At 42.3% G+C, this 143,770-nt stretch overlaps 5 protein-coding genes across 17 annotated transcripts in view; 1 reads left to right on the forward strand and 4 right to left on the reverse strand.

Annotated features, from left to right (window-relative positions):
• The first annotated feature begins 40,202 nt into the window (after positions 1 to 40,202).
• TARDBP (TAR DNA binding protein) lies at positions 40,203 to 112,959 on the forward strand. 12 transcript variants are annotated; one of them, XM_070759306.1, is made up of 9 exons: positions 40,203 to 40,610; positions 46,998 to 47,251; positions 47,674 to 47,772; positions 48,260 to 48,423; positions 48,737 to 48,877; positions 49,199 to 49,369; positions 50,089 to 50,206; positions 97,408 to 97,536; positions 112,731 to 112,959. In XM_070759306.1, exons 2-8 carry the CDS (start codon positions 47,014 to 47,016, stop codon positions 97,503 to 97,505), a joined length of 1,029 nt encoding a protein of 342 aa, XP_070615407.1. In that variant the 5' UTR covers positions 40,203 to 40,610; positions 46,998 to 47,013; the 3' UTR covers positions 97,506 to 97,536; positions 112,731 to 112,959. The 12 variants fall into 12 exon arrangements, with proteins under 12 accessions (XP_070615407.1, XP_070615414.1, XP_070615411.1 ...); XM_070759313.1 differs by lacking the exon at positions 47,674 to 47,772; XM_070759310.1 differs by lacking the exons at positions 97,408 to 97,536; positions 112,731 to 112,959 and adding an exon at positions 52,958 to 53,091.
• MASP2 (MBL associated serine protease 2) lies at positions 54,276 to 76,624 on the reverse strand. 2 transcript variants are annotated; one of them, XM_070759302.1, is made up of 11 exons: positions 76,286 to 76,589; positions 74,221 to 74,443; positions 72,673 to 72,850; positions 70,681 to 70,812; positions 63,676 to 63,872; positions 62,042 to 62,189; positions 59,988 to 60,106; positions 58,879 to 58,957; positions 58,150 to 58,287; positions 56,286 to 56,360; positions 54,276 to 55,094 (listed from the first exon to the last, which is right to left on the reverse strand). In XM_070759302.1, exons 1-11 carry the CDS (start codon positions 76,288 to 76,290, stop codon positions 54,319 to 54,321), a joined length of 2,070 nt encoding a protein of 689 aa, XP_070615403.1. In that variant the 5' UTR covers positions 76,291 to 76,589; the 3' UTR covers positions 54,276 to 54,318. The 2 variants fall into 2 exon arrangements, with proteins under 2 accessions (XP_070615403.1, XP_070615404.1); XM_070759303.1 differs by lacking the exons at positions 54,276 to 55,094; positions 56,286 to 56,360; positions 58,150 to 58,287; ... (2 more) ...; positions 62,042 to 62,189; positions 63,676 to 63,872 and adding an exon at positions 69,508 to 69,665 and having other exon boundaries at positions 76,286 to 76,624.
• On the reverse strand, positions 107,953 to 113,115 carry LOC139171272 (somatostatin-2-like). The gene is made up of 2 exons (XM_070759335.1): positions 113,014 to 113,115; positions 107,953 to 108,177 (listed from the first exon to the last, which is right to left on the reverse strand). Exons 1-2 carry the CDS (start codon positions 113,113 to 113,115, stop codon positions 107,953 to 107,955), a joined length of 327 nt encoding a protein of 108 aa, XP_070615436.1.
• A 10,060-nt stretch (positions 113,116 to 123,175) lies between these two features.
• Positions 123,176 to 138,313, reverse strand: SRM (spermidine synthase). The gene is made up of 8 exons (XM_070759269.1): positions 138,078 to 138,313; positions 137,247 to 137,367; positions 134,710 to 134,802; positions 130,289 to 130,442; positions 129,521 to 129,604; positions 126,585 to 126,730; positions 125,902 to 126,024; positions 123,176 to 125,519 (listed from the first exon to the last, which is right to left on the reverse strand). The coding sequence occupies exons 1-8, from the start codon at positions 138,230 to 138,232 to the stop codon at positions 125,502 to 125,504; spliced, it is 894 nt and encodes a 297-aa protein (XP_070615370.1). The 5' UTR covers positions 138,233 to 138,313; the 3' UTR covers positions 123,176 to 125,501.
• A 2,951-nt stretch (positions 138,314 to 141,264) lies between these two features.
• The window catches only part of EXOSC10 (exosome component 10), a 33,226-nt gene continuing 30,720 nt past the window's right edge, over positions 141,265 to 143,770 (reverse strand). Inside the window, exons 22-25 of the mRNA XM_070759270.1 lie at positions 143,549 to 143,717; positions 143,124 to 143,185; positions 141,640 to 141,716; positions 141,265 to 141,444 (exon numbers count right to left, since the gene is read on the reverse strand). Coding sequence (XP_070615371.1) covers positions 141,414 to 141,444; positions 141,640 to 141,716; positions 143,124 to 143,185; positions 143,549 to 143,717 — 339 coding nt within the window. The 3' untranslated portion in view covers positions 141,265 to 141,413. The remainder of the gene's footprint in view (positions 141,445 to 141,639; positions 141,717 to 143,123; positions 143,186 to 143,548; positions 143,718 to 143,770) is intronic.

The following is a 143,770-nucleotide window of genomic DNA, read 5'->3' on the forward strand; positions in this document are numbered from 1 at the left end:
CAAATCGTACAGAGGTTGAGCAAGTTCTACCAGACCAGATCCTTTTTAAGCTTTTAAACAGAAAATACAGGAAGATGTTTAAAGGTAACAAAATAAGGGAATAGCTAAGCAAAGAGATAGGAAATCAGCTGAGGGGGGAAAAATCAAAGTCCAGCAGCTTGTCTCTCCTCAACATCATGCATCATCATCATCATCATCATCATCATCATCAGAAGAAGAAGAAGAAGAAGAAGAAGAAGAACAACAACAACAACAACAATAATAATAATAATGAAAGACTTAATGAACTCAATCTGTATAGTCTGGAGGACAGAAGGAAAAGGGGGGACATGATTGAAACATTGAAATATGTTAAAGGGTTAAATAAGGTTCAAGAGGGAAGTGTTTTTAATAGGAAAGTGAACACAAGAACAAGGGGACCCAATCTGAAGTTAGTTGGGGGAAAGATCAAAGGCAACATGAGAAAATATTATTTTACTGAAAGAGTAGTAGATCCTTGGAACAAACTTCCAGCAGACATGGTTGGTAAATCCACAGTAATTGAATTTAAACATGCCTGGGATAAACATAGATCCATCCTAAGATAAAATATAGGAAATACAGTAGTATAAGGGCAGACTAGATGAACCATGAGATCTTTTTCTGCCATCAATCTTCTATGTTTCTATGTTTATACTACTACTACTACTACTACTACTACTACTACTACTACTACTACTTATTATTATTATTATTATTATTATTATTATTATTATTATTAATTAGATTTGTATGCCACCCATCTCCGAAGACTCGGAGCAGCTCGCAACAACAAATGTTTAATAATATTGTGGAAGCAAGGGGGGGGGGGATTGGCCTGCCTTACAGGGCAGTTGTAAAGCTTTGATTGAATTACAAGATTTATGTCTATGTTCACTGCTCTTAGTGATATTTTGAATATGAAGGATATTTAGTCCAGGGTGGGGTGGGGGGAAGTGGAAACAAAGGGGCAAAATAGCTCTCTTCCAAAATACACTTAAGAGAAGGAGAGATTAGAAACCGCCCGAGCGCCCCTCTTTTCCAGTAAATGAATGCGTTTTTGCTCTAATTTTATTTGGAATATAAAAAGGATCCTTTTGAAATGTGCTTAGAAGAGCAGAACGGGGGGGGGGGAATGATTGGGGTGGTGGCATGCATGGGAAACATTACTCTGTCTTTATTAAAAAAAATCCCATCCTCACATTTTATTGTTACTGTCAGCCTGCAAAAAAGACAGTGCTTAAAACAAAATAATACATAATGTATTACAGGGGCATAAACATCAGCAGTCATTTTTATCTTAACAACACAACAACCTTAAAAGTATATGGAGATAGTGAGCAAGAGGAGCCTTAATATAAACGTTGGCCACTAAGATAATTTTTTTAAAAAAAAAGGTATTAGAGGGAAGGATGGAAGCAAAGATTTGCAAAAGTCTTCTCTGCATTTTAAGAGGTTACTTTGCATGGCATGAGGGGAGGACAGGAAAGCAGAGAGGGAGCAAAAGGGGGAGAGGGATAATTTGGAAAGGACTAAAGAGGAGGAGGGGGGGTAAATGCGGAATAAAGACACTCTGAATTATACATCGTTGGAAAACATTCTATATATCTTTTTAAATACAGGACAAACAATGCATGCAATTAATTCAATTACGAAAGAATAAATAGTTCTCTAATGTTCAATAAGAAATCGTGGTATGAGCGAAACAACAAAAATGATTGAAAACGTACTGTGGAGTCACAAGAAAGACAACATTCGCGTTTTGTTCAGGAAGGCTCCCGGGAGGGGCAAAACATCAATAAATGTAAGGAAAATTGCAAAAATACGGATAAGCAAAATATTCATTTGCTTGTAACATTGTAGGTAATAAACCTGACCTAAGTTTTCCACAGCAACATCCCCCTCCCCGTTTTAATGAAATTTCCACGGCTATCGCAAATCTGTCAAGAAACAATGAACAGATAGGAGACACAAGCTGTTCTGCAAGGTACTGTATGTGTAACCTATATAAGCTATGGAAAGTGAACTAATAATGTAAGATGGGTGGACGACAGACGTTTTCAACAGGAAGGAGAATTCCCATGAATCCATTATTTCTCAGGCCTTTGGTAAAAATGCACAATCAAACTACTCTGATGTCTCCTTTAACTGCATTGATCACCTTGTTTACAACCTACCCCAAATTACCTTGAAGGCTTATAATCTAATTTTAAAATGCACAGCTTGCTTTTGCAAATAAATGTCCAAAAGTATCAGCAAAGGAGAAAGCAAAATAAAGTTAATACTACTGTGAGGAAAAATTCACATTGTGATATTTTCCATGCCACCATATAAGAACTGGGGTGGGTGGGGGGATTTAATTATAATTATTTAATTATTATTTAATTTTAATTATTTAAGTACTAATTATTTAATACCACTGACAATACTGCTACCCTTCAAAAAATGTATCAGATTGGTCAAACAACTGTCAATTTCAAATCTCAACCAATAAATGCTATGTCTTACACATTGGCAAAAAAGAATCAGAACACAAAATACAAACTTGGAGGACACAACCTTATAGATGACCCTCACCCTGTCAAGGACCTTGGAGAACTCGTATCTAATGACCTAAGTGCCAGAGTCCACTGTAACACCATTGCCAAAAAGGCACTAAGAGTTATTAATCTAATCCTGCGTAGCTTCTTCTCTAGCAATATTAACCAGAGCATACAAAACATTTGCTAGACCAATTCTTGAATACATCTCACACCTGTCTGGAACCCGCACTGCATATCAGCTATCAATACAATTGAGAGAGTCCAAAAATATTTCTACAAGATGAGTTCTCCACTCCTCTGCTCGCAACAAAATACCTTATTCCACCAGACTTGAAATTTAGGGCTTAGATACCCTAGAACTTCATCACCTTCAATCTGACCTAAATGTAATTCACAAAATCATTTACCACAATGTCCTATCTGTCAATGAATACTTCAGCTTCAACCGCAATGACACACGAGCACACAATAGATTCAAACTCAATGTAAACCGCTCGAATGCAGAAAGTACAACTTCAACAACAGAGTGATCAATGCCTGGAGTGCGCTACCTGACTCTGGTTTCTTCCCCAAATCCCAAAAACTTTAACCTTAAGACTATTCACAGTCTACCTCTCCCCATTTCTAAGAGGTCTGTAAGTGGGTGTGCATAAGGGCACCATTATGCCTACTGTCCCTGTCCTATTGCCTAATTTACCTGTACCTAACTTGCTAATGTTTATACCAATACTTACTACCTTGTACATGCTTGACAAATGAATGAATGAAATAAAATGAAACAAAATAAAACAAATTCACATGTCTGATTGCTGTATTACTGCTTTTGCCACTGTTGATAAAACACATTTGATGAAAAAGGAAAATCAGGGGCTGGAAAAGATCGTGTTTTGAGCCAAGCCAAAGAAGAATTTGCAAGTTTTAAACATGTCTCATTCAAGAGAGCCTTTAAGGAGAACCTCAGTACCAAGACATTCAGAGTTCAGACACTCACTCAGAGCAGTGGCAAGGGTCTCTGAAGAAGTGGGAGGGGGGAGAGGGAGATTCCAAAGCCCTGTCCCCAACTGCAGTTTGGAGGAGAATTTAGTTTGGAGGATTTAATTTGGAGAATACCTAGAGCAAGTGTGGATGACTTTAGAGGGTGATTAAGAAGAACCATCCTCTCAAATTTGCAGCCTCAAAGCACTGAGATTAGCACTAGCCTTTTGAACTGGCTGTTGGAAATGAATGGGAATCCAATGGAGGTTAGATAGCAGTGCACTAATGTAATGTGACAGCAACGTCTAATTCTAAAAAGCAAGAATATTTTGCTTTTTAAAAAAATGTAGGTCAGCAAAACGTTTTTGTTAAATGAGCTAATAAAATGTATTGAAACAGTGGCGTTAAAGCAGTGTGCCAGGTGAATTCCATTCACAAAAGTCCTAGTTAAGCCCACAGTTGGCAGAAACTGCTTAAAGATAGCAGAATGTCAATTGCTAAACCCTGCTGCAGAAGGGTTCCAGCTGCCATCTAGTGTTGCAAAGCGGGAACTGCACGTTTCTTGCATTCAGCACCAGAAAGTGGGCATGTTGAATATAGAATAGAATTCTTTGTAGAATAGAATTCTTAGAAACGTAGAAGACTGACGGCAGAAAAAGACCTCATGATCCATCTAGTCTGCTCTTATACTATTTTTTGCATTTTATCTTAGGATGGATAGATGTTTATCCCAGGCATGTTTAAATTCAGTTACTGTGGATTTACCAAACACGTCTGCTGGGAGTTTGTTCCAAGCATCTACTACTCTTTCAGTAAAATAATATTTTCTCATGTTGCTTTTGATCTTTCCCCCAACTAACTTCAGACTGTGCCCCCTTGTTCTTGTGTTTACTTTCCTATTAAAAACACCTCTTCTGAACCTTATTTAACCCTTTGACATATTTAAATGTTTCGATCATGTTCCCCCTTTTCCTTCTGTCCTCCAGACTATACAGATTGAGTTCATGAAGTCTTTCCTGATCAATTTTATGCTTAAGACCTTCCACCATTCTTGTAGCCCGTCTTTGGACCCGTTCAATTTTGTCAATATCTTTTTGTAGGTGAAGTCTCCAGAACTGAACACAGTATTCTTTACTGGCCAAGTGTGATTGGACACACAAAGAATTTGTCATTGGTGCATATGCTCTCAGTGCACATTTAAAAAAAAAGATAAATTTGTCAAGAATAATGAGGTACAACACTTAAGGATTGTCATAGGGTACAAGTAAGCAATCAGGAAACGATCAATATTAATAGAAATCGTGAGGATACAAGCAAGAAGTTACAGTCATACAGTGCATACATTATAACAGCATCCACAAGTTAGAGTTCAATGTATAAGTTGTTTCCACTTTTTGTTGATAGAGAGAAGAAATATGCAACAAATTGAACAGTATGAAACAGTGGGTACTCGTATTACAGATTTGGGAGGTCTAGTTAAGCCAGAATAAAATGATCTGCTTCAGACAGAGATTCAGACAAGTTATTCAACAAGCTTTCCCAAGTAGCTAGTTCAGTGGTTTTCAACCTGGGGGTCGGGATCCCTTTGGGGATTTCACAGGGATCTCCTAAGAAGACCAAGGGAAAAGACAAATTTCCCACGGTGTCAGGAACTAAAGCTTCTATTCTGGCCCCTTGAAACATATTTTTTTACAATCCAACCAATCAGGCGTTTACAGTGGGATTGTCCCTCTGACCTTCCTGCCAATCAGCTTCAAGCTCTGTTGGGAGAATTGGCGCTAGATTTATGGTTGGGGGTCACCACAACATGAAGAACTGTATTAAGGGGTTGCGGCATTAGAAAAGTTGAGAACCACTGACCTAGACAGACCATTAAATACAGTTTTCAAAAATTCAAAGTAAGGGTAGGAGAGTTAAATTGATTCTATGTGTGATTTTTTTTTAAAACCGTCCACGGAGGACAAAATTATTCCATCAAAGGGCATCTAGGGGACAAGCCAAAAATAGAGAGAGAAGCTGCAGCCATCTCTCACATTCCTTCCCCCCTATATTAAAATATAATATTGGCAAAAGTTCTCAAAAGAAAAGGTGAAGCGTTCCTGAGGAGGGGGACAGAAAGGAAAAGGGTGAGAAAAGATTTAAAAATTAGGCAAGACAGGTAGAGAGACAGCCTGAATGGTATCTGAAACATTTTGATCCATAGCAGCAGTGATGGGCTCCTACGGGTACGGTCAGGTATGCAGAACCGGTAGAAAAAAAATGATTTTTTTTTCTTCCTCCCCCCCCCCCCCCCCTTCTGGGCTCTGGGTATGTTTTTCCTATCGCAGTCAATGAGGTTGAATGTGTATAATTTTAGAAGAGCTGTGTGCGTGTGTGTGTGTGTACATACACTTTATATGGTAGATAATGTATATTTTTGTGTACCTGTGTGTAATATGTATGTACACATATGGTATATATACATAGAATTAAATGGTATATTTTGGATGTTCAGTAATGGGAAACTGTATCTCTTTGAGGCGAGGAGAGGCCAGGCACCCTAACCCTAACCCTTGATGCGAGTGACGTCAAATTGGCCACCTTTAAGCCAGTCACATGACCTTTAATCCACCCCCAGTCACATGATCATCAAGCCGCCACCCCCACCTGGTCACATGCCCAGCAAGCCACACCCACAAAATAAGCCACGGCCACAGTGTGGTAATAAAAAAAATGTCAGCCCTGCACTGCACAGCAGATATAGGAACGTAGGGACATGGTGGCTCAGTGGCTAAGATGCTGAGCTTGTTGAACAGAAAGGTGGCCAGTTTGGTGGTTCGAATCCCTGGCACCGCATAACCGAGTGAGCTCCCGTCACTTGTCCCAACCTATTAGTTCGAAAGCACGTAAATATGCAAGTAGAAAAATAGGGACCATTTCGGTAGGAAAATAACAGTTTTCTGTGCGGCTTTGGGGGGTTTAGTCATGCCAGCCGCATGACCACGGAGAGGTCTTTGGACTGTGCTGATTTTTTGGCTTTGGAACGGAGATAAGCAGCGCCCCCTAGAGTCGGAAACAACTAGCATGTATGTGTGAGGGCAAACTTTTCCTTTTAGGCAAAGGTGTCTTTGGCGGGAAGAAGGAAACAACAAACATACTCCTTCTCTGGAGGGAAGAGGGGGAGCCACGGTGGCAAAGAGTGTAATTATCACCCAGTAATCACACCTCATGAATGTCATTTGGCAGGAGACGTTAATCTTCCCCGCCTCCCCTTTTCTTGCAGGGAAAGAAGTGAGCAGTTACAGGGGTTATTACGAGAAGGGGAGGGAGGAGGGGGAGGAGGAATTTTTAATAAGAATTGCCTGGAATTCCTTGCTCCTGCATCTCCGCCCCCCAACCCCCAATCTTTGCCTAGTTGTGATCATCTGGAACACGGGGCTCTAATTGCAACCCAGGTCTTTGTGATTCGTTCAGAGCTTGTGGCACAAGAGGACTGGACGGGGTGTGGTTTGGTTTGAAAGGCTGGGGGGGAAAAACCCCAAGGCGATTTTCACTTTAGTAATCTAGAGCAGTGTTTTTCAACCAGTGTGCCGTGGCACACTAGTGTGCCGCGAGACCTGGTCAGGTGTGCCGCGAAGCTCAGAGAGAAAGAAAGCAAGAGAGAGAGAAAGAGAGAAAGAAAGCAAGAGAGAGAAAGAAAGAGCGAGAAAGAAAGCAAGAGAGAGGGAAAGAACAAGAGAAAGAAAGAGAGAAAAAGAGAGAGAAAGAAAGAAAGAGAGGGAGGGAAGGAGAGAGAGAGAAAGACATAAAGGGACGTAGGGAGGGAGAGAGAAAGAGAGCAAAAAAGAGAGGAAGGAAGGGAGAGAAAGAAAGAGGGATGGAGAGAGAGAAAGAGGAAGGAAGGGAGAGAAAGAGGGAGGGAGAAAGAAATAGAGCAAAGGGGAGGAAGAGAGAGATAATTTTTTTGTCCAAACATTTTTTAGCCCCCCCCCCCCCCCCCGCTCAATGTGCCCCAGGGTTTCGTAAATGTAAAAAATGTGCCGCGGCTCAAAAAAGGTTGAAAATTACTGATCTAGAGGCCAGACCTTCGATATAAAACTGGAAACGGGGAAATTAAAACAAGCCGCACGCCAGTACGTTTGCACAATACGCTGACCAACAGGTTAACTAAACTGAAGTTTGTGGAATCACAGTGGTACCTCTACTTATGAACTTAATTCGTTCCATGACCAGGTTCTTAAGTAGAAAAGTTTGTAAGAAGAAGCCATTTTTCCCATAGGAATCAATGTAAAAGCAAATAATGCGTGCGATTGGGGAAACCACTGGGAGGGTGGAGACCCTGTTTCCTCCCAGGAGATTCCTAGAGAGGCCCCACGGAGGCTTCTCCCTGCCTTTTCTGGCCCTGTTTCCTCCCAGGAGATTCCTAGAGAAGCCCCACGGAGGCTTCTCCCCACCTTTTCCAGCCCTGTTTCATCCCAGGAGATTCCTAGAGAGACTCCACGGGGGCTTCTCCCTGCCTCTTCGGGTTACAGTTTCGGAGGCTCGGGTTTGTAAGTGGAAAATAGTTCTTGAGAAGAGGCAAAAAAAGCTTGAACACCCGGTTCTTATCTAGAAAAGTTCACAAGTAGAGGCCTTCTTAGGTAGAGGTACCACTGTAACTCCATTGACAGGGGGCTGTATGTAATGCAATGAACCACAAAACCTGAAGCGTTGGCAGAAATTCCTGTGCTAAAATGTGGGTGGGTGGTTCCGTAGGTGTTTGAACTAATCTATGAGTGATGGGAAGGCCCATATTGGTTGAAGAATAGATGTGGACGTCCTGAAATTACTCATGTCACCCTTGGCCAAACCTCGGAAGCAAAGATCTCTTCCCTGAAGTTCTACCTAGATGACGGTACAAACCCATTTGTGTGTGTTTGTGTGTTTATACGGGCACACAGCTTAACATTGTTATAGTTTTATTCCCAATTGCTGTGCCGATAACCAGTTCTTCCTCCCCCCCCCCCAAAAAAATAACTCATTGCCCACAAGGATCTTCTTGAACCCAATTAACCCACCCCCTCATTAAAGCAAAACAAAACAATGTGGTGTAAAGAGCTAATCAGAGCTTCTTTATTAATTTTTCCTTTTCCCCACAAGCTAATAATTGCATTAGAAAATGAATATGTAACGAACTGGAAAACCACAGGAGTTGTAATGGCAAGTGGGAGAGGGAACTCTTTGCAGGTGGATTCTCTCACATTAGAAAGGGAGCACATTGATCTGGTGTAGGTTTTTTTTTCAAAGCCACAGGCGGGAAGACCTCGAGAAAATTATCCACGTTTCAGAGCCACAGGAGGACGTGGTGGTGGTGCTATCAGCAGCAGACTTGAGCAACGGGCAGCCACACGGAGGAGTGGGTCAGGCTGTTTTCCAAAGCCCCCAAAGGCCAGACAAGGAATAATGGATGGAAGTTGACCAAGGAGTGATTCAACCTGGAAATAAGGGGGAATTTTCTGGCAGTGAGAGCAATCAACGAGCTTGCCTGCGGAGGTAGTGAGAGCTCCAACACTTGAGACTTTCAAAAGGAGATTGGACTGCCATTTGTCCAAAATGGTGTAGGGACACCTGCTTGGGAGGGGTTGAACTAGATGACCTATAGGATCCCTTCCAACTCTAAGAATCTAAGATTGGTCTTTCTGCTGCTCTACTGTCTTTAAGAATTTTTCCAAACCCATCATGTTATATTTCTTTTTTTTTATTTAATATTTTTATTAATTTTTATAATATCTATAACAAAAGAACATACACACAACACACGACATATAACAATGTGCTCAGTGTTTAAGTGCTCGCCACCAGACAACATTCATACCCCTCCACCAAAATGGGGGCGTGTTTTGTATATACCATTTTAACTCAAGAGCAATTCGTGTTATATGTCTTTACAGTGGGGCCACTTCTGAATATTCTGATAGGGCTGTGGGTCAGAGCCAATGCCTTCCCTATCCTTTTCTTTCAACGTACAGTGGTACCTCTACCTAAGAACGCCTCTACTTAAGAACTTTTCTAGATAAGAACCGGGTGTTCAAGATTTTTTCCCCTCTTCTTAAGAACCATTTTTCTACTTAAGAACCCGAGCCCGGAAAAATTTCACAGGAAATTTGAGAGCGGCACGAAGGCCCGGCCAGTTTCCTGCCATTCCCCAAGGGTTTCTCTCTCTGGCGCAGTGTATGGGAGGCAGCCTCGCGCCAGGTGTATGGGAGGTGCGTGCTCCTCCTTGCCACCTCACAGTCCCTCTTTTTTTTTTTAAGCCTTAAAGTTTTGGATCCCCTCACCTCACCTTCTTCCTTCGGCAGCGACTGTCCTCCTCCTCCTCTTCTTCCTCCTCCTCCCCCCCACCCGAATTCCAAGCTTTTAATTCTTTCCTAATGAGTTTGCAAGCATTATTTGTTTTTACATTGATTCCTATGGGAAAAATTGCTTCTACTTACAAACTTTTCTACTTAAGAACCTGGTCACGGAACGAGTTAAGTTCTTAAGTAGAAGTACCACTGTATAAGGCTATGATGCTAGAAGAGTGACTCGTCCCCTGCGGAAACAAATGTCTGCTTGGAAGAACAAACAGCTGCAGGGGTGGCAATTAACCCATCACAATTTGTGTGTGTGTGCACGCGCACACGGGTATGTGTGTGTGTGCACGCGCACACGGGTATGTGTGCGTGTGCGTGTGTTGTCTTTCTCTCCCTCCAGTCAGTACCCCACCTGCCCCCCCCCTTGGGGTGGTGTGCCATCTCTGCTTGGAGGGTCCACCTCCGTCTCTTGCAGTGCCGTTATGAACTGTTGAGTGCAGGCGGTTAATTAGGGGAAAAGATCTTTTCTAGCCATTTAAATGATTCTGGCATTTTCAGGAGGGCACATGTAATATTCAAATTACTTCCACTCTTATGCTGCCTTGTCTTTACTCGGCTTGTCTTCCCAGGTGAATTTGCGGCCGCTGAAATGCTCTAATTTCCCCACACACGCCGTGTCAAATATAATTTTGGGGCAAAGTTAGTAATTATACCTACCATCAGTCTGATGTTAAAAACACTGAAAATTCTGCAAGGGGAGATGAACAGAGAGGTGAAAGGCACCCCCCCCCCCTTTTAGTATTTGTGCGGCTTAATTAATAATAGCATGTTTTCACCAATCATGGGGAGGGGAAAGATGTATTTCCCCTAAACTGCCAGAATTCACTTCTGCCCAAATTATACTTTTTCACCGAGGAGCTTGGCTTAGGGAGCGAGCGATTTGGCACCGCTTCAAATAAAAACGCTACAGCGCTTTGCAAGCGTATAAGCGTATAAGCACCAGCAATTTCTTCCCCTGGCAAATAAAACTTCTCTAAAAAAAAAACACTTTACCAGAAATTGATAGAAAATATCAGTGTCAATGTGTACAGACATGTGAATTTGAAAAACGGGTTTCCCAAAACTTGGACCCGTGATGGTGAGTCTATGGCATGCCCGTCACAGGTGGCAAGTGGAGCCATATCTGCCGGCGCATGAGCCGCTGCCCTAGCTCAGCTCCAGCGCAAATGTGCACAACAGCCAGCTGATTTTCAGCTCATGTGAAGGCTCTAGGGGGCGTTTTCGGCCTCCAGAGGGGCAGAGGAGAGCGTTTTCTCCCCCCCCAAGCTCCAAGAAAGCCCCTGGAGCTTGGGGTGGGTGAAAAAACGGGCATTCTAGACCCAGTGGAAATCAGGAAATGGGCCGTTTTGAGCCTCCAGAGGGCCTCCGGGGGGAGGGGAGGAGAGGCTGTTTTCATCCTCCCCAGGCTCCAGGAAAGCCTCTGACAGGAAATGGGGAAGTGGGGGTCATACCCGTATGCACAGGGGAGGGGCAGCTCAGAGGAGGGTCACACACACATCTGCAGGAGTGGGGGGCATTGAATTATGGGTGTGGGCATACACACATGTGGGTTTGCACACACATGTATACTTTTCACACCCAAGGAAAAATTGTCACTGAATGAACGGTTATAAATCCAGGACTACCTGTATGAAGCGGTATATAAATCTAAGTGCTATGGTTGAATGTAAAACTGTCACCATGGCCCTTTGCCATAACAGGGGAAGAACTTTCTAATAGAAAAAAATATATTCCTTCCACTTCTGGAAATAACCATAGAACTTAAATCAGTGCTATATTTCAGAGGAAGCGAATAGAAGAGTTTAGGACCTATGCTGTGCAGAAAAAAACCCCACAGTGCTTTGGGGAAGTACATGTGTGGTTTAGTACATGACAAGCACAATTCCTTAGTTCTGTCTTACTGCACAACACAAAGATGAAAGATTATCCTTTCCCCATTGGATGCCGGGCAGAGGAGCCACAATCACAACTCTCAGAGCCGCCAGCAATTTTATGGGGGGCCACTAGATTGGCAAGAACAGGGGTAGATTATTTGTCAAACCGTAGCTACGATAGAGAAGCCATCAGTGCTTCCTTTCGAAAAGCCTCGGTATAGCCACTTATTCAATTTCCCCCCCCTGCCTGTCTTTTCTGTACGTAGCTGAGTGGCAAATGCCTTCTCTGGGTTGGAGGAGGAATTGCGAGATCAGGCTCACAACGATTCGGCCATACGCCTCGTTGAAACCTGTCAACACCGCGTCCCAACTGTCTTAATCTAAAACATGCCTGAAACTTTACCCTCCTACCCAAGAGGATCAAATGGAGTTGTAAGCTGCTGAGGGTGTTGACAAGATCTTTGGTAAGAGGCTTGGCTGGTTGCTATGGGCCTGTGCGTTTCTTCCGCTCTGCCTCCCCATTTCCTTTGCAGCCAGTTAGCCTGCAGCACTGCATTCTAACGACCACTTTTCACACTTATGACCAGTAATGGGCAGCCAAAAATTTTACTGCCAAACTGTGGGCGTGGCATATTTTGTGGGTGTGGCTTAATGGTCATGTGACTGGGTAGGAGTGGCTTGCCAGCCATGTGACCAGGGGGGAGTGGCTTGAATGATTATCATCGTTCAAGTGTACTGTTAAGTCCTTGACTTACAACCTTACCACTGTTGCTCGCTGGGGTGACAATTTGCTTTGCGTTCACCGCACTCTCCTTCCTGGGTTGCCCCCTCCCGCCTCAGGATGGGTAGCTAGGCGAATGGGTGCTGCCAGAAGCATAAATGCTGTCAGTGCCGCTTCCACCCACGCCTTCTGCTTGCACCCCAGGCGGGAGGTGGCCGCGTGAGGCTGGAGGGGACCCGGGCAGGAGAGTGGGAAGCTCGTCCGAGGCCAGGAAGGAGGAAAGAGGAAAAAAGCAAGGAGCGCAGACGGCAGCAGCAGCAGGGAAAAAAGGAGAGCCGAGCTAAGACCAGTAATCCTGGAAATGACAGCTGCTGATCAGCTGGAGCTGCACACGCATCTTCATTTCCACCAGTGGAGCCACGTTCCACCCCATCCTGCCTGCCGCCCACCCCTGCTTATGACCACTGCAGCGCCCTCGTGGTCACGTGATTTATATTTGGACGTTTGACGACTGACTCATATTTATGACGGTCGCAGTGTCACAGGGTCATGTGAACACCTTGCGCAATCCTCTGGCAAGCTAAGCCAATGGGGAAGCCAGGTTCAGGTAACAACCAGGTTAACTCATATAACAACGGCAGCGATTCAGATAACAGATGTGCCAAGAAAATCATAAAACAGGGCAGAATGTCTCACTTAGCAACAGAAATTTTGGGCTTAGTTGTGGTCGTAAGTGGAGGACTATCTATATATGTCTCTGTTGGCCATGCTTTGAATGGGTCCAAAGACGGGCTACAAAAATGGTGGAAGGTCATAAGCATAAAACCGATCAGGAAAGACTTCATGAACTCAATCTGTATAGTCTGGAGGACAGAAAGGAAATGGGGGACATGATCGAAACATTTAAATATGTTAAAGGGTTAAATAAGGTTCAGGAGGGGAAGTGCTTTTAATAGGAAAGTGAACACAAGAACAAGGGGGCACAATCTGAGGTTAGTTGGGGGAAAGGTCAGAAGCAAAGTGAGAAAATATTATTTCATGGAAAAAGTAGTAGATGCTTGGAACAAACTTCCAGCAGATGTGGTTGGTAAATCCACAGGAACTGAATTTAAACATGCCTGGTATAAACATAGATGCAGCAGCAGCAGGGGGAAAAAGGAGAGCCCTGTGGAGACCAGTAATCCAGGAAGTGACAGCCGCTGATCACCTGGAACTGCACACGCATCTTCATTTCCGCCGGAAGCAACATTACACAGAAATACCGTTATGGTTTTCAAGTATGGAGGCCATAACCTACCCAAATACAACAAGTTTAGAAAAAAATGGTTAAATACTCGCAGGTGTTAGACAAAGAAATGGATCTGAAGCCATTAATACAATTAAAAGAAGAAGAAATTAAAATAGATTGGTAGCCCTATATCCAAATAAAATCTAGATTACAGACACATAGAGAAAATATGGAATTCAGAAACAGGATTCACCACTAGATAAAAGTTTACTAGGCCTGAATAAAAAAGCCATTACAAATATATATAAATTACTATTAGAACATAAAAATCTAGAGCAGTGGTTCTCAACCTGGGAGTCGGGACCCTTTTGGGGGTCGAATGACCATTTCACAGGGGTCGCCTGAGACCCTGGGTAAAGACAAATTTCTCCTGGTATTAGGAACTAAAGCTTCTATTCTGGCATCTTGGAACATATTTTTACAATCCGACCAATCAGTGGGGGCGTCCTTCTGACCTTCCTGCCAATCAGCTCAAAGCTCTGTTGGGAGAATTGGTGCTAGACTTATGGTTGGGGGTCACCACAACACGAAGAACTGTATTAAGGGGTCGCAACCTTAGAAAGGTTGAGAGCCCCTGATCTAGAGGAAATTGTTAAAGGAAATATGATAGGCTAGGCAAAGAATATTGGACACACTGTCCACTTGGACCAATGGGAAAAATGTGGTTAACAAACTACAAAATGACTAGATCTACTCCTTATAAAGAAAATTTAATAAAAATGTTCTACAGGTGGCTAAGATGTACCCCAACCTCAAGCCAAATTGTTGGAAATGTGGAGAAAAAAATGGTTCGTACCTCCACATGTGGTGGACATGCCCATTAATTAAGAAAATTTGGTACAAGTTACAGAATTGGATAAAAGAAATAATTGAAATACTCCTTTTACTATCCTTACTACCATTTATTATTCTTATAGGTTTTGACAAGATAGATAAATGAATTATTGATAGTAATAAGATATAAATGTGAACACTGAATTTTTGTTACAATGTAAGATACATACTTCGAAATGTAATACCATGTAATAAATACCCTTACCCTTTTTGAATTTATGTACCCCCCCTCCTGCCCCCCCCCATTTACCCTTTGTTAATTAATAAACTTTATTTTAAAAAAAAGAAATAATTGAAATCAAATTGGAAATGAAACCCGAAATATTTTTACTCGGTATCATTGACAAAGCTATGAAAAAAGAACAATACTATTTGATTCAACATTTGATAACTTTAACAAGAATATGTACAGCACAGTTTTGGAAAAATGAAGCACTGCCAAATGATAGAAATTTGATTTAAAAAATGTTAGATTGTGCAGAAGCGGATAAATCGACATTGGAGCTGAAAGATCAAGAAGATACAAAATACCACCAGGTGTGGAAAGATTTTTATACATGATTGAACAAAAGAATGAATACAAAGATTACTGCATGATAAGGGAACAAAGTTAAAAAATTTATTTGTGCTAAAGAATAATAGTTTAAATGTGAACTTTACTACTATTTGATTTGATACACAATCACAGGTCAAAAGTTTGTAATTAAGTAAATTGGTTATACTTTAAGCTGAATAATATACCACAGGTAACACTACCGTACAAGAGTACCAAATATGGCTGTCGGGGAGACAGCTGAGGGGGGGTGAGGGGATATGTAAAGTCTTGCATGTGCGTTGTTGTGTATATGTCATTTATATGTAAATAAAAATTATTTTTTTTTAAAAGGAAGAAGGTGAGGGGAATCAAAAAAATCCAGAACTTTAAGGCTTAAAAAAAAAAGAGAGGGACTCTGACACGCCGAGGAGGAGCATGCGCCTTTTATACACCCGGCGCGAGGCTGCCTCCCATACACTGCGCCAGAGAGAGAAACCCAGGGGGAATGGCAGGAAACTGGCTGGGCCTTTGTGCCGCTCTCAAATTCCCTGGGAAATTTTTCTGGGCTTGGGTCCTTAAGTAGAAAATGGTTCTTAAGAAGAGGCAAACAAATCTTGAACACCAGGTTCTTATCTAGAAAAGAGGTGTAGTATGACTAGTAATAGTATGAGGGCAGACTGATGGACCATGAGGTCTTTTCCTGCCATCAATCTTCTATGTTTCTATGCTTTTTCCATACAAAAGGACTTTCCCATGTAGAAAAGGATTCCTTCAGCAATTGGAGCATCCTATTAGCCAGCAGATAACTAAATGAGATTAGCAGATAAAAATTACTTAGGCTTAGCAGGAAAGGTATTTTTTAACAGAGATTTCAATAAACGATGGTTGGGGGAATCTATCTGCAGCCCCTGGGGGGCAGGTGGCCACTGTAATTGTGTCCTATAGATCTTTCCTGAACTACTATCTCATTTGGCTGATGGGGGAAGTAGAAGAGGCCAGAAATGACTTTCTGGGCCAGACAATATCCTCCCTTCTCTAATAGCTTTATTGATATTCTGCCATGTCTTTAAATTACAGGCCTTGTCCATAGTCTGCCCAAGATTCTCTGTGACATGCAGGTAGCAGCGCCAACCTCTGGATTCTTGGGGAGCTGATAGCATTCAATGCATATTAAAAGCCAGTTTGGGGCTGTGGCCAGCAATGTGGGATATGGATGAGAGAAGCCCAAAACTAAGTACTGTACAAGAATGATGATGTCTACCTAATGATTGTAGATGAGGGAATAGAAGGGGGAACTCATCAAATTTGCAGACAAGACCAAGCTGGCGGGGAATAGCCAACATCCCAGAAGACAAATTCAGGATTCAGATGATTTTCAAACACTGGGCTCTATCCAACAAAATGAAATTGAATGGTGAGAAAAACCAGTACAGATTGGGTGGAATTTGATTCAGTAGCATAACTGTGAGAGGAAACAGGGCCAGAAAAGGCAGGGAGAAGCCTCCATGTGGCCTCTCTAGGAACAGGGCCTCCACCCCTCCCTGTGGTTTCCCCAATCGCACGCATTATTTGCTTTTATATTGATTCCTATGGGAAAAATTGCTTCTTCTTACCAACTTTTCTACGTAAGAACTTAGTCACGTAACGGAATTAAGTTCATAAGTAGAGGTACCACTGTATGAGCCAGCAGTGTACAGCAGCCACTAAAAAAAAGCCAATGCAACCCTAGGCTGCATTAACAGAGGGGTAGAATCAAGATCGTGCTAAGTGTTAGTACTGCTTTATAAGGCTTTGGTAATACCATAGCTGCATCCGGTTTTCACCACAATCTAAAAAAGATGCTAAGAGTTCAGGAAACAACAACAGGTAAAACCTGATGAACGGTTACAGCAATTGGGTATGTTTAGTCTAGTACAGTGATGGCAAACCTATGGCAAGGGTGCCACAGGCAGCATAAGGAGCCATTGCCTTAGCTCAGCTCCAACGTGCATTGGAAGCCTTTGGAGCCTGGGGAGGGTGAAACACGAGCTTACTGGGCCCACTAGAAGTTGGGAAACAGGCTGTTTCCCACCTCCAGAGGGCCTCCAGGGGGCAGGGGAAGCTGTTTCCGCCCTCCTTAGGCACTGAATTATGGGTGTGGGCACTCGCGCATGCACAATATTATTATTATATTATTATTATTTTTATTAGATTTGTATGCCGCCCCTCTCCGAAGACTCGGAGCAGCTCACAACAGCAAAGCACAGTACAAATCCAATGATTAAAACCCTTGATTTAAAAACACTCATACAACCCAAACAAACCATACATAAAACGGGACAGCCGGGTGGAATCAATCTCCCCATGCCTGGCGGCAGAGGTGGGTTTTTAGGAGTTTGTGAAAGGCAAGGAGGGTGGTGGCAGTCCTGATCTCTGGGGGGGAGTTGGTTCCAAAGGGTTGGACCCACCACAGAGAAGGCTCTTTCCCTGGGTCTCGCCAGATGACATTGTTTGGTTGATGGGATCCGGAGAAGGCCAACTCTGTGGAACCTAATCGGTTGCTGGATTCGATAGCACACACGCACACTGTTTCAGCACTCGAGGGAAAAAAGGTTTGCCATTACTGGTCTAGTAAAAAAAAAAAAGGACTAGGGGTGATGTGATAGCAGTGTTCCAGTATTTGAGGATCTGCCACAAAGCACCAGACGGCAAGATGGGAAACAATGGATGGAAACTAATCAAGGAGAGAAGCAACCTGGAACTGAGGAGGAATTTCCTGGCAATGAGGACAATTAACCAGTGGAACAGCTTGCCTCCAGAAGTTATGGATGCTTCAACACTGGAGGCTTCAGAATGTTGAACAGGACTCCATATAAAACACCTCAAGGCTAAGCCATCCTATTTTCATTAAAGCGCCTCCTCGGTTTAAAGACTCTGGGTCTACTGCAACATTCTCTACATGGGGCTACCTTTGAAAAGTGTTCGGAAACTTCAGATCGTGCAGAATGCGGCCGCGAGAACTATCATGGGCCTCCCTAGGTACGCCCATGTTTCATCAACACTCTGCCGATCAGTTTACGGTCACAATTCAAAGTGTTGGTAATGACCTATAAAGCCCTACATGGCATTGGACCAGAATACCTATGGGACTACCTTCTGCTGCATGAGTCCCAGTGGCCAATTAGGTTCCACAGAGTTGGCCTTCTCTGGGTCCTGTCGACTAAACAATGCCTTCCCTGTGGCGGCCCTGGCCCTCTGGAATCAACTCCCCCGGAGATTGAAATTGCCCCCACCCTCCCCTTCTTCCGCAAGATATTAAAGACCCACTTATGTCGCCAGGCAGGGGGGGACTGATTCTCCCCCATTTTGCTGGTTGCACTTGAGAATGGTATGATTGTGTAGTACTGATTGCTTTTTAATATTAAGGGATTTTAACTTCAGTTTTATTAATATTAGATTTGTACCACTGTTTATTGTATTTTATTATTGTTGTGAGCCACCCCGAGTCCTTGGAGAGGGGCGGCATACAAATCTAATAAATAATAATAATAATAATAATAATAATAATAATTATTATTATTATTATTATTATTATTATTATTATTATTATTATTATTATTACATGTAATTGCGCCAACCTTGGAATAGCCAAAGGGGTAATTCAACTCATCTGGTCAACCAGGTGAATCAAAGAATAACGCAGGATTTAGCTTAGCCCATTAAAATGCTGCATAAGGCTTGGTATCTCAGCATCGGTAGCTTCTTGCATTAATAGCTCCACAGACTTCCTAGTAGTTTCTCCTGAAGTAACTTTTCTCCTGAATTAACTTCTACCTACCTGGTATTTCTTGCTTCTGCCTCTTGCTTGCTTATTAGCTAATGGCTAATCTCTAGTCCGTAACACCATAGTATTTCACGTCTGATCTATACCTAATCTTCAGCCTGTCCATGCTCAAATTACTTCTGAAGCAGCTTTTGCTGTACCCCACTTGAAATCCAGTTCAAAAATCTATTTGCCATACCTCCCATTCATAGATGGGGAAACTGGCAGAAATGATTCTTGACAAATGTTATCTTTTTTTTAATGCACACTGAGAGCATATGCACCAAACTGAGCCGCATAGAAGTCAAATTAATAAATAAATAAGAAAGAAAGAAAAATTCCTTGTGCATCCAATCACACTTGGCCAATAAATAATTCTATTCTATTAGGGACTGTTTGCTTTCATGCCAGAATGACTCTCTAAAGTAACCATAAGCTTTGAGGTTTGAGGCTGGGAGGAACTGGGTTTTTTTGTCCAACTAATTGGAAAATCATCAGAATGCTTTCTTTCCAGCAGTGACTTTATCTACTAAACTTGTAGGACTCTCTAAAGAATGATATGTACTGTATTTCTTTTGCATCTTTTACAAATTTACAAAACTCTACTAAACAAATGATTCCCTCAAAAGTGTCAAACTTTTTACTAAGTCTACACTTCTATTTCTACTAGTTTTTTTCCACATCATTCCTATCACCCATTTCCTCCCACTTAGGACTGTATGACTGTAACTTGTTGTTTATATCCAAAGATTTTTATTAATATCGCTTGTTTCTTCATTGCTTATTTGACCCCTATGGCAATCATTAAGTGCTCTACCACATGTTTCTTGACAAATCTATATTTTCTTTTATGTACATTGAGAGTGTATGCACCAAGACAAATTCCTTGCGTGTCTAATCACACTTGGCCAATAAAGAATTCAATTCTATTCTATTCTTATATTTTATTCACTTGTTTCATTGTAAATGATGCCACTTTGATTGGGTTTTTTTTAGTAAAATGGTTTGGGTTTGATCCCTCAACACCATTCGCACTACCCCTAATAACTATCTATCCATGTGGTGGCTAAACGTGGAGATCAAATCTGATGGCACATAATCAGTGGCAATTTAAAAACGAACATATCTGTAAATGGCATCAGCTTCCGTGGACTTCCATTCACTTCATCAGATGTATGAAGTGTTATTGCAAACTGCAAGCACATGCACACCACATCTCTGCCTCGCCACTACCATATAATAGTTGCATCTGTTTTGAGTCAACCTTCCCATTTGGCTTCAATCTATCAGTTTCCTGCTACCGTCTCTAGGATAGAGAGAGAGACCAAAGCGGAGGCTTTCTGCAGTTATAAGGTTCTAATTGTCGCTTTGTTGTCTGCTGGTGGAAAGAAAGAAAGAAAGAATTGAAAGTAGAAGTCTGGGAAGTTTTCTCTATGGTCAGTTTTCTCTTCCCTAATTATTGTGTCCTGTGTGCGTCCGTCTAAGAGGGTATTTTACACTTTTTAAATTCCCGAGCTTCAAACATCCAAGCGCATATTTTTCTCTCCTACCTCTATTCCCTTCCACAGCCCTTCCAGCCTTTTAATTGAATTCTTCCTTGACTAAAGCTGGGGTGGGTTTTTTTCCATTAGGGAAACTGCATGGACCCAATCTCAGTTTGTAGGGAGACCTTTGGAAGTTTCTGTTAGGTAGCTGACTTTGTTGGGAAATACAACTTTAGTAACTGAGTAGCTGATGCATGGAACTCACTACCTCACTCTGTAGTATCATCATTTATTTATTTGTTTGTTTGTTTGTTTGTTTACTTACTTACTTTTTTATTCGATTTTTATGCCGCCCTTCTCCTTAGACTCAGGGCAGCTTACAACATGTTAGCAGTATGTGTATGTGTGTGTGTGTGTGTGTTTGTGTGTGTATATATGTGTGTGTATATACATATATATATGTATGTATGTATATATGTATGTATGTATGCATGCATGTATGTACGTATGTATGAATGTACATCATATATTTTTCCTGAATTTTAAAATTTAGGGAGACTAGGATAGTATTATTTCAGCCTTGTTCTGGCCTCATCAGCTAGCCATACCCTTACTGGGATTTGATCCTGCAGCTTCTGCCTTGATCCAACAGGACAAAAACCACACACACACACATATATATATGTATATATGTATATGTGTGTATATGTGTGTATGCATATATGTGTGCATGTATGTATGTATTTATGTATGTATACCATTTGTGGCCAGCTTTTAAGTGCTTAATGCACCTTAGCTAATTTATATGACATGTGGCAAACCTGTTTATTCCTTTCCCTAATAGTATCAAACTGAATATAGACCTCACAGTTTATGGATTGTAATTTTAGTAGCATTGATAGACTGGATTTTATCATGGATTTTATCTCTTATTTATCATTTTATCCTACAACTTTTGATTGTGTATTCACTAAGTGTTTTTATTTGTTTTGGTCTATGAATGTAATAATAAATTTAAATTTGAAATTTAACTCCCAAAACTCTACCCTTAGACTATCCACTGTTGACCTTTCCCGATTCCTAAGAGGTCAGTAAGGGGCGTGCATAAGTGCACCAGCGTGCCTTCTGTCCCCTGTCCTAATGTTTCTCTCTTATTGGTATCATGTACATAAACACTGTTATATCTTTGTATACCACCAAAAGGTACTTGACAAAAACAAATTAAATAAATAAGTAAATAAATAAATAAGTACCGTTAATATTGACATTGAGGTTTGGGGAACAGGGTGAGGAGGAGAACTATTTCAGCACTGCAAGGAGGTAACCAAAGCTGAAATCCACGTCTCATAAATTTTAATAATTTTAATAAATAAATGTTAATAAAGGCATACAAATGCTATTACATTTGGTTGCCATCCATCTTTGCTATCTATGACCCTCTTGTTCCTTTATTCCACCTCCCTTCAATTTTCTTCCTTCAATTGCCCATCTTGGATACCAAGAAACAGATGGGACATCTCTTGAAGTAATACGCCTTTTTCATGGAGGTTATACTTTATTTTTATTTATTTTATTTATTTGTTTGTTTGTTTTGTCAAGTCCATATTGGAGATATGTAAAAATATAATAATATTCATATACATGATACTTTTCTTGTCACTAGTAGTAACAAGAAAAAAATAAGAAGAAACATTAGATATAATAATATTCATACACATGGTACTAGTAAAAAATAAAAGAGACATTAGGACAGGGGACGGAAGGCACTCTAGTGCACTTATGCACGCCCCTTACTGACCTCTTAGGAATCAGGAGAGGTCAACAGTGGAGAGTCTAAGGGCAAAGTTTTGGGGGTTAGGTGATGATACTACAGAGTCAGGTAGTGAGTTCCACGCATCAACTGCTCGGTTACTAAAATCGTATTTCCTGCTGTCAAGTTTGGAGCGGTTTACATTAAGTTTGTATCTGTTATGTGCTCGTGTGTTGTTGTGGTTGAAGCTGAAGTAGTCATTGACAGAAGGAGGTTGAAGCATATGATTTTATAGGCTGTGTTTAGATCGTGTTTAAGGCGATGTAGTTCTAAGCTTTCTAAACCTAGGATTATAAGTCTAGTTTCGTAGGGTATTCTGTTGCGAGTGGAGGGCTCTTTTATTTGTTTGTTTATTTGTTTGTTTTGTCCAATACACAATAATACACAATGAGGGTTATAGAGGATATAATCAGGTAGAATGTATTAAAGGGGGAATAGAGGAGAAAATAAAGGAGCGAAATATAACTATGAGAGAATAGCAAAAAAAGAAATAGGTATAGAAGAGAAATATATGAGATTTAGGAGAGACAATAGGACAGGGGACGGTAGGCACTCTGGTGCACTTATGCACGCCCCTTACTGACCTCTTAGGAACTTGGTGAGGTCAACTGTGGATAGTCTAAGGGTAAAGTATTGGGTGTTAGGGGATGATACTACAGAGTCTGGTAGTGAATTCCACGCTTCGACAACTCGATTACTAAAGTCGTATTTTTTACAGTCAAGTTTGGAGTGGTTAATATTAAGCTTGTATCTGTTGTGGGCTCTTGCGTTGTTGTGGTTGAAGCTGAAGTAGTCTTTCAAAGGCAGGATGTTGCAGCATATGATCTTGTGGGCAATACTTAGATCATGTTTGAGGCGTCTTAGTTCTAAGCTTTCTAGACTTCTAGTTTCGTAGGGTGTTCTGTTACGAGTAGAGGAGTGAAGAGCTCTTCTGGTGAAGTATTTCTGGACATTTTCGAGGGTATTAATGTCAAAAATGCGGTATGGGTTCCAAACAGATGAGCTATATTCTAGGATGGGTCTGGCGAAAGTTTTATAAGCTCTGGTAAGTAGTGTGAGATTGCCAGAGCGCAAGCTACATAGGATTAGATTAACAATTCTTAAAGCTTTCTTGGCAATGTTGTTGCAATGGGCTTTGGCACTTAAGTCTTTAGTTATTAGTACTCCGAGGTCCTTGACCGAGTGGGGATTATCTGTGATAATTTGTTGATTCAGTTTGTATTTGGAGTTTTGATTCTTTTTGCCGATGTAAAGGACAGAGCATTTGCTGGTTGAGATTTGAAGTTGTCATGTGTTAGACCAATCAGAAACAGAGTCTAGGTCTTTTTGGAGAGCAGTTGTGTTAATGGTGGTGTTGAAGAACTTTACATCGTCTGTAAAGAGAACACAGTTTCTTGTGATGAGATCGCAAAGGTCATTGATGTAGAGAATGAAGAGCATTGATCCCAGTACACTACGTTGGGGGACACCACTCTTAACAGGGGCGGGGGTAGATATGGTGCTTCCTATTTTAACCACTTGTTGTCTGTTTGACAGGAATGCTGTAATCCATCTGTGGAGGGATCCTGAGATGCCATAGGATTTGAGTTTTAGAAATAGTTTGTCATGGACCACTGAATCGAAGGCTTTGCAGAAGTCAATATAAATTGCATCTATAGATTTTCCTTGATCAAGATGAGTTGTCCATATGTTTTTGCAGCGGAGGAGCTGCAGGTTGCAGGATAGTTTTTTTCTGAATCCAAATTGTTTGTTAGATAGCAGATTATTAGTTTCTAGGTGGAGAGTAATTGATTGATTTATAACTGATTCCATGACTTTACATGGGACATATCATAGTGATATTGGCCTGTAGTTATCGACAAGAGAGGGGTCTCCTTTTTTGATACTTCTGGTAAAGTATCTCCGGACATTTTCTACTCTTTGGAAATGTACAAAACAATGACAACAACAATAACAACCATACCAGATATGTGAATTTTGGTTGGGGGGGCGGGAGTTGCCAGCCACCCTGCTGTATGGTACACAATCAATATTTGTTGGTGCGTCTTTGAAGATGAAAGATTAAAGCCATGCTCCACATGGGCTGCCTTTGATTAGCTTTTCATTCTGAAACTTTGCAGCTGCAATTCTCTTTTACTTCCCCTCCCACCCCCCACCCCCCAAAAACATCATTTCTTCCTCATTCCCAAAAGTGGCACAAAATTCTACAATTGTTCCTGCTTCTCTGGGGAGATTCAACTTCAATGAAATTTTACGGAAAAGGAAGGGTGGGATGTAAAAGAAGCTGGACACGATGAGGCCCCCAAGAGAAATAGGTTTGTCACTTTTGTTTTCAATTCTCTCCCAATCCTCAAACCACAACAGGCACCAGGAAGGAGAGAGAGGGGGAAAAAATCATTTGTTTTCGTTTTGGTTTTTTTCCTGCTTTTGCACTGCAGAGAAAATAAAGAGTCCCAAGATTTTTATAAAGCTGTCATGCCGAGAAACATTGCACATGAAAGCAAATAAAATAGCATCTGTCGAGCGCACAAGTCTCACCAAATTTTCCTAATTCCCCAGCAAAAGGTCGGGTTTTTTATGGAAGGTGAGAAAGAATTTTTTTTTAAACCCTAGATTTTAAATAAAGTACACAAACCAAGACAAATAGAAAATAAGGAAAATGCAACAAACAAAAATGAATACGCAAAGGATCTTTAAAAAAAAATAACAACAAGGGGGTGGTAGTATCAGTCTATCATTTAATATGAATGATCAAACTAAATACTTTGGTGTAGATAAAAGATTGCTATTAGGTTTTAAGCTAGGATAAAGAACCATATACAGCGGTACCTCTACTTAAGAACTTTTCTGGATAAGAACCGGGTGTTCAAGATTTTTTTGCCTCTTCTTAAGAACCATTTTCTACTTAAGAACTCAAGCCAGGAAAAATTTCCCAGGAAATTTGAGAGCAGCACGAAGGCCCAGCCAGTTTCCTGCCATTCCCCATTTAATCCCGGCCATCTCGGGCAGCAGCCGCCTTTCGGTCAAAGGAGTGGGAGGTTCCCCCCTCTCTCCCACCTGGTTTTCTCTCTCTGGTGCAGTGTATGGGAGGCAGCCTCACGCCGGGTGTATGGGAGGCGCGTGCTCCTCCTCACCGCCTCAGAGTCCCTTGGTATTTTTTTAAAGCCTTAAAGTTTTGGATGCTTTTGAGTCCCCTCACCTCACCTTCTTCCTTCGGCAGCGACTGTCTTCCTCCTCCTCTTCTTCCTCCTCCTCCCCCCACCCAAATTCTGAGCTTTTATTTCTTTCCTAATAGGTTTGCATGCATTGTTTGCTTTTACATTGATTCTTATGGGAAAAATTGCTTCTACTTACAAACTTTTCTACTTAAGAACCTGGTCACAGAATGAAGTAAGTTCTTAAGTAGAGGCACCACTGTACTTTGGTGTAGATAACAAAAGATTGCTATTAAGTTTTAAGCTAGGATAAAGAGCCATATGCAATAGTACGTGTCATTGCATAACATTATAAACTATATTAAAGTCAAAGCCAAGAATTTTGCTTCAAACATCCCATGGAATTTAAATCTATACATATAATGATAAGTCATATCATGCTATTATGATGGTGATGTTACCTTGCTTGGTAATGAAATGTCTGCCACAAAACCACCAACCTCAGAAAGCACCAAGGGACCCTACAGTTTAACCCTGAGTTACAAATATTCCTGTCTGTGTACATAAAAGAACTAAATTTGGGGTGGAATATAGATCCATAAATTGTTATAAATCCAGGAATTGTGCTTTGAATTATGTGCCAGGTTTGCTTTTAAAGCACAAAAATGAGAAACAAGGCTTTTAATATTTAATATTATACTCTTATATGAATTTAAGGCTTTTTAAATATTTCATATTTTAGTTTCTGATCGTTCTTAAAAACTGTGGATGTACTGGGGCACTTCATCCTATTGGGAAAGTTTAGACTTTCTCCTTATATAACTTTCCTACCGTTATGTATCATGTGCTGTGCTAGACCTTAGGGCAGAGGTCTTCAAACATGGCAACTTTAAGACCTGGGGGCTTTGACTCACAGAATTCTCCAGCCAGAATTCTGGGAGTCGAAGTCCACAAGTCTTAAAGTTGCCAAGTTTGGGGACCCTTGCCATAGGGTAATATTGTAAAAGTCATGGCTTTCCAGTTGTAACATATGACTGGGAAAACTCCACCATCAGAAAGGTGAAGAGAGAAAACAAACAAAAACAAATTGGAGGGCTGGAGGAAATAGTTGAGAATATCTTGGACTGCCAGAAGAGAATGATTCAGTATTATTATTTTATTTATTATTATTTATTAGATTTATATGCTGCCCATCTCCGAGGACTCGGGGCGGCTTACAACATACAAAAAAGACAATATACATCGAGATACAATTATTAAAAGTTACATTTAAAAACTAAAGAACCTATTAAGATACACTTATATCCATTCAAACAAACCCACTATACATCCATTGGCCAGGGGGCAGAATCTAATGACCCCAAGCTTGGTGACATAGGTGAGTCTTACGAAAGGCGAGGATGGTGGGGGCAATACGAATCTCTGGGGGAGCTGATTACAGAGGGCTGGGCCCCCCACAGAGGAGGCTCTTCCTCTAGGCCCCGCCAAGTGACATTGTCTAGTTGACGGGACCTGGAGAAGGCTGATTCTGTGAGACCTAACCGGACGCTGGGATTCATGCGGCGGAAAGCAGTTGCGTAAGTAATCTAGTCCCGTTAAATGAAACAATGCCAGAATTTTCACTAGAAGCCCTGAATTTTCACTAGAAGCACGGACAAAACTAAAGTTTGTTTGGATGTCTAACATGAAATCATAATACTGTACCAATAAAGGAAAATATTTGTAACTCAGGGTTGATATTTGGGGGTCCTTGGCGCTCTCTGAACTTGCTCCATTTCTTGCAGGCATTTCATGACCCTTATTAGGTAACATCATCACTAACCACTAGCACTGATGATGATACATAGTTGGGTAATGAAATGTTTGAAAGACAACAAGCAAGCTCAGAGAACGAAGTAGCTAGATACTCTCAATTGATAACATACAGATTCACTCTACTAAACAAATAATTTCCTCAACACTGTCAAACATTTTACCAAGTCTGCACTTCTATTTCTACTAGTTTTTTCTCATCATTCCTATCATCCTTTTACTCCCACGTAGGACTGTATGACTGTAACTTGTTGCTTGTATCCTAAGATTTTTATTAATATTGTTTCTTCATTGCTTATTTGACTCCTATGACAATCATTAAGTGCTGTACCACATGATTCTTGACAAATGTATATTTTTCTTTTATGTACACTGAGAGCATAGGCACCAAGACAAATTCCTTGTGTGTCCAATCACAATTGGCCAATAAATAATTCTATTCTATTCCGTTCCGTTCCATTCCATTCCATTTTATTCACGGCTTACTATGCCAAGAACAAATAAAATCATAAATCACAATGTACTCCCTGTTAGCAACTACTTCACCTTTAACAACAACAACACAAGAGCACCTAATAGATACAAACTAAAAGTAAATCACTCCAAACTAGACTGCAGCAATAGAGTGGTCAATGCCTGGAATTCACTACCGGCCTCTGTTGGTTCCTCCCCCAATCCCAAAATCTTGAACCTTACATTATCTACGATAGACCTCTCCCCTTTTCTAAGAGGTCTGTAAGGGGTGTGCATAAGTGCACCTTCGTGCCTACCGTTCCTGTCCTAATGTCTTTTTATCTTTTCTATCTCTACTTTATACTTATATTATGTTAAACATACTGCAACACAATGCTATATTTGTATGACAAACCAACCAACCAACCAACCAACCAACCAACCAACCAACCAACCAACCAACAAATAAATAAATAAATAAAATCTTTATGTAGGGAGATGGTGCCCTTCTAGAATTTCAAATTTATACCCAGCAATCTGCTGTAGACCTTTGTACCAATTCTAAGTCATTGCCAGCTCTCCTTGTGGAGAGGGACTCTCTACCTTAAATACGGCCCAATCTACAGGAACGTTTTGACTGTGACACTGTGGCAGGAAGACCTGAAGAACACATTGCAGCTTCTTCTTCTTCTCCACATGTTACATCTGGCTAATGTAAAATGAAAAAGGGAAAAACAACAACAAAAAACCCCCAGAGCCACACATGTTTTGATTGAAGCCTCCCCCCCCCCCCCCTTCAAAAATGCCAACATTAAAGGAAGTTTTTTTTCTTTGTAAAACTGAAACTATAAAATAGTTTCTGAAATTGAAACTGGGGGATTAAAGAAACCACATGAAAAGAGGAATGAATAGCTGGACATTTACTTCCGACACAGAACTCAGAGGCAAACATGTGCCTCCCAGCTTGCTTCAATAAGTGGGATCTTACACAAACAATTCCATTTTTTTTATTTCATGTGGAACTAAGAAAAGATATTTGGGATTTGTTATGGATATCTATACAAAGGCTATTAATTTAACATTCATGAAAGAAAAAATCCCCCAAACACTTTCAAATAAAAGTGGGAAATGAGATGAAAACATCAAATTATCCCTAATTTCCTTGGGCAAAGTGCTTGATCTTACCTATAACAGGAAAGCCTTTTAGTGGGACAATGTGCATGTTTACAAACAATAGATCTATTATCTCTCTGCCTTTAATAAAAATCCACTCCACAATCCACAGAAATCTGTATGTTTCTTGCTCCCTAAAATTATTCTATTTGTTTATTGATCTATCAGATCCACTCTGATCTGACATGGAACTGAAAACACCAGCATGGATACCTCCAACTTGCTTAAAACCCACATATGTACAAAGAATGATCATAATCTCCTTTCCCAAGGCTTATGGCATCCACTTATTTAAAATATTTACAGCAAGCCCCACACACAAAGAATCTCTATAGTAAATTATGATTCCTATACTAAACAAGGCAAACAGCAAAGCTAAATAAAGTTGTTTACTTCCAAACCCTCAGAAATAAACTAAACAAAGCTAGTGAAGTATTTTAAGAACAGTCATTGTCAGATTGTGTGGTGAGGTGGCCTAGAGGTGGCGCTCTCACCTCAGAGTCAGGAGGTTGTGAGTTCCATTCTAGGTAGAGGCAAATATTTCTTTCTCTGGGCACAATGAGAATGCATCTGCTGAACAAAACTCCACACTGGTAACAGGAAGGGCATCTGGCCAGGAAACGTTCAGCTCCAATCAGCTTCCCAGACTCCACCCCGCAAGGGATTATGGGGTTGTTAAAAGAGGATGATGATGATTGTAGGTCTATCTATGTGGTTGCTAACAATTGACAACAAATAAAGGGATCAGAATCAGTCCATCAATCAATCAATCAGCTGGGGACTGCAGGAAAAGGCAAAATATTCCCCAGCTCACATTAAGCAACTCGCAGGCACTTGTTGGCTAAATAGTATTTCCCGATACAGGCTGAAATTATAGTGAATTCTTTTATATTGTTTTGCTATAGCAGATGGCAATGGAGATAAGTAAAAGCAATGGTCCATATTTGTCCAAAAAAAATTCTAGGGTCTACTAGATGCAGTCTAACAAACTGATATATGTTTTTATCAGGCTGCCCACAGATACGTATTTATGCTGGTCCTTTAAAATTGGTGGATATACAGTGGTACGTCTACCTACAAATGCCTCTACTTACAAACTTTTCTAGATAAGAACAAGGTGTTCAAGATTTTTTTGCCTCTTCTCAAGAACCATTTTCCACTTACAAACCTGAGCCTGAAACCGTAACCGGAAAAGGCAGGGAGAAGCCTCCGTGGGGCCTCTCTAGGAATCTCCTGGGAGGAAACGGTGCCGGAAAAGGCGGGGAGAAGCCTCTGTGAGGCCTCTTTAGGAATATCCTGGGAGGAAACAGTGCCGGAAAAGATGGGGAGAAGCCTCTGCGGGGCCTCTCTAGGAATCTCCTTGGAGGAAACAGTACCGGAAAAGGTGGGGAGAAGCCTCCGTGGGGCCTCTCTATGAATCTCCTGGGAGGAAACAGAGCCTCCACCCTCTCTGTGGTTTCCCCAGTCGCATGCATTATTCGCTTTTACATTGATTCCTATGGGAAAAATTGCTTCTTCTACTTAAAAACCTGGTCACGGAACGAATTAAGTTTGTAAGTAGAGGTACCACCGTATTTTGTTATGTCGGGTTACAAAAGCTTCCTTGCAGAATTGCTGGAATCTTGCTCCTTTGTGTCTGATAATTAAAAATATGTAAGATATTTCAAAAGCAGAAAAATCAACAAAAAAGGAGGCAATTTTGCTGGTCCATGTGCCCACTGATTGACCCAGAAAAGTATGTCAGCTCTGGAAGCAATATTTGGATCGTAACCCAAGCCACAGACTATTACGACTGCACGATAACCTCACAATGTTTGGCCGCAGAAGCCTCATTACACCGAAGCCACTTTCATAAATCTGACTGTCCTCAAGTGCACCCCCCTCTCCCAGTTATCATTTGGTTTAATATTGGAATATTATAGGAATATGGAAAGATTTTAAAATAATGATTAAAACACAATTAGCTATGCGTTTGACTTAAGAAGCAATATCGTTTTCTCTGTTTAAAAAAATAATAAAAGGGAAAAAACCCTTAAGTTGATTGTGTTGAAGGCCTTGCACCTTTCAGAGATAATAAAACTGCCAATCAAAGGGATTTTCAAATATGGAAAGGCTCATCCTTTATGTTTTATAGCCCCCTCAGTGAACATTAAAAACGTATTATGAAGCTCTCACTGCTGTAGCAACTACCCCCTAAATCTGCATTCATAACTACTGGAATCACATTTCCTTCCTTCAGAGCCAGCTCAGTCCCAGTTGTGCCTTATCCCCACCCACCCTTTCCACAGCCGAAGAGTTCCACAGTTCAGTCCTGGATGAGTTTCCGTTTTGAAAAATAAAAACAGAATTCTCTATTTTCCCGTAGAGACAACTCGGGTCAGTAAAAAAAGATTACTATCCTCCTGCAACACCAAATTCAGGCAAAAGACATTTCATCAACTGGTAAGAGTTGTTCAACAGAAAATGTTGCCCCCTTACGTCCAAAGTGGGAATTCCATGCTTTTTTTTAAAAAAAATGAACATATCGGGGATTTAAAAGATTAAGTTTACTAATCTCTGCTGATAAGAAAGGCCGGCTAAGTTCCACAAGGTTTCTCTCAGCTATGCTAGAAAGAGTTAGGCAGCAAGATCTATTGCAGTGGTTCTTAACCTTTCTAATGCCACAACCCCTTAATACAGTTCCTCATGTTGTGGTGACCCCCAACCATAAGTCTAGGGTCAATTCTTCCAACAGAGCTTTAAACTGATTTGCAGGAAGGTCAGAGGGACACCCCCACTGTAAACACCTGATTAGTCGGATTGTAAAAGTATGTACCAAGGCACCAGAATAGAAGCTTTAGTTCCTTACACCATGGGAAATTTGTCTTTTCCCATAGTCTCAGGTGACCCCGTGAAATGGTTGTTCGACCCCTCAAAGGTGTCCTGACCCCCAGGTTGAGAACCACTGCTCTATTGAATATTGTGAGACCTACTCCAGAATAACAATCCACATGTCTTTTTCATTATTTATTTCTCTGAAAGACTATCAACATTGCCATCATGTTGTGAAAAAAAGTGAAAATAAGTTGTAGAAGGGCTACCAAAAATTTTACTACCATGCTTTGGGCGTGGCTTATGCAGGACGCCCTGCATTTTCTTTCAACATCTTTCAGTGCAAATTATGTGCTCCAGGATGGAGCTCCATTTTCGCTACACCACTGCGTCCATCCCACCCCCCCGCCCCAGTCCGGGCAGTAGCCCACCCCTGGTTGTATAACAACAGGAATCAGAATCGGAATAGAGTTGGAAGGAACACCTTGGAGATATTCTAGCCCAACCCCTATTTCAGAGAGCGGATGTGTCACTTTTATTTTTTAATTATTATTATTAGATTTGTATGCCGCCCCTCTTCGAAGACTCGGGGCAGCTCACAACAAAGCAGCAATACAGTACAATACAAATCTAACTTTAAAATTTAAAACTAAATTAAAATACATTGTCATAAGGTTTTTATGACAATGTATTTTAATTTAGTTTTAAATTTTAAAGTTAGATTTGCATTAACTACACAATCCTACACACTCGGTCCAGCTAATCAATGTAGAGGTCGGAGAAGAAGGGGTGGAGGTTAATCCCCCCAAGCCTGGCAGCAGAGATGGGTCTTTAGCATTTTGCGGAAGGCAAAGAGGATAGGGGCAGTTCGGATCTCCGGGGGGAGTTGATTCCAGAGGGCCGAGGCTGCCATAGAGAAGGCTCTTCCCCTGGGTCCTGCCAGACAGTCGACGGGACCCAGAGAAGGCCAACTCTGTGGGACCTAATCGGCCGCTGAGATTCATGCGGCAGCAGGTGATCTCATAGGTATTCTGGTCCGATGCCATGTAGGGCTTTATAGGTCATTACCAACATTTTGAATTGTGACCAGAAACTGATCGGCAGCCAGTGCTAGCCGCGGAGTGTTGACGAAACATGGGCATATTTGGGGAAGCCCATGATAGCTCTCGCGGCTGCATTCTGCACAATCTGAAGTTTCCGAACACTCTTCAAAGTTAGCCCCATGTAGAGAGCGAAGGGTTTAGTGAAGGGAGAAAAAAATCCCAATATGTCACGTGACAATGCCAAGACGATGTGAGTTTGACATCCATGATCTAGAGTAAGTGCTCTGTTTCCTCCCAAATAAGACATCCCCTGATAATAAGCCCAATCGGGCTTTGCAGTGCATGGCAATAAGGCCAAGCGCTTATTTCAGGGTTCAAAAAAATATAAGACAGGGTCTTATTTTGGGGAAAACATGGGCAGTGTTCCCTCTAATTTTTTTTTTGGGGGGTGGGCGGAAAAGTATAGTGTCTGAGCGGGACTGGGCGGCACAGAAATATTAAATAAATAAACAAACAAACAAACAAACAAATAAAAAACCCACCCTGTTTTGCCTCAGAGAATTTCAAAATAAAATACTGTACTGTGTGTCTATAACAGTGAGCTCATAATAGGGCAACTCTATCAATATCAAAATGCCCCTTAAATAGTTGAGCTAGTTTCAAACTAGATTTTGATTTTCTTTCTCTCTTCCTTACACCCATTCTTTTTCTTTCTCTTTTCCTTCCTCTCTTTTTTGTTTCTCTGTTTCTCTCTCTTCCTCTCTCTCTCCTTCCCTTTCACTCTTTCCCTCTTGGCTTCTGGGCAGGTTTGAAAAACTCTGAGTTGATGATTATTTTTAAGTGAGCGATTGCTCACTGCTCAGCTTAGAGGGAACTATGAACATGGGTACTATAATAAAATTTAGGACATATTTAAGGAATTTATCAGTGCTTCACCGATAATTTTCATAACAGAGTTGTCTCAGTGCTTCGGCCAAACAGTATCAACAGTCCTAGGTACCCCTTCGTCATATGGACCAATTAGCAGTGATCACCCCAATTCTTCCTCCCATTTTCTCCTTTATAGCGAAAAGCAAAAGATACTTAAATTCCTGGCATCGTGGTTGATGTTGCTTCAAGTCCCAGAGTGCAAATGACTTTCTGGTTCTAATGAGAAAACAGCTGTGCTGGAGCAGCTCTGCTGCTGAATCCTGCTGTGGTAATTGCCAGCTCTCTGCGATATTTAGACTGGGAGCTTTAAGCTGCATGCATCTTGCTGTGTCAATGGAGCTAATGGCTGAGAAAGAGCCATTTTTCCCCAGTAGTCTCCGCAAGGGGCATTTTCTGCCCCTTGCTCACAAGACATTTACTGATATCGTGCCCTGCTCCAGTCCAACTGGGTCAAACCATCTTTTTAAAGTGTTTCCAGAAAATTTGATTTAGTGATACATATGCAATAAATGCAGATGTGGTAAGCTGCTTTCGGAGCCAAGAGGCAATAAGGGATCCAGCTGGCTCTTCCATTTTTTTTAAAAGAACCGGTTTTGTACAGTATGACACTGGGCCAACAAATACACAGAGGAACTTAAGCATTTTCATTAGGCATAACAAAGCAGCAGGTGGAAGTAGGATGAGGCCTATTGACTATAGCAGCCACTAAGTGGCGGTAAGGAGACACACTGTACTGAAAATTCTCTCCTGCAGGACAGTCTTTCTCAACCTTGACAACTTTGAAGATGCACAGACTTCGACTCCTGGAGCGTGGGATTCTGGGAGTTGAAGTCCACACATCCCAACAAGACCAACACAGACTTCAGAGGATCATCAGAACTGCAGAAAAAACAATTGCTGCCAACCTGCCTTCCATTGGGACCTGTATACTGCACGAGTCAAAAAGAGGGTGGTGAAAATATTTACTGAACCCTCGCATCCTGGACACAAACTGTTTCAACTCCTACCCTCAAAATGTTGCTTACAGAGCACTGCACACCAAGACAACTAGACACAAGAACAGTTTTTCCCCGAATGCCATCACTCTACTAAACAAAGAATTCCCTCAACACTGTCAGACTTTCTACTAAATCTGCACTTCTATTCTACTAGTTTTTCTCATCATTCCTATCATCCTTTTCCTCCCACTTAGGACTGTATGACTGTAACTCGTTGCTTGTATCCTAAGATTTTTATTAATATTGTTTCTTCATTGCTTATTTGACTCCTATGACAATCATTACCACATGATTCTTGACAAATCTATATTTTCTTTTATGCACACTGAGAGCTTATGCTCCAAGACAAATTGGACCGGACTGTAGGGATTGTGTAAGCCACACCGGACCAGATTATCTCAGGGACCGCCTTCTGCTTCACGAATCCCAGCAACCAGTTAGGTCCCTCAGAGTGGGTCTTCTCCAGGTCCCGTCAACTAAACAATGTCACTTGGCGGGACCCAAGGGAAGAGCCTTCTCTGTGGCGGCCCCGGCCCACTGGAACCAACTCCCCCCAGAGATTAGAATTGCCCCCACCCTCCTTGCCTTTTGAAAACTGCTTAAAACCCACCTCTGCCGCCAGGCATGGGGGAATTGAGATATTCTTTCCCCCTAGGCATTTACAATTTTATGCATGGTATGTCTGTATGTATGTTTGGGTTTTTTTTTAATAATAATGGGTTTTTAACTGTTTTTAGTATTGGATTATTGTTATATGCTGTTTTATTATTGCTGTTAGCCGCCCCGAGTCTCTGGAGAGGGGCGGTATACAAATCCAATAAATAAATAAATAAATTCCTTGTGCGTCCAATCACACTTGGCCAAGAATTCTATTCTCTTCTATTCTATTCTATTCTAGTCTATTTTTTCTATTCTATTCTATTCTATTCCATTCCATTAAAATTGTCACAAATGAAAAACACTGACCAAGGATGAAAAACACTGACCCCAGATTTTCGTTACCTAAGCCCCTTAGTGCTGATGCAACCTGCCACACTGCAAGAAAGCTCTCCAGGTAACCTGTGAAGCCATTTTGCTTCTGTGGAGGACCCCCTGCTCTGCTCTTCATGTGGACAAGGGCTGCTCATCTGAGGGCCCAGAGAATACTATCTGTCTTAGGGCCAGATTATTTACGGGACTGTCTCTTGCCACATACATCACAGAGGCCAATTAGAGCACACAGAGTTGGCCTCCTCCAGGTCCCATCAGCCAAGCAATGTAGATTGGTGGGACCTCTGGGGAGAGCCTTCTCTATTGCAGCCTCGGCTCTATGGAATCAACCCCCCCCCCCGGGCGATTTATTTATTTATTTGTTTGTTTGTTTGTTCGTTCATTCATTCGATTTTTATGTCACGCTTCTCCTTAGACTCAGGGCGGCTTACAACATGTTAGCAATAGTACTTTTTAACAGAGCCAGTCTATTGCCCCCACAATCCGGATCCTCCTTTGACCCACCTCAGAAGGATGGAAGGCTGAGTCAACCTTGAGCCGGTGATGAGATTTGAACTGCTGACCTGCAGATCTACAGTCAGCTTCAGTGGCCTGCAGTACAGCACTCTACCTGCTGAGCCATCCTGGCTCTATTATGGCTGTACTGCTCCCACCCTGCTGGCTTTTCATAAGGCCACGAAGACATGGCTATGCCAGCAGGCCTGAGGGCCCTAAATTAACAACTAGCTTGACCATATGTATGAATATGATTGTGGATGAATGGTATGTATGCATGTTGCTGAGTTATCCCATTATGAGTTTTAGCTAGGGTTTTAGTAATTATATTGTAATTTTATATTGTTGTAAGCCGTCTGGAGTCCTTCGGGATTGGATGGCACAGAAGTCAAATTAAGCAAACAAATAAATAAATAATACTTTTGATTTTGTTAGCTTTCATGACACTGCCGTCGTAAAAACAACTAAAGCAAGCACACAGATAAAAGGGCCACGGTCGTTCAGAAGAATAGGTTTTGGCAAGAGACAAACATAGGAGGAATGTGAGTGAAAAATGGTCAGTTCTTCACAGGACCAAGCTATTGCATACCACATTAAAACAGGTACACGATGGCTCAGTGGCTAAGACACTGAGCTTGTTGATCAAAAAGTCGGTGGTTCAGCAGTTCGAATCCGTAGTGCAATATAACAGAGTGAGCTCCCCTTACTTGTCCCAGCTTCTGCCAACCTAGCAGTCCGAAAATGCACATTAAAAAATGCAAGTAGAAAAATAGGGACCACCTTTGGTGAGATGGCACAGTGGCACCTCTACCTAAGAACGCCTCTACTTACAAACTTTTCTAGATAAGAACCAGGTGTTCAAGATTTTTTTCGCCTCTTCTTGAGAACCATTTTCCACTTACAAACCCGAGCCTCCGAAACTGTAACCAGAAAAGGCAGAGAGATGCCTCCGTGGGGCCTCTCTAGGAAGCTCCTGGGAGGAAACAGGGCCGGAAAAGGCGGGGAGAAGCCTCCATGGGACCTCTCTAGGAATCTCCTGGGAGGAAACAGGGCCTCCACCCTCCCTGTGGTTTCCCCAATCACATGCATTTTTTGCTTTTACATTGATTCCTCTGGGAAAAATAGCTTCTTCTTACAAACTTTTCTACTTAAGAACCTGGTCATGGAATTAATTAAGTTCGTAAGTAGAGGTACCACTGTAACAGCATTCCCTGCGTCTTTGGTGTTTAGTCATGCTTGCCACATGGCCAAGGAGACGTCTCCAGACAGCCTTAGCTCTTCAGCTTCGAAATGAGCATCACTTCCTAAAGTTGGGAAAGACTAGCACATAAGTGGGAGGGAAACCTTTACATTTACCTTTCTCTGATTCAGACAAAGAAGGAAACCCAAGACGGCTTTGAAAGTCAAAGATCTCACAACGGATAGTTATTTGAAGCTAAACTATTTTACAATACAGTATTTCAATACCCATTTCTGCTTCTTTGTTGCGGATCAGCAGCAACAATTCTGTGTTAGGATCAGCAGCTAATCCTTGCATCATGTATATATTTACCTGGATAACAAGTCATTTACTTTACCATGTTGCTTATTAGGTTGTGGGTACACGTAACTAAATATGTTTAGGTGCTCACTTCGGCAGCACATACGCTAAAAGTGGAACAATACTATTTAGTAGCTGCAGTTTTATATTCCACAGGGCATTTGCTAAATCGTCATAGCATGGGAATACTTGAAGATCAATATGCCCAACTGAGCTGCTGTGTTTTTTTTAAATTATTATTATTATTATCTCTTTTATTCATTAAACATGAAACACAGTCAAATGAACATTTAAAAAAGCTTAAAACTGCATTTTGTAAAGAAACAAGAATGGATTATTATAGCAGAATTCCAAATGGCTAAAACAATTAATTTTTTGCAGTGTGTGCAAGTCAGAAGCCAAGAAAGCTTCTATGGCTAATCACAATATTGGGTTATTGTTTTTAAGATGGAACAAAATGAAGTGTAAATATTCATAGCTTTCTATTACTTACCTGTGTAGAACCTCTTTTCTTTGTCTTCACACCACTTGCTTTTGCACCAGAATTGTTTCTGCAACATGTTGTTAACTAAGTATAAAAGTAATCAAAATAAACTGGAAGTCAAATGTAATCACAACCATTAGCAACGCTTTACAATTTCTAAGCTAAAATAATCCACATGTTTTTCAAAAAGGTGTAGAACAAAGTTTTCACCTGCACTAAGTTCATTTATCTCCAGGTAGGATTGCATGTTGCCAACATGATTTTTTTTTTTCAGATGAAACTTCTCTTATCGGATATATGATTAGGAAGACTCCCAGTTTCATTAGCCCTAAATGGGGGGATCAAATGAAAGTTAAAAGACTAATAGACTATATAGAAATTTCTTACAAGTGAAAGGAAAGGTATGAAACTGTACCACAACCATCTAACTATAAATGCCAATTTCAAAAGAATGGTTGGCATTTAAAAATAATCCTATTTCTCTACAGTTCTTGTTGCTCTTCTTGTTTAAGTATATCAGCTTTAGCCTAAACTTGAACCAACTTGCTTTCAAACAAGAGAATATCTTCAATAAAATAGTCTTGTGTTAAGTTATAAGGCTCAGCTATGCCAGGGGTGGGTTACTCCCGGTTCAGCTCAATTTGGCAAACCGGTAGTAGCAGTGGTGGGAATTCCCTCCCACCTGCCCGAGACACTTCTGCATTTGGAGCGCATGAACCAGTAGCAATGGGATTTAGAACCCAGTACTCAACTATGCTCTCCAAAACAGATGAAATAGTTTAGAAATAACAAATAAGAGATAAAGAAGAAGTAAAACAAATTTTACGTCTGCTCTTGAATATTTCTAAGACATTTGCAATATCTTAAAAATATTACCCACTACCTGATCTCCTAATTTGATTCAGGCGTACACATCAAGCCATAGTTTGATTACTAGGCCCCATTTGCCTGTATTTTATACATCACTCCAACACTATACTATACTACATAGAAAGTCACAATGCAAATGCCGGGTTGGTTTTGGCTTACTACATGTGAAATCAGCTATTACAATTTGTCACCCATGGTTTATAGTTCAGTATACTATAACAGCCCTGCTAGTTTTGGGTTATAGAGCACAGAGGCACAAAAATATCTTGGTTTAGCTACAATGTAAACATTTTCCTTGTTAGAAAAACAGATTAATTTTAGATACTGGATGTGGCCATAAAGAGGGACTGCAAGTTACATAGTACTGTACAGTATTTAATTTTTTAAAACTGCCACTTCAGGTATTAAGAAAACAGCTTTCCTTATAGTAAATTGTCTCATTTTTTTCCTTTTATTTATTTATTTATTGGATTTGTATGCCGCCCCTCTCCGCTACTTTCTCAGCCCAAACCATGAAATTATATTGAAAATGCAATACACAAAATGTATTTTAAAGAAATGAAAGGATATTTTTACTGGTACACAACTTATTCTGTGTCTTTCTTTCTGGTTTGCTCTTGGGCATATATGGATCATTTACATTATGCTTTTTGTAAAAATCAGCTTTTTTATGCACCAGGTGCAGTATTTTAAAATTAGGAATAAAGCTTCTATAATCGTCCACAGCAACGCATTGATTTCAGGAACAACCCAGCGTGAGTTTCAAACCCTCTACTGTATATTTAAAAAATATTAAATGCAAAATTCTGCAAGGGGACTTTATTGAGGAAAATTATTAGAGGAAAAGAGGAGTATAGTAGCAAAACCAGCCTTTATAGCACAGCATTTCACTACAAAGTTCAACCTCGGTAGTCTACACGCATTTCAGAAGGAATTTTGGGATTAAGAAGAGGGTTTTTTTAAGGGGGGCAACTTTTATATAAAAACAGTAGCGCAAAAACCTACAATTAGCCCCCTTGGACACAAAGGAAAGTCAAAGTATTCCGCACTTCTGGGACTGCGCATGCGTATCGCTTGCCGCCAGTGACTTTTCCCGCCCTTTTCCCTCTCGTGGTCTCCAAGTCCCGCCTCTTCCGCATGAGCAGAAACAACAGACGCTTCCTCTATAACTTCGCAGCGTCCTTGTAACGCATGCGCACGACACGGCCGAGTGGGCCATACCACTCCGTGGTTTCTATAAGGGGGGACGCAGCACCGTAGATTTCAAATTACCTCCTTTTGCGAGGAACGAGAACACGAGAAACTTCGAAGCGAAAATGACAGCGAAATAATTTTGAGCTATGCCCTCTGCACAGCATACTTTCCCCCCTAGCGGTGGTGAAAGCCTTCAGTTACAGGTCCCGGAATCCCCTCGCAAGCGACTTGGCGTGCCTCGTACTGGGACAGCGGCTTCGGTCCGCAGTTGCTGAGGGGAAAGAGGGCGCCGCCATTTTGTCCACAGCGAGGAGAGTGGAGGCCTCAGCCGGGAGCTTGCCCCAAGGTCCTCTCGCGGCCTAGTAGCCACCGGTTCTTTCCTGTCCTGCCTAGGCTTCGTGCCCACGGTAAGTCTAACGGTTGGAGGGCGAGTCGGCGCCGCCTCTGGTCGGCAAGCCGGGCCCTCAGGCGAAAGGCTGCTCTGACTGAAACTCTCCCGAACCGCCATTGCGCGTATGGGCCTTTCCCGCGCGCTCTCCACGCAGGACGGAATAAAGCGCTCTCCTCCAGCTGTGAGGCTTCTACGGTTGAGGGACCACTATTTCCACCATTTAGCCAGCGGGGCCTTCTTTTGGCAAAAGTGGGGGCCTTACAGTTCGCGATAGCTCCCGTTTACAGACCCCCCCCCTTTCTCAGCCAATGCGTGTGGTGTGGATAGACGCTGAGAGGAAATGGAGGTTGCCGGGACTTGTAGTTCAGAGAAAGTCTTTGGAATCACCAAAACCAGGCTGCTTCAGTGCGCCTTATTTCTAAGTCTTCGACTTACGACCACAATCGAGCCCAACATTTCTGTGCCCGAGCGAGACATTTTTAAGCGAGTTTTGCGCCCCACCCCCGATATTTTACGGGAATCGCTGCAGTTGATAACTTAAGTAACTTTGTATTTGGCTGTGAGCCGCCCAGAGTCCTTCGGGAGCTGGGCGGCATATTACTATTATTATTATTTATTTATTTATTAGATTTGTATGCCGCCTTTTCCGAAAACTCGGGGCGGCTCACAGGATACAGTGTAAAAAACAAAGCGTATAAAATAAATCTAATACATTAAAAAACAACAGTTAAAAATCCAATCTATTAGTCAATCAACCAATTCAATCACAAATATATGGGTCCAAATAAATAAATAAGTAAATAAACAAACCCTGTTGTTAAGTGAATCTAGCTTCCCCATTGACTATGCTTGTCAGAGGGGACACAGCAAGGGTCATAATAATAATAATTTATTAGATTTATATGCCGCCCCTCTCCTAGGACTCCAAGCGACTCACAACCGCAACAGAATACAATATGATAAAATCCAATATTAAAACTTATTTAAAAACCCATTATTACTAAAAAAAACATTCCATTCTACACAAACACACCATTCTCAAATGCTAGAGTCAGAAAGATTGGGGGAGAGGGTTAGTCTCCCCATGCCTGGCGACATAAATGGGTCTTTAACATCTTGGAGAAGGCAAGGAAGGTGGGGGCAATTCGAATTTCTGGGGGGAGTTGATTCCAGAGGGCTGGGGCCACCACAGAGAAGGCTGTACCCCTAGGTCCCGCCAGACGGCATTGTTTAGTCGACGGGACCCGGAGAAGGCCAACTCTGTGGGACCTAATTGGCCACTGGGATTCGTGCAGCAGAAGGCGGTCCTGTAGGTATTCTGGTCCGATGCCATGTAGGGCTTTATAGGTCGTTACAAACACTTTGAATTGTGACCGGAAACTGATCTGCAATTGAACCAGTTGCCAAAGCATAATTTTGATAATGGGGGTGCTTCAACGGTCCTAACTAAGAAAAAACAGTCCTATGTCACTTTTTTCAGTGCCATTGTCACTTTGGCCACTGAATGAACTGTTGTGCCGCTGTCACTTTGGATAGTTACTAAACAAAATTCTGTGTTCTCGCAATGGTCACTAAATGAACTTAGGTAAATCGAGGACCACCTGTACTTTTCAACTTATGTCTTTTCCTAATCAAGGAGAGAAGCAACTTAGAACTAAGGAGAAATTTCCTGACAGTGAGAACAATTGATCAGTAGAACAGCTTGCCGCCAGAAATTGTGAATGCTCCAACACTGGAAGTTTCTAATATGTTGGATAACCATCTGTCTGAAGCGGTGTAGGGTTTCCTGGCTAAGCAGAGGGTTGGACTAGAAGACCTGCAAGGTCCCTTCCAACTCTGTTATTCTATTCTATTATATACTGCTCAAAAAAATAAAGGGAACACTTAAACAACACAATATAACTCCAAGTAAATCAAACTTCTGTGAAATCAAACCGTTCACTTAGGAAGCAACACTGATTGACAATCAATTTCATTTTGTCGTCAGCACATTCAACTTTGTACAGAACAAAGTATCCAAGGAGAATGTTTCATTCATTCAGATCTAGGATGTGTTCTTTGAGCGTTCCCCTTATTTTTTTTGAGCAGTGTATTCCTCCCACCTCTGATTTTGAAAACCTATTGGGATGGGGGACCACTAGGAAAGTGAGGGGGGGAATCCCTAAAGAAGGCAGTCAACAAATCACTTCCATATTCTGCCAAGACAATTTTGTGGATGTTACCATGGAGCCACGAGAAGTCAAGGAAACTATTTCTAAAAAATGGCAATGAGCTACCTCCTTTGATGGGGGGGGGGGAATAGTGTGTAATTAGTTCAAAAATATTTAATCTGGTTTCCAGAGGAACATTTATGGATAATGTTCCCCCAGAGTGGTTAAATTTGTATCTTTTTATGCCATCACTATGTGTTTACAGTTGTAAAGAAAAAAAAACCCTATTATTTGGAAGTTAATGGTTATAAATGTAATGTTTACTTGATGTTTATTGTTTGATATTATTAATAGATTGTAGATAAAATTGAACAGAAGACCTAATCAAATAAAAAAATATTTTCAATGATAAGTGTAGATGAAGATGAATAAGTATTGAGAATAATAGTTACAACTACTGTGTGTATAAGATTTACTATCTGTATTCAGTAGAGATTGTACCCAGACAGTATACTGTTATGTGAATATAGAAATTTTATACATTTTAAAAACAAAAACAAAAAACAGCACCTTTCCATATTACTGGAGACATACAATGAAATATTAGAACAAGCAAAAATTCCAGAATCCTGGAGAGAATCATACATAACGATGATACCAAAGGAGGGGTTAGACAAACAGAAAATAAAAAACTACAGACCAATTTCTCTGCTTAACGCGGATTATAAGATCTTTATGGTAATCTTAGCAGACAGAATAAAAGAAATATTAAATAAAATCATCAACACAGACCAAAATGGCTTTCTACCCTCCAGACAAATTTTCAACTGCACCAGGACAGTTTTAGACGTCTTAGAATATGGTGAAGCCCATCCAGGAAAACAAATAGCTCTTGTCTTCCTGGATGCCCAGAAGGCATTTGATAATGTTAATTGGCAATACTTAAATGAGTTAATTAGAGAATTAAAATTAGGTAACAGATTTGAAAACATTATCAAAAATATATATACCACCCAAAAGGCCAGAGCAATAATAAATGGAGACACTACAAAACCAATTTTGATAGAAAAAGGAGTCCGCCAAGGCTGCCCAATGTCACCCTTATTATTTATACTGACACAGGAACTACTACTAAATAAAATAAGAAATAATAAAAATATACAAGGAATTAAAATTAAAAAAGAAGAATACAAATTACAGGCATATGCGGACGACATGGTGTTCTTTTTAGAAGAACCAACCAGCTCTGGCCCAGAGCTAATCAAAGAAATTGAAATTTTTGGGGAATTTGCAGGTCTAAAAATAAATAAACAGAAAACAATGTTAATGACAAAAAACATGAGTATACGACAAATTAGGAAATTAGAAGAAACTACTAAACTCCAAACTACAAAAAAAATGAAGTACTTAGGATTAATATTAACAAACAAAACAATTACACTTAAAAAGGACAATTATGACAAATTATTGCAAGATACCAAAAAAATTTTAGAGAAATGGAAAGACCTACAAATATCAATGTTAGGCAGAATATCTGTAATAAAAATGGATATTCTTCCCAAATTTTTATATCTTTTTCAGACAGCTCCGATTAACTTGGAACCAAATTTTTTTAAAGAAATCAATAAAATCATCTCCAAATTCATCTGGCAAAACAAAAGGCCAAGAATAAAATATGTGTATCTCCAAGATAATAGAATTAGAGGAGGCCTGGGGCTCCCGGATCTAAAATTATACTACAAAGCGGCAAGCCTAATTTGGATAAAAGAGTGGATTAACTTAAAAAATAAGAGAATACTTGTATTAGAAGGTCATGACTTACAAACAGGCTGGCATGCGCATTTATGGAAAGATAAATTGCAAAAACAAACTATATTTGACAGGCACTTGATCCGTAAATCACTACTAAAAACCTGGTACGAAATTAAAAATAAACACTACGACAAAATTCCAAGATGGCTTTCCACTATGGAAGCCATCATCTACCCAAATTTGATCGACATAGCCAAAACCATCCAGTACAGAGACATATTACACCCAAACGGGGAACTCAAATCTAGACAAGAACTGGAAAGATTAAATCATAAAATGGATTGGTGGACATACGCCCAAATAGAATCCAGATTTAAAAAAGACAATCAAACACCCGGTATTCAAAAATCTATGAACCCATTAGATAAGATTCTGATAGGAAATGAAAACAAACAAATAAGCAGAATATACCAAATACTTTTAGAACAGGAAAGAATAAAAGATACGACCAAAACACCAATGATAGCGTGGGAAAAAAATCTGCAACACGCCATCCATATTGCCGACTGGGAAAGAACATGGACCACAATATCCAAAATAACCCTTTCGGCAGCATATAAGGAAAACTATTACAAATTATTCTACAGATGGTACCTCCCACCGGCGAGATTAGCAAAGATCCACCCAACGTTATCAGACTCATGTTGGAAGTGTAAAAAGGAAAGAGGTACGTTTTTCCATATGTGGTGGTCCTGCCCCATGATACAAAAAATTTGGACAATAACTCATACTTGGCTCACAGAGATCACGAAAGAGGAAATAGAACTCACACCGGAAGCTATGCTTTTAGGAGTTTGGAGAAAACATTATTCAAAACAAACAATGCTCCTCACAACACATATTAACACCGCCACGAGAATTGCGATAGCACAACTCTGGAAAAGTGATCAGATACCAACGGAAGATTTAATTATAGATAAGATATATGCATGTGTAGAGATGGACGAATTCACGAACTCAATTAAGGGAAATAAATTAATAGAATCAAAAAGAACATGGCAAAAATGGCACGAATGGGTTCAAAAGAGAACATAAAAGCAACATAATATGAAACAACAGTACAATTGAAACGACCTACAGTTACCGTGTATAATTAATGAACGTAATAGATTTTAGAATTTAAAAATATAAAATACAATGTATATAATGAAAGAAAACCGGTCAAAACTTACTGTCAGAATGTTAACTGAGAATATGTATAATCTGTAATTCAAAATAATATGTGATGGGAATGACATAAGAAAAATTAATAAAGAGATTTAAAAAAAAAAAAAAAAAACAGCACCTTTCCCCAAAAAATCTCAATTTGCAACAGAAATTGATTGTAATTGAATTTCTATTAGATCCAGCAATTTTTATCAGCAATTCTTCAAAAGTTGTACACCTGCCATCCAATAAGAAACCAGATACACTTAACCATGTTAACAACTGTGGCAAGACAGGTTAGGTAATATGGGGCAAAACTCATTTAACAACTATCTCAGCAATAGAAATGTTGGGGTCAATATGTCAAGGGCTACTCATATTCTATTCCTCCTTTTTATGTATAATAATTTTTTGTAGCATTGCATTGTTAAAAGTTTATTTCTTTAAAGGTTTTATATTTAATTTTTCTGCATACTACTGTGGTAGCTTATAGATAATTTAAAAAAATGGTGTTTGTTTTAATTATACATTTATTCATATGCATACACATCTCATTCTGTTCTCTTTGGGAGTAAGCAACATTAGCTTGTAATCTAAAAATACAAGATAAAGTGGAATAAATTAATCAACTTTATGATTTTGTGTAAGAGAAAGGGATCAATTTTGCTGTTGTAGTGTAAAGAAGTTGCTGTCTGTTTTAACACATTCAGTTGAAGGGGAAAGCCAAAGGATGTACTATAATCAAAAACTGCTGATTCCTCGCTGGTGGAATTAATTTGCTGATCACTGTTACTTTTTAAATAGCTGGCTGATGGGTGCCAGTTTGGCAAGATGGCAGGGACAGTAGCTGCTTTATAATTAGATTAACTAGAATGTGCATGTAAATATAAAGTATAAAATTTATGAGCATCTGAATGGCTGCTGTTGAAATTAGAACAGTACTACAGTACTGTATATCATTTGAATGGAATGTTTTTGTATGCCAAATGTATCTGAATGTTAAAAATAAGATACTGAGGCAGTTTAATATTATCCATTATGATTGAAGGTGGATCTTTAGGTTTTTAAATTTTCAATCTCTTGTATTACTTTCAACTAGAGATACAAGGTTTGCATTTACAGCCTTTACCACACAAAGCATGCTCTTATCATTTTAGTTACAATCTATCCTTTTTCAATTCAAGTTGCGTTGGAAAAACAGTATTTGGATTCTGCCATTAGCCAAACCACTGATTGTTCTTTTTTAATCAATTGCATGTTGCTTTTTTATTCATCCATTTCTTTTCACCCTTTAGTAACATCACGGCGGAGATGTCAGAATACATTCGAGTAACGGAAGATGAGAGCGAGGAACCCATTGAGATCCCTTCAGAGGATGATGGGACTGTGTTACTCTCCACAGTTACTGCACAGTTCCCAGGGGCCTGTGGCCTGCGTTACAGAAACCCCGTGTCTCAGTGTATGAGAGGAGTCCGATTAGTGGAAGGAATTCTTCATGCACCAGATAATGGTTGGGGAAATTTGGTATATGTGGTGAATTATCCCAAAGGTATGTGTTTAAAGCTATTCTTACTTTTCTTTTTAAAAAATCTTACCAACTGTAACAATATATAGTTGAAAATTAAACATAAAGCATTTTATTTCAGCCATGTTTTGAAATAATTGAATTATTTATCCTGTTATTCTTTTTAATAGTTGGGAAGGGAAACCACAAATAAAGTAATAGTATTCTATGTAACAGCATATATGCATTCATATTATGAGATTATAAGAACATGCTTACTTAGTAAATCCCTGTTTACTGACCTCTAACTAAATACATCTTACAGATTGTATGTGCATAAAAGCTTATTTCCAAATTATTCCGCATATTGAACATTATGTTGAATGTATTAAGTTTCATATTGAGCATAACTTTGTAGTAACAATTGAGATGTGAGAGCTCTAAAATTAACTGATTTTTGTTGTTAGTTACGAAGTCGTGTCCAGCCCATCGCGACCCCATGGACAACATTCCTCCAGGCTTTCCTGTTCTCTACCATCCTCTAGAGCAGCAGTCACCAACTGGAGGTCAGCGAGAAAATTTCAGTGGTCCACAGAAAAATGACTTGCATTTTTATATTGCACTAAATACTATTTTTTTAAAAAAGAATCATATTAGTGGTCCATGGGATTTAAAATTACAAATTTAGTGGTCCCTGAGGTCTGAAAGTTTGGTGACCCCTGCTCTAGAGTCCATTTAAGCTCATGCCAACTGTTTCAGTGACTCCATCCAGCTCCCTCATTCTCTGCCGTTCCCTTCTTCTTTTGCCCTCAATCTTTCCCACCATTAGGTTCTTCTCCAGTGAGTCCTTCTCATTAGGCGGCCAGCTTTTAATATTATGTAATAGTTTGGGGAAGGTCTTAATAGGAAAAAAAAAATGCCAAATCCAGTCTAAGACTGACTGCACAAAGAATCATAGTTGGTTAAAGTACAGGCTGCCCAGCTTCCAACAATTTTGGGAGTCTTATGTTGCAATTAACATAATCTATATGTGTGCCCATGGCTATTTCTTAGACAACAAGAGAAAAATGGATGAAACAGATGCTTCATCAGCCGTTAAAGTGAAACGAGCAGTGCAAAAAACTTCTGATCTGATAGTTTTGGGTCTTCCGTGGAAAACGACAGAGCAAGATCTGAAAGAATATTTCAGCACGTTTGGAGAAGTTCTCATGGTGCAGGTATTTGACACTAGTTCTTGAACCGCACAGCCGTTCTTATATTTGAATGAACAATTAGTTTAGCTGGGGAGGGACTCAAATGGAGCAGGAAAGACCTGCCTCTGCTCCCTCTAGGCCAAATGGAGGGGGCATTTGAGGGAGCTGATCTTGTTGCAGCTTTTCATCAGAGACTGTCATGCAGAATGAAGGCTTCAGCTAAGAGACAGAACATTAGTATTTTTCTGTTATTACATATTTCAAATTAACTTCAGAAGTCAGGTGAATATAGTGACACAATGCTATTCTGCCCTATAATTTCCTTTTCTGAACCTAGGTTAAGAAGGACATCAAAACTGGCCACTCAAAGGGGTTTGGTTTTGTAAGATTTACTGACTATGAAACCCAAGTAAAAGTCATGTCTCAGCGTCACATGATCGATGGAAGATGGTGCGACTGCAAGCTCCCCAATTCTAAGGTACAGAATGACATTTGTGGGCTATGTGAATCAAATTGGGTCCAGAGATCCTGTTCTCTGAAACAAGTTGGCAGAAGACCGGAGTGGTCCAGGTGTTCATATGACTTGATAAGAGTTTTTCAGATGGAGCAAACACTTCTTTCTTTTTCGATTTCAAATTCCGTGTCATATCACTTAAACTTTAAAAGAGACAACATCAGTGTTTGAAATTTTTCATTCGCTGCATATGTGGGAGGCAGGGCAGGGGTCAATCCTTTATTGGTTACAGCCTCTATATCTGTTTGCCTTTATACTAATATAAATCTTTTCAATTGGTACCAGCAAAGTCCAGATGAACCTTTGCGTAGCAGGAAGGTGTTTGTTGGGCGTTGCACTGAAGACATGACTGCAGATGAGCTCCGTCAGTTTTTTTCACAATACGGAGAAGTCGTGGATGTCTTCATTCCCAAACCATTCAGAGCTTTTGCCTTTGTTACGTTTGCTGATGATCAGGTATTCGCCCAGGGCCCTCCTTGGCCGAGGAGCATGCATTGTTTCCTTAAGCAGTTTTCATAACATTCCCATTTAATTTTGTTGTGTGTTAAATGTAAATGCAGTTGGCTTTTGAATTATAAGACACATAAATTGCCTATATCCTGCTAATACTTTATTCTTGTCAGCTCCACAATCATTTTAAGAGAGGTTTCCATTCAGAAAAGCTTGATCTCGCTATTACTGTATAATTAGATGCTTCCATTTCATTGCCACTGTTTAAATAACAACAGGCACAAAGCAAACCTTGTAAATAAACAGCTGTTAATCATTTTTGCTCTTGAGAATGAAGGAAAACAACTCTTAACTCTTGCTTCTCTGGGCCAGTGGTTACTTATACATTTGTATGAAGCATGATTCAATTTCAAAATTGGCTGCATAAGAACTATAATTGGGGTAATTGTGTGGGATGGGCTTCCTTTTAGAGATGTCAGTGGAAGCTATTATGAGGAAACGGGTTTCTTGTTTCAGACTCCAGCAGAATGAGTATGAAGTACAATGCAAGTTAAATTAGTATTGTGCAGTCCTGTTTTTGTTTTTGTCTTAAGTTCTTCACTGTTGTGGGGGAATTCTAATAGTCGGCTAGGTAATCCTGAATGCTTCAAACAAACTTATGTATTCATTGCTGCTCTTATAGCTCTTTTTGTGCATTTGTTGTGTCTCTTCCTTATTCCTTGCAGGTCGCCCAGTCCCTTTGTGGTGAGGACTTGATCATAAAAGGAATCAGCGTCCATATATCCAATGCTGAACCTAAGCATAATAGCAGTAGACAACTAGAAAGAGGTGGAAGATTTGGTGGTAATCCAGGAGGCTTTGGGAATCAGGGGGGATTTCCTAACCGGGGGGGAGGTGGGGGAGGAGGCGGACTGGGTAACAGCCAGGGCAGTAACATGGGAGGTGGGATGAACTTTGGGGCCTTTAGCATTAATCCCGCCATGATGGCGGCTGCCCAGGCTGCGCTGCAAAGCAGCTGGGGGATGATGGGTATGCTTGCTAGCCAGCAAAACCAGTCTGGGCCATCAGGGAGCAACCAGCCACAGGGCAACATGCAGAGGGAGCAGAACCAAGGGTTTAGCTCCGGGAGCAATTCCTACGGAAGCTCGAACTCTGGCCCAGCGATAGGGTGGGGCTCTTCCAACACAGGCTCCAGTAGCGGGTTTAATGGTGGATTTGGTTCAAGCATGGAGTCCAAATCATCGGGATGGGGGATGTAGGCAGGCTTATATTGACTCTGGTGGGAAATCATTTTTTTTTCCTAGAGCTCCTGGTAAGTATAATCTAAAATGCATCTACTAAAAGGAAAAGAAAGCGAAAAAACAAAAACCCAAATCAATTTGTTCAGTGTGTAGTATATTTCGATAGTATTTTTGACACTTTTTTCTTTTGTAAGGGGGAAAAAAGATTAAATGAAGTTTTATAGGTTTTGTTACCATTAGTTGGAATACATGAGTTGGGATTATTGAGTGGCTGAACGTGAACTGTTTCCCTGACTGGTAAAATGGGTGTCCTGCAATTTAAATAGGAATTTGTAGAGATTTGGATTCCTCGTTTCCTAGTCAGCTGAGATCTTTGCATGTTTCAAAAAAAAAAAAGGAAGCCATTTTTCAGAAACTGCATCCTATCCTTATTAATTTTTTTAAAATTTAATTTGATCCCCCCCGCCATAAGAATTTTTCTCTCTTTCTCTCCTCCCCCCTCCCCCAAATGTCCTGTGTGGAGAATGCAATGTTGGTGTCGGCTTTTTTTCCTTTTAACACTGTCTCCCTTCTCATGCTAAAAGTACAGTATGGAGACCTCATTTAGTTCTTGCAGTTCATCTCATTTCAAATGTGTCTGGAAGAAACACTTCATTGAAAAACAGTGCAGTTAAAACAAAAAAATAACAAAAACACCTATATAAAAATATCTACCTATATATATATAAATATCTGCTTTAGGAATACTCCTGTCTCCATGCTTTCCTCATCCAAGACTCCTTCATCACACTGCACATGCTACGTCTTAAGATGGTGGGTGTTCCATTTTATCCGCTCCTCTTTTTAATTCATGGAGTCGTACTCAACGCTGTGAACGCAAGGCTGTGAGATGGAAACCAAAAGGCTTGTTTGAACTTCTGAAAAAAACTTGTGTGGGATTGGATTGGTGGTGCCAAGGCATGTGAGGCTTGGTATGTGCGAGAAAAAGAAGGAGGCGCATGCGGAGAGAGACTTGGTGGTGCATTATGGGATTTTTTTTGTTCTTTTTTAAAAAAAAATTTTCTTGACGCAATGTCCCTCGATCCTGTGGCTTTGGTGAGAGAGTGTGCGGAGAGCGATGGGAGCAGACGTACGAATGTTTTCCTTGCATTCAAAACGGACATCTGATCTGGAAGAACTTAAAAATTGGGGGGGAGGGCTTTTTACTTAGTTAACCAAATTAGTTGGATGTGTTAAGTGAAACGAATATCTGTATTTTTTTTCTCCTTTATGTCAACTCTGCTGTGAATGCTGTATGGTGTGTGTTATTTTGTTCAATGATCCTGTAAGTGTGGTAACGTGAATCGAAGGTGGGGATTTTTTGATGGGAACATCCAGTTCATGGTGTGCTTTCTGTGTGTGCTTTTTTTTCCCCCCAGCAAAGCTCACTTGAAAACTCAGGTGTTCCCTTGCGGGTGGAAGTTTTTTCTGTCTGTAAGATATTCATATGAATGCTGTTTGCTGAAGTTCTGTGTTTGGATGCTTTTTTATAAGATTTGTCAATGTAGGAAATTCTTAAATAAAACTCATTTAAGTAATACGTGTGTGTGTTTGACAGCACCCCCGAGAGCAAAAGAGCTCTTAAATTTTTAATTGGTTAACGTATCGTTTAGAATAAGAATTGAGTTTTTTAAAATGTTTTTTTAGATTTGCCTGCCTCATGTAGCAGAAACTCCAAAACATAAAACCCAGCCTTATCGTCATAGCTTTTGTGATAAACATATCTGAAATGCAATTCTGTCACATGAAGTAATCCCATCCCTAGTCAGCAGGCACCACTAATTTCCTGGGTGTAAGCAAAAACCCCAAATAACCCTTGAGGCTGTAGTATTGTGTTGTCGGGGCATTCAGTTTTGCTGGGAATAGGATGATAATCATCTCAGTTTCAATGTGGTGAACAGTGCGACAAAGTATTGGGAAACGTTTGTGTCCAAATGAGTTCTACAGCAACAGGCCTTATACTGTTCCTTACTCAATGCAACTTTCACTTAATAGGTAATGGGAGCCGTCAATTTGGTCTCATTAAATTTATACACTGTAAAATCTCCTTTAGCTCCCCTGATTTTCTTTGCATTTCAGCTAAGAATCCTTTAAAGGACATCGGTGTAGTAAGGTGGACTCTTAAAACTATTTGCTGGGTGCTTATTGGGGTGTTGTTCGATATTAAAACTGGTTTATTATACCAGAAGATGGTTCTTGGTGTAAAACAGATCTGTGAATATTCCGGAGGACATATAGTCTTACATTGCATTATCTTTACTTCACCTAAAGCCGACCCATTGCCAAAATCTACCATCTGAATTTTGCATTTTAGCACTTGCATTAACACCAGCTACTGCTGCTGAGTAACACTTAATATGGTTTTCTCGGACCTCCCAAGGCTAAACTGTGTCATCCCAGGAAGGATCATGAGGGTAAGTTTGATACCTCACTAGCATGGTTTCAGTAATTTATTTCAGATTGTATTTATAAAACCCAAGGGCCACTTCTGAATAGGAGGGGGGACCCGTGCTGTGATCATTTTAATGCTGCTTGAAGCACCAAGGGCTCTAATGTCCCTTCCCTCCAATCCCTAAGCATCTTAGAATTGTTTTCAAACATGATTCATATCATTAATTTTTTTCGTTAGTGTTGAAAGTGAGTTAATAAACAGAATTCTCATAACTTGATTGTCTGGAGTCTTGTTTTTAACTTTCTGCAGCCCTTGTACGTATTGTGCTAAATGCAATTTAAAGAGGGAAATAAGGAACGCAGTCGGTTTGCCACTGCTAGAAGGATTATCTTGCTAATGAGCTTCATTTAGTAATAAGCAGCATTGTAATTTAACAGAGGCCCAATGTGAGCAAATGTGTATTTCAGTTGCCTGCTGAGCATCTCTTAATTACTGAGACTTTGCTACTCAAATGGATATGGTGATGACAATTCCTTTTTCCAGTCCAGATTTGTGTGGGCGCAAATTGAATCTCTGGCAGTTGAGACCAAACTGTTAACAGCTGAATAAGCAGGGCCTCTGGGGCTTTTGCTCCATTCCTGTGGGCTACATAATGCCTGACACTCTTTCTCTCCCACTCCCACCCCACCAGTTGTCAGCGACGCCCGTTTAGAAAAAGAGAATACTACTACCTCCAACTCTTCGGTAGCTAATAAAGGAATTTCTTATATGCTAGGTTGATCTCATTAAGATAAGCTTCAGTAAATGTATTGACTATGGTAGAAGAAAATGCATGGCTTTAACAACATGAGAAAACGAAATAGACGGGAATTACTACCATGATGGGTTGCAGCAGGAAGCAAGGCTGCGATATCTATCTACCTAATCTGCCCATATGTCTATATGTCTGGGGGGTGTAGGTAGGTAGGTAGATAGATAGATAGATTTGGGAAGAAAATGTGAAGATTGGTCTGGATGCTTTCCACAAACTTTCTGATTTAAAATGGAACTGGCCCCTGTGGAATTTTCAGTTGAAGGTTGGTCATAAGAAATTCACAAAGAATCGGCTCTTTCAACTTAATTTGATTTAAAAAACACATTGTTGGTTGCATAATTAGAGACAGGTTTTGTGGATCTTAAAATAAAACCCAGTTAGCCTGGGGGGGGGGCGCTATAGATGAATATTAGAAATCTACAGAAGTAATCATGATCTATTCTTTATTGAAAAACATGACAAAAACCAATCAAGAATGGCGTGCAATTAAATCCTCCATCCACGACATATAATTGGGCACCTTTGTGTAGACCCCGTAGAGCCCAGCAGAACCACATTCCAGACCCCAGGAGACCAGGCCCCCGACAAACCACTTCCTGGCCGTAGTATCGTAAAAGACCAAGGCTCCTCCGCTGTCCCCATAGCAAGAATCCTTCCCCCCCATCTCCATTCCTGCGCAGAGCATATTTTCTGTCAGCCTAAGTTGCTTTCCTTCCAAAGTTCTGTTTGCGTAGGCAGCTTTGCATTTGTTTGGCTCGACGACGTCTACCTCGGTATACAACAAGAAACGAGACTGCCGGGCCCGCTCCGTTTTTCCCCAGCCGGCAATTATTCCCGTGTCATTTGTGTTCACGTGGAAGCCGGGATTGTATCCCGGCAAGCAAATCGGGGTGATGTTTTTGTTAATGGGTACTTTGTGTTTCAGTTTAATCAAAGCGATGTCATTGTCAAAATTGATGCCATCGTTGGTGAAGCCACTGTGAACAAAAACTGATTCTGCCCAGACTTGGTGGTAATGAGGAGAACGTTTGTTTAGAAGTCCCAATTTCAAGGTCAGGGAGGAGGCATCAGGTGGGCTGCCCAGGACGTGAGCAGCTGTTAAGATCCAGTTATCATATAAAAGGGCTCCAGCCCCATTGGCTCCGTGCGCATCCGTGATTAAAACCTGCCAAGGGAATTGGCCGGGCAGAGCCTTCTGCCCTCCAAAGATACGCTTCAGGGTATTGGATGTTTGCACTCCACAGACTGCCAAGGAAGAGAAAGGACACACACGAGTCAAGACTGTTAATAGTTCAGTGACATTTGATTCTTTCAGACTCAGTCTACAAGACCTAGAAAAGTGTGGGGATTGGATTACGTTGTCCCAAACTCGGGTTGTTTTCCCATTCTTTGCCCCAACAAGGAATTCCAGAGAGGGAAGTGGTGCTGGTTGAAATTTGGATGCCAGGTTTGCCAAGCACCTTCAACCTCTATGAGGCTCCCTCCTCTTCCCCCCCAGTTATCAGTATATGTATTTCCCATAACAAAGTTCAGGGCTATAGCTGCATTGTAACCTGTTGGCATCTGTTGCAGGCTCGGATATATTTCTTAGTCACAAATCTAGGCCACATGAATGGTGGTTATTGAATGGATGTCTATGACTGTTTTAAATATATCGGGGTTTCATATTACATTTTAGACTAGTTTTAACTGTTGGTTTTCCTTTTGTATTTTATCTTTTTGTATTTTATCCCTGTTTTGTAAGCTGCCTGAGTCTTTGGAGAAGAGTGGCCTAAAATCCAAATAATAAATACTGTATGTCTACTTAAACTATGGAAATGCCCATTTTTCCTTAATGTCTGGTCTTGCTTTGAGATCTCCCAGGGGCTGAGTGGCTCAACTACCTTCACAAATAAGAATGCTAATTTATTGGTAAATTACATGATGCAGTCTGGTCTTTTCAGATACTGACTTTGTTGTTTCCTATGTCTCCGATTGTGCAGTTTAACTAATTAAATTCAGTTGAGACAAAATATGAAGGTGTTTTTTTGTACTAATATAGAAATCCTTAGCCTTTTTTTAAAAGGTTGCACATAAGAGATAATTTCACATACTATCCACCCAGAAGCTTGTAATATCTGTCTTTAGCCTTTAATGTCTACAATAGTTTCTTTTTTATAGTTAAAAGGGAAACAGTTGAAATGCTTTCGGTCATCTTTGATTATATGAATATGAAAAAAAATCTGCATGAGATTTTTAAAAATGGATTATTTTATACTTATGATTCTATACACTCACACATATACACATAATTATGAATAGCTGGCAGATCAGGAAGGAAAAACTGTACCATTTGAAACAGATAAGCATCACGAAGCAAGGAAATGGTGGCTTTTGCCTGAGATCATATCCTTGTCTTCTGCACCTGTTGTAGAGCATTTGCATATACTATATTACCTGGTTCACAGACTGGAGGTGCTTTGTTTCCTTTGTGATCCTTCCAGAAACCATCATGGGCGCACCGGTAGTTACCTGCATAGACAGTATAGTCTCGGTAAAGAGAGATGCCACCCATGCTTCAAATTTGCAACCACCTCTCTCCCACCTGTGTTAAATACTATCCTAACCCTCACAGGAAGGTCCCAATTTGCATCCCATAGTTCAGGGGCAACTTTAAGACGTGTGGACTCCCAGAATTCTTCAGCCAGCAGGTTGAGATCAAGGGAGGAGTCATGTAGATCATCAGTTCAGAGTCCCTTTGCATCAACGAGATAAAAAAGTTCCAGCCCTCCTAGAATTCCATGGACTCATTACTGCCAATCTCTTGATGGTTTAGTAGTATAGATTCTCGTTTAGTGGTAGCATGAAATAAACTCGTACTAATTTTTCGCTCCCTCTTTCATGCGCCTGACATCTCTCTCTTTCATGCTTCAGTGCATAGCAATACCACCAAAATCCTTGTGCCCCTGTTCCACCAGTTTTACAAATGGCTTAAGTTAAACCGTAGTTTTTACTCGATAGTCGTGAACAGGATACTATACCAGAGGAATTAAGGCAAGACCCTACAAGGCAGCGGTGTTTAGCCCAGTATACTTTTTTTTTAGTTTGTTTAATGGAGCGCTTCTTACGGTTTAATTGTCATAAAATTATCAGATTCTTTCTCCATGTGCTGATACACAATCACCCGAAGAAGCCCTTCGTTTGCACGGGGAGAGGGGGGGACAAGTCGGAGTAGTCTTCGTGAAACTGTAAGGTTTATAATAATAATAATAGAGTTGGAAAGGACCTTGGAAGTCTTATAGAACAATCCCCTGCTTAGGTAGGAAACTACACTATTTGAGACAAATGGTTGTCCAACAGCTTAAAAACTTCCCATTTCGGAGCATTCACAACTTCTGGAGGCAAGCTGTTCCACTGGTTAATAGTTTTAATTATCAGTAAATTTCTCCTCAGTTCTAAGTTACTTCTCTCCTTGTTTAGTATACCCTTTGCTGCTTGTTCTTGGAGACTAGCTATACTCCCTCTTTTTTGTGGCAACCCGAGATATTGGAAGACTGCTATGTCTCCCCTGGTCCTTCTTTTCATTAAACCAGCCATGTCTAGTTTTTGCAACTGTTCTTCATAGGTTTTAGCCTCTAATCCCCTAATCATCTTTGTCACTTTCTCTAGAGTCTCAACATCCTTTTTACATCGTGGCGACCAAAACTGAATGCAATATTCCAATTGTGGCCTTACCAAGGCCTTATAAAGTGATATTAACACTTCACGTGATCTTGATTCTATCCCTCTGTTAATGCAGCCTAGAACTGTGTTGGCTTTTTTGGCAGCTGTTGCACATGGCTGGCTCATATTTAAATGGTTGTCCATTACAACTCCAAGATCCCTCTCACAGTTACTACTGTTGAGCAAGGTACCACATATACTGTACCTGTTTTTCTTCCCTAAACGTAGAACCTTACTTTTTTTCACAATTGAATTTCATTTTGTTACCTAGCGCATGTTGTTCAAGTTTGTCAAGATAATTCTGTCAAGTTTGCATAATTATTATTTTTTTAAAAACACAGGATTGTTGGGTTTTTTACCCCCTTTTCTTTTTTTAAGTCTATTCTTAAGGCAGTCAACTAAAGGGGGGAGCGATTTTCAGAATTACATAATATTTCAAGGTTCCAGAGAATATTAATAGAAGGTCCTGGGTGAAGATCCCGCTAACTAAAATGCAGAAGAGCTCCCTTATTTTGACAAACTCCCTCTAGGATAGCAGGAAGCCTTTTCCAAGCAAAATTGAAGGTAGGCTCTTTATGTTGCAAAAGGTTTCTCTTACCGGAGTGGCCGGTTTTCAAGGCGTAGAAGGGGCTTTCACAGTTATATTTGATTTCAGCTTGATAGGTGGAAATCTCCCTTCCAGTGACATACACAAGCGTGCCGTTGGCTATGTCGTTGGCAGGGCCACAGTCAACAACTGAAAAGGATAAGAAATATTAAGCATCTGAAGGGCTGGAGTGCAGAAAATAGTTAACAAGAAAAATCAGGATAAAAATAGGGGCAGGCTAGGCAGTAGAGAATCTGGTCCCAAGTCAAAGATAATTTTTTTCTGAGACTTTAAAATTTAGAGTCTTGAGTATCTGCGATCAGGGATCTGCAACCCCGAGGCATTTGTTTTAATTCTTAACAAATTCTTTTTACTCAGCTTGTAAATAACATAAATTACATTCTGCCTCTTAATGTGTCTCCCAAATGACTTCTGGAGCATAAAATCAATTTTAAAAAGAAGAATTGGAGGGTGAGCAGAAGCAAGGTTTATTTATTTTTTTTGCATATAAGTTCCCTGTAGTAAATTCAAAGCGAAAACCTGGGATGTATGTTGGTCTGTCTCTGCTGAAAACATTTCAAAGCAGGCAAATTTTATTCTGAGAGTCAAATGCAGTTTGTCTCCCACAGTTTTCATTAGGGAGCTTTGCCCTGTCAGATGATACGGATTTCCACAAGAAACAAGTAATATTTTGTTACTTGAGGACTGCAATTCCCCTGTGGATTTTGGGCGAAGACCTACTGGTGCATTGGGCCATTGGCTTGTTCCAGGTACCGTCCTTTTGGCAAATGGCTTTGAATGATTCCACAATCAGTTTGTTCTATGGGAGAGAAAAAAATGAAAGATTTCAGGAACTTTTGTTTTACAATTTTAGAATGCCCTCATTGGTCATCATTCCAAAAACAACAAGGCAAAAAAATGTTGTATCCTGCAAGAATTTCACCACCCCAAAACTAGGAAAGCTTAATAACAGTTCAATATTCAGGGTATTTGTAATGTATTGTGTTTTCCACTCTGCATGCGAAACCCAGACAACACAGTGACTGCTTTGTCCAAAGTTCCACAGCTAAAATTCACACCTATCTGTCTAAGTTGCCAGCCCGTGGAAGTAAGTCTGCCATCTGCACCTCTATAACTGTCTGCTTATTGAGGTGCAGCCCAACAAGACTCTGCAACCCAACAAGACAGACACAGACTTCAACGGCTAATTAGAACTGCAGAAAAACAGTTGCTATCAAACGGCCTTCCATTGAGGACGAGTCAAAAGGAGCTGTGGAAATATCTACAGACCCCTCACATCCTGGACACAAATTGTTTCAACTACTACCCTCAAAACTATGCTACAGGGCACTGCACACTAGAACAATAAACATAAGGACAGTTTTTCCCCGAATGACTCTGCTACACAACTAATTCCCACAACGCTGTCAAGTAAGCTATTGGCTGTATTACTATTTTCTTCCTCCTTATTAGTACCTATCTCTTCCCATTTATGGATATATCCGTGTTGCATCTTTACAACTGATATGGTTTTTATTGTTTCCTAGTACGATTTGATTGCTTATTGGTGTCCTATCACTATCAATCATAATAACAACAGAGTTGGAAGGGACCTTGGAGGTCTTCTAATCCAACCCACTGCTTAGGCAGGAAACCCTACACTATTTAAGACAGATGGTTATCCAACATCTTGTGTTGTATATTATGATTCTTGATGGGTATTTTTTCTTCTTCACATACTCTGAACGCATATGCACCAAGACAAATTCCTTGTGTGTCCAATCACACTTGACCAATAAAGAGTAAAGAGTATTTTTTTAAAAAAAAAAACATGTAAGATTATTACACACTTCCAAAAGCGCATAGCCCACATTGCAAGAGAGGCTGTAGAAGTCTTGCAGAATATATTTTGCCTGCATCGGAGAGATCCGGCCATTGGGTGGTGCTTGAGGCTTGGGACACGGCAAAGCTGCAGAGTTGGAAAACAAGAAAGAAAGAAAAGGGAAGAAACCTGATTCCCTCTCCCTTGGCAAAATGCAATTAAATCATCTCACAGTTCTTGCCAAACTCTACATTTCAGATTTCTCTTCCACTAGTTTTCCTAATCTGAATGAAAATGTAATCTATGCAACATTTTGGGCTGTATCCTTGATACCACTTGCAGTCTTTCTAACTGCTTCAGAAACCATCTGAATTGTGAACGTCTTGGTACCATTGGCATAACTTGCCTTGAAATAATTGTAAATGCTGTTGCTTGGGGGTAAAATGTAAGTACAAGGCAGCCGTTGACTTCCAACATTTAGTGGGACGTTCATAAAAACAGAAACAGAAGACTGACGGCAGAAAAAGACCTCATGATCCATCTAGTCTATCCTTATACTATTTCCTGTATTCTATCTTAGGATGGATATATGTTTATCCCAGGCATGTTTAAATTCAGTTACTGTGGATTTACCAACCACGTCTGCTGGAAGTTTGTTCCAAGGATCTATTACTCTTTTAGTAAAATAATATTTTCTCAAGTTCCTTTTGATCTTTCCCCCAACTAACTTCAGATTGTGCCGCCTTGTTCTTGTGTTCGCTTTCCTATTAAAAACACTTCCCTCCAGAACCTTATTTAACCCTTTAACATATTTAAATGTTTCGATCATGTCCCCCTTTTTCCTTCTGTCCTCCAGACTATACAGATTGAGTTCATTAAATCTTTCCTGTAACGTTTTTTGGACCCGTTCAATTTTGTCAATATCTTTTTGAACACAGTATTCACGTTCAGAGTTACAACGACGCCAAAAAAGATGACAATCATTTTTCACACTGGCCAACCATTCCCCATGGTCACGTCACGTGATCAAAATTCAACTGACTTGTGTTTATGACGGGTTGCAGTTGTCTTGGGGTCATGTGATCGCCTTTGGTGACCTGACAAGCAAAGTCATCAGGAGAGCCAGATTCATTTAATGACCATATTGCTCACTTAACAATTTAACAACTGCAGCAATTCAACTTGAATCAACCAGGCCAAGAAAGATGATAAAATGGACAAGCAAAACTCACAATTTCTCACTTCACAATATAAATGGGCTCCAATTGGGCTTGTTACTTGTATCCCTTTAACAACAGGATTTCGAATTTTCTTTTTGCCCCCAGCCCCTTCATTTTTACCATGCTCCCCCCTCTCCAAATACTATTAATTTTCTTCCTGGGTGAATGGAGAGAGTCCTGGTTTTGTTCCTCTGGGATGTCCTTCCCTGAATTTTCTAATTCAGTTCAGTTACTATGGGTGCCCCAGCTTATGCATTCAGTTAACACAATGCTTCTCAATTATTTTCTGCTACGTCCGCACCCCCATTTTGCACACACACCCCAACTCTACAATCTGGGCCCCAATGGAATTTTAGTGTTAATATTTATCTACCTGCTTACTTGGGAGTAAGTCACACTAAACTCAGTGGAGCCTGTTTATGGTTAGGCAGGCATAGGCTACTGTGGTTGGGGTCCTCTTTTGACACGGGGCAAGGCCAACTTAAGCCGATGTTATGGGGTCGCCGGCCTGGCCCATAAGCGCTGCCTCTGCCGGGCACTCGCAGCGAATGGCATTGAAGGAGGCTTTAGGGTGCCATTCGAAGCTTTCGCCCAGCTGCAGAGGATGCTCCTCCCTGTCCAGCAGCAGGTTTGCCACATTGTTCATGGCTATCGCAGCACCCGCCAAAAACAACAAAAACCCACGGAGCTGCCCCAACTGGAAAAACACTCCCCCATCCAGGAGATTCGATCAAGAGGGACCACGCATGTTCCCTGGGTGCACACGCCCCACCTGCATCACTGTGCCCCCCCCCCCGGAAGAGGGCACCCTACTATTTGAGAAGCGCTGAGTTAACACGTCTTTTCCCCAAAGCCCTCTAACCTGTTGTGTTGTATCTGAGTTTCCATCCAGCATGAACACCAGAAAGATCGGTGATGAACGTGATGTCTACTGTATTGCTACGTGTTTCAATTTTGGGAGGTGGGGAGTTTCCACAAAATGGACCATATTCTTTCTTGGGGGTCTTAACCTGGAAGAACCACAAAACAGAAGAGCTTTATTAACATCCAACATCCAGATATTGCAGTCTGGCTCTGTCTGATGCCACTGTTTAAAAAAAGAAACATCTTTGATGCGTACTAGTCGTTCCCGACTCTAGGGGCAGTGCTCATCTCCGTTTTAAAGCTGAAGAGACAGCACTGCCTGAAGACATTTCCATCATCATGGCTGGCATGACTCAACACCGAAGGCGCATGGAGCACTGCTACCTTCCTACCGAAATGGTCCCTATTTTTCTACTTGTGTTTTTTACGTTCTTTTGAACTGCTAGGTTGTCAGAAGCTGGGACAAGTAATGGGAGCTCACTCCGTTATGCAGTCCTAGGGATTCGAACCGCTGAACTGCCAACCTTTCTGATCGACAAGCTCAGTGTCTTAGCCATTGAGCCATTGCATCCCTGTGATTTCTTTTATCTTATTTTAGACACATTAGTTTTGAAGATAACCCATCCAAAATAGAATTTGTCTACTCTATTGTGAGGCTGCAGAAATTGTGTGAAGTTCATTGCATTCACTGTGATGCAAGTACTACTACTATTTTAGGATATGTCATTCAGTAGGCATCCCCCTTCAGTGTTATCCTACAGTGCAGAGAGAAATGGCTTTAGAAAGTGTGTGGAAATATGCTGTCATTTTTTTAAAAGGCAAGTTTTAAACTTATTTCAGATTGCACCTTTACATTTAAATGATTGTGTAGCAAGTAGGTTTTTGGAGGGCAAATCCTCTTGAGCAAAATTTTGAAAAATCTGTTATCAGGTCATTGTGGACAAGATCTCATAGCTCACAAGAGTGAAATAGAAATATATTGTAAATATTTTTTTTTTAAAGTGTCTTGTGGCATTTGCTGGCTTCACACGTCATACTAGATTAAGATGTAATTTGCCTATTTTTGCCTCTGAAAGTCCTTTTGGTTCTCCATGGGTGGAGTGGAGTGGGTGGAGTCAACATCCAAGTATGGAATGACACCATCCGTCCAGCCAATGAGAATTGAGTCTGTCAAATTAGTTGATCTCCACCTCTGCCTCCATTTCCCCCTTTTTGACTCAGTCCTCAGTCAGGACGGGACATGTGTTCCCTTATTCCCAACTTGGACTTGGTTCTATCTTTTCTTCAGTCAAGGATCTTTTTCATGATTTTTCTCAGCTCTCTAACTCAGACATTGATAAGAGAGGCTGAGATTGACAGAAGCGAGGAGCTGTGGCTCACGCTGCTTCTGACTGCAGAGCCCACAGCCGAGCCCATCTAAAGTCACTATGGGGGAAATTTTATCAGTTGTTTTAAAGTCTTTGTGTTTATTTTGTGCTTCTCTGTTTGCTTCTAGAGTTAACCAAGAAGAGCAGGGCATAAATGTGGATAGTTGTTTGTTAGCTGCAGTGAATTAAATAGAGCTACGTGGGGGGGGGGGGGGGAATCCAGATTTCTAGCATGGAGAACCTATATAAAGCTAATACTACTGACCTTCAGGATGTCATAGGGACACAATACTTCTGGGTGGTTTTCTACATCAAAGGGTCCCACAAATTCTAGAATGACCATGAATCCTTCTTCCACCCGGATGCTATAGTTGCATTCAGATATTTTAGGATACGGATTGGGATAATTGGGGCTGGAGATAGTTCCAGTTCTCGCTGTCAACACCTTATTTGGACAGTGCGCTGAAAAGGAAATGGGAAGAAGAAGAAAAATAGAAGCCGCCTTCAGAAAAAAAATACGTTTTTTTTTAAAAAAAAATACATATTCAATTCAAGGTTCATTGAGTCTTGAGCCAAAAGACTATTTCAAATCATGGTCTGATGTAAGAAGAAACATCAGCATTCCGTAGGAAAGCTGGCTAACCGGAGAAGTGAAATGTTCATTTAGATGAGCAAACACAAATAGTCCTTGACATGCAACAGTCCTTGTTTAGTGTCTCTTCAAAGTTACAGACAGCACTGAAAAAAGAACTTACTACTATTTTTCACACTTAACGACCGTTGCAGCATCCTCACATTTCACGTGATCAAAATGCAGGTGCTTGGCAACTAAATTCATATTTATGTCGGTCGCAGTATCCTGAGGTCTTGTGATCCACCTTTTGTGCAATTCTGACAAGCAACGTCAATGGGGAAGTCCGATTCACGTAACAAAGTATTGCTAACTTAACAACTGCAGCGATTCACATTTTTAGACAAGGTTTTACATTCTGACTAAAACATAAGCCACCTTGAATCACCCTGTGCGGATAGGCAATATAAATTCAATAAATAAATCCAATATAAATTCAATCAGTCGATTAATTAATGCAGCAAGAAGGTTCATGAAGTGGGACAAAAGCTCACTTAGCAAATGTTCTCCCTCAATGGCAAAATTTTGGACTTCATTTTATGTCGTGTGTCAAGGACCACTGGTAGCTTTCAGGGATTGAAGTGTAGGGTTTCCTGCCTACGGGGGTTGGACTAGAAGACCTCAAAGGTCCCTTCCAACTCTGTTATTCTATTATATTCCTACCACCTCTGATTTTGAAAATGCTATTTGGATAGGGGAACCATTAGGAAATCCTAGATTTGTCACTTCGGCTGAGAAGTAAAAACTGAGGGGGGCAGAATACTTCACATACACAAATGTGAAACATATATTTTCAAATAGTTTATAGCAGAAATAGTTAACTGTAGAAATAGATATTAGCAAATGCTCAGAAGCAATCCATAACAAATTACTGGCTGCTAATTACAGTCTCAGGTCAGAAGCCAAATAACTCCCTAATATGTTTCTTTGATCCCGTCTCTTTAATTACCATGACTCACAGTGTTTTGGCAGGAATCCTGGAGAGGCAAATTGCAGCTTCTACTGCTTTATTTTAGGAGAAATAGTTCTCAATCACGATGTCTAAGCCATGTCCCCTTGTCGAACGTTGACGTTCACAAATAGCTCATCACAAGACACCTCCTTATATAGCCACAAGGCGTGACCAAGTGTTCTATAGAGCTATTCCCACATAGATCTCTTCCTCCTAAGCTATTCTTGTCTGCTAATACTCCTGCGCACTCTTGCATCGAGAAGGGACACTCATGGTCACCTCTGGAGGTGCAACAGTCCCTGGTTGACTTTCAGCCTCTGACTCCACATCCTCCCTGACCTCCACACTATCAGGCTCAGGTGCCAAGTACAGTGGCCTAGGATACCAAAACACACCCATCTCTTGATCCTTAGAATCCGTGATCAGGTGAGACGGACGCGGACAGGCCACAACAGAACCCACCTGTAATCCAGCTAGAGAAATGCCTAGCTTGAGTGATGGGGCTGTTTTAAGTCCTCTCTTTAAGGTAACTATGGCTGCTTTCCATCTTTTCTTATCTAGAGATGCTCTGGATACAGAACTGTCCTTGCAGAAGGAGGGAGAGAACAAAGACCTTTCCTCTTCAACTCCCCCTTTCAACTCATTACCAAAGACAAATGCAGTGGTACCACTACGTACAAAATTAATTTGTTCCGTGACCAGGTTCTTAAGTAGAAAAGTTTGTAAGTAGAAGCAATTTTTCCCATAGGAATCAATGTAAAAGCAAATAATGTGTGTGATTGGGGAAACCACAGGGAAGGTGGAGGTCTTGTTTCCTCCCAGGAGATTCCTATAGAGGTCCCACGGAGGCTTCTTCCCACCTTTTCTGGCCCTGTTTCCTCCCAGGAGATTCCTAGAGAGTCCCCTCGGAGGCTTCTCCCCGCCTTTTCTGGCCCTGTTTCCTCCCAGGAGATTCCTAGAGAGGCCCCACAGAGGCTTCCTTCTGCCTTTTCTGGCTACAATTTCAGAGGCTCAGATTTGTAAGTGGAAAATAGTTCTTGAGAAGAGGCAAAAAAATCTTGAACACCCGGTTCTTATCTAGAACAGTTTGTAAGTAGAGGCGTTTGGAGGTAGAGGTACCACTGTACGCCATTCCCAACAGAGGGAGATGAAATGTGAAATGTTTTGGTTGCGGTTTTCAGTTTGTGCCACAGCCATTCCCCCTCCTTTTCCCCCCTTTTTGGTATCTCCCAAAACACAAATCTCTTCTCGACCAGTGTTGTCCACCATTGTCAGATGTATAGGAGAGTTCATAAAAGTTTCCACCATGGTAAAATCCAGCACTGTATGACTTTTTGTCGGTGATATATTTATAACCATAGTGTCTCTCTCTTAATAACCGGAGGCAGGGCTTCTCATCTAACAAATGTCTGCTAATTTCCCCTCGGTACCTTTCGTTTAAATTGAGTGTAAATTAAATATAGCAAGTTTAATTATGCCATTACAAGTTCCTCTCTTCTGACAGGTTAAAAAAAGTGTGGGGGGGGGGGGAATTGTCTGGGATTGCACATCACCCTAGAGACTATAGGTTGTATGTCTTGGCCTTAAGGAATCAATGCCAGAAAATAGAAGAAGGGGAAAACTAAGCTCTCTAGAAACTACTATATTTCCCTGAAAATAAGATCTTGTCTTTTTTTTTTTAAACCCTGAAATAAGTGTTTGGCCTTATTGCCATGCACTCAAAAGCCTGTTTGGGCTTATTATCAGGGGTTGTCTTATTTTGGGGAAAACAGAGAATCTATCTATCACCTCTATCTATCATCTCTGTCTATCTGTCTATCATCCCTAACTATCATGTCTGTCTGTCTATCATCTACTATCTCTATTTATCTATCTATCTATCTATCTATCTATCTATCTATCTATCTATCTATCTATCTATCTATCTATCTATCTATCTATCATCTCTACCATGTTTCCCTGAAAATAAGAAATAAGTCTTATATTTTTCTTTGAACCCTGAAATAAGCGCTTGGCCTGATTGCCATGCATTCAAAAGGCTGGTTGGGCTTATTATTAGGGGGTGTCTTATTTTGAGGGGGAAGCAGAGTAGTATTGCTGCACCCTGAACCTTTTCAGATAGTGCTGGCAAAGCGTTAAAATTTAATGCAGTTCAATTTATGATTAGATGGTAAGAGAGCTGTATCAGCAGAGGTGTCGAGCCAGCACTGTTCAATTAATACACAACATAGCAGGCATTAATATTAATTCAGCATTCCTTATCAAGGGCTGTATTTTTTTGTTTGATAGAAACACACATACACACCCACCCACACACCCCTTGCACAAAATCAGCCCTTTCTCCCTCTCCCCCTCCCCCTTTCTCTCTTTGGCCATAAACTCCAGCTGAGTTTTAGGAGTATCAAGAGAGCATTCCATTACACTTAGGCCTATATATTCTTTTTTTATTGGAGATTGCATTGCAGTGCCCACCAGAGACTTGAACTCTGAGAAACAAGCCTATCTCAACTTGCAAAAGTGTGATTGCCGGATCATTAGGTCTGAAATTAACAGTGGCTCATAAATTTGCTTACTGAATAGACTGGAAAGACTTGGCAAAGACCGTTGAGTGGAAAATAAAGGCGAGAGAGAAACTGGTCGGTTCTGTGAAAGAGCTGAGATTACAGTGGTACCTCTACTTAATAAACTTAATTCGTTCCATGACCAGGTTCTTAAGTAGAAAAGTTTGCAAGAAGAAGCAATTTTTCCCATAGCAATCAATGTAAAAGCAAATAATGCGTGAGATTGGGGAAACCACTGGGAGGGTGGAGGCCCTGTTTCCTCCCAGGAGATTCCTAGAGAAGGCCCCACAGAGGCTTCTCCCCACCTTTTCCAGCGCTGTTTCCTCCCAGGAGATTCCTAGAGAGGCCCCACGGAGGCTTCTCCCTGCGTTTTCCCATTACAGTTTCGGAGGCTCGGGTTTGTAAGTGGAAAATGGTTCTTGAGAAGAGGTAAAAAAATCTGGAACACCCGGTTCTTATCTAGAAATGTTTGTAAGTAAAGGCGTTCTTAGATAGAGGTACCACTGTATATGAAGCATAAACCATGACTTACCAATAAGCATAGTTCCCTCTAAGCTGAGCAGTGAGCAATCGCTCACTTAAAAATCATCATCAACTCAGAGTTTTCCAAACCTGCCCAGAAGCCGAGAGGGAAAGAGTGAGAGGGAAGGAGAGAGAGAGGAAGAGAGGAAGAGAGAGAAACAGATAGAAAAAAGAGAGGAAGGAAAAGAGAAAGAAAAAGGATGGGAGTAAGGAAGAGAGAAAGAAAATCAAAATCTAGTTTGAAACTAGCTCAACTATTTAAGTGACATTTTGATATTGATAGAGTTGCCCTATTATGAGCTCACTGTTATAGACACACAGTACAGTATTTTATTTTGAAATTCTCTGAGGCAAAACAGGGTGGGTTTTTTATTTGTTTGCTCGTTTGTTTGTTTGTTTGTTCGTTCGTTCATTCATTCATTCATTCATTCATTCATTCATTCATTCATTCATTTATTTATTATTTCTGTGCCGCCCAGTCCTGAAGGGACTGCCGCTCAGACACTATACTTTTCCGCCCACCCCCCCAAAAAATTAGAGGGAACACTGCCAATAAGGATGGCTTAAATCCTGCAGTAAGGTGGACATAAAGTTACAACTTTAGGGCCAGGTGTGAACAATTCAACTATAAACCATCTATGGATGTCTAGGCTTAACCGTCAATTGTAACCCTCTTGTTTGAGATGATGGGTCTTAAACTATCTACGGGACCACCTCTTGCCACATACCTCCCAGAGACCAATAATAGCACAAAGAATTGGCTTCCTCCAGTTCCCGTCGACTAAGCAATGCAGGTTGGTGGGACTGCAGGGGAGGGCCTTCTCTGTGGCTGCCCCAGCTCTATGAAACCAACTCCCCCCCCCCGGATGTCCTACTGGCCTTCCATAAGGCCACAAAGACCTGGCTTTGCCGGCAGGCTGAGGGGGCCATGAATTGTACATCTTTCATGGGCAAACTGTATGAATGGTGTGTATGCATGCAATTATGATTCTGTTTTTATAACAAATGGGTTTTTATTATGGGCTTTTCATTTTAGATATTATATTTGACTTCTTCTATTGCTTTGTATTTTTTTTCCATTTGTATTGGTTTGTAAGATGCCCTGAGTCCTTAGGGATTGGGCGGCATAGAAGTCGAATAAATAAATGAATAAATAAATAAATGAAGATTAATTAGCAGCTGAGAGGGTTTTTTTGCAAGAAAAGATTACTTTGAAATTTGTGTGTATGTCTCCACTACTAAGCCAGTTATTACTAGTGTTTTATTGATTAAATTGAGTTCGTTCAAACGATGTGTTTGCTACATTCGTAACTGAACAGATCCTTTGTACTCTCTGTATTTTCAGCCCAGCTTATGACCTCTGTAGGTTTCCCTTTTTTTTTCGTGTAGAATGCCATTTGCAAAAATAAAACGTTGCAGGAAAATGTGGGACAGAGTGGAAGCCATTTTATTAACCACAGCAGGCGGATCCTGATGGGAGAAGCGGAAGAAAGAGCTAGATGCCGAATGACCGTAGCCCTCCATTGGGTTTTCAGGAGAAGACTACACCACTCTCTCCACCTCTGCCTACGCGCCAAGTTTATTTCACGCTGGAAAATAGAAAAGGGAGGATGAGAAAGATGGAGATGAAGAGAGCGGCGGTGGTGAATATAATCCTTCCTGAGTGAGTGGCATAGCGGATTGTGAGCTGTGGTGGCACACAGTGTTAGAGTCGGTTTTAGCAGGCTACTTCCACTTCCTGCTGGCTGCCTGCAATTTGGTAGTTTGAATCTCACCAGGCTCGAGGTTGATTCAGCCTTCTGTCCTTTCGAGGTGGGTAAAATGAGAAGCCAGATTGTTGGGGGCAAAGGGATGACTCTAAACCACTTAGGGCTGTGAACCACTGTAAACTAGTATATAAGTCTAAGGGCTATTCCTCCCTCCCTCCCTCCCTTCCCAGTGGTTAGAATCTGGTATTGCAGGCTACTTCTGCCATCTGCCTGCAATATGTCTGTTCGAATCACTTCAGGCTCAAGGTTGACTCAGTGGGTAAAATGAGGACCCAGATTGTTGGGGCCAAGAGGCTGATTCTGTAAACCATTTAGAGAGGGCTGTAAAAGCACTGTGAAGCATTATATAAACTTAAGTGCTATTGCTATTATAATATGTTTCTTTTTTCAAGAGTTTCTAAAGGTACTTGGTAGGCTTAACTTGTTTTAAATCACAATGAAACATGCACCACATTCCAAGAGCGAAGCAGCTGCTTGTGTAAACAAATTAGGGAAAAGATGATTTTTTTTAAAAGAATAAAAAATTAAACATCCAGATATCACACTCCAGCTGATTTTTGACTACTTCGTCCTCCCTGCTTTCTGGCATATAAATCCAATAAATAAATAAAATAAATTATTAATAATAATAATTAATAATAATTTATTAGATTTGTATGCCGCCCCTCTCCAAGGACTTGGAGCGGCTCACAACAACAATACACAGTGTACAGATCCAATGTTTAAAAAACAATTTAAAAACCCTTATTATAAAAATAATCACACAACCCAAACAAGCCATACATAAAACCATAGTAACTAATGGGTATATCAGTAAATAAATAAGTGGACTCACCTTTGCAAGTCGTCTTGTCCTTGTGCAGTTGGTAGCCGATTCGGCAACTGCAATAAAAGCCACCCTGATAATTGTGACAGTGGTGGTCACAAGGCGGCTCGCCATCAACCTGTCCTTCACACTCGTCAATGTCTAAAAGGGAGAAGCAGAAACAGAGGACCAAGACTGGGATAAAATGTGGCTCTTTGGGGCAAGGTTTGTAGAAGTAGAGGCAGTGGGGTGGCTGCTCACGTACCACACGGAAAATATCAAAACTGGATTGTAAGCTGCATAATAATAACAACAACAACAGAGTTGGAAGGGACCTTGGAGGTCTTCTAGCAGGAAATCCTACATGACTTCAAACAGAAGGTTATCCAACATCTTCTTTAAAACTTCCAGTGTTGGAGCATTCACAACTTTTGGAGGCAAGTTATTCCATTGATTAATTTTTCTGTCAGGAAGTTTCTCCTTAGTTCTAAGTTGCTTCTCTCCTTGTTTAGTTTCCACCCATTGCTTCTTGTCCTGCCCTCAGGTGCTTTGGAAAATAGCCTGACTCCCTCTTCTTTGTGGTAACCCCTGAGATATTGGAAGACTGCTATCAGTGTTGGAGCATTCACAACTGACATATGGCAACACCTCACGTACCCTCAGATAGGTTTGCCATCATGGTGCTAGAGGCTGAACCTTTTGCCAACTATGTACCGTATTTTTCTGAGTATAACATGTATCTTTTTCCTCCCTTAAAGAGGTTGAAAATTTGGGTGCATCTTATACTCTGAATGTAGCTTTTTCTGAACATTTTTTCCCCAGTCTTAACAAGGTGCTAATGATCTTCCCTGCTTCCTACTCCCTCCAAAGTACAGTAGTTTTTTTTCCCAGCCATAAGACTTTGCAGGCTTGTTTTCATTCCTGCTACCTTCTAAGATGATTTTTTCCACCTCTAACCTGTTCTACCATCAGGTGGTTTGGAGAATAGCTTGACTCCCTCTTTTTTGTGGCAAGCTCTGAGATATTGGAAGACTGCTATCATGTCTCCCCTAGTCCTTCTCTTCATTAAACATAGACATACCCAGTTCCTGCAACTGTTCTTCATAGGTTTTAGCCTTAATCCTCTTCGTTGCTCTTCTCTGAACTCTTTCTAGAGTCTCAACATCCTTTTTGCATCGTGGCGACTAAAACTGAATGCAGTCTTACCAGAGGATTATATAGTGGTATTAACAACAATATAATCTCATACGCTGAAGAACATGGTATGTACCAATCATGGCACTCTATATCGTATCAGACTGGTGCCCATTGGACTCAGTACTTCCTCCATCAATGGGATAAGTTCTACAATTGGTTAAAACCAAGAAATAGCTACTTAAGTGAAATAAAACATAAGGTTCAAAAGATCAATAATTGATATGTTTATCTTTTAATTGGAATTCAATTTTTCCATGTCTTCTTTTCTTTTTTCCTTTTTTGAATTTTGCTTCTCTTATGAAACGTACAGTAATTTACACCAAATATAGACAAAAATATTCTCAATGAACATAAAAATGTATACAGCTCCATATGTGCTTCTGATGAAAATTGGGATGTAAATCATCCTGGATGTGTGTGTTTTTCTTCTATGTTTGTGTGTTTCTACGTGTTTTGTTTTTAAAAAAATTTTTAAAAAGGGGGGCTCAGGCAGACACCTTTCCTATAACATTGCCCTCTGCAAGAGTCTCAAAACTCACCTATGTCGCCAGGCCTGGGGCTATTAGATCTAGACCCCCTGACCAATAAATGTGATGCATGGTGTGATTGAATTGGTTGATTGATTAATATATTGGGGTTTTAGCTGCAGTTTTTTAATGTATTAGATTTGTCTGATACACTTTGTTTTTAACTGTATCCTGTGAGCCGCCCTGAGCTTTCGGAAAAGGGTGACATATATATATATATATATAAATGTAAATAAATATCCCCCCCTCCAGAATCATCAAAACAGAGAGCCACCTCTAGCTATTTCTCTCCTCTCACCGTCAGCAGCGTAGAAGGCCTCAAAGCCCGTGAACTGTTTCTCGTTGGAGTAATCCGATCTGAAAGTCACTGCTAAGTTGTTATCAACAGAGCGGTATATCTTTTTCCCAGGGGCCTCCTCGGTGTCAGTGCTCTCTTGCCCACAGAGAGTGGCCATGACCTTTCCTCCTGAGTTCAGCTGCAAGGCAAACACAGAATGAGTTCTGCCATTGAGTTGTGCCTTCCCCTGAGTTTCTATGGGGACACATGCGGTCTCCCTAAGCAACAGCCACAGCACCTTAGATTTATATACTGCTTCACAGTGCTTCACAGCCCTCTCCAAGCGATTTACAGAGTCAGCCTATTCGCGCCCAACAATCTGGATCCTCGTTTTACTGACCTGGATGTAAGGCTGAGTCAACCTTGAGCAGTTCGGGATCGAACTGCTGGCAATCAGCAGAATTAGCCTGCAATACTGCATACTGACTATTGTGCCACCACGGCTCTTACCATCTATCTATCGCTATCTATCCCTCATCCTTTTCTCTCTCTCTCTTTTATCCAGGGGTGGGCTGCTGCCCAGATTGGGGGGGGGGGAAACGCAGTGGGGTACCTATTATCCATCCATCCATCCATCTATCTTTCTACCTACCTATCATCCATCCATCAATCGTCTGCCTGCCTGCCTGCCTGCCTGCCTGCCTGCCTGCCTGCCTGCCTGCCTGCCTGCCTGCCTGCCTGCCTGCCTGCCTATCTATCTATCTATCTATCTATCTATCTATCTATCTATCTAATCTTATCTATCTGATTCTATCTATCTATCTATCTATCTATCATCTATCTGTCGCAATAGCACTTCGACTTATATATCGCTTCAGCCCTCTCTAAGCAATTTAGAGTTAACATACTACTCCCAACAATCTCGGTCTTCATTTTACCAAGTTTGGAAGGACAGAAGTCTGAGTCAACTTTGAGCCAGTCAGGATTGAACTCCTGGCAGTGGGCAGAATAAGCCTGTAATACCACAATCTCACCACTGCGCTACCATGGCTCTTGTAGCAATAGCACTTATATAGCGCTTCAGCCCTCTCTCAGCAATTTTACAGGCAATAGCCAACAACCTTGGTCCTCATTGTACCGACTTCTGATGGAAGGAAGGCTGAGCAAGATACTCTCATTCCAACTTTCTCAGAGCTAAGCAGATATGAAACAAGGGGTCCGGTTGCTTGCTCACTCGTACCAAAAGTGCTCTTACGTGTGGGTCAGGGTGGGTTCCACTTACTTTCCCTACCAGTTTGCATCGCATTGGGAGTGCGCGTTTTGCATCACGTTGTGGAAATGACCCTCTGCGCATGGGCAGAAGCTTTGCGCATGGGCAGTGAGTTCTTTGCCAGCTGCTTTTGAGGAGCAGCAACTGGAGGACCAGTTCAGGGGCGTGGCCAGCCGGCCAAACTTCTGCCACCGGTTCTGGCAAACTGGTCCAAACCCACCACTGGTAGTATAAATCTCCACTGGTAGTATAAATCTCAACCTGCACACCAAACCATGCTATTAGGTAGTTGGACGTACTTGGACATAGTCGTATTCACACTGATGAGACAGCTCAAGGTTGAAGTGAGTGAAATAGATGCGCAGGGCATAACCCTGAGGCACAGTGATATTCCATATCCTCTCCTTGCTGTTAGGGTAGACGTTAGGGAAATCCGGAGAGGCGATCCTCCCGTACATTTTGTCTAGCCGAAGAACATCGCCAAATATCCCAGGCCATAAAGTGAGAAAGAGGATGCAGAATCTGTGCCAGAGGAAATAGGGAAAGTTACACAAACACACACACACACAAAACCCAAGCTGTCTGATTCTTCACTCATGCTGACTGGCATTTCCTCTTCCTTCCTCTTTCTTTTTTTTTTGGGGGGGGGGGAGTTATAATTCTTTTTTCCTCCACCATACAATAACACATACATAAAAAGTGTATACCTAGAAATCACAACGGAATGGAATGGAATAGAATAGAATGTAGGATAGGATAGAATTCTTTATTGGCCAAATGTGATTGGACACACAAGGAATTTGTCTTGGTGCAGATGCTCTCAGTATACATAAAAGAAAAGATAGATTTGTCAAGAATCATGTGGTACAACACTTAATGATTGTCAGAGGCGTCAAATAAGCAATGAGTTTCATTTTCCATTTAAGCAAATCTTATCCTCATTTCCCATTATTTAAACTAACTCAGTATAAAAAAACATTAATAAAAATCAGAAGCTAAGATTTGGCAGGGCCTAGGGGAAGAGCCTTCTCAGTGGGGGGGGGCAGCCCTCTGGAATCAGCTCCCCCTAGAGATTGCACTGCCCCCACCCTCCTCGCCTTCCGCAAGAGTCTTAAGACTCATTTACGCTGCCAGGCTTGAGGCGATTAGATCTTGGCCTCCTGGCCGACGAATGTTATGTATGGTCGATGTCTGAATGGATACGATTGATTTTTAATATAAGTTGGGATTTTAGATCAATTTATTTAGTTTTAATTAATTGGATTTAGCCATTGTATTTCACTGTTTCCTTTTATATGTGGTAAGCCGCCCCGAGTCCTTGGAGAGGGGCAGCATATAAATCCAATAAATAAGTAAGTAACTAAGTAAATAAATAAAGTTTCATTATCTATCTATATATGTATATAAAATTTCCTTATCTTATAACGCCTTAAAATTCCCTAGCTCCAACATTTTAAGTATATATAGCAAAACACATTAGCCTTTATATAATTAAACATCTTAAATCTGTGTTATATTGCTATCTTCCTCTTCCGATTTCTGAGCCTGGCGTCTGCCATCATTACCCCCTTTAAAAAGTATTCTGTAAAACTAAAGAATCAGATATAAAAAGTCTTGTCAATTCCGTTACTAAAATAGGCGCACACGTTGATTGAATTCTGTTGACTACCCCCGTAGATGTATGAACTTCACTTCTTATCTGTCCAAGAATTGCCAATTTGTCACCGCCGTATCGAAGCTGAATTTAAGAAAGCCCACCACACTTCATTAAACAGAAAGAACGCCAGAAGAAAAACCACGGTTGATCGAATTAAACACTGATTTAAGATGCTATCTTGTCTTCCCTCCCTACCCGAATGAGAATCCTCACGGAAGCTGGACGCGACCCTGTTCTCCTCCATTAATTTATCAAACAGCCTACTAAAGTCATGTAAGTTGATGGAGGACATTCTGTCTCCAGAAACTCAATAGGTTTGCAGTAGCAGGGGTGTGTGTTGGAATGGCATAGCGGATGAACAATTTGACAAGCACACAGCAACCTCACACGAAACCATGCGTTGCCAAAAGGCATTGAAATTATGAAAGCATTTCCCGGTGAAAAAGCAAGATAATGGCAATTCCATAGATATGGGTAGGAAATTGGAGAGAAAGGAGAAAAAAAACTTCCCCATTTGTTCTCCTTCCCACAAAAGGAGACAAAAACTAGGTTCTACCAAGTTGCATCTCAATGTCTCATAGAAGAGATTGCTTCTCGGAGGGCTGCCTCGATCAGGTTTTTTTTAAAAAGGAACAATGGGATTTTGCTGGTCAAAAACAGGTTCACATAGAGATCCCAGCTTAATTAAAACCGGGCATTGAACATACCTCATCACAGCCAAGTTCCTGTCTATTTCCACCTGGGTTTTGCAGTCAATAGCTTTCCACGGCCTATTTACGTTGTCGAGGGAGGCTTTCCCTGTGTTGGCTCAGAGATATTTGTCTGAATTTTGAACTCTGGTCTCGCGTTTCTCTCAAAGCAGGCCAGTGGCGGAAGTTGGGCAGGGCTCTCTTCTCCCCTCTCTTCTGTCACTTAAAAGAAAAACACACAAAGTCTTTTAACCTCTACGCGCTCGGCAAGTTGCCAAAAAGAAAAAAAAAATCACTTGTGAGTGAAGCAAGTGCGATAAAATAGGGAAGGTACAGGGAAGTGCATAATTTTGTGGGTTGAGAAGGGGGGGGGGCGCCGGGCGGCATTGTGTTTGGCAATAGCCATTGTGTTTCGTCAGCTGGGTCTTTCCCGCTATTGTGTAATGTCCATGAGAGTATCAAAATTCCAGGCAACTCTGCTCAGGTTGGGCAAGAAAGGGAAGAAATATTGATTGATTGATTGATTGATTGATTGATTGGATTTGTATGCCACCTCTCTCCGAGTACTCAGGGTGGCTCACAACATATCAAAACAATATATAATATACATATCTAAAAAATCCAATTAATATAGCTAAAAAACTTTAAAAACTCATACATTCCCATTCACACAGCAAGAAATACTACACCGACATCAGCCAGGGGGCTAAGTTCTAATGGCTCCAAGCCTGGTGGCACAGATAGGTCTTAAAAATTTAAATTTTTACAGAAGGTGAGGAGGGTGGGGGCAGTGCGAATCTCTGGGGGGAGCTGATTCCAGAGGGTCGGGCCCCCCACAGAGAAGGCTCTTCCCCTAGGTTGTCTAGTTCAGTGATTTTCAACCTTTTTTGAGTCGTGGCACATTTTTTACATTTACAAAATCCTGGGGCACACCACCAACCAAAATGACACAAAATGACACCCTAAGACATTCTCCTCTCTTTTTCCATCCCTGTTTCCTCCCCACCCTTGTGTGCGTGTGTGTGTGTGTGTGTGTGTGTATACACACTCTTGAACCATTTCCAAAAACAGGTGAGGGCTGGGGGCTTTTTCTCTCTTATTCTTTGGGTGCTTTTTATCATATGCTTTAAATCAAGAGTCACTTCTCTCTCTTTTGTTTCTCTCTCTCTTTCCTCTCATTCTCTGTCTCAATCATTTTCTCATTTCTCTTTTTTTCCTCCCCTTTTTGCTCATTTCTCTCTCTCTCCCTTCCTCTCCTTTTCTCTCTCTCACTCTTGCTTTCTCTCTCTTTCTCTTTCTCTCTCTTGCTTTCTTTCTCTCTCACTCTTGCTTTCTCTCTCTTTCTCTTTTTTCTTTTTCTCTCTCCTCACTCTCTTTTTCTCTCTCTTTCTCTCTCTCTTGCTTTCTTTCTCTCTCTCTTGCTTTCTTTCTCTCTCTTTCTCTCTCTCTCACTCTCTCTCTCAGCAAAAAGTTGCGAGACCGGAACCCGAGCTTCCTTCTTCACGGCACACCTGACCATGTTTCGCGGCACACTAGTGTGCCACGGCACACTGGTTGAAAAACACTGGTCTAGTTGACAGGACCCGGAGAAGGCCGACTCTGTGGGACCACCTAACCAGTCGTTGGGACACATGTGGCAGAAGGCGGTCCTGGAGGTAATCTGGTCCAATGCCATGTAGGGCCTTATAGGTCATAACCAACCCTTTGAATTGCATCCGGAAACCAATCAGCAGCCAATGTAGTCCGCAGAGTGCTGGAGAAATATGGGTATGCGTTGGAAGGCCCATAACCACTCGCGCGGCTACATTTTTTCTGAATATACAGTGTGAGCAATGCTGGCGGTATCAAACAGTGCCCAGAATCTTAAAATGATTGCTCCTTGCCTTAAATACATTAATGACATTCCCCCCCACCACCTTCTATTGCATTTTTAAAGCAGACCTGAATGAAAATACTCGAAATATTTTGTCTTTTCTTATTGTTTACTCACCGCCCTTGAAAAATCACCCCAACAATAGAGATGCATTTTTATTGAGTTCCGTGAATTCTGGTTGCAGAGTCTATTTCACATTTCTTCCACATTTACTAGGACATTGGGGAAGGGCATCTCTACTCCCTTAAGCAAGTATTTTGAATCTGGCTTTAATAACAATAATAATAACAGAGTTGGAAGAGACCTTGGAAGTCTTCTAGTCCAACCCCTTGCTTAGGCAGGAAAGCCTACACTACTTCAGACAAATGGTTATAAAACATCTTCTTAAAAACTTCCAGTGTTGGAGCATTCACAACTTCTGGAGGCAAACTGTTCCATTGGTTAATTGTTCTAATTGTCGGGAAATTAGTTCTAAGTTGCTTCTCTCCTAGATTACTTTCCACCCATTGCTTCTTGTCCTACCCTCAGGTGCTTTGGAGAATACCTTGACTCCCTCTCCTTTGTGGCAACCCCTGAGATATTGGAAGACTGCTATCACATCTCCCTTAGTCCTTCTTTTCATTAAACTAGACATTTAAATGGTTGTTCTTAGTAAAAAGTAAATTTCACAAGCTTTGCCTCTGGTTCCTAAGGACAGGCAATAGTATTTTAGCCAGAGGTTCTTCACAGGCAAGAGAAGGATATAGAAGAAGATAAATAGGAAAGGTATATGCCTTTATTTCAATTCTGTAATATGACAGAAGAGACTCCTTTGCAAAGCATAGCCAATTTAGCTGTCAGCTGCTTGAATTCACAAGTCCTTCATCTTTTTTGAGAAGGCTGGTACTGAATTGACTGGCATCTCTCCACAAAGTCTCTTGTCACTGAATTCCTCATTTCCACCCAGCTAGGATTTCCAGCCCACCAAAGCAAAATATGAAGCTGTCATGTCTGAATCAGGCCAGGTGTTACGCTTGAGACTGAATCAGAGATGGAAGATAAACAGCTGACAGAGAGCAGGAGAGTGGCTGGTTGTGGAGGAAAGAGAAGGGCAAAATCAAGCTGGACAGAGCAGGGAAGAGATAGAACAAGGTAGAGGGGGTTCAGATGAAGACCACCCCCTCCTGCAGGCAGGGAAGAACGCAGAAGAGAGCAATGTGGGTTGTGTGCTTACAAGGAAGGAGAGGGCCATGATTCCCTTCATAAGGCACACCTGGGGATGGAGTTTAAAGGAGAGGCAGTTGGGAGAGGCATTTGTCAGGAACAAATGCTGAGTTCCTGGAGTGTAACAAATAACAACAACAGAGTTGGAAGGGAACTTGGAGGTCTTCTAGTCCAGTGTTTCCCAACCTTTTTTGAGCCGCGGCACATTATTCATATTTTCAAAATCCTGGGGAACATTGAGCCGGGGGGGGGGCGGGCTAAAAAAAAGTTTAGACAAAAAAAATCTCTCTTCCTCCCTTTCGCTCTATTTCTCCCTCCCTCTTTCTCTCTCTTCCTTCCTTCCCTTCTTTCTCTCTCTCCATCCCTCTTTCTTTCTTTCTTCCTCTCTTTTTTGCTCTCTTTCTCTCTCCCTCCTTCCCTCCCTCTATGTCTTTCTTTTTCCCTCCTTCTTCCTCTCTTGCTCTCTCTCTCTTGCTTTTTTTCTCTCTCTGTGTGTCTCTCTTGCTATCTCTCTTTCTTTGTCTCTTTCTTTTTCTCTCTCTGTGTCTCTCTTTCTTTCTCTCTCTCTGCCTCTCTTGCTATGTCTCTCTTTCTTTCTCTCTCTTTCTCTCTCTGTCTCTCTTGCTATCTCTCTTTCTTTCTCTCTTTCTTTCTGTCCCTCTTTCTCTGTCTCTTTTGCTATCTCTCTCTTTCTCTCTGTCTTTCTACCTCTCTCTGCCTCTCTTGCTATCTCTTTTTCTCTCTCTTGCTGTCTCTCTTTCTTTCTCTCTCTCTTGCTATCTCTCTCCTTCTCTCTCTCTCTGCCTCTCTTGCTATATCTCTCTTTTTCCCTCTTGCTCTCTTTCTTTCTCTCTCTCTCTGTTGTTATCTCTCTCTTTCTCTCTCTCTCTCTCTCTGCCTCTCTTGCTATCTCTCTCTTTCTCTCTCTCTCTCTTGCTATCTCACTTTCTCTCTCTCTCTTTCTCTCTCTCTCTTTCTCTCTTGTTACACCACGCCGACAACAGTGGCATCGGGCAGCAGCCAGGGGTAGCGGCAGAGCGGTTGACTGTGAGCGGGAGCCCTGACGGTGGCAGCTGGATGTGCTGCTGGACGCTGTATATGCTGGCGCTGCGCTGGGCATGGACGTGGGGCTGGCACCTCCGGCCCAGCCAGCGAGCCAGTGCCAGCCCCGCAGCGCCAGCATGTACAGCGTCCAGCAGCACGTCCAACCGCCACCATCAGTGCCTCCACCCTGGAGCTCCCTCTCGCCGCCGCCATCTCCCCGCAACTGCCTGGGGCCGCTGCAGCCGGCACCCTCCCACTACCACTGTCAGTGCCTTCCTGCTGGGCCCCAAAGGATACTGGTTGCTGCCCCCGCCAGGGAAGCTTCAGCTGGGCATGCCGCTGCCGGTGCCTCTGCCCTGGAACTCTTGCCACCGCCATCCCCCGGCTACTACCTGGTGCCGCTGCTGATGGCGCCCTCTTGCTCTCGCTGCCGGTGCCCTCCCGCCAGGCCCCAAAGGACACTTGCTGCCAACGCCAGGGAAGCTCCAGCTGGGTGGGGCGCTGCCGGTGCCACCGACCTGGAGCTCCCACTCGCAGCTGCCCCCGGTTACTGCCCGATGCCGCTGTTGCCAGCGCTCTCCTGCTGGGCCCCAAAGAAGGAAGGCAGGGAAAAGGAGAGCTTCATTCTTCGCGCCTCCTTTTTCCTGCCTTCCTTCTTTGGGGCCCAGCAGGAGAGCGCCAGCAACAGCAGCATCGGGCAGTAGCCGGGGGCAGCTGCGAGTGGGAGCTCCAGGTTGGAGGTACCAGCACCGGCAGCGCCCCGCCCAGCTGGAGCTTCCCTAGCAGCTTCGCGGCACACCTGACCATGTCTTGCGGCACACTAGTGTGCCGCGGCACACTGGTTGGGAAACGCTGTTCTAGTCCAATTCCCTGCTCAGGCAGGAAACCCTACACTACTTCAAAGAGATGGTTATCCAACATTTGCTTTAAAACTTCCAATGTTGGTGCCTTTACAACTTCTGAAGGCAAGCTGTTCCACTGATCAACCATTTTGACTGTCAGGAAATTTTTCCTTAGTTCTAAGTTGCTTCTCTCCTTGTTTAGTTTCCACCCATTGCTTCTTGTTCTACTCTCAGGTGCTTTGGAGAATAGGTTGAGTCCCTCTTCTTTGTGGCAACCCCTGAGATCTGGGAAGACTGCTATCATGTCTCCCTTGGTCCTTCTTTTCATTAAACTAGCCATGCCCAGTTCCTGCAACGATTCTTCATATGTTTTACCCTCCAGTCCCCTAATCATCTTTGTCACTCTTCTCTGCACTCTTTCCAGAGTCTCAATATCCTTTTTGCATCAAGGCAACCAAAACTGAATGCAGGATTCCACATGTGGCCTTACCTAGGCCTTATAAAGTGGTATTAACACTTCCTGTGATCTTGATTCTATCCCTCTGTTAATGCAGCCTAGAACTGTGTTGGCTTTTTTGGCAGCTGCTGCACACGGCTGGCTCACGTTTAAATGGTTGTCCACTAGGACTCCAAAATTCCCCTCGCAGTTACTACTTACTAACTGTGTGTACTACTACACAGTTACTACTCCCTGTTGTGTGCCAATGTTTGAACTTGCCAAGAATCCTTGCATTAATGTCTGGTGTTCTGGATGATTATCTGTATCTCTTACTCCCTGAACTTGCTTTGTTCTTGTTTTGCTAGATAAATTTGGGGGTTATTGCCATGCAGCTGTAGTGCAGGCAGTGCTGGGCTGGACTAATTGGGACCAGAAGCTGTTTGAAGTATGTTTGGGGGAGATTTGATGATCTAAAAGGCCCGTTTGAACTGCCTACTGTTTGTGTTACCTCTGTGCCATGCCCTGGGTCATCACACCAGGGTGCCCTTGAGGTCCATTTTGTCTTCACCAGTTGACTATTGCCTATCTGGATTTTACTTGGTAGCCCAAGACCCTTGTCACATTCCCCTCCAGCATTTAGCTTTTTTTAATGACAGCGATGGCATTTGGATTATTGTAGTTTTCAGAGTATAAGATGCACCTTTCCCTCCCTAAAAGAGGCTGAAATTTTTGGTGCATTTTATACTCTGAATGTAGCTTTTTCAAAGCTTTTTTTCCAGCCCTAATGAGGTGTTAACAATCTTCCCAGCTCTTCCTGGCTCGCAGGCTTTATTTCATTGCTTCTTGCTCCAAAGAATGTTTTTTCCAGCCCTGCCGAGGTGCTAACAATCTTCCCGGCTTGCAGGCTTTTTTACGGCTACTCTCTCCAAAGAATGTTTTTCCAGCCCTAAGTCTATGCAGGCTTTTTTCCCTTGCCACTCGCTCTGAATAAGGTTTTTTTTAAGCCCTAACCAGGGGATAAAATAATCTGCTGAAGCTCACCAAACTACACTAGCCAGATGAATATTTGTTTTTATTTATTTTATTAATTGGACTTATATGCCGCCCCTCTCCGGGGACCTGGTAGGCAGATTCCCCGCCCCCCATTTTCCTCTCCAAAAACTAAGGTGTGCCTTATACTCCCAAAAATACGGTACTTGGAAACCACTCAGTGGACTCTACTCAACCTGCAACAGTACTTGCCACATCTTCACTTCTTGTTTTCAAAGATCACCCGGGTTGGCAATTACCTTGTCATTTTATCAGAGAGAGAACCCATTAGTGGAAACATCTGCCTCCTTACCGCCCCCAAGATGGCCAATACTGTCACGTACGGTTATATTGGTCATTTTCTCATTTGCAAAAAAATCAGTTTCATACTTTTTGGCCTGAGCAGTAGGGAAATATGAACTGATGTCTGATCCAAAACCTGGGTTTCACCTGGGTCACGAAGATAAGTGGGTTTCTCTGCATTTTCTTTTATTGTCCATTCGAGGGTAAGTGAACGTAGGAGATATACTTGGGATTTGCAGCCTGTTGCAACTGGATTTTCAACCTGTAAGCTCACTCATGACTGGGTTCACATGTCATCTTAAAAAGTCCCACGTTTGAAATAGCTTAATAAGATTATTCCACTTTAACATATACAGTGGTACCTTTACTTAGGAACTTAATTCGTTCCGTGATCAGGTTCTTAAGTAGAAAAGTTTGTAAGAAGAAGCAATTTTTTCTATAGGAATCAATATAAAAGCAAATAATGTGTGTGATTGGGGAAACCACAGGAAGGTTGGAGGCCCTGTTTCGTCCCAGGAGATTCCTAGAGAGGCCTCACGGAGGCTTCTGCCCACCTTTTCCAGCCCTCTTTCCTCCCAGGAGATTCCTAGAGAGGCCTCATGGAGGCTTCTCCCAGTCTTTTCCGGCCCTGTTTTCCCCCAGGAGATTTCTAGAGAGGCCCCACAGAGGCTTCTCCCCATCTTTTCCGGCCCTCTTTCCTCCCAGGAGATTCCTAGAGGGCCCCCACAGAGATTTCTCCCTGCCTTTTCTGGCCCTGTTTCCTCCCAGGAAATTCCTAGAGAGGCCCCACAGAGGCTTCTCCCTGCCTTTTCCGGTTACAGTTTCTGAGGTAGAGGCTGTTGTGTTTGTTTAAAAATAATCGCAGAAAATCTGTGATTGGTTAAGACGCGGCTATTCAGAAAATAGCCGCGAAAGTTAAATGGTTGTCAGTTATAAGAAAGCCCGCCGTTTTAAAGAGTATAAAAGGGCAACGGGTTAGCCGTTGCCCTCTTTCGGAAATCCTACTGTTCCAGAGCTCGTGATTCACCTTGTTATGAATAAACCAGTTTGATTTAAACTACCGGAGTCCTGACTTTACAGTGGCGACGAGGAGGTCGAACTCCCGCTAACGCAGCCATGAACTCGGCCATGGCTCCACCGCCGCCTGTGTTCCACTCCGAGACGGAAGCTTGGACCTCTTACATGTCCAAATTCACATTTTTCCTGAAAGCGAGCAACCTACATGACGCCGATGACGATAGGAAGAAAGCTATATTCCTCGCTTATTGCGGCACAGAAGTCTACAGCCTAGCCTCTACACTCGTTGACCCAGATACCCTGGAAACCATCGCATGGTCAACTCTACAAGCAAAACTTGCCGCTCATTACCAGCCGACGACTCCTGTCCGCGTATACCGCCATCAGTTCGCCCAAATGCGGCAAACGGACGGAGAATCTACCAACGATTTTATAACTCGGCTACGCGCACTCCTTCCAAAGTGCAAATACAAGGATCCAGAAGAACAGTTGATTGACCGCCTTATTTTCGGTCTAACCAATATCACGCTTCAGAAGAAATATTTAGTTGATGAGGATGCCTCTCTCCAAGACATTCTTAAGGCAGCAAAAGCCTCCGAGGTATCTGAAACATCTGTTGCCGAAATTAAACGCGCAACCTCAACCGTTCATCACATCCCCGATGAATCACCTTGGCAAGCCTGCTCTCCCGATGAAAAACACTCGGAAGCCGCTTCTCCAGACGACACCTGCCTCCAAATCCGAAGAGCTTCCGACCATGACGCCAAAGACGCACCCCGTGCAGACAGATATGCCGGCTGCAACGGAAACCATCCTCGCTTTCGCTGCCATTTCAAGGACGCCTATTGCCGCCGTTGCCAGCGCCGCGGCCACATCGCTGAAGTCTGCCGCGCCGCCAACCCAACTCCAGCAACTCAGCAAAACCAACGACCCTATTTTTCGCCGAGGAATCGACGACCGCCGTTTTCACGCAACGTTTCCCGCCCGGCTGACAACTCGCACTCTCCAAACCAACGAGGTAACTCCCCTTCTTCTGTAAACTGCAATTTCCCCGCTGCGGAAAACAAGCTATTTGTTTCTCTTTTCCTCAACGGCCACCCCTGCCAAATGGAATTAGACACCGGTTCCAGACATTCCATAATGCCTTGGGAAAAACTTAAATTATATTTACCTCGTGTTAAACAAACTGACTTGAAACCTTGGGAACCGGGTTTGAGTGATTTTCAGGGCCATTCAATTCCAGTATTAGGATGTTTAAATGTTCCTATTGCGTTTAAAAAATTTCAAGGGTTTTTACCTCTTTTAGTGGTTGACGGTCCCAAACACACATTACTGGGACTTACATGGTTACAACCTTTAGGCATTGAAATTTTAGGGGTTAACAATGTATGTGACTCTTTTGACTCAAATGATTTATTGAAAGAATTTCCCGAAGTTTTTTCTAGCACTCTGGGTAAATATACAGGCAGCCCCATCTCATTTAATCTGGACCCAAACATTTCGCCCATCCGATTAAAGCCCCGCAGAATTCCCATGGATGAACAATTGGACAAATTAATAGCTCAGGGCATCTTAATTCCCACTGATCATGCTAAATGGGAAACTCCTATTGTAACGCCCGTTAAACCGGATGGCTCTATTAGAATTTGCGCAGACTATAAAGCCACAATTAATAAAGCCCTACAGCATAATGCCTATCCAATCCCAGTCGTGCAACAACTCTTGCACACCTTAGGAAATGGGTCCATCTTCGCGAAGTTGGACCTGGCGCAGGCATATCAACAGCTTCCCGTAGATCAAGACACCTCTGAGGCCCAGACAATTGTAACACATAGAGGTGCCTTTAAATGCACCCGCCTCCAGTTTGGAGTCTCTACCGCCCCAGGCATCTTTCAGGGTTTGATGGAACGCATCTTAAATAATATTCCTGGGGTCGTCCCATATTTCGACGACGTATTAATATCAGCCACATCCAAATCTGAATTATGGGACAGAATCAGGCGCGTTTTAACTAAATTTAAAGAAACAGGACTCCATTTAAAAGCAGACAAATGTTCCTGGGCCGTTCCCAAAGTTGAATTCTTGGGTTTTACAATAGATCGTTTTGGAATTCACCCCACAAACGACAAAGTTGATGCTATAAGAAATACTCCCACCCCCTCAGATAAGACAGACTTACAAGCATTCCTAGGACTCCTTAACTTTTATTCCGTCTTTCTTAAACAGAAAGCGACGGTGGCAGAACCGCTCCATAACCTCCTAAAGAAAGACTCTGCCTGGACGTGGGGACCAAAAGAACAAGCCGCTTTTACAGCAGTAAAAAATTTACTTTCCTCCAACAGTGTCTTAGTACAATATAATGTAGCTATGCCCTTATCCCTAACCTGCGACGCTTCACCGTTCGGCATAGGAGCCGTCCTCAGCCATAACTTCCCAGACGGCACAGAAGCCCCAATAGCCTATTATTCTAAAACTCTTTCGTCAGCTGAAAGGAATTACTCCCAACTCGACAAGGAGGCGCTAGCCCTTGTCGCTGGAGTTAAACGATTTCATTATTATCTTTGTGGTCGCCCCTTTACCTTAATTACCGACCATAAACCGCTTTTAGGTATTTTGGCGGGAAACAAGCAGACTCCCGCCTTTCTTTCCCCTCGCATGACTCGTTGGACTATTTTTTTAGCCGCTTATAATTATACATTAATCCACAGGGGGGGGAAAGAGATAGGAAATGCTGATGCATTAAGCAGGTGCCCCCAAACAGAATTAGTCAGTGATCCAGCCCCTGCCTCAAGCGTTTTATTAATTGAAACTAGTAAACAAACTCTATTAACAGCGACAGAAATAGCCAATCAGACACAAGTAGATCCAATTTTAAAATATATTAAACAATGGATATTAAAGGGATGGCCAATTGAACAACAACCAAATCAATTTCAACCCTTTAAGAATAGACAGTTTGAATTAAACGTGTTAAAAGATTGTATATTATGGGGAGACAGGGTTGTTATTCCAAAATCCTTACAAAAGCAAGCATTGCAGTTATTGCATATAGGTCACCCAGGAATAGTCAAAATGAAAACTATTGCCAGAAGTCATTTATGGTGGCCAGGGTTGGATAAGGACATAGAGTCATGGGTGGGTGGTTGTGTACCCTGCCAGAGAACAAGACCCAACCCACCAAAAGTCACACCATCAGAGTGGCCAACACCAAGAGGGCCCTGGTCCAGAATACATATTGACTTTGCAGGACCAATCAGGGGCCAATCCTTTTTACTGGTTGTGGATGCATACTCCAAGTGGCTGGAAATTGAACTCATGGCATCCACAACTACTAGCGCAACTATAAAAGCATTACGGAAAATGTTTGCCACACATGGTATTCCAGACACTTTGGTATCTGACAACGGGCCTCAGTTAACAGCCCGTCAAATGGAACTATTTCTTGCAGACCAGGGCATAAAACATGTGCTCACTCCACCTCATTTTCCCCAAGCTAATGGGCAAGCAGAACGAATGGTTAGAACCACAAAAGAAGCATTAAACAAAGCACCATTAGGAGATTGGCAACAACAAATCGATGAATTTTTAACCATTCAGCATATTACGCCATCAGCGTCCACAAACAAAAGCCCGGCAGAACTTTTAATGGGCAGAAACCTTCGGTCTAAATTAGACAGAATTCACCCAAATTACCAGAATGACCAAAAAGAAATAAAAGTACAAAGCGAGAGACAGTTTAACATTGGGGATTTAATTTATGCTAAAGACTATGATTCGAACGACAAATGGAAAGAAGGAACGGTATTAGATAAAACAGGTTTTAAAACATACATCGTAATATTAACAGATGGGCGCAGTTGGCATCGGCATGTCGACCAACTACGCAAAAGAATTAAGACTAACCCCGACATTTTGCCTACTGTAGACAAACCAATAGAGGACTTACCAGAACCAACTCGAGACTCCAGCGATGGCTGCTTGTTGCCCCTGGCGGCCGGCGAAGATCAAAACGCATCATCGCAACCAGGCCCGTCAGAGACTAGCCTTAGCGGAGCAACGGAGCCGGCCGTCCAGGCAAGCAGCTCCCAGCAAAATGAACTGCGCAGGTCCCAGAGATCTGTAAAGCCACCAATCCGCTTGCAGGACTATGTGACGTGGATTAACACGTAATCGTGGTCTCAGCCAAAGAGGGAGGGGTGTTGTGTTTGTTTAAAAATAATCGCAGAAAATCTGTGATTGGTTAAGACGCGGCTATTCAGAAAATAGCCGCGAAAGTTAAATGGTTGTCAGTTATAAGAAAGCCCGCCGTTTTAAAGAGTATAAAAGGGCAACGGGTTAGCCGTTGCCCTCTTTCGGAAATCCTACTGTTCCAGAGCTCGTGATTCACCTTGTTATGAATAAACCAGTTTGATTTAAACTACCGGAGTCCTGACTTTACAGAGGCGTTCTTAGGTAGCGATACCACTGTAGTTATAACTTTTGCATTGGCATCCTTCAGTCTCGAAATATCATGGTATCATGCTCTGGATTATAACTATATAACTATATAATTCTCAGGATTATAATTTTCTGGATTATAACTATACTCAATATATATCTGCTTTAAAATTCTATCACAACAAGCTACTCAATATTCTATGCAAGATTAATATTATACAACTTCAGCAAGTATGTTCCAATCGTTGTAAATAGTTGTCAGCTCTATTCCTTTTAATTAATCTTTTAATCCTCTCGCTAATCAATAATCAGTATTCCACATCAACTCTGTATAATTACGATCTTAATTTCAGCCACTATTGAAATATATACACTGCTCAAAATAAATAAATAAAGGGAACACTTCAACAAAAGAATGTAACTCCAAGTAAATCAAACTTCTGTGAAATCAAACTATCCACTTAGGAAGCAACACTGATTGACAATCAATTTCACATGCTGTTGTGCAAATGGAATAGTTGTGCAAATGAAATATTCAATGAGAATATTTCATTCATTCAGATCCAGGATGTATTATTTGAGTGTTCCCTTTATTTTTTTTGAGCAATATAAATGTAGTAATATGAAATTTGCCTTTTTTTTTTAACGGTGATACTAATAATTGAATAATTATTATTATATATTAAATAATAAAATAGTAGAAATAATTATAATGATTGGCCATCTCGTGGGATGAACCCAGATAGTTGGTATCTGCTGCTCGTTGGAAGAAGTAAACAGCGTAGAAAGCAGAAATCGCCCAGTTCCAACTCCCTGTGCCAATAGTACAGTACCTGTGTGTTTTCAGCTAACACAAAATCACATAGTACGGGATGTTCAGACAAGGTTCTATTGCCCATTTGAAGCTTGTCAGGTGCATTGAACATAAATGGCTGTACGGGTTTTTTCCCCCCTGAAACCAATGTCCCATTTTCATCATTGTGACAAGCAGGGAACAAGCGCCAAAAGATAATTGGGTGATATTCTCAGGAGCAGATGTCAGGTTGGCTCCGAGCTTAGATGCGAGTCATAAAACCCCCTGATTCCCATCCAACTGCATCTTATCCTTTTCAGCTTTGTGAGTTATGCCTGTGCCCTTCGCTCAGGTAGAACTTCCACCGTCAAGAGACGGTAGACATGTGTCATGTCAAAGGATGCCGATTTTTTTTTTCCTCCCCATCTCCTGGGTCTGTTTGTCACAATGGAGAAGAGACAAGACATCAGCTGCTGAATCCTGTGCACAACTGTGGTTCAGAAATTAGATTCAAGCCAGTGGTGAAACCCCCCCCTTTTTTTTTACTAACGGTTCTATGGGTGTAGCTTGGTGGATGTGGTGAGGCTTGGGGGAAGGATACTGCAAAATCCCCCTTCCCTCCCCACTCTGAGGCCAGTCTGATTGTTTTCAATATCACGGTCAGAAATTTTGGTAACTTTGTGCCTCCCATTTGGGCCAAGCTCCAGCAGATGATATTGTTGTTGTTATTGTTGTTGTTGTTGTTGTTGTTGTTATTATTATTATTATTATTATTATTATTATTATTATTATTATTTAGTAAGCCCTCTTTCCCCCCACCTCTCATAGTCTGAATTTCCTTTGTAGATCCTCTCCGAGAGACCATTAACTTTGCTTGATGACTCTTTTGAAACTTTTCCAGTTGACCAGTTGTTCTTTTAACATTGAAATTGTCAAGGTTCCAGGTAGCATCCAAACTAAATCAGAGTCCAAGTCAAAGTGCTCCTCAAAGTTCCAATTTATTGCTGGAGCCACCCTGGCACCTGCACTGGGAAACCTGAATCTGACTTTTCCACACAACCCACTCATATCCTTTGTCCCCCACCCACAAACCTGTCACATTGCCCACTTAGATTATGCCAGCATGGCAAGTCCTCCTTCCGCTTCCGCCCAGGTGGGTGGGCATAGGATGGTCTTGAACTACTCGAGGCCATCGTATATGGCTGCATCTGTTCCCTCATGAAAATCACCCAAGTTCCCATAAAACAATCAGGCCTTCTATAGATAATGTGGCAAGCTGTTGATTTATCACCAACCTCTGCACTGGCTTTACAGAAATATCATCTGGAGATAGTTAAAGGAAACAGAAACATAGAATATTGCCTATATAGTTTTATGTATGGTATGTTGTATGTATGGTTTTTAAACAATGGGGTTTTTAGACTTTTAATGTTAGATTTATTATTATAGACTTTTAATATTAGATTTGTCATTGTATAATGTTTTTATCACTGTTGTGAGCCGCCCCGAGTCTGCGGAGAGGGGCGGCATACAAATCAAATCAAATCAAGAAAGAAAGAAAGATTGACGGCAGAAAAAGACCTCATGGTCCATCTATTCTGCCCTTATACTATTTCCTGTATTTTATCTTAGAATGGATATATGTTTATCCCAGGCATGTTTAAATTCAGTCAACCACGTCTGCTGGAAGTTTCTTCCAAGCATCTACTACTCTTTCAGTAAAATAATATTTTCTCACGTTGCTTCTGATCTTTCCCCCAACTCACCTCAGAGTGTGCCCCCTTATCCTTGGGTTCACTTTCCTATTAAAAACACTTCCCTCTTGAACCTTATTTAACCCTTTCACATATTTAAATGTTTCGATCGTGTCCCCCCTTTTCCTTCTGTCCTCCAGACTATACAGATGGAGTCCATGAAGTCTTTCCTGATACGTTTTATGCTGAAGACCTTCCACAATTTTTGTAGCCCGTCTTTGGACCCCGTTTAATTTGATCAATATCCCCTCATGATTTTGGTGTTCCAGCAGAACTGAAGAAACCAGGCTGGCTTTTCATCTTGTTTTTCCTTTCCCCCCATGGTTTTCTCCGGTTCCCCTCTTCGGTTCTCCACTCCAGTTTATCCTTTGGTCCTGAAATCCTCTCACAATCCCATCCAAATCCTAGCCAAGCCCAGCCCTGCTTAGCAGCCTGGCAGCTGCTCCTTCCCGCAGAGTCCGCTATCAAAGACTCATTACGCATTTAGCATCCACACCACCTCCAGTTTTTGTATAATGGGGTTGGAACAGTCTTTCCAGTGACAATCAGTTAGACTAGACTCCAGCTTGGCCAGCTTTCTTCCCCCGTCTGTTTCTGCCAGGTTTGTTGCTGTAAAAACAGGACTGCGGTAAATAAAACAAGCCTGCAGACAGCTCACACCCTTGTCCTGATTTGTTGGCTTGGCTCAAAGCAATAGATTTGGCACACAGGCATGAAATAGTTGGGTAGCAAAGGATGGCCAGCAGTAATGTCCTCATTTGCGGAAGAGGAGCCTCGGGAGATTCAGCTACTTAGACTGCTTTATTATTTATTTATTTATTTATTTATTTATTTATTTATTTAGTTAGTTAGTTAGTTAGTTAGTTAGTTAGTTAGTCCAATACATAATACACATTGAAGAGAAAGATATGTAATAATATAAGTAAAGAAAAGAATAGAAGAAAAGATATAAAAGTATAGGTGAACATATTTGAAAGGAAGAAAAGATAAATGAGATAAGGAGAGACAATTGGACAGGGGACGGAAGGCACACTGGTGCACTTATGCACGCCCCAATCCATAATTCCTGCCCTTGAAGATGGCTCAGCCTTTCCCAATATGGGCCTTTCCAGATTTAACAGAACAACAGATTTAACAGGGACCTTGGAGGTCTTCTATCCAACCCCCTGGTCAAGCAGGAGACCCTAGACCAGTGATGGAGAACCTATGGCATGGGTGCCACAGGTGGCATGAGGAGCCATACCTGCTGGTATGCGATCAGTTGCCCTAGCTCAGCTGCAATGTGCATGTGTGTACCAGCCAGCTGATTTTTGGCTCACACAGAGGCTCTGGGAGGGCATTTTTTGTTTCTAGAGAGCCTCTGGGAGATGGGGGAGGGTGTTTTACCCTCCCCTGTGCTCCAGGGAAGCTTTTGGAGGCTGGGGTGGGAGAAACACAAGCCTTCCGGACCCACCAGAAATTGGTAAACAGGCCATTTCCGGTCTCCAGAAGGTGGGAGAAGCTGTTTTCGCCCTCCCCAGACATTGAATTATGGGTGTGGGCATTCAATTTGCACCCGAGGAAAAAAAAGGTTTTGCCATTAATGCCCTAGACCACTCCAGGCAAACAGTTGTTCAATCTCTTCTTAAAACCCTCCGATGATAGAGTACAACTTCTGGAGGCAAGAGTTCCACTGGTTAATCGTTCTCACTGTCAAGGGAATTTCTCCTTGTTTCTCTCCTTGATTACTTTCAGATACAGATTAATAGAGTTGGAAGGGATCTTGGAGGTCATCTAGTCCAACCCACCCCCACCCCCGCCGCCCAAGCAGGAGACCCTACACCATTTCTGACAGATGGCAGTCCACTCTCTTCTTGCAAATTTTGAGTGATGAAGCTCATACAACTTCCGAAGGCGACTTTTGTTCCATGGGTTGATTATTCTCACTGCCAGAAAATTTATTCTTGTTTCTAGGTTGAATCTCTCCTTGTTCAGTTTCCATCTATTATTCCTTGTCTGGCCTTCAGGTGTTTTAAAAACAGCTTGATCCCCTCCTCTCTGGGGCAGTGCCTCAAATATTGGAACACTGCTATGATGTCTCCCCTGGTCCTTCTCTTAACTAGACTAGCCAGGCCCAGTTCCTGCAACCGTTCACCGTATATTGTAACCTCCGGTCCTCTCATCATCCTGGTTGCTCTTTTCTGCACTCTTTCTAGAATAGAATAGCATTCTTTATTGGCCAAGTGTGATTGGACACACAAGGAATTTGTCTTTGGTGCAGATGCTCTCGGTGTACATAAAAGAAAATATACTGTACCTTTGTCAAGAATCATGAGGTACAACACTTAATGATTGTCATAGGGTGCAAATAAGCAATCAGGAAATAATCCATATTAATAAAAATCTTAAGGATACAAGCAAGACGTTACAGTCATATAGTCATAAGTGGAAGGAAATGGGTGATAGGAATGATGAGAAAAAACTTGTAGTAATAGTAGTGCAGTCTTAGGAAATAGTTTGACAGTGTTGAGGGGATTATTTGTTTAGCAGAGTGAAGGTATTTGGGGGGAAAAACTGCTCTTGCGTCTAGTTGTTTTGATGTGTGGTGCTCCAGAGCAACGTTTTGAGGGTAGGAGTTGAAACTATTTATATCCAGGATGCGGGGGGTGGGGGTCTCAGTAAATATTTTCATAGCCCTCTTTTTGACTCGTGCAATATATAACTCCTCAATGGAAGGCAGTCAATGGAAGTCTCAACCTCTTTTTTTCTAATGTGACCAAAACTGGATGCAGTACTCTAGGTGTAGTCTTACTAAGGCTTTGTAGAGTGGTATTAGTACCTCACTTGGTTTTTCCATTCACTTCTTTTTTTGTCCTTCCTTCAAGTGCTTTGGAGAATACAATCATAGAATAACAGAGTTGGAAGGGACCTTAGATGTCTTCCAGTTCAACTTCCTGCTCAAACAGGAGACCTTATAACATCCTGGACAAGTGGCTGTCCGGCCTCTTCTTGAAAACCTGCAGTGATGGAACATCTACAGCTTGTGCAAGCCGTTGAACTGATGAATTGTTCTGTCAGGAAATTTCTTCTTAGTATTCCAAAGTACTCTCCTTGTTTAGTTTCCACCCATTGCTTCTTGTTCTACCCTCAGGTGCCTTGGAGAATAGGTTGACTCCCTTTTCTTTGTGGCAACCTCTGAGATATTGGAAGACTGCTATCATTCACACACCCCGGTCTTTCTTGGATGTATTGGGATTAACCCCAGAATTATGAAAACAGTTGTCTGAATTTATCTGCTCCAAGTTGCATCAGGCTGCGTTAGACTGACCAGCATAGGAGAGAAAGATGAAGTCTGTTGGTTTATATCAGTGGTTCTCACCCTGGGAGTCGGGACCCCTTTGGGGGTCAAACAACCATTTCACAGGGGTCACCTAATACCATGGAAAAAGACAAATTTCCCATGGTGTTAGGAACTAAAACTTCTATTCTGGCACCTTGGAACATATTTTTTCAATCCAACCAATCAGGCGTTGACAGTGGGGGTGTACCTCTGAATCTTCTTGCCAATCAGCTTCAAGCTCTGTTGGGAGAATTGGTGCTAGACTTATGGTTGGGGGTCACCACAACATGAGGGGCCACGGCATTAGAAAGGTTGAGAACCACTGGTTTATATGGTTCCATCTCCGAATGTTTGTGTGTCCTCAATTCTGCCTCGCTATACTGCAGCTTTGAGGGGGGGGGGGTTGCTCTTCTCCATCTTAATTTCTTGAGCTACTTCTTTATTAGGGGCCCATTAGCCTTATGGCAGCATTGTTTTTTTACATAACTGTCCCAAAACAAAATTAAAACAATATTCTACTCATTTCAACTCATGCTGAAATTGGCAGTGGCTGCAAAGAAAAAGGCGGAAAATGAGGTCAATTCAATAAAAGGATTTCCCCCAAAGCCCAAACCACCAAAAGATTGATCTCCCTCCACCCCCGGTAAGTATGGACTCCAGAAAAACAAAAAAAAGACTCTGCAAAAATCTGTCAATTTCTTTGTTCCGTTCCTTCCTTTATTTCTATTTATTTATTCATTTTGCTTTTATGCTTCTCTCAGACCTCTCAGGCAAGGGGAATGAATTTCTGTAAAGAAAGCCAAACCAGGAATGAGAATTCTAAGGTGTCCACACCAAGGAATCTAAACCTACTAAACAAATAATTCCCTCAACAGTATCAAACTTTTTACTAAGTCTAGACTGCTATTTCTACTAATTTTTTCTTTTCATTCCTATCACCCATTTCCTCCCACTTAGGACTGCATGACTGTAATTTGTTGCTTGTATCCTTAAGATTTTTATTAATATTGATTGTTTCTTGATTGCTTATTTGACCCCTATGACTATCATTAAGTGTTGTATCTCATGATTCTTGACAAATGTATATTTTCTTTTATGTACACTGAGAGCATCTGCACCAAGACAAATTGCTTGCGTGTCCAATCACACTTGGCCAATAAAGAATTCTATTCTATTCTAATGAGGAATTATTGGCTGTATTGATAAGCTGAGCTTGGAGAAGGGAAGGTAAAGCAGAGACAGAAAAGGGTTTTTCAGCGTAGCCAAAGAGCTACCATGCTATGGATAGATCAGAGTTTTAATTTATCCGTTTCTCCAGAGGCATATCTAGTGCCTGAAAAACTTTTTAAAATATGAGGGTTATCTGGAAAGTAAAGTCACAAGGCACGTAGCTCTCACGGTGAATGTTCGCCGAGGAAGGTGGTATTACTATCGTGTAGCGGGAAGCCAGCGGAGGGGAACGAGCAGTGCCAGTGGTCAGTAGATCATCGACTGACATTGTGGTGAAGGTTAGAGATGAGCGTCCTTCCGTTTCCCTCCAAGTGCAAAGTGCGCACTGTCATACGCTACCTAAATGCTAAGGGCATGAGCGCTGCCGCGATGGGTGCCCACGATGCTGACTGAAGCGCACGGAATCAACAGAGTCGGTGCCGCCTGAGAATTTCTTGACCGTTTCGAGATTGAAGGCAAGGCTTTTCTCAACTGTATAGTGACAGGAGATGAAACATGGAGCTTATCTCCATACTCCAGAGAGCAAACGTCAGTCAATACAGTGGTGCCACACCCATGCTCCTTCAGCCCCAAAATTCAAAGCTCAGCAATCGGCGAGAAAAATTTTGGGCACCCATTGCACATAAATCTTGGGTATTCTATTCTATATTCTCCTCTCCTCTCCTTTCTTCTTCCATTCCATTCCATATTCTATTCTGTTCCTTATTCCTTATCCTAGTCCAGTCCAGTCCATTCTATCTTCTCTTCTCTTCTACTCTCTTCTACTCTCTTCTACTCTCTTCTACTCTACTCTACTCTACTCTACTCTACTCTCCTACTCTACTCTACTCTACTCTACTCTCCTACTCTACTCTACTCTACTCTACTCTACTCTACTCTACTCTACTCTACTCTATATAGCCTAGAAAGACTTTCGGGGGACTTCCAATATTGATGATCCATTAGCAGCCTCCTGGGACAGAGCAGGCGACAGGATCCATTGAAGCAGAAACTTGTTACGTTTCCCAATTCTTTCACCTCCTGTTTCTGTCACCTCCTCAGTTCTCAAAGGAAGGCCAAGCTTGTGAGTGACACCTGGCCTAATGCCGGTGGATGTGTTTTTATGGAAGCACCCTAAAGAAAACCAAAAAGACTTTTAAATGTTTCCTCCCCTGCCGCCTCCCAGTTTCTCCATACCTCTGTAAGCTTCTTCTCAAGGTAACATGGCAATTAAATACCCTCAGGAAAGAAGCTTTGGCAGCCGGGGACTGGGAGGTTGATGTGGGGGTGGGAGTGGAGAGCATGGGTGAAAGGATGCCGTTTTGGCTCAGTTTGTGTGTACTGGTAGTAGTGCTGGGCGGTGAATAGATAGAAATATTTTTGATTCGAGTTCCACTTAAGCTGTGGATTCTGCTCTGAGGTGGGACAGTGAGGGACGAGAGCCGATTTACCTCAGCGGTGGAACCTACTTACCTTTCCTACCGGTTCGGAAGTGCACAATTTACATATGCGCTTTTTCACCCCTGGCTCTGCCCACGCATGCACTATTTTCACCCTCTGCATATGTGGAGGGTTTTAAAAAAGAAAATGGCGGTGTCTGGGGGAGGCGGAGACTCGCGCTAAGGTCACTACCAGTATGCCCAAACAGGGCCGAACCGATAGCATTTCACCTTTGATGCTCCAGATGCTCAAATTTGACTTTTATTTATTTATTTATCAAATTTCAAGTTTTTCATGGATTCTTTTCCCACCTGACAAACACCCCCCCATTCTGACAAGTCACGTGACGTCCTTCTCAAAACCTGTCAAGAAGATCTCCTGAACAAAGGCATTTGGCGTTCACCATTTTTGTTTTGGTTTTGTTTTCTCCGGAACCAGCTGCCTCTGGAAAGCCATACCGTCTCCACCCTTCTGGCCTTCTGGAACGCTCTAAAGACCTGGCTTTTCCGGCAGGCCTGGGGCCATTGATCGAATGAGGTATCATCTGGATCCGTCCATGAGAGACAGGTATAGTTTTATTATGGTTTTTTTAAAATTATTTTTTAAAGTTCTCTTTTTACATGTTGCTCCTTTTGTTGTAAGCTGCCCAGAGTCCTTAGGAGTTGGGCGACATTTAAATTAAATTAAATTAAAGTAAGGTAAAGGTAAAGATAAAGGTAAAGGTAAGGTAAAATGAAGTAAAGTAAAAGTCCTCAGAGCCACCTAGAATCCTCGGAAAGGGGTGGCATATAAATCCAATAAATACACAAACAAACAAACTAACTAACAAATAAAATAAAATAAAATAAAAAATAAAATAATAAAATACAATAAAATAAAATAAAAAATAAAATAAAATAAAAATAAATTAAAATATAAAATATAATATAATTATAAAATAAAATAATAAAATAAAATAATAAAATAAAAAATGATAAAATAAAATAAAATAAAAGTCTTGGAGCCACCCAGAGTCCTCGGAGAGGGGCGGCAATTAAAAAATAAAATAAAATAAAATAAAATAATAAAATAAAAAATGATAAAATAAAATAAGATAAAATAAAATTTTGGAGCCACCCAGAGTCCTCGGAGAGGGGCAGCAATTAAAAAATAAAATAAAATAAATAAAATAAAATAAATAATATAAATAATATAAATAATAAAATGAAATGAAATGAAATGAAATAAAATATACCGTCACCAGGATGAAGCCCCTTTCAAAGCAACCGAATCAGTTGAGGGGAAAAAACCCTGCCGTGGGTTGAGCCCATCCAGCCCGCCATTTACCCCAAAAGAGAGCAGCTCATTCATCCTGATTAGCCGGCCCTCAGAAGGTGGGCGGAAAAGGTGAAGCCGGACAGCTGCCCTGTGTGCTGTGAAGAGAGCCCCATATGGAGAGTCCTAATACCTATTAAAAGACATCTGTGAGCTAAATTGAAAGAATAATGGCTCATCCCTTGGCGTGGCAGCCCGGGAGGCAGACTTCAGCACCAATTCATCAGCGGCAATTTCTGGTCCCTTACAGCTGTTAAATTCAGCCTGGCAGGCGGGCAGGAAATTAAGCCCGTGTCAATGGCGGAGATCATTTTCTTCTTGCCTTCCCCCCCCCCTTCTTTTAGTGGCCTCCGTCTCCCCTGATAGTAAATACCACGTACTTCTCTAGCTCTTTGATTCTTTTCATGGGTCTTTTCAATTGCACAGGGAAACCCTCTGGCCAGGGGAGAGAAAGAAAAAACTTAGCTACATGCTGTGTTATGGCATGGAGAGCCACACAATCCATCATTCCATTCATCAATTTAATTTAATTGCATTTATTTATTTATTTATTTATTTTTGCCAAGCATATATAAAATTATAGTAAAAGCTGTAATCTACATGACACAGTTTTAAGTACATGGGAACATTATTTATTTATTTATTTATTTATTTATTTAGTTAGTTAGTTAGTTAGTTAGTTAGTTAGTTAGTTAGTTAGTTAGTTATTATTTGTATTTATATGCTGCTCACTCCAAAAATGACTCAGAGCAGCTAACAACAGTCATAAATACGTGGCAGAAAACTTAAACTTGCCTTCCACCCTGCCAAGGTGGATAAAACGAGGGCCTAGATTGTTGAGGGCAAGAGGCTGACTCAGTAAACCGCTTAGAGAGGGCTGCAAAGCACTGTGAAGCATTAGATAAGTCTAAGGGTCTAAGGGTTATTGCTATGTGTTAGTGTTCAGCAGTAATCACCAAACCGGATACAGTATATGTATGACTACGGCTCCTTGGTCTGGAATCCGCATTACATGTTGGACACAAGAGGGGCACCATCTGAGGTCAATTGGGGGAAAGATCAGAAGCAACGTGAGAAAATATTTTACCGAAAGAGTAGTAGATGCTTGGAACAAACTTCCAACAGACGTGGTTGGTCAGTCCACAGTCACTGAATTTAAACATGCCTGGGATAAACATATAACAACAACAACAACAACAACAACAACAACAACAACAATAATAATAATTTATTAGATTTGTATGCCGCCCCTCTGACTCGGAGCGGCTCACAACATTGATAAATAATGTAACAAATCCAATACTTAAAAAGACATCTAAAAACCATATCATTAAAATAACCATACAACTCAGTCATACCATACATAAACCTCAATTACCCCATGCGTGGCGACATAGGTGGGTTTTCAGTAACTTACAAAGGCAAGGAGAGTGGGGGCAGTTCTAATCTCTGGGGAGAGTTGATTCCAGAGGGCCAGGGCCACCACAGAGAAGTCTCTTCCTCTGAGTCCCGCCAGATGACATTGCTTAGTCCAGCGTTTCCCAACCGGTGTGCCGCGGCACAGTGGTGTGCCGCGAGACACTGTCAGGTGTGCCACGGCGAGAGGCGGCGGAGGAGAGTGGGCGGATCGGGCGGGCAATGGGGCAGGGCGGAGAAGCCAGGGGTGCGTTTGGCCGGAGGCACCGTGGGGAGGCAGGGGCAGCCGCGGCTCCCTTTACTCCTACTGCCACACCACCCTGCCCCTGCTCCCCACGGTGCCTCCGGCCAAACGCGCCCCTGGCTTCTCCGTCCTGCCCCATTGCCTGCCCGATCCGCCCACTCTTCTCCGCCACCGCCTCCTGCCTTGGGGCGAGGAATCCGAGAGTCCGGGACTGTGTGGCTTTGCGCCATGAAGAGAAAACGGCCGACTTTTCCCTGCTGCCGTTTTCTCTTCATGGCGCAAAGCCAGGGCCGCCGATAGACGGGTACTACAGGGAGCGCGCTACCGGGCCCTGGGCAAATTGGGGCCCTCAGTCAGCGGCTCCTTGCACTGAGCTCCCGCTCGCAGCTGTCCCCTGGCTCCTGCTCGATGCCAAGGTTTTCGGCGCTGTCCTGCTGGGCCCCAAAGACGGAAGGCAGGAAGGAGGAGAGCTCCATTCTTCTCGCCTTTTTCCCGCCTTCCTTCTTTGGGGCACAGCAGGACAGCGCCGAAAACCGCGGCATCGAGCAGAAGCCGGGGGGACAGCTGCGAGCGGGAGCCCCAGGAGGGAAGTACCGGCAGCGCCCCGCCCAGCTGAAGCTTCACTGGCGTCGGCGGCAAATGTCCTTTGTGGCCCGGGGGGGGGGGGGGCTGCAGCGGCCGCAGGCAGTCGCAGGGAGATGGCTGCGGCGAGAGGGAGCTCCAGGCGGCGGCGAGAGGGAGCGCTCTCTCTCTCTCTCAGCTGACTGCAAGCGGGAGCCCTGACGTGGCGGTCAATTGAGAGAGAGAGAGAAAGAAAGAAAGAAAGAAAGAAAGAAAGAAAGAAAGAAAGAAAGAGAGACATATAAGAGAGGCAGAGAGAGAGAGAAAGAGAGACATAGCAAGAAAGAGAGACAGCAAGAGAGGCAGAGAAAGAGAGAGAGAAAGAGAGACATAGCAAGAGAGGCAGAGAGAGAGAAAAAGAGAGACATAGCAAGAGAGGCAGAGAGAGAGAAAAAGAAAGAGAGACATAGCAAGAGAAAAAGAGAGACTTAGCAAGAGAGGCAGAGAGAGAAAGAGAAAGAAAGAGAGACATAGCAAGAGAGACAGAGAGAGAGAGAAAGACATAGCAAGAGAGAGAGAGAGAAAGAGGGACATAGCAAGAGAGGCAGAGAAAGAGAGACAGCAAGAGAGGCAGAGAAAGAGAGACATAGCAAGAGAGGCAGAGAGAGAGAAAAAGAAAGAGAGACATAGCAAGAGAAAAAGAGAGACTTAGCAAGAGAGGCAGAGAGAGAGAGAAAGAGAAAGAAAGAGAGACATATAAGAGAGGCAGAGAGAGAGAGAAAGAGAGACATAGCAAGAGAGGCAGAGAAAGAGAGACAGAGCAAGAAAGAGAGACAGCAAGAGAGGCAGAGAAAGAGAGAGAAAGAGACATAGCAAGAGAGGCAGAGAGAGAGAAAAAGAAAGAGAGACATAGCAAGAGAAAAAGAGAGACTTAGCAAGAGAGGCAGAGAGAGAGAGAAAGAGAAAGAAAGAGAGACATATAAGAGAGGCAGAGAGAGAGAGAAAGAGAGACATAGCAGGAGAGGCAGAGAGACAGAGCAAGAAAGAGAGACAGCAAGAGAGGCAGAGAAAGAGAGAGAGAGAGACATAGCAAGAGAGGCAGAGAGAGAGAAAAAGAAAGAGAGACATAGCAAGAGAAAAAGAGAGACTTAGCAAGAGAGGCAGAGAGAGAGAGAAAGAAAGAGAAGGAAAGAGAGATAGCAAGAGAGGCAAAGAGAAAGAAAGAGACATATAGCAAGACAGTGAAAGAGAGAGAGAGAAAAGCAAGAAAGAGATAGCAAGAGAGACAGAGAGAGAGAGCAAGGGAGAGAGAAAGACAGAGGAAGGGAAGGAGGGAGAGAGAAAGAGAGCAAAAAAGAGAGGAAGAAAGAAAGACGGATGGAGAGAGAGAAAGAAGGGAAGGAAGGAAAGGAGAGAAAGAGGGAGAAATAGAGCGAAAGGGAGGAAGAGAGAGGGTTTTTTTGTCCAAACTTTTCTTTAGCCCGCCCCCCCCCCCTTTCAATGTTCCCCAGGATTTTGAAAATATGAATAATGTGCCGCGGCTCAAAAAAGGTTGGGAAACACTGGCTTAGTCGACGGGACCCGGAGAAGGCCTACTCCATGGGACCTTATCGGCCGCTGAGATTCGTGCGGTAGAAGACGGTACCGAAGGTATTCTGGTCCGATGCCATGTAGGGTTTTATAGGTCATTTCCAACACTTTGAATTGTGACTGGAAACTAATCGGCAGCCAGTGACATGGGCGAATCTAGGAAGCCCCACAATTGCTCTCGCGGCCGCATTCTGCACGATCTGAAGTTTCTGAACACTCTTCAGAGGTAGCCCCATGTAGAGAACATTGCAATAGTCAAACCTCGAGGTGATGAGGGCATGAGTGACTGTGAGCAGTGACTCCCTGTCCAAATAGGGCCGCAACTGGTGCACCAGGCGGACCTGTGGAAACGCCCTCCTCATCACAGTTGAAAGATGGTGCTGCAATGTTAGCTGTGCATCGAGGAGGACGCCCAAGTTGCGGACCCTCTCCCAGGGGGTCAGTGATCCCCCCCCCAGGATAATGGATGGACAGATGGAATTGTCCTTGGGAGGCAAAACCCACAGCCACTCCGTCTTGTCAGGGTTGAGTTTGAGCCTGTTGACACGCATCCAGACCCCAACAACCTCCAGGCTCTGGCACATCACTTACCCTGCTTCACCGACTGGACATGGGGATAAAATACAGGAAATAGCATAAGGGCAGACTACATGGACCAGGAGGTCTTTTTCTGCCATCAATCTTCTATGTTTCTATTTCCACATTGGCCACTATTATTCCATTAAGGAAGTTGATGGGCCCAGCCTGGAAAGTAAGTTCGTGTGTAAAAAAATATAATCTTCTCCACTGGGGAGAATTTTCAGTTCTGAGCTTCCTTGCTCTTTTTGTTAAAGTAAACCTGGAATTAAATGAGTCCCCTGAAGTTTTATGGATCATTATATCTTCCAAATTTTGATTTTATGGCTGCACCATGAAGCTGACTGCATAGACTCATAATGCCAGTTTATGAGATTACAGGTGGATTTTCCCCAGCCTTCTTTTAATGGAGTGTGGTTGATTGATCAATTGATTGATTATTGGTTTATTGGTTTATTTACTTGCTTGCTTGCTTACTTACTTACTCACTTACTCTGGCATTTATAGGAATTGTGGTTCTCACTCTTAGTGACAGATCAATAATAATAATAATAATAATAGTAATAATAGTAATAATAATAATAATAAATAATAATAATAATAATAATAATTTATTAGATTTGTATGCTGCCCCTCTCCGAAGACTCAGGGCGGCTCACAACAACAATAAACAATGCTATACTAATCCAATGATTAAAAAACTATAACTAAAACCCCAATATCATTAAAAACAGTCAATACTACCCAATCAAAAACACACATAAATCTTGCATCAATTTCCCCATGCCTGGTGCCATAGATAAGTCTTCAGGGCCTTGCGGAAGGTGAGGAGGGTGGGGGAAGTTCGAATCTACAGATGGAGTTGATTCCAGAGGGTCGGGGCCGCCATAGAGAAGGCTCTTCCCCTGGGTTTCACCAGACGACATTGTTTAGTTGACGGGACTCGGAGAAGGCCAACTCTGCGGGACCTAATCGGGATTCAAGTAGCCAGCATGAAAGCCTCCTCTTTAGGATTCCAGCTCCAGAAATTTGGGGATAATGGCCTCAACTATGATGCTGCATAAGGAGAAGGGGTCTGTTGGCTGTCAGTCCTTGTGTGTTCTTGTGTTCTGGTTAGTTGTACACTTTGTCCCCCTCATATAGGATGGTTTGACCAGTGGGTCCTTCCTGTTGAAACAAAGAAAAAAAAATACCTTGGCTTTTACTCCTAATAACGTCTTCCTGTTTAAATCCTGGCTGTTAAATTTGTGCTCTGCTCCATTAAGCATTTATGAATAGAACTGAACCGAACCGAACAGAATAGAATAGAATAACAGAGTTGGGAGGGACCTCGGAGGTCTTCTAGTCCAACCCCCTGCTTAGACAGGAAACCCTACACCACTTCAGACAGATGGTTATTTATCATCTTCTTAAAAACGCCGCCAGCATGATATTCCTTGTGTTAATTCTTGTATTGCAGAAATAGTGTTACCAATAGACTTTTGCCTCTGGGTGCTTTTGAACCAATGTGTGTGTGTATGTGTGAGGGTCTTTATTTCTGATAACTGATCTAGCCGAGCAGAAGAAATATATTCTCAGTGTGCCCAGAGAGAGAGAGAAATATCTGCCTCTACCTAGGATCGAACTCGCAGACTCCTGATTGTCAGGCGAGAACTCCACCTCTAGGCCACTGCATCACCTCTCATTAATGTCCTTGAGAAAGTGCTCCCTGGAAGGGCTCGCTATGAATGTAGCAGGAAGGGGTACAGTCCCCGAAGACCCAGGAGCACAGACTCCCAGTTGGGGCATTGTCCCGTGCTTAACTTTGTACTCAGCGTGTGGTGCGAAGCTTCCCACATTAGACCACTTGAGCCATTCGCCTAATCTGAATGCTTAGCCCCAGGGATGCCGCTCCTGTAAACACAATCAATCCGTCCATGCAATCCCGTTCACAGCTGGCTGGCTTCCCTCCCTCTGCTAGTTTGCCGTGGCGGTGCACCTAATTTTCGCCCAGATTCCCCAATTTCATACGTCAAGCAGTGTTTGAATTCCACAACGTGGGCTGCTTGTTTGTCGCTTCGAGCTTCTTGCGAATCTGGTTTTGAAAATGTGAAAGCCAAATCGCACACCTTCCAAAATAGAAACAGAAGATTGACGGCAGAAAAATACCTCCTGGTCCATCTAGTCTGTCCTTATACTATTTCCTGTATTTTATCTTAGGGTGGATCTGTGTTTATCCCAGGCATGTTTAAATTCAGTTCCTGTGGATTGACCAACCACGTCTGCTGGAAGTTTGTTCCAAGCATCTACGTCTCTTTCAGTCAAATAATATTTTCTCACGTTGCTTCTGATCTTTCCCCCAACTAACCTCAGATTGTGCCCCCTTGTTCTGTTCACTTTCCTATTAAAAACACTTCCCTCCTGAACCTTATTTAACTCTTTCACATATTTAAATGTTTCCATCATGTTCCCCCTTTCCCTTCTGTCCTGCAGACTATACAGATTGAGTTCATGATCAGTTTTATGCTGAAGACCTTCCACCATTTTTGTAGCCCGTCTTTGGACCCGTTCAATTTGATCAATCTCTTTTTGTAGGTGAGGTCTCCAGAACTGAACACAGTATTCCAAATGTGGTCTCACCAGCACAATCTATACACCCCAAAATGGGTTCCTGAGTTTTGTTTTTACAAAAGTGGCATCTGACGTGTTGCTGAAGGATAACCGAAGGAAAGACAGCCTCTCAGTCATTTGTCACTGGTAGAGAATTGGAAGTTAATGCTTTGTAATGTTAGCCAATGTTAGTGTCGTCCATACTCCGCGAACTGCATTGGCTGCTGATTGGTCTCCGAACGCAATTCAAAGTCTTGGTCATAGCCTATAAAGCCCTACATGTTTTAGGACCAGATTACTTACAGGACCGCCTTCTGCTTCAAGTATCCCAGCGGCCGGTCAGGTCCCACATACTCGGCCTTCTCCAGGTCCCGTCATCTAGGCAATGCCGCCTGGTGGGGCCTAGGGGAAGAGCCTTCTCTGTGGTGGCCCCGGTCCTCTGGAATCAACTCCCTCCAGGGATTCGTACCGCCCCTACCCTCCTGGTCTTAAAAACTCATCTTTGCTGGCAAGCTTCGGGCCCTTGAGTGTTTTGTCTATCTCCGGTCAATGTATATGGAATTAATGTGGATGATTGTTTTAAATGTTGGGGTTTAGAATTGATTTTAATTTAGATTTCTTATACATTGTATTTTTGTACCTAATTTTGTTGTGACCCGCCCTGAGTCTGCAGAGAAGGGTGGCATAGAATTTTTTTATTTTTTATTTTTTTATTTGTTTGTTTGTTTGTTTGTTTGTTTGTCATACAAGTATAGAATTATATAGTATAAAGAGGTGATAAAAAGGATAATAGGACAGAAGGACAGGGACGGTAGGCACAATAGTGCCCTTATACATTCCCCTTATAGACCTCTTAGAAAAGGGGAGAGGTGAACGGAAGATAATTTAAGGTTGAAGATCTTGGGGTTAGGAGAAGAAACAACAGAGTCAGGTAGTGAATTTCAGGCATTGATCACTCTGTTGCTGAAGTCATATTTTCTGCAGTCAAGTTTGGAGCGATTTACATTTAGTTTGTATCTATTACGTGCTCTTGTGTTGTTGCTGTTGAAGGTGAAGTAGTCACTAACAGGATCGAATAAATCTAATAAACAAACAAATATGTTGACTACTCTCGGGGTAAAAGCTGGATTTGGGAGGATGCAGCTTGAGGGACGTAGTTGAAAAAAAGTTTTCTTTGTGGGTGGAATTATCGCTTTGGGATTTCAAGCAGGACGGTGTATTGCTAGCAAAAGTGCCCAAGGGAAGGCCCCGACCTATAACTGAGGCATTGATTGGAGCATTGATGCTTCCTTTTCACCCCAAACATCGCTCCAGAAGTCAAAGATTTTGAGCAAAGCTAAGGAAGCATGACCTCGGTTGCTTTGACATTGATTGATCCTCCACCTTCCATAATTATTCTGGCTCAGAGCTAGTGCCATCTGCATGTTATCTCTACTAACCAGCGAGCGCCTAGTAGTTTTTTCCCAACCTCAAGAGCGCTTTAAGGGGCAGTAGAATAAATTGTGAGACACGAAAGTATCTGTCTGCAGCTCCAGCCATATCTGTTGCCTCAGGCATCCACACTTCTTAGCATCTGACATTTCCCCTGAAGTTTTCACCATGATTAGAATCAGGATTAAAATCCCTCTACTTTTTGAAAGAGGGAGAAAAAGAGGAAGAGAGAGAGAGGAAAAAACAGAAAGAGAGAGAGAATGAAAAAGAGAGAGAGAATGAGAAAAAGAGAAAGACAGAGAATGAGAAAGAGAATGAAAAAGAGAATGAGAATGAGAAAGAGAATGAGAAAGAGAGAGAGAATGAGAAAAAGAAAATGAGAAAGAGAGACAATGAGAAAGAGAATGAGAAAGACAGAGAGAATGAGAAAGAGAATGAAAAAGAGAGAATGCAAAACAGAAAATGAGAAAGAGAGAGAGAGAGAAAATGAGAAAAATAGAGAAAGACAGAGAGAACGATAAAGAGAGAATGAGAGAATGAGAAAGAGAGAACCTGATAAAGAGAGAGAATGAAAAAGAGAATGAGAAACAGAATGAGAAAGAGAGAGATAATGAGAGAGAGAAAGACAGAGAGAGTGAGAAAGAGAATGAGAAAAAGGAAGAGAATGAGGGGGAATGAAAAAGAGAGAGAGAATGAGAAAGAGAAAGAGAGAGAGAATGAAAGAGATAAAGATAAAGAAAGAAAGAGAATGAAAAGGGGAAAGAGAATGAGACAACAAGAAAGTGAGAGGATGAGAAAGAGAGACAGAGACACCGGAAAATAAATGTTAACTCCGCATCGCAATGTCCTCAGTCCATGCTTTATTTGTCAATTAAATCATCACAAAATCAGAGTTTGTGCTTCGATGAGGAAAAGGAGAGAAGCTGAGAAAGAAAAGGAGGGACAGCATTACCACAGAAGGCAGAAGGGAACGCCTGGTCACAGCTTAGCAAAGACTCGGGGTGGGAAGTGATTCACAACAAACTGACCCAGTCCTTCGCCTTCAATCCCCCCGTCCGACTTGCGGCCTTTTGCAAAGAGGCCTGGGCTTACTTAGGTTGCAAACAAATGTGATGAGGAAGCCCCAGCCACCCTTATCGCCCTTGTCTGGATGGGCAGGAACCACACAGGCTGTAATTTATTTTTCTTTCTTTCTTTTTTCTGGCCCGACCATACACACCAAAAGAACAGCTCCGGAAGCCAGAAAAGCAACCAAGGGTTTGTTAGCAGAGCGTGTAGGTTTTCCAGAAGAAGTTTTTGCATGGAGTTTTGCGGTTTCGCTGGCCGAGGCGCTGCGACTGGCCCAGCATCAAGGGCTCTTCCTCCAGTTTTATTTCTGGAGGCTCTTCAAAGTCGGTGAATGCCACTGCCGAGTCACGATCCGCGTTCACCCCGTTTAGGAGCCCCGCTAGCCTTTTCAGGAGATTTTTCTGAGCTTTAGATTGCTCCTTATGGTCGTGATGAAGGAGGCAGGAGAGAAGGAGAGAGAGAGAAGAAAACAGACAAGGAGCTATTGAGATTTTTTTTTTTTTTTGGAGTAAAGGGGTTTTCTTTTAAGGCGGGGTGGAAACACACCCCCTCCCCAGGAAAATTCACGTAGAGATTAAAATAATCACCTCCAATTTTATATTTACAAGACAGACCCCTCCCTGTTTCTACAGGTAAATCCTCAACTTAACGAAGCCCCAAAGTGAAATAGTTGTGAAATCAGTTTTGTTTCACTTTATGACCGTTCTTTTCACAGAGAATCGCTGCAAATGCCAAGTTAGTAACCCAGTTGCTAAGTGAATTTGGCTTCCCCGTTACCCTTGCACATCAAAAGGTCGACAAAGATGAACTCAGGACACAGCAACGGTCATAAATATGAGTCAATCTTCAAGGATCTGAATTTTGATGACAGAAATAGAGAAGAAAAGAGAAGAGAGAAGAGCAGAAGAATAGAATAGACAATAAGAAGAAGAAGAGAAGAGAATAGAGAAGAAGAATAAAATAGACAAGAAGAACAAGAAGAAAAGAGAAAAGAAGAGAAGAGAAGAGAGAGGAGAATAAGAAGAAAAAAGAAGAGAGAATAGAATGAGAAAAGAAGAGAAAGGAAAGGAATAAAATAGAGATGAGAATAAGAATAAAATAGAGAATAAGAATAGAATAGAGAATAGAATAAGAATAAGAGAAGAATAGAATAGAATAGAATTTTATTGGCCAAGTGTGAGTGAACACACAAGGAATTTGCCTTGGTGCACATGCTCTCACTGTACATAATAGGGATTCTACTAAGATCACAACACTGAAAAATGGTCATGTTTTTCGGCACTGTAACTTTGAAAAGTCACTAAAGGACCTGTTGTACATCTAGGACCACCTGTCATAAGATAGAAATGACAGGCCCATGGCATTCACAAGAGACCTCCTGTCTTCCCAAGGGAATCCTATTCACTGTCTGAGCATAGCTTGAAAAGCTAAATTTGATCTGTTTTGAACCCAGATAGGTGGGAATCCGGGAATTTCCAGGGCTGGAGAGAGAGAGAAACTGGGAAACTTCCTGAAGTAGCCATTTCCATTTTCAAGCCAGCCTCCTCCTGTTTCCAACAAAAAGTTTCCACATCCCGAGAAGTCGTCTGTGACTTCACATTTCCTGGCACAACAGGTCTATCTGAGATTTTAATGCTCCTCTCCCCAAAATGGCACAACACACTCTGCCACGGCCAACTCGCTGCGGGACAATTCAAGAATTTGATGCGATTCATTTCATTTCTTTTAAAAATTACTTTAAATTTTGGTCATTCACGTTTTGTTTTGTCTCTCCCTCAGCAGCCTTTCTTCAGTGATTCCGTTCCACTGTTTCTTCGACATTAGTCTTGCCCAGCGGGGAGTTGGCCCTTCCAGCTTCAGAGACCATTTGTCTTGGAGCACCTATGCTTAAAGGACAATCGGTCATTTCACTTGGGTTGCCCTTGTGTCAATTCCAGGTCCCTGGGGGCGATCTGCTAGGCCAGCAGTCGGCAATCCACAGGTCTGGAGCCGCATGTGGCTCTCTCATCCCTCTTCTGCGGTTCCCTGTTGCTCAAAATATGCGTCATGATGCCAGTGTGTTGATGCTCACTGGCATTAAATTGATTGAGCTTTTTGACACACACGCACAGTAGGCCAACCATGGATCCAAGAAACTCCATATTCAAACTCAACCCTGATAAGATGGAGTGGCTGTGGGTTTTGCCTCTCAGGGACAATTCCATCCATCTGTCCATCACCCTGGGGGGGGAATAATTGACCCCCTCAGAGAGGGTCCTCGATCTACAGCTCACTTTAGAGAAACATCTTTCAACTGTGGCGAAGGGGGCGTTTGCCCAGGTTCACCTGGTGCACCAGTTGCGGCCCTATTTGGACCAGGAGTCACTGCTCACAGTCACTCATGCCCTCATCACCTCGAGGCTCGACTACTGTAATGCTCTCTACATGGGGCTACCTTTGAAAAGTGTTCGGAAACTTCAGATCATGCAGAATGCAGCTGCGAGAGCAATCATGGGCTTCCCTAAGTATGCCCATGTTACACCAACACTCCACAGTCTGTATTGGTCGCTGATCAGTTTCCGGTCACAATTCAAACTGTTGGTTATGACCTATAAAGCCCTTCATGGCATCGGACCAGAATATCTCCAGGACTGCCTTCTGCCGTACGAATCCCAGCGACCAGTTAGGTCCCACAGAGTTAGCCTTCTCCAGGTTCCGTCGACTAAACAATGTCATCTGGCAGGACCCAGGGGAAGAGCATTCTCTGTGGCGGCCCCGACCCTCTGGAAGCAGGTCCCCCCAGTGATCAGAATTGCCCCCACACTCCTCGCCTTTCCTAAGCTCCTTAAAACCCATATCTGTCATCAGGCATGGGGGAATTGAGATATTGCTTTCCCCTCAGGCCTATACAATTTATGCATGGTATGTTTGTGTGTGTGTATGTTTGGCTTTTAATAAGGGTTTTTAGTTATTTTAAATATTAGATTTGTTATGTGCTGTTTTATTATTGTTGTTAGTCGCCCCGGGTCTACGGAGAGGGGCGCCAATCAAATCAAATCAAATCACAAATAAACAAATAAACAAATGAATTGTTTCAGAAGGAAACGGAACATTTAATTCAACTACATGTGCTAGTTTTGTGGCTGTCAGGCACGGGAAGAGTTTTGTGGCTCCCGGTGTTTTCTTTTTGGTGGGAAATGGGTCCAAATGTCTCTTTGAGCGCTTAAGGTTGCTGATCCCTGTCCTAGCCTCTCAATATATCTTTTGAAAGGACTTCCCTCCATTATTTTTAAAGAGCCATCTGTAGTGGTCACGTTTACCACTGTCCATGGTAAATGTGAATATAGGAAAGCAGCTAATTCTATTTTTTTGAACGGTGCATAACAAGTCTCTGCAGGATGATTTCTTCCTACTTGTTCCTGACCTTTCCAGCTGGGTTTACATTTTCTATGAGCTGCTGGAGTGTAGATAAAGTCCATTCTTAACCCAAGCACCAGCAATTTATGGCTCTCAAATGGATTTGGAACACCACAAATGAGCTGAGAAAGGTTATTCAGAAAATACTCTGTCCCAGTTTGCATTTGTCTTGGGGACAGGGCTAATGAAGCAAGGATTCTGCAATTCATTGCAGACTGTATATGTGTGCTATTGCAAAGTCTCCACTCCCACTCCGCTCCAGGGGAAGGATATTGCAAAATTCCCATTCCCACTGCACTCTGGGGACGGCCAGAGGTGGTATTTGCCAGTTCTCTGAACTGCACAAAATTTCTGCTACCACTTCTCCAGAACCTGTCAGAACCTGCTGAATTTCACCCCTGCTTCTGTGGCAAGAAGGCACAGAGGGACCTGGGAAACTGGCTTTTGAGAGAACTCATAAAAGCTGGGATTGTTATTCTTTAAAATTAGAATAGAGTAGAATAAAATAGAAAATTGGAATGGAATAGAATGGAATGGAATATAGGATAGACAAAATAGAATAGAATTAGAATAGAATAGAATAGAATAGAATACAATAAGAAAATAAGAGAAGAGAGAGAAGAGAATGGTGGAAGGTCTTAAGCAAAAAACTTATCAGGAAAGACTTCATGAATTCAATCTATATAGTCTGAAGGACAGAAGGGAATGGGGGGACATGATCGAAACATTTAAATACGTTAGAGGGTTAAATAAGGTTCAGGAGGGAAGTGTTTTTAATAGGGGGCACAATCTGAGGTTAGTTGGGGGAAAGATCAGAAGCAACGTGAGAAAATATTATTTGACTGAAAGAGTAGTAGATGCTTGGAACAAACTTCCAGCAGACATGGTTGGGAAATCCATAGTAACTGAATTTAAACATGCCTGGCATAAACATATATCCACCCTAAGATAAAATACAGGAAATAATATAAGGGCAGATTAGATGGACCATGAGGTCTTTTTCTGCCGTCAGTCTTCTATGTTTCTATGTTTCTATGAGGTCTTTTTCTGCCGTCAATCTTCTGTGTTTCTATGTTAGAAAGAGAAAACATATATTTCTATGTTTCTAAGAGAAGCAGAGTAGAATAGAATGGAAGCTGAATAGAGTAGAATAGAGTAGAATCGGATCAGATTGGATCAAATCGAATCAAATCAAATCAAATCAAATAGAAAATTGGAATAGAACAGAATAGAATATAGGTTAGACAGAATAGAATAGAATTAGAATAGAATAGAATAATAGAATACAATTCAATAAGAAAATAGGAGAAGAATAGAATGGAATAGAATAGAATAGAATAGAATAGAATACATCAATACTTCAATAGAATAGATCAATAGAATACAATACAATACAATACAATAGAGAATAGAATAACAGAGTTGGAAGGGACCTTGGAGGTCTTCTAGTCCAGCCCCCTGCTTACGCAGGAAGCCCTACATCACTTCAGACAAAAATGTTATGCAACATCTTCTTAAAAACTTCTAGTGTTGGAGCATTATTATTCTATTAGCGTTCTTTCTTTCTTTTTTGCAGTTCTCAATGGAAGAGTAAACTAAGAGCCTGCATTAAGGCTCTGATCAATTATCTTCTACTCTCCCCACCTCTGATATGTCCTTGTTTGTCTCCAATTCTTCACGTGGACCCTTCTTATGAAAAAGAAAAAAGAAACCCATGCCCCGATGTCCCTCCCGCCACAAGCCTGGACTATTTCACCATTCTTTTGAAAGCTTGCTTTCCTGAAAAGCCACCGTTTCTTCTTCAGGTATTGAAGGCATGTCAATTCACTCCCTTCCACCCGCTCAGCCCTGCAACTCACCCTGCTGGTCTGTGCAGAAAAGTTATCTTCTGCCGGCAGGGCAGCTGTGTACATGCTCCAGGTCAGCAGAAGCAGCGCCAGAAACCTGCCCACCGTCAGCATGATGGATAAATTTCGGAGGAGCCTTTGCGAGAGACAGAGAGAGAGAGGGAGAGGGAGGGAGAGAGAGAGAGAGAGAAAAAGAGAGAGAGAGAGAGAGAGAGAGAGAGAGAGAGAGAGAAGCTGTGAAGGGAGACCAGCTTCGGAATATTTTGCCCGGCTGCTGCATCTCCTTTTATAAAACCCTCCCTGAGTTGCGCCAGGTGACGGGAGCCGGGCAAAGCTCCCTGCCAAGCCAATGAGATTGTAGACAAATAGCGGCAGCATCTGTTGGGGGAATGAGAGTCTAGAAGGAGGACCAGCCCCCCAGGGGATAGTTGTGACATAACTACAAAAATGGGAGGAGAGGACACAATTCCACTGGATGGAGGAGGAGGAAGAGGATTGAAATTAGACAAGCACCCCTCCCCTGATATTCTGACATCTGGAAACTGAGGGGGGGGGATTCCAGAACTGTATAAAGAAACATTTCTGTAAAGGTGGTTAGTCTCCTTCCTTTCTTACATGCTGTTGGGTTTTTTTCCCTTGACAAAAGGTTGAGCTTTGTAGATTTTTCTCCCCACTCCAGGCTTAAATACAGTAAACAATAGATACATAGAATAGCAGAATGTACAATACAGTTGAGTATGCATAGAATAGAATAGAATAATATAGAATAGAATAGGATAGGATAGAGTAGAGTAGGGTAGATGAAAATAGGAATAGAATAGGAATAGAATAGAGAAGAGAAGAGGAGAGGAAAGGAAAGGAGAAGAGAGGAGAAGAGAATTGAAGAATAGGAGTAGGAGTAAGAATAGGAATTAGAATAGGGTAGAGGAGAGGAAAGGAAAATATGAATAGAATAGAATAAGAATGGAATAGAATAGAGAAGAGAAGAGAATGGAAGAATAGGAATAGAATAGAATTCTTCCTTGGTTATGTGTGATTGGACACACAAGGAATTCTTATTTTATATAATTCAAGGTGGTGAAGATATACCTAAGCTTGACTCAGCCTTCCACCCTTCTGAGTTTGGTAAAAGGACAACCCAAATTGATGAGGGCAAGTGGTTGACTCTGTAAACCACTTAGAGAGGGCTGCAAAGCACTGTGAAGTGGTATATAAGTCTTAAATGCTATTCCTTCCTTCCTTCCTTCCTTCCTTCCTTCCTTCCTTCCTTCCTTCCTTCCCTCCCAATGGTTAGAATGCAGCATTGTCGGCTAACTCTGCCCACCAGGCTCTTGGTTGACTCATCCTTCCATCCTTCCAAGGTGGGTAAAATGAGGACCTAGATTGCTGGGGGCAAGAGGCTGACTGTGTAAACGGCTTAGAGAGGGCTGTAAAACACTGTGAAGTGGTATATAGTATAAGTTTAAGTACTATTACTATTGCTAATGCTGCTGTCTCAGAGAGCATTCTGGTTAATATTCTATGGCATTAGCACCAATTTTCTACTGGTGGCTAATGAGCCACCCTACATATTTCCTTTGGTTAACCTTTGGCAAAACGTTGGATGCAATCTTTGTAAAAACAAAACAGACCTCAGGAATCGCTTTCAAAATGCAATTCAGATTAGGTGAATGGCTCAGCTGGACTAATGTTCTTGTGGGATGGGGAAGGATCACACAGCACTCTGAACACAAGCAGAGCACAGAAGCTGTGTCTTAACAACCCAGCTTCTGTTATTATGATTAAATAAGCATTTATAATTTTGTTACATTAAATAGGTGCATTTCATGTTAATAAAATGGAAGTTCTCCGATCATTATTCCACAAATGTATTTATGTTTTTTTTTTTTAATTATCATATTAGTGGTCTGCGGGACTTAAAATTACGATTTAGGATCCGCGGGATTTAAAATGGGTTTGGTGCTGGTCCTTGACGTGCAAAAGGTTGGGGCAGGGCACCAGGCACAAAGGAGGCACCACAAAATTGAGAAAGGAAAAAACAACAACCAATGAAGATTTGTAAGAGCTGTCAGGCGACCCTTTTTTTTTGTGCAGTTTTTGCTTCTTCAACCGAATGGAGCAGAGCAGGCTGTATTTAAAAGAGGAAGAAGGAACAGAATAATGACTAAAAAGCATGGCAATTATTATTATTATTATTATTATTATTATTATTATTATTATTATTATTATTATTATTATTTTCTTTCTTTCTTTCTTTCTTTCTTTCTTTCTTTCTTTCTTTCTTTCTTTCTTTCTTTCTTTCTTTCAATAAGGAGTTCCTACTGGCCAAATGTGCCGTAAGCAAAGTATATGAAAGTGGCCATGTGGACAATTGAACACCTCAGATGCAACCCTCCCGTCTTCGACATAATTTTTCTTGCCGCCATTTCCAAATTGCCAGGAGCTATCATTCCTCAAAATGAGATTTCTCGGATTTTGGAGTTCTGAGCTTCCTTATTCTTTTTCCTAAAGTAAATCGAGGAAAGAGGCTCAGAACTAAACTGGTATTATTACTATTATTACTATTATTATTATTATTATTATTATTATTATTATTATTATTATTATTATGTCAGTACAACACAGCAAACAAGATCACTATGCTGGATTTCGTATTTCATCACCAGTCGGGCGCTTCCCAAGCATCTAGGACTGCGTGATGTAGCGGTGAATTATGTTTGCCGATCCCAGTAAAGCGGCCTTTTGCAATTGACAGATGGAGATTTTGTCAATTCCAATGGTTTTCAAATGTCCGCTAAGATCCTTTGGTACTGTGCCCAGCGTGCCAAGTACCACTGGGACCACTTTCACTGGCTTATGCCAGAGTCGTTGCAGCTTGATTTTTAGATCTTCGTATTTCACTAATTTCTCTAGCTGCTTCTCCTCAATTCTGCTGTCTCCTGGGATTGCAATGTCGATGATCCATACTTTCTTTTTCTCCATGATCACAATGTCTGGTGTGTTATGCTTCAGAATTCAGACAGTCTGAAGTCGGAAGTCCCACAGTAGTTTTGCTTGCTCAGTTTCAACCACTATTTCGGGCTTATGATCCCACCAGTCCTTTGCCACTGGTAAATGGTAGTTCCGGCACAGGTTCCAGTGGATCATCTGTGCCACAGCATCATGTCTATGCTTGTAGTCAGTCTGTGCGATCTTTTTGCAGCAGCTGAGTATTATTATTATTATTATTATTATTATTATTATTATTATCATCATCATCATCATCATCATCTTGTGCTACCTCCTTTTCTAATTTTGTCATCCGGATTTCGAAGATTGTTTTCTGTTCTCATTCGGATTCAAAATGCCATTAGCTATCAAAATTTCTCTTGGCTCTTTGCTTTTTTCTACTAAAACTATGCCATAGTGCTTCAGTCCATTTCTTATATTCTTACTTAACTCATTTATGTTTTTTCAACCCTCATTTTAATATAACTGCCCTTTACGAGGAAAGTTCCAAAGTTTTACTTCTCTTGATACAACAAGGGAAAAAAAAAGTTGGTTCATATCATGCCTTAAATCTTATTATAACAATAGCAATGGGGAGGGGGAGGTTATTATTAAGAATTTAAATTATATTATCTTCTTTCTGTGCTTAAACATTGTATCATTCCTTTCATTCAGCAATCCCTCGTTTTTCGCGGGGGATGCATCCCAAGACCACCCGTGAAAAACGAATTTCTGTGAAGTAGAGGAAAGATATTTTTTTATGTATTTAATGAGTATTTGGACTTTTAAAACCCACCCTTTGCATTAAACAATCGTTCTATGTTGTTTCTCAGCTAGAACTACATGTGACATCCTACCAGTTTCTTTAATAGAGTACAGTAGTATTGTAGAAGAATGTTTTGACTTTTTAATGGATTTAAATGTATATCATTTCTAATTTAGCAAATCATAATCATAGTGCAGTGTATAGTCTTTGTCTTACATATCGGACGTACTGTACGGTATATTTAGTGCTCTCCTATTATCCGTGTTTCGAAGACAACACAATATTGCAAAACTAAGCCCAGTGCTGTAATGTTCCTTGAAAAAGCAGATCCATGAAAATTGAATTGGTCCATAAACGGCCGTTTTAAAGAACCCTTTTCTTTCAAATTGCAGGATAGAAATTAGAAATAGCCAATAACTGAAAGCCCAGGGAGGCAAATTAGAAGGTAGAAGGTAGACGTGAAAAGCACACGCATACACCCACCTGGATATGTTGCTATAATATATTGCAAGTACAGTGGTACCTCTACTTACGAACTTAATTCGTGACCAGGTTCTTCTTAAGTAGAAAAGTTTGTAAGAAGAAGCAATTTTTCCCTCAGGAATCAATAAAAAAGCAAATAATGTGTGCAATTGGGAAAACCACAGGGAGGGTGGAGGCCCTGTTTCCTCCCAGGAGATTTCTAGGGTGGCCCCAGAGAGGCTTCTCCCTGCCTTTTCCTGCCCTGTTTCCTCCCAGGAGATTCCTAGAGAGGCCTCACAGAGGCTTCTCCCTGCCTTGTCCGGTTACAGTTCTGGAGGGCCAGGCTTGTAATTGGAAAATGGTTCTTTAGAAGAGGCAAAAAAATCTTGAACACCCAGTTCTTATCTAGAAACATTCGTAAGTGGAGCCTCTCTGTGAGCCAAAAACCAGCTGGCTGGCACACACATGCACGTTGGAGCTGAGCTAGGGCAATGGCTTGCATGCCAGCAGATAAGGCTCCGCATGCCACCTGTGGCACCCGTGCCATAGGTTCACCATCCCTGTTCTAGAGTCTCAGTCTTTCAGTACCTTGGACAGAGGCAGATTTCTCTTCCAAGAAGGGAAGAAGTCCTCTACTCCAATAGCAAAAAACCCACCAAATATCCGTGAAATCTCCCACGCATGAGCGTTCTCACACAAGATTTCACTTCCTGTGCATGCACAGAAGCCAAATCTCACACAGGCGCACAAACGCATACATCGGGGATGGGGAGTTGCACACAGAGCTCCATTTTTGCTACCGGGACACCGTATTTGGCCGTACCGGCTGCAACCTGCTACTGCCCTATCCCCACGCATGCACACAGGCCTACTTAAGCCCGGAATGGTGAAAAAACGGACCAACAGGCAAAACGGAAGTTCGTAAAATCCGCCGAAAATCAGTTGGCCGCCGTGCGCATGCAAGCTTGAGTGACAGAGGGCAAAGCCTCGTGTGCCCTCTGATATGGCTTTGTGTGCCCCCTGTCACTGTTATAGGGTTTAATCAGTGGCAGGCTACCATTCCCAGCCCTACCGGAATGGGCTGGGAGTGCACCCTGGCTTTGGCCCCCCCCGTGGGAGCGTGCGCATGCATGCACGCGTGAACACACAGTATTCAGCTTCTGCACATGCACAGAAATGAAAAGAACCCAGAAATGGGCAAAGAAGTAAGTGCCCACTTGCCGCTGCCGTTTGCCCCCCCACTGCCCGCTTGCCTGCCTCTGTTCGCACCGCTCGTCTCTCGCTCTCGGGATGAAAGGCTGCAGTGTGGCTGGTGGGGGGAAACTGGCATGAGAGGCAAGCGAGGGGCTTGCACCGGGGGAAGGGCTTGCGGGGGGAAGGCAGTGTTGTGGGGCAGGGCAGGGCAGGTGTAGGTCCGGGGAAGTGCCCCCGGCGGTGCCACTGGAGCTAACCTATGCGCTACCGTGCTGCCACCGGAACCACGTTGGCCACCGTTTATGGTCAGGTCCACCCCTGGGTTTAATGCTTCTTTTCCTTCCATTTCCTTTAAAAGATTTTTTAAAAATTTAAAACAAAATAGATAAAAACACACAAACCTAAAAGAAAACCACACACATCCAGGATGATTGACATCCCAATTTTCATCAGAAGCACCTGTGGAGCTGTATAGATTCTTACCTTAATTGAGAAGATTTTTTTCTATATTTGCTGTAAATTTACTGTACATTTCATAATCAAAGAAAAATTTTAAAAAGAAGAAAAGATCTAGAAAAATCTAATTCCAATTAAAATGATAAACATCAATTATTGATCTTTTGAACCTTGCATTTTATTTCACTCAATTAGCTATTTCTTAGTTTTAACCAATTGTAGAATTTATCCCAAACTCTATAATAATCCGTTTCTTCTTTCCTAATTTTATGGTTAACATATCCATCTTGATGCATTCAATAATTTTTTAAATTATCATTTCTTCTCTTGGTAGCTCCTTGCTTTTCCATAGTTGGGCATATGTTGTCCTAGCTGCTGCTAGAATATGGGTAACCAAGTATTTATCCTTCTATTTCCAAACATCCCTGCCAAGTTCCAACAAAGGGAATGTAAAGCCAGTAGGAGGTAGCTAATGGCAATCAAATGGCCATGGGGTTGGTGTGATTGTATAGGATTTGCTTAACAATGACAACTGGATCTGCTGTTGTATAGGTGCAAACATGTGATGGTACCACTTAGTGAGGGGCAGTCCCAATTATCACACTTAAGTGAGGATTAACTGTAATAGTAGTAGTGGTTGTAATAAATAGTTAAGAGCCCTGGTGACGCAGTGGGTGGAATGTGAAATTGCAGACTAATTCTGCCCACTGCCAACAGTTCAACCCTGACTGGCTCAAGGTTGACTCAGCCTTCCATTCTTCCACAATCGTTAAAATGAGGACCCAGATTCTTGGGGGCAAGAGGCTGACTCAATATGGTTAGAGAGGGCTGAAGCGGTGTATCAGTCTAAGTGCTACTGTGATAGAAAGATAGATAGATTAGGTAGGTAGATAGATAGGTAGGTAGGTAGGTTGTAGTTGGCTCTGGGCCAGCTCCTGCTCCAAGGACTCTGGGGGTCGATGTGGGAGAATCCTCACATTATCAGAGGCCGGGTTTACTGCCAACAGCTTCCGACAGTGAAGTGTCTGTGTCAGGAGAAGATTCTGGAAGTGAAGTAGGATCGGTGGAGGAGGTAATTACAGGCAGCCCATTAGCTAATTACCCCATTAGTGAACCATCATCATTATCATAGTTAGATTCAGAAGAGGAGGCATTCATAGATATTCGCAGATGCAGGTTGATGTCAAGGAAGGAACAACTGCACAAGTATTATAGGAAATAAGGGAGAACACCTGTGGCTGGGGCAATTAGGCTAATGGGGCTGCTGATAAATTGCCAGTGTTGTTGCCTCTCTTGGCGTGGGAGATTATCTGTTTGGAGAGAGAGAACGAGAACTGTGTTTTACATCAGGATTTTACCAGGACTCTTGGGCTAATTCACAGTTAAGTTTGGCTTGAGGACTCTTGAAGGGGCGGCGGCTGTGATGTCTTCACAGCTGCCTTTATCTGTTTTGCTTTTGTTTTGGCTTATCACAATATTTTTTTGTTTGTGATAAACTGCCTTTGTTTAGTTTACAAGAGACTGTGTGTTTGAATTTACACTTAGACTTAATTAGGGCTTGTAACGTGATGCCCGGCATAACAGGTAGGTAGGTAGGTAGATAGATATAGTAGATAGGTAGGTAGATATAGTAGGTAGGTAGATAGGTGGATAGATAGATAGAGTAGGTAGGTAGGTAGATAGATATAGTAGGTAGGTAGATCAGAAGCAACATGAGAAAAAGACCTCCTGGTCCATCTAGTCTGCCCTTATACTATTTCTTGTATTTTATCTTAGGATGGATCTATGTTTATCCCAGGCATGTTTAAATTCAGTGACTGTGGATTTACCATGTCTGCTGGAAGTTTGTTCCAAGCATCTACTACTCTTTCAGTAAATAATATTTTCTCATGTTACTTCTAATCTCCCCCCCAACTAACCTCAGATTGTGCCCCCTTGTTCTTGTGTTCACTTTCCTATTGACACTTCTCTCCTGAAACTTATTTAACCCTTTAACATATTTAAATGTTTTGATCATGTCCCCATTTTCCCTTCTGTCCTCCAGACCATACAGATGGAGTTCATGAAGTCTTTCCTGATCAGTTTTATGCTTAAGACCTTCCACCATTGGACCCGTTCAGTTTGATCAATCTTTTTGTAGGCGAGGTCTCCAGAACTGAACACAGTATTCCAATGTGGTCTCAGCAGCGCTCTATACATTTATATTTACATCTGTATATTTGCTCCGAATTTTTCTTTCCAGGTATTAATGATGTTCCTAGCTCTTCCTGGCTTGCAAGCTCTTTCATTGTTACTCTCTCCAAATAAGGTTTTTTTTAAAGCCCTAAGCAGGGGGGAAAATAATATGCAGAAGCTAACCAGACTAAGGACGCTAGCCAGATGAATATCTAGTAAGCAGATTCTTTTCCCTATTTTCCTCCCCAAAAACTAAGGTGCGTCTTATACTCAGAAAAATACGGCAGTTCTTTTGCTTGTGCTTTTGCTCTCCTTGTTAAGGTGCCAGGTAACATCCGAACTAAATCAGAGTTCAAGTCAAAGTGCTCCTCAAAGTTCCAATGTATTGCTGGAGCAATCCTGGCACCTACACGAGGAGACCCGAATCTGAGTTTTCCACCCAGTTGAAAGTTCCACATCCCTTGTCTCCCATCCACAAACCTGTCACTTTGCCCATTCAGATTGTGCCAGCGTGGCCAATCCTCCTTCCACTTCCGCCCAGGTGGGTGGGCATAAGATGGCCTTGAACCACTCGAAAGAATGTTTTGTGGCTGCATCTGTTCCCTTATGAAAATCCCCCCTCCCAAGTTCCCATAAACACCAGGCCTTCTGTAGATGGTGTGGCAAGCCATTGATTTCTCACCAACCTCTGACACTTGTGCTCAATCCAATTTGGGAAGAGACTTGGAGGCTGCCTTTGCAAACACTTTTTCTTTTTCAATATTTCATATTAAATAATTGGCAAACTTATCTCACACGCTGAACCTGATGACTGAAATCATCTTTATTTTGCACAATAGGCACACATAAAAACTAAGCATGTTAGTGCACGCAGCTGTTATTATTCTCCCCCCAAAAAATCTGGTGTTATGCGAACAATTGATTTATTTTAGTAGGGTGGAAAAGAAGAGCTGCCTTTCCATCAATCTTTCCAACATCCAAGGATGTTTTTTTTAAAAGAAAATGACCAGAAAACTAACAAATTCAATTCCTGTCTGATCCAAAAGGGGGCAGCACCATCTAAAAACTAGCCTACTTAGGCCAAGACCTCAACACTCAACAGTTGCAGAATGGCATCCTCTGGTGGTGATCTCATAGTACTGCCTTCAAAGTAAAGGGTGAATCCTTGATCCAGCTCAAAAGTCAAATAGATTTGCATTTTTCAAATTAAACATTATTTCTCCCTTCAGTTTTCAAAACTTGGAGCAATATTTTCACCCCTGCTCCAAAATTGTTTTATTAAAACACAAAAGTCAATCAACAGACACAAAGGTAGGCTACTGGGGAAAATAAAATAAATATGGCTCTGCTGGGGTTTTTTCCCCTTAGGAAAAAAATGTAAATTTCACGTTTACATTTAAAAGTCTTTAGTTTCATAGTTGTATGAAAGAGGTGCAGTGGTTACAAAGCAGTATTGCAGGCTTACTCTGCCCACTGCCAGGAGTTCAATCCAGACTGGCTGAAGTCTGACTCAGCCTTCCAATACATTTAGAGGCTGTAAAGTCTTAAGTGCTATTACAATAGAAAGATAGAGAGGGGGAAAAAGAGAGAAATAGGGAGGGAGAGAGGTGGAGAGGATTAGAATGGAATATTGCAAGATAACTCTGCCCACTGCCAGGAGTCTGATCCTGAACGATTAAAGGTTGACTCAGCCTTCCATCCTTACATGGTCGATAAATTGAGGAGCCAGTTTGTTGGGGACAATGGAACGACTCTATAAACGGCTTAGAGCGCCAGCAAAGCATTATGAAGTGGTAGAAAACTCTGAATTGCTATTGCTTTTGCATGATCAAGTGGGGGGAAAATAGATTAATTTGAGAGAAGAGCAAACCTGTCAACTCTTTTAAAATAATTGGTCTGTAATTGCCAAAAGAGCTGTCCATTTTGACCTTGGCCAAAAAGACACAGACAACGGATGGCAGAACTCACCCCACAGAATTCTAGGAGCATTTGCCAAATCCCAGTATTTACACAAAAGGCTAAAATATTTATTTTTTAAAAAGCTTGTTTTGGAGCCTCCTGGTTCTGGCTGCAGAAATGTTAAGGGTTGCTGTCTTCAATTCTCCCCCACCACAAAAAAGAAAGAGACAAATACCATGTTAGATTTTTTTTTTAAAAAAAAGGAAATAAAATCATACATACAGACAATACCCTTCCAGCCTATACCTAGGCACAATTTCCCCCACAAGGAAGAATGAGTGACAGGGGGATCGGTTAAAACAGAGCTCTTTTGACGGGGTCGCCTTTTCTCCCCAGATCTTTGGGGTTGCAGTCCCCCGAATTCCCAGCCCTTGACCCTGGTCTTCCAAAGGAAAATGGGCATGGCTGGGTTGAAGGGCGCAGGCTTAATCACCAAGCTGGGAATTTGGGCACTTGTACCTCAAGACGATCCCAAAGTTGAACCAGCTTAAGAAAAAAGTTGATCGTATTTTTGCAAAACGCACCACCAAGGTTTATCTTCTTAAAAGGGGGGGGGGGCAGTTCTTCATTTTCGTACAAAACATTTTCGGGGGTGGGTGGGTAGTAATTCCACTTCCAGGCTGCTTTTGCCCCCCATTTAAACATAGATACATGATTCACAAATAGTTCTTTGGGAGTGGTGAGTGTGGAAAAAGCCCCCCCCCCAAAAGGCTGGTCAGTTGGAAACACTCCCATTATATACGAGGGTCGCCCAGAAAGCAATGCACCACATTTTTTTTTTCTCAGTCTACAATAATCCCTCGCTACTTCACAGTTCATCTTTCGTGGATTCGCTACTTCATGGGTTTTCAAAGGGGGGCTTAAATCCATTGAAAATTTTAAATCCATTCAAAATTCATAAAATTCTTCTATAGTAACTACTGTTAAAGAAACTGGTAGGATATCATATGTAATTCCAGCTGAGAAACATTATAGAATGACTGTTTAATGCAAAGGGTGGGTTTTAAAAGTCCAAATACTCGTTAAATACATAAAAAAAATATCTTTCCTCTACTTCACGGAAATTCGTTTTTCACAGGTGGTCTTGGAACGCAGCCCCCACGAAAAATGACGGATCACTGTAGTACGAATGCAAAACTTTAGATATACATTGCTCAAAAAAATAAAGGGAACAATGCAACTCCAAGTAAATCAAACTTCTGTGAAATCAAACTGTACCACTTAGGAAGCAACATTGATTGGCAATCAATTTCACATGCTGTTGTGCACATTCAATTTGTACAGAACAAAGTATTCAATGAGAATATGTCCTTCATTCAGATCTAAGATGTGTTATTTGAATGTTCCTTTTATTTTTTTGAGCAGTACACATTATTTGAATTGTCAGGAGCACGTGTGCAGATTTTGTGTTTCTTCAGACAGATAGCGTAGCTGCAGCCGTGTTTCGAAATGGCGTCTAGTAAGGGATGTACGTCATAAGCAGCGGGTCATCATTGAATTTCTCACTGTGGGAACATTCACAAACGTTTTGTGTACAGTTTATGGAGAATCTGCAGTCGACAGAATTACGGTTAGTCGCAGAAGACATTTTGAAGACGACAAAGAGGTGATTCGCACAGGGCAGAAATGGCTTCGTGACCAGAACAAGGAGTGGTACCCACAGGGCATACACACCCTTGTGTCTCGCTAGAGCAAGGCCATAGAACGGGACGGAGATGACATGGAAAAATAGGGTGTGTCGAAGGAACATCATTCTTGTGTGTCAGTTTCATTTTTGTTCAGTAAGAAAAAAAATGTGGTGCCTTACTTTCTGGACGACCCTCGTAACTGATGTTTCCAGTGGGGAACATTAAACGGAAGGAAGATTTAAAACGCCTTTTTTGTCTTGACGGCGGGGCAGGCAAAGCAGTGTTTTCCAGCCTGGCGGATGCTAAAAAGTGGCTTCTGAAGGCAGAAAAAATATCCCAAAGCTGAAAAGAGAAGGTTGTGCTTCTCCCCAGGAAGACGAACATGGTGCGAGTGAGGGGGAAAAGATGCTCTTTGGAAAACACCCCATTGTTGGGGTGCAGTGGGTTATCTGCCAAACCAGGCCCCCTCTGATGAATTACTGGGTGTGTGTGTGTTAAAAAGAGAGCCTTTTAGGGGAGGGGAAATATTTGTTAGCTATAAATACAGAGCCACGAATCGGGGCATTTAAAAAAGGGAAACGCCAGCTGGCTTAATAATACTCAGTTCTGGAAGGAGCCACCACCAAACCGCAAAGCACGCAACCAAGGCTTGAATTAGTGTTATGAGTCTTGCCAGGGGCCGAACGCCCAGTCCTTTTCTTTTAAATACATAATAGGAAGGGATGGGTGGGGGAGGAACGTTCAACTGGCCCGGACTTGCAAGACGAGAGGGCCGAGCCATCGCCCGGAGAAAAAATTCGCTGCCACGGTGGTACCACTTGCGAGACCTCCAGAAAATTCGAGAGAAGAAGCCAAGCTGTCTGGTGGCGTTTTTACACGGTACTCAGTGCCTGGGGAAGGGGAGGGGAGGGTGTGTATGGAGAGAAAAGCAGAAAAAACAGAGCTGTTTAAACAAGAAACGGGTTGGGTAAAAACACGTGGACTTCAATTGCCAGAATTCTTTTAAATTTAAAATAATCCACAATTGCCTCTTCTAATTGCAGCCAAAAGAGATAAACCAGGCCCATCCCATTTTTCCTGGAGGAGGGAAGGGGAGACGATGAGAGGCTGAGATCAAATACAACTAAGGAGAGGTTACGGAAAGAGGAACGCAACGGCAGTGGCCGAGAACGAGATCCGTCCATTAACTTGCAGGATTTGTCACGCTAACTAACATCCAAGCTCAGGATGGAGGGAAGAGAAAGCAAAAAATAAATTCTACGCCTGGTTTACCTTTCGTGCAAACTCTGGCAAGACGAAAGCCGCTCGGTGGACGTCGGAGTTGTAATACTTAAGGCTCATTTTTTCCACTTGTTCCTGAGAGAGTAGCTGGATCGGTTCCCTGAAGTTTGTGTTCTGCGGAAGATTTCGCACAAAGGGCGGGAAAACCCAAATATCAGCTGTGTGTTACTCGTTTGCATAGAAACATAGAAGACTGACAGCAGAAAAAGACCTCATGGTCCACTTAATCTGCCCTTGTACTATTTCCTGTATTTTATCTTAGGATGGATATATGTTTATCCCACGCAGGTTTAAATTCAGTAACTGGGGATTTACCAACCACATCTGCTGGAAGTTTGTTCCAAGCATCTACTGCTCTTTCAGTAAAATAATATTTTCCCACATTGCTTCTGATCTTTCCGCCAGATAACCTCAGATTGCGCCCCCTTGTTCTTGTGTTCACTTTCCTATTAAAAACACTTCCCTCCTGAACCTTATTTAACCCTTTAACATATTTAAATGTTTTGATCATATCCCCCATTTCCCTTCTGTCCTTCAGGCTATACAGATTGAGTTCATTAAGTCTTTCCTGATAAGTTTTATGCTTAAGACCTTCCACCATTTTTATAGCCCATCTTTGGACCTGTTCAATTTTAGGAAAACTAAAAATAAACCCAACCCCTCTCAGTCCTTACTGGATTTTTGCTGCAGAGCATGAAGCCGATCTGGCCGCTGGGGTACGTGGGGATGGTGCAGTAGGCGTATTCGACCACCGGAAAGAGAGATTTACAGAATTGGCGCATCTCCTTAATGAGGTCGAGGTGCAACCATTGGCATTCCCCTGGTCAAAGAGAGAGAGAAAAAAGGGAAATTATATTGTGTTTTATATTGCTGTAAACTGCCCTGAGTCCTACGGGATTGGGTGGCATACAAGTCAAATAAATAAGTATTTTATTTATTTATTTATTTATTTAATTCATTTATTTGAATTTTTTTATGCCGCCCTTCTCCTTAGACGTAAGTAAGTAAGTAAGTAAGTAAGTAAGTAAGGAAAGAAAGAAAGAAACCCACCACACCCCACAATCTGCCTGGCCCTGGTTGTCTTCTCTTTTAAATAATAACAATAATAATAACAATAATAATAATAACAATAATAATAATAATTATTATTATTATTATTATTATTATATTTTTATTATTTTACTCCACAATATGTCCATATCAGTATCCGGTTCCTACTGGTATGGAATGGATGAGGGCACCACACTGGTAGTAAAACTGGAGCTGTGTGCACAGCTTTGGGTCGCTGGCGTCTGCGCATCCCAGCGAGATTTTGTTTCTGCACATGCGCAGGACGCAAAATCTCACCAGGGGACTTGCGCACATGAGAACGATTCCAGCTATTTTTATTCATGCAAATGCATGGAAGCAAAAAAAAATAAAAATGGCCAAAATCTCTCTTGCTCTCTTGTGTCCCCCTGTGAGACTTTGATTCCTGCTCGTGAAGGGGCTTGTTTTCCATTATTGCACAAATGCAATTCTGGCGGCTGGCTACTCGTCTTCTCTTGAGGCAGCCCAGAGTCGGAGAGGTCGTTTCCTTGCAAGCTTCATCCTGTTTTTTCTTGCCTTTATAAAAAGCGCTGCGGGAGTAATTCATGACTGAATAGACTCGGTTTTTCTGAGTTTCTACATGCCTCCGTCTTTTTAAGCCAGCCCAGAGACGAAGGTCTGCCCATCGAGAACTAGGGATCCAGGGGTTTTGCAAACTCCCCCGGGAGTGGGGAGGGAATTGGGATTTTCAAGTCTCCTTCCCCTGCCTCGCCCACCAAGCCACGCCCACAGGACAGGTAGGGAAAAATGTTGAAACCCCCCCCCCCCAATTCAGACTGCTTGGGGGATTCTTAGAAACATAGAAGATTGACGGCAGAAAAAGACCTCATGGTCCATTCTAGTCTGCCCTTGTACTATTTCCTGTATTTTATCTTAGGATGGATATATATTTATCCCAGGAATGTTTAAATTTAGTTCCTGTGGATTTACCAGCCATGTCTGCTGGAAGTTTGTTCCAAGCATCTACTACTCTTTCAGTCAAATATTTTCTCACGTTGCTTCTGATATTGCCCCCAACTCGCCTCAAACTGTGCCCCCTTGTTTCTTGTGTTCACTTTCCTATTAGAAACACTTCCCTCCCGAACCTTATTTAACCTTTACCATATTTCAATGTTTCGATCATGTCCCCCCTTTTCCTTCTGTCCTCCAGACCAGTGTTTCCCAACCTTTTTTGAGCCGCGGCACATTATTCATGTTTTCAAAATTCTGGGGAACACTGAAGGGGGGGCGGGGGGGCTAAAGAAAAGTTTGGACAAAAAAAATATCTCTTCCTCCATTTCACTCTATTTCTCCCTCCCTCTTTCTCTCTCTTCCTTCCTTCCCTTCTTTCTCTCCATCCCTCTTTCTTTCTTTCTTCCTCTCTTTTTTGCTCTCTTTCTCTCTCCCTCCTTCCCTCCCTCTATGTCTTTCCCTCTCCCTCCTTCCCCCCTTTCTTTCTCTCTCTCTCTTGCTTTCTTTCCCTCTCTTTCTCTTGCTTTATTTCTCTCATTCTCTCTCCCCTCCCTTTTCTCTCTCTCTCTTTCTCTCTCGTTCACCACGCCAGCAACAGAGAGAAAAAGAAAGAGCGAGAGAGATCCGGAGAGAGAGTGGAGTGCGCAGCAGCCATCAGCCTCCTCGCCCTCCCAGACGTCCCCAGCGCCCGGCCTCGCGCCACCTCCCGTTAGCCCGGCTGAAAGCCACACAGTCCCGGACTCCCGGATCGCTCGCTTCTCCGGCCAGCGCGGCACTTTCCTGGGCAGATGGCTTTGCTGACCGGAGAAGCGAGCGATCCGGGAGTCCGGGACTGTGTGGCTTTGCACCATGAAGAGAAAACGGCAGCGGGGAAAAGTCGGCCGTTTTCTCTTCATGGCGCAAAGCCACACAGTCCCGGACTCCCGGATCGCTCACCCCAAGGCAGGAGGCGGCGGCGGAGGAGAGTGGGCGGATCGGGTGGGCAATGGGGCAGGGCGGAGAAGCCAGGGGCGCGTTTGGCCGGAGGCACCGTGGGGAGGCAGGGGCAGGGAGGTGTGGCAGTAGGTGCCTCCGGCCAAACGCGCCCCTGGCTTCTCCGCCCTGCCCCATTGCCCGCCCGATCCGCCCACTCTCCTCCGCTGCCTCTCGCCGCGGCACACCTGACGGTGTCTCATGGCACACTAGTGTGCCGCGGCACACCGGTTGGGAAACACTGCTCCAGACTAGACAGATGGAGTTCATGAAGTCTTTCCTGATCAGTTTTATGCTTAAGATCTTCCGCCATTTTTGTAGCCCATCTTTGGACCTGTTCAATTTTATCAATATCTCTTTGTAGGTGAGGTCTCCAGAACTGGACACAGGATTCCAAATGGGGTCTCACCAGCGCTCTATACAGTGGGATCGCAATCTCCCTCTTCCTGCTTGTTCCACCTCTAGCTATGCAGCCAAGCTTTCTACTCGCTTTCCCAACTGCCTGACTGCACTGTTCACCCATCTCTAAGGGGGATCTTAAAAGCAAAATTTTGGGAAAAAATACAAGGCCAAAGAGGACACTCAGGCCGGGAATCACCTTGGCAACAGAGAATCCCATCATCCCGCAAGGCAGTTTTCATCAGCTGGTAATAGGATTCCTTAAACAGGCTTTCTGCTGGACCTGGCAAGAAAGAAGGGGTTAAAACAGCATTAGGTCAACTCGTCAGATTAAAACTGAGGAAAAGGTGCAAAAAAAGGGCAACAGGAATGATCAAGGAAATGGAGCACCTCCCTTATGAGACCAGGTTGCAATGCCTTGGTCTCCTCAGCCTTGAAAGGTGGCATTTAAGAGGTGACGCTGGCTGGAGAATTCTGGGAGTTGAAGTCCACAAGTATTTTTTTTTTTTAAGAAAATACAATCTTTATTGAAGATAAATAGGACTATGCAAATATTGGTACAAATGTATATGAATTTAGAGTATACAGTTATAAATCAAAATACACGCTTACATATATTAAAGGAAATAAAACTGAAGAGAGAAAGAGCAGGAAGGAAAAAAGGAAAGAGAAGAGGAAAAATTAAGAATAAAAGAAGAAAGGAAGAAGAGATAAATTCATATCTATAAATTTATCAGACCTAAATACTGATTACAGCTTTTAAGATCTTTACTATCAGTATAAATGAAAGTTTTGAGTTTCTAAACGTTTAAATTGAATTGAATTTGTTCATCCTTTTATCAATGATTCATAATGTTATTTTACAAGTCCACAAGTCTTAAAGTTGCCAAGTTTGGGGACTCCAGCCTCAACCAAAATCAGGAAAAAAGGCGGATTAAGAAGACCCAGCAGCTGCCCCCAGACTCACCCATGGGGTCAGAAGAATCGGTGATGATGATGTCGAAAGCCTCTTGGTTCTGCTTCATGAACTCAAAGCCGTCCCCAACGTGGAGGGTCAGCTTCGGGCTGGAGTAGCCCACCGCCATGCCGGGGAGATATTTCTTAGAGGCCTGGATCACGTCCTGCAACATTTGGAGTCGTGCGTTTCACGAAGTTAATGGGGCCATTTCAGGAGTGGCTGAAGCCCAAACTGTCACTCGGTGTAACTGAGGAACTCTTTTGCCAATCAATGGGACAAAAGAAAGTTCCTTTTCATCACATATTACACACTTTTCTGGGACTTTTAGAGGTTTTTCTACCTCTACCTGGAGAAGCTGTAGAAATTAATCTCAACCCTTTGAATTGTACCTGCAATAGTTGCCTAGAAATCCTAAATTGCATTAACAGAGGGATACAATCAGGGGAGATACTAATACAGTGTTACCTCTACCTAAGAATGCCTCTACTTGCAAACTTTTCTAGATAAGAACCGGGTGTTCAAGATTTTCTTGCCTCTTCTTAAGAACCATTTTCTACTTACAAACCCGAGCCTCCGCAACTATAACTGGAAAAGGCAGGGAGAAGCCTCCGTGGGGCCTCTCTAGGAATCTCCTGGGAGGAAACAGGGCCGGAAAAGGCGGGGAGAAGCCTCCGTGGGGCCTCTCTAGGAATCTCCTGGGAGGAAACAGGGCCAGAAAAGGCGGGGAGAAGCCTCCGTGGGGCCTCTCTAGGAATCTCCTGGGAGGAAACAGGGCCGGAAAAGGCGTGGAGAAGCCTCCGTGGGGCCTCTCTAGGAATCTCCTGGGAGGAAACAGGGCCGGAAAAGGCGTGGAGAAGCCCCCGTGGGGCCTCTCTAGGAATCTCCTGGGAGGAAACAGGGCCAGAAAAGGTGGGGAGAAGCCTCCGTGGGGCCTCTCTAGGAATCTCCTGGGAGGAAACAGTGCCGGAAAAGGTGTGGAGAAGCCTCCGTGGGGCCTCTCTAGGAATCTCCTGGGAGGAAACAGTGCCGGAAAAGGTGGGGAGAAGCCTCCGTGGGGCCTCTCTAGGAATCTCCTGGGAGGAAACAGGGCCGGAAAAGGTGTGGAGAAGTCCCCGTGGGGTCTCTCTAGGAATCACCTGTGAGGAAACAGGGCCGGAAAAGGTGTGGAGAAGCCTCCGTGGGGCCTCTCTAGGAATCTCCTGGGAGGAAACAGGGCTGGAAAAGGCGTGGAGAAGCCCCTGTGGGGCCTCTCTAGGAATCTTTTGGGAGGAAACAGGACCTCCACCCTCGCTGTGGTTTCCCCAATTGCATTATTTGCTTTTATATTGATTCCTATGGGAAAAATTACTTCTTCTTGCAAACTTTTCTACTTATGAACCTGGTCATGGAACAAATTAAGTTCGTAAGTAGAGGTGCCACTGTACCACTCTATAAAGCCTTAGTAAGACCCCACCTAGAGTACTGCATCCAGTTTTGGTCCCCACACGCCAAGGAGAGCAACAGGAGGATTAGGGGACTGGGGACTAAAACATACGAAGAACGCTTGCAGGAACTGGGCCTGGCTAGTCTAGGGAAAAGAAGGACCAGGGGGACGTGATAGCAGTCTTCCAATATTTGAGGGGCTGCCTCAGAGAGGAGGAAGGGGGGTCAAGCTATTTTCCAAGGCACCTGAAGGCCAGACAAGGAATGATGGATAGAAATCAATCAAAGGAAAGACTCAACCTGGAAATAACGACAGTGAGAACAATCGGCCAATAGAACAGAAGTTGCCTTCAGACGTTGTGGGAGTTTAATCACTGGAAGCTTTCAAGAAGAGACTGGACTGCCATCTGTCAGAAGTGGTAGTGTCTCCTCCCTGGGCAGGGGCCAGATGACCTTCAAGGTCCCTTCCAACTCTGCTAATCTGTATCTATCTGCAGCCACCACTAAGCCACTTCCATTGCTTAGTCCTAATTCTGTAATCAGAGTGCAGAATTAATTCGGAAGTCCTACCTACCTGCAGGCTCTATAGAGGTGCCGCAGTGGTTAGAGTGCAGCACTACAGGCTACTTCAGATAATCGCTGGCTGTAGTTCAGCAGTTCAAATCTCACCACCGGTGAGGTTGGCTCAGCCTTCCATCCTTCCGAGGTGGGTCAAATGAGGACCCAGATTGTTGGGGGCAATATGCTGATTCTGTAAATGACTTAGAGGGCTGCAAAAGCACTGTGAAGCGGTATATAAGTCTAAATGCTATTGCTAATGCTACCTGCTTCAGTTTTTCCTGCATCCATTCACCCCTCTTACCAAGATGTGCTCTTGAGCCCAATAAGGCTAAGCAATGCTGTCTGGCGGGGCCCAGGGGAAGAGCCTTCTCTGTGGCGGCCCTGGCCCTCTGGAACCAACTCCCCCAGGAGATCAGAACTGCCCCCGCCCTCCTTGCCTTTCGTAAGTTGTTGAAAACTCACCTTTGCCACCAGGCATGGGGAAATTGACACTTCCCCTAATTGGTTTATTTATGGTTTGATTGGGTTGTGTGATTATTTTATTAATAAAGGTTTTTAAATTGTGTTTTTAAATATTGGATTTGTACATTATTATTGTTGTGAGCCGCCCCGTGTTCTTGGAGAGGGGCGGCATACAAATCTAATAAATAATAATAATAATAATAATAATAATAATTATTATTATTATTATTAAGCTGACCATAAAATCAGAAGTAAACAGCCCAAGAAATAAATAGTAAATAGGAGATTAACAAACCACAGTAGTTAACTTTGATAGGAAATGTAATTTGGTGGCTTGCTCTCTTGTTTTTCTGCCTCCCAACATCTGGAAACCTAGAGGTTGTTTGAGGACTTGAAGGGAGTAAATCCACTCCCTGAACATTCCTGGTATCTTTTCCCTGAACATTCCTGCCCCGGAATTTTGATTTTCACTGATTTTCTTTGGCGAAGAACGTCCTGTTCCAGACTTAAAAACCTCACCCTCCAGATGGGACAAGTAATATTTTCTGCCTCCTGGGCCTCACGCCTTTTTAATTTCCTCTTCCACCCGACTCTGGAAGATTGTGCGAGTTGGAATCCTCCTCTCCTGATGAAATCTAACCAGGACAAGGTTCCACTACGGCAGAGGTCTTCAAACTTGGCAGCTTTAAAGACTTGGTGGATTTCAACTCCCAGGATTCTGGGAGCTGGAAGTCCACAAGTCTCAAAGTTGCCAAGTTTGAAGACCTCTGCATTACGACTTTGGGTTTGGGGACAGAGGAGAACTAAAGACAACCGTCCTGGTCCAAGATTTGGGGCTAATTTTCCCCATCCAAACTGCAAGGAGATGGATTTCAGTCAAATTTTGGAATAAACTTCTTGAGGACAATAGACCTTGGAAGGCTCCAGGTGGTAAACAAAACCTGAATCTTGCACAGTACTGCAAACCAAGACATGAGCAAAGGGACAGGATTCGGCACAGCCCTTGCTGAGAATGTTGAGACTCGAAGCCCAAATATCGGGACGGAAGGTTTCAATCACACCCAACCTAACAAGACCGACACTGACTTCAGAGGAGAATCAGAACTGCAGAAAAAACAATGGCTGCCAACCTGCCTTCCATTGAGGACCTGTATAGTGCACAGGCCAAAAAGAGGGCGGTGAAAATATTTGCTGGTCCCTCACATCCTGGACACAAACTGTTTCAACTCCCACCCTCAAAACGTTGCTACAGAGCACTGCACACCAAGATAACTAGACACAAGGGCAGTTGTTTCCTGAATGCCATCACTCTGCTAAACAAATAATTCCCTCAAACCTTTTACTAAGTCTGCACTTCTATTTCTACTAGTTTTTTCTCATCATTCCTATCATTCATTTCTTCCCACTTAGGACTGTATGACTGTAACTTGTTGCTTGTATCCTAAGATTTTTTCTTAATATTGATTGTTTCTTCATTGCTTATTTGATCCCTATGACAATCATTAAGTGTTGTACCACATGATTCTTGACAAATGTATCTTTTTCTTTTATGTACACTGAGAGCATATGAACCAAGACAAATTCCTTGTGTGTCCAATCACACTTGGCCAATAAAGAATTCTATTCTATCACACCCAAGCAATTCTGCAACCTTACAACGCTGCTTCCTACTATAGCCTCCCATGTGTCAGGCTGAAGCCAGAATGCTTGGAGGTTTTCGCCTGCCACATTATACTATCTTCTTTTGCAATGTTTCTTGCTGTGGGATCTTGTGTGTGTGTGTGTGACTGCATGCCATGACAAATTCCTTTTAGGTTCTCAAGGTCAGTCTCTGTTCAGCATCTGGCCGGAAGCTGCTGGGAGTTGCAGGATACGCTGGCAGAAGATGTACGGTTCATGTGATGGGCTTGTGGGAGGAGATGGAAGGAAATGAACATTAGAGCAGCCCCACCAGAGCCCATCAAATTTTGCAAAGCAAGGCCTACCTCATCAATTTCACACTGTATTACCGACTCAACGGAAGGATGTTTCACCACTTCTCTTAAGACTCCTCCATCGCCACCGCCGATAATCAGAATCTGAACAGAAAGCGGAGAAGGTGAATGCCTGAAGCTACAAGGTAAATCTCCATCCAAGCCTTTTATGTGGATAAAGAGGCCCCCAAGAGAGCTTACAATGTTGCTGTAGCAACATTCTAAGGGAAGAGCCTTCTTTGTGGTGGCTCCGGCCCTTTGGAATTAACTGCCCCTCGAGATTCGCACTGCTTCCCCCCACTCTCCTGGCCTTTCAGAAGTTGTTGAAGACACATCTTTGCCGGCAGACTTGGGGGCTGTTGAACTTTATGCCCTGGCCCATGTTATGACTGCGATATGTATGAATGTGAGTGAACGGTTCTTAGAAATGGGTTTTTAGGGATTGTTATTTTAGTACGCTTAGAAGATTTTAGATTTTTAATTGGTCCATTTTAACTTTGATTTCTACCATGCTGTGTTTTTGTATGTATCTCTATGTTGCAAGCCGCCCTGAGTCTTTGGAGAAGGGCAACCTAGAAATCGATATGATAAGATAGATAGATAGATAGATAGATAGATAGATAGATAGATAGATAGATAGATAGGTAGATACGATATAGATAAATAACTGTATTTGCAAATTAAGAATTCACTAATTGTATAAATACACTTAGAAACATGAGTCAACAGAAATAGTTGACCAATAGTATCTTTTTTATAATTAAACAATTAAAATAAACAAAACTGACAAAACATTTTAAGCTTACATTTCAGCAGTTTACCATTCTTTTTTCTACACTGCTCAAAAAAATAAAGGGAACACTTAAACAACACAATATAACTCCAAGTAAATAAAACTTCTGTGAAATCAAACTGTCCACTTAGGAAGCAACACTGATTGACAATCAACTTCACATGCACATTCAACTTTGTACAGAATAAAGGATTCAATGAGAATATTTCATTCATTCAGATCTAGGATGGGTTCTTTGAGTGATCCCTTTATTTTTTTGAGCAGTATATATACATTCTAAATCAATTAAGTATGTTTACTATAATTTGTTCTTATTTAATTACCCGGTTATCACTTAAGCTTACACTGAATTTATGCATGGTAAAGAAAAAAGAAAGAAAAGGGGAAAAAAAGGAAAGGTAACAGAAAAGGAAAGAAAGAAAAAGAAAGAAATATGATTAGTCAACTATTTCAGTTGACTCATGGATCTAAGTGTATTTATGCAATTAGTGTTTGGTTTCCAAGCTCTAAGTCTTTGCAGGCTTTTTTTCATTGCTCTAACTTGCTCCAAATGTTTCTTTCCAGCCCTAACCAGGTGCTAACAATGTTCCCAGCTCTTACTGGCTTGCAAGCTCTTTCATTGTTACTCTTTCCAAATAAGGTTTTTTTTTAAAGCCCTAACCAGGGAATAAAATAATGTGCTGAAACTGACCAGACTTGCCAGCCAGATCAATATCCGATGCTAGCCAGATCAATATCCGATAAGCAGATTATTTTCCTTATTTTCCTCCCCAAAACCTAAGGTGCGTCTTATTCTCCGGTGTGTCTTATACTCTGAAAAATACGGTAAGTGTTGTACCTCATGATTCTTGACAAATGTATATTTTCTTTTATGTACACTGAGAGCATCTGCAGCAAATTCCTTGTGTGTCCAACCACACTTGGCCAATAAAGAATTCTATCTTTCTATCGATCTATGTAACATTTGAATGTTTTGTTCATCCCAACGGGGCAGCTGTGACCAGACCAGAAGTCTCCCCAGGGAAAGGCTACTCCAGGGTAGAGCAACACCAAGAGAAGACACTGGGCTCCGTGGACACCATCTCCTGGTAGGTCTTTAAACCATCGGTCTTCAAACTCGGCAATTTTAAGACTTGTGGACTTCAACTCCCAGAATTCCCCAGCCAGCTGTAGAGGGGTAAACTTTCATAATAGATGGTGGGTATGCAGTAAGCGTAATATGCAATGGTACCTCTACTTGCCAACTTAATTTGTTCCGTGACCAGGTTCTTAAGTAGAAAAGTTTGTAAGAAGAAGCAATTTTTCCCATAGGAATCAATGTAAAAGCAAATAAGGCATGCGATTGGGGAAACCACAGGGAGGGTGGAGACCCTGTTTCCTCCCAGGAGATTCCTAGAGAGGCCCCACGGAGGCTTCTCCCTGCCTTTTCTGGTTACAGTTTTGGAAGCTTGGGTTTGTAAGTGGAAAATGGTTCTTGAGAAGTGCCAAACAAATCTTGAAAGCCTGGTTCTTATCTAGGAAAGTTCATAAGTATAGATGTTCTTAGGTAAAGGTACCACTGTATCTTGACTTCAGCAAAGTGAAACTAAGAGCTGGCTGGAGAATTCTAGAGAGTTGAAGTCCACAAGTCTTCAAAGTTGCCAAGTTTGGGGACCCCTGCTGTAAAAGCATGGGCAGATACCTCATTGAGCTGTCCCCAGCCCCAAGTAGCCCACAGCAAGGCAAGCTGGGCATCGGCTGACCTGAGAAGGCTCACCTTCCGAGGATTTGGATGGCTGCAGAGAGGGAGGTTGGCAATCATTTCCTGATAGGAAAACTCATCTCTTTCAGTGCACTGGATGACTCCGTCAAGGACCAGGACGTTCCCGTACGTTTTGCTGCCAAGGAGAGAGAGGGAGGAGGGTGGAAGGATCCCGCTGAGTTTTAAGCAAAAGGATTCAAAGGGAGGCCACTGACTTACAGAACTTTGGGCCAGGGCTGAAATTCAAAATTTTCCCCTGCCAGTTCTGTGGACATGGCAGGGGAAGGATCCTGCAAAATCTCCATTCCCTCCCCAATCCGGGAGAAGGATCTTGCAAAATCTCCATTCCCTCCTCACTCTTGAGGGAAGTATACTGCAAAATCCCCATTCCTTCCCCACTCTAGGGGAAGGAACCTGCAAAATCCCCATTCTGTGTGTGTGTATGTAAGGCTGTGCATGTGTGTTGAGTGTGTAAGGCTCTGTGTGCTTCGCTCTCTGTCTTTCTCTCTCTCTCTGTATGTAAGGTTCTGTATGTATGTCTCTCTCTGTGTGTATGTGTAAGGCTCTGTGTATATGTGTGTGTGTGTTTGAATGTGTATGTGTGTTAGTCTCTCTCTCTCTCTCTCTGTGCGTGTACCGCTGTCTGCCAAGGGAGAGCCGGTCGATCCTCGCCACCTTCTGGGATCCAGCGCAGGGCGGCTCCTTTGGGCCACCCACCCAAGGCAAAGCCAAGCCAAGCCGAGATTGGAGGAACCCGGGGCTGCTGCAGGTTCGAACCCCACCGGGGCCACGTTTCCCTGCAGCACGCGATCGCCCTGCTGGCCTTTCCCCTCCGGGCGGGCTCACCTGCGGAAGACGAGGATCTCCTGGAAGGGCGAGCGCTGGTGGTGCAGCACCTCCTCCACCTGCAGCGAGAGCGCCTGCCCGGGCCACAGGCTGCAGGTCTCGCGGAACCAGCCCTCCTGCGAGACGGCGCCTCCGGCCCCAGCGGCCGCTGCCATGGCCGCCCAGCCCGGCCGGGGGAAGAGCTGCGCGCGGGCTTCCCTCGCTGGGCTACTGCGGCGGCCGCCACCACCACCTGCCACCTGGGCGCGCCTGCAAGCGAACTTCGCCTCGCTGCCCCCGGGAGGCGGGGCTTCAGCCCTTTCTTGACGGACGGCCCAATGGGAAGCCGCGCCACCTTGGGGAAGCCGCGCTCTCATTGGCCGGTCCCTCAGTAGGCGGCCGGAGCCGAGCGGGTGAAGCCAGCAAGGTAGGCTGCGTGTTCCAGGCCCTGGCCACGTGGGCCGCAGGAGGGCGGGCCCTGATTGGCTGGGGGGGGAAGGCAAAGGGGGATGTCCCTCCACGTGGCTGGGCTGGCAGCGGGGCTGAGCCAACAGCCATCACTTCGCCCTCCGCCAGAATGGATGGGACGTGTTGCTTTGCGTGGGGAGAGGGGGGTTCCCCCTCCACGAAGCAATTTGACTTTCTGATTTTTCTTTGAAGTCATAGACATAGATTATTAAAGTTGGAAGGGACCTTGTAGGTCAAGAGTTCTGCAACATTGCCAACTTTATGAGGTGTGGACTTCAAATCCCAGAATTCCTCAGGCAGCCATGCTGAATTCAGAATTCTGGGAATTGAAGTCCATGCCTCATAGTTACCAAGACTGGAGACCTCTGATCTAGTCCAACACCAAAGAATTCTGGGAGTTGAAGTCGGCGCCTCATAAAGTTGCCATGCTTGAGACCTCTGATCTAGTCCAACCCCCGCTCCCTTTCAAGCAGGAATCTCTACACAATTTTCGACAAATGGCAGCCCAATCTCCCTTTGAAAGTGTCACGTGTTGGAGCTCTCCACAACCTCTGCAGGCTCTCACTGTCAAAAAGTTCCTTCTTATTTCCAGGTTGAATCTCTCCTTGGTCAGTTTCCATCCGTTATTTCTCGTCTGGTCTTCAGGTGCTTTGGAAGGAACAATGGATGGAAACTGACCAAGGGATGTTAGGCTTCTCCTCCAAGAAGCTTCTTCATTCCCCAGAATCCCCACCATCCAGTCAGAACTGTAGAAGCTTCTTCTAAGAGGAGCAAAAGGTCTTCAAAGAAAAACCAGAAAGCCCAATGGCCTCTTGAAAAGGAGCTGAGGAAGCTTCATGCGTGAGGAGCAAAATGTCTTAAAAGGAAAAAAGAAAGTCCAGTTGTCTCTTGAAAAGAGCTGAAGAAGCTTCTTGGATGAGGAGCAAAATGTCTTCAGAGGAAAAAAAACCCAGAAAGTCCAGTGGCCTCTTGAAAAAGAGCTGAAGAAGCTTCTTGGATGAGGAGCAAAATGTTTTCAGAGAAAAAACCCAAAAAAGTGCAGTGACGTCTTGAAAAAGAGCTGAAGAAGCTTCTTGGATGAGGAGCAAAATGTCTTCAGAGGAAAACCCCCCCAGAAAGTCCAGTGGCCTCTTGAAAAAGAACTGAAGAAGCTTCTTGGATGAGGAGCAAAACATCTTTAAAGAAAAAAACCTCAGAAAGTCCAGTGGCCTCTTGAAAGAGCTGAAGAAGCTTCTTGCATGGAGCAAAACGTCTGCAAAGAAAAAACTAGTTGGCTGGGGAATTCTGGGAGTTGAACTCCAAATATCTTCAAATTGCCCAAGGTTGGGAAACACTGGTTTATACTACTTATGTAAAAGTAAAAAGTTGAGGTCTGGTGGTGTTATATTATTCTACTGCACTGGGTCAGAAGTCAGTGGCTTTTCTTTCTTTTTCTCTTCTTTTTCCCTTCCTTTTTTCCTCCCCTATTTTTCCTATTCTTTCCTTTTGTATTGTTGTATTTTATATTGTAAACTAATAAAAATAAAAAAAATGAACAAGCAAAGTCAATGGGCAAGGCCAGATTCATTTAAGAACCAGGTTATTAACTTAACAACTGGGGCAAGAAAGGTCGTAAAATGGGGACAAACCTCAAGAAATTTTTCAGAGGTTTTGGGCTCAATTGTGGTAAGTCCAGGTCTACCCATAAATGACCTATTAGGTGACCTGAGAGCCTTTCTTGCTGGCTTCCTAGTTTACAGCCATGGGATCTCCTGGTGGTATCCCATTCATAACTACCCAGGCCTCTACCCAGTTTAGAATGGAATAGAAGAGAAGAGAATTAGAATTCTTTATTGGCCAAGTGTGATTGGACACAGAAGGAATTTGTCTTTGGTGCAGATGCTCTCAGTGTACATAAAAGAAAAGTTTGTCAAGAATCATAAGTCCAAGGTACAAATAAACAATCAAATCATATTAGGAACCAGTCAATATAAATTGTAAGGATTCAAGCCACCAAATTACAGACAGTCATTTGTGGGAGGAGATGGGTGATGGGAATGATGAGAAGATTAATAGTAGTGCAGCATTAGTGAATAGTTTGACAGAGTTGAGGGAATTGTTTAGCAGAGCGATGGTATTCAGGAAAAAAACTGTTCCTGTGTCTAATTATCTTGGTGTGCAGTGCTCTGTAGTGACGTTTTGAGGGTGGGAGTTGAAGCAATTTGTGTCCAGGATGTGAGGGCTCTAAATATTTTCACAGCCCTCTTTTGGACTCGTGCAGTATATAGGTCCTCAATGGAAGGCAGGTTGGCAGCCATTGTTTTTTCTGCAGTTCTGATTCTCCTCTGAAGTCTGTGTCTGTCTTATTGGGTTACAGAACCAAACCAGGCAGTTATTGAGGTGCAGATGACAGACTCAATTATTCCTCTGTAGAACTGCATCAGCTCCTTGGGCAGTTTGAGCTTAGAGTTCAAGGGCAGGTACCTTTTGGAGTTTGCCAGTCAGTTCAATACTCCCTTAGGGACAGGTGGCTGTTGGGAGCAGCATTTCTACCATTATTCAAGAGAGAGTTTGCACTCTGCATCTGCTCAGAAACTCTGGAATAATCTTAATTGGTTTATATGTTTCATTTCCCTTTCTCTTCAACTGTTAAGTGATTTGACTGTTAATTTAAATGAAGCTAATTTAAGACTAAAATAACTGTGGCAAGGCGTAAATGAGCAAGAGAAGAAAAGCCAAACAAATGAACCATCACACTTAATTTAAACTTGCCCTCTTTCCTCTTCACGGGAAAGGAAAGCACTTTTAATTGCTTTTTTTTTTAAAAAAAACAACCCCCATATTGAAAACAGGTATCGTTACAAAAAGTGGCAAGATTTTCGCATCTTCCAAGAACGTCCTCGAACCGTGTTATCTTTTTGGCCAGTTGTGCCGAAAACCTCTGTGGGAAGATGAAAGAAAGGTAAGAAGTGTGTCTTATAGTGCCAAAAACATGGTACCTATACATATAATAATAATAATAATAACAACAACAACAACAACAACAACAGAGTTGGAAGGGACCTTGGAGGTCTTCTAGTCCAACCCCCTGCTTATATTTATATATATATAAATATATTGTTCTAACTCTATTTACCTGTTGGATTTCCCAGCTGTGAAAGACATGCTTTTTGTTCCTGCTGGCTGCTGTGATTTGCTGGCTCCTGAAAATTTCTGGAAGTTGTTGGGGGATTGGAGGAGGAGAAAAGAAAACAGGGAAAAAAAGGATGAATGGTCTGGTTGAAACTCTTTGACAATTCTATTTTTCCTTCCATAACAATAATTATTAGAAACCCATCTCCATCTTACAATACATTGTCTGGCCAAGCATCCACCCCCCTCAGAATCACCCATCAGAATACCCTGATGTAGGGATGGGGGCCAAGTGGAGGGTGCATGTAGTTTACTGCCTACCCTAAATGGGTCTCTATGCCTACATGAGCTCATCCAGTTCATATGGCTGGGATGATGTAAGGAGATCATCTCTGGCTGGTAGATGGTCTCATCTAGGTTGCAACAACAGGATGATCTTAAGAATTGGTGTGTGTGTGTGTGTGTGTGTGTGTGTGTGTGAGAGAGAGAGAGAGAGAGAGAGAGAGAGAGAGAGAGAGAGAGAGAGAGAGATTGGTGGTGGGGATTTCACCAATGAAAATGCTGTTGCTCTTTTCTATCGTTGGTTGCTTGGAAAACTGTAAAAAGCAATAAACACTGCAAAGACAGTCAGACACCTTCGCACCTTGCCATGATTTGTCTCTTTTCTATCGTTTAGGTTCCCCCATGTCTGAAACACAATGCAAAATACACAGCAGCCTGATTTTTGTAACCTATTATAGGCTGGGCTATAGGAGAAGGGCTCTGAAAAGCTGCCTAGAGTCTTTGGCTACCACATGGATGGCAAATAAAATTCATTTATTCACCTCTTTATCTTGTATTTTACCAGATAAAGAGGAAACAGAATTTTATAAAATTTGGGAGAACTGGCATAATTGGTTGGAACACAAAAAGCAAGTAAATCAGTAAGAAACACAGAATATAAGATGACAAGTAGATAGAAAATTAAGGGAGATGAAAATAGTAAGAGAATAAAATTAAGAAACATTTGAAGATAAGCGAGTGAAAGAATTAGTGGTACAGTAAGATGGAAAGATACAATGGTACGTAACGCTACAAAAATATTAATTGTTTATATTTTGTCAGGTTATGTTTGTTGATGTTATGTGGAGTCTGGTGTATGTTTGATTTGTATATATGCATATTTGTACATACATGTTTTTAAAATTATTCAATTAAAATTATGTTTAAAAATTATCTTTCTTTCTTTCTCTTTCTTTCTTTCCTTCTTTGTTTCTCTCTCTCTCTCTATCTTCCTTCCTTCCTGCCTGCCAACTTTCTCCTCTGAAGCAGCAAATGAGTCAAGGAAATGAGCCAGTTGGGTCTAGCAATTAAGGCACCAGGCCAAACACCCAAAGGTGGTGAGTTCCAGTCCCACCGTTGGCATGAAAGCCGGCTGGAAGATTAGGTACGTTCAATGCCTCGAGTCATTTATAAAAAAAATAAAAGGGGGAATAATAAAATTCATACCTTGTTGCCAGATGCCTGGATGGAGGGATTAAATTGCCGTGGCGGCTTGGATTTGCTGCTCCCTGAAAAAGAAAGGAAAATCCGACAGGGAGACTCTTAGAAGGAATGTCGCTGCAAAAGTACCAAGGTTTTATACTGATTTTATTATATTGGGGGTTTAGTTTGTAGTTTTTAATTAATTAGATTTGTTTATATGCACTGTTTTATATTATGTCTTGTGAGCTGCCCCGAGTCTTCGGAGAAGGGCGGCATACAAATATAATTAATAATAATAACAACAATAACAATAATAATAACAATGTACAAAAAGTAAAAGAAGACAAGAGAAAAACACCAAAACTGCTTGGTGTTCAAGCAACCAAGGGCACACCCAACAGTTGGGCAGTAGCTGGAGAAACAAAGGAAGGGCGATTTTTTTTTTTTACCAGCGAAGACTCGGAAATCGGATTTGCTGTAGTCGAAGGGTGTGAAGGTGCCGGCGGCAGCATCTAGTTCTTCAGGCTGGGGAGTTTCAGTCTTGGTTTTCTTCCTCTTGTGGGTCTCCGTTGCAGGATTCTGGTCTTCTGCCTCCCGCTTTGGGGATACATGTTCTTGCTGGAAATACCACCAAGGAAGGAATTTAAAAATCTCTGCATGATTTCTAAGGA

The sequence above is a fragment of the Erythrolamprus reginae genome, chromosome 8, assembly GCF_031021105.1.
Source record: "Erythrolamprus reginae isolate rEryReg1 chromosome 8, rEryReg1.hap1, whole genome shotgun sequence".
NCBI lineage: Eukaryota > Metazoa > Chordata > Lepidosauria > Squamata > Dipsadidae > Erythrolamprus > Erythrolamprus reginae.

Bases quoted from the DNA above. Each gene is read 5' to 3' on its own strand.
- SRM (XM_070759269.1), bottom strand. From the start codon at position 138,232: ATGGCAGCGGCCGCTGGGGCCGGAGGCGCCGTCTCGCAGGAGGGCTGG. The intron at 134,803-137,246 runs GTGAGCCTTCTC...CTTTCTGTTCAG, and splicing joins GCCATCCAAATCCTCGGAAG to ATTCTGATTATCGGCGGTGG. The intron at 129,605-130,288 runs GTGAGTCTGGGG...CTTTCTTGCCAG, and splicing joins CGATTCTTCTGACCCCATGG to GTCCAGCAGAAAGCCTGTTT.
- MASP2 (XM_070759302.1), bottom strand. The intron at 60,107-62,041 runs GTTAGAGGGCTT...CCAACTCTGCAG, and splicing joins ACTCAGATACAACACAACAG to CTTTGCCGTGTCCCAAGCCT. The intron at 58,958-59,987 runs GTGTGTAATAAT...TCTCTCCCATAG, and splicing joins TGGGCTATGCGCTTTTGGAA to AACAAACTGATTGTGGAATC.
- LOC139171272 (XM_070759335.1), bottom strand. From the start codon at position 113,115: ATGCTGACGGTGGGCAGGTTTCTGGCGCTGCTTCTGCTGACCTGGAGC. The intron at 108,178-113,013 runs GTGAGTTGCAGG...CACGACCATAAG, and splicing joins TTTCTGCACAGACCAGCAGG to GAGCAATCTAAAGCTCAGAA.
- TARDBP (XM_070759304.1), top strand. From the start codon at position 47,014: ATGTCAGAATACATTCGAGTAACGGAAGATGAGAGCGAGGAACCCATT. The intron at 47,252-47,673 runs GTATGTGTTTAA...TTTTGTTGTTAG, and splicing joins TGTGGTGAATTATCCCAAAG to TTACGAAGTCGTGTCCAGCC. The intron at 48,424-48,736 runs GTATTTGACACT...TTCTGAACCTAG, and splicing joins GAGAAGTTCTCATGGTGCAG to GTTAAGAAGGACATCAAAAC.